Source organism: Gymnogyps californianus, chromosome 4, assembly GCF_018139145.2.
Source record: "Gymnogyps californianus isolate 813 chromosome 4, ASM1813914v2, whole genome shotgun sequence".
Classification (NCBI taxonomy): domain Eukaryota; kingdom Metazoa; phylum Chordata; class Aves; order Accipitriformes; family Cathartidae; genus Gymnogyps; species Gymnogyps californianus.
This window is the reverse complement of record NC_059474.1, coordinates 33,734,418-33,878,596: the sequence shown is the minus strand read 5'-3', so window position 1 is coordinate 33,878,596 and position 144,179 is coordinate 33,734,418. Positions and strand designations below refer to the sequence as shown.

General features: G+C 39.5%; 4 protein-coding genes across 6 annotated transcripts; 2 read left to right on the top strand and 2 right to left on the bottom strand.

Annotated features, from left to right (window-relative positions):
• Positions 1-5,306: 5,306 nt before the first annotated feature.
• MTMR7 (myotubularin related protein 7) lies at positions 5,307-48,476 on the top strand. The gene is made up of 14 exons (XM_050896620.1): positions 5,307-5,324; positions 21,333-21,455; positions 22,491-22,653; positions 25,414-25,571; positions 27,159-27,287; positions 30,162-30,296; positions 35,358-35,490; positions 39,801-39,910; positions 41,895-42,020; positions 42,769-42,818; positions 44,021-44,221; positions 45,400-45,540; positions 47,425-47,551; positions 48,010-48,476. Exons 1-14 carry the CDS (start codon positions 5,316-5,318, stop codon positions 48,367-48,369), a joined length of 1,965 nt encoding a protein of 654 aa, XP_050752577.1. The 5' UTR covers positions 5,307-5,315; the 3' UTR covers positions 48,370-48,476.
• A 7,302-nt stretch (positions 48,477-55,778) lies between these two features.
• On the bottom strand, positions 55,779-69,985 carry VPS37A (VPS37A subunit of ESCRT-I). Its single transcript, XM_050896621.1, has 12 exons — positions 69,858-69,985; positions 65,729-65,803; positions 64,753-64,867; positions 63,768-63,868; positions 62,606-62,822; positions 61,472-61,542; positions 59,128-59,255; positions 58,982-59,040; positions 58,822-58,890; positions 57,646-57,789; positions 56,827-56,907; positions 55,779-56,613 (listed from the first exon to the last, which is right to left on the bottom strand). The coding sequence occupies exons 1-11, from the start codon at positions 69,983-69,985 to the stop codon at positions 56,827-56,829; spliced, it is 1,188 nt and encodes a 395-aa protein (XP_050752578.1). The 3' UTR covers positions 55,779-56,613.
• A 448-nt stretch (positions 69,986-70,433) lies between these two features.
• On the top strand, positions 70,434-90,930 carry CNOT7 (CCR4-NOT transcription complex subunit 7). 3 transcript variants are annotated; one of them, XM_050895680.1, is made up of 7 exons: positions 70,434-70,494; positions 71,404-71,610; positions 71,917-72,110; positions 75,238-75,399; positions 81,517-81,661; positions 86,513-86,623; positions 89,382-90,930. In XM_050895680.1, exons 2-7 carry the CDS (start codon positions 71,494-71,496, stop codon positions 89,508-89,510), a joined length of 858 nt encoding a protein of 285 aa, XP_050751637.1. In that variant the 5' UTR covers positions 70,434-70,494; positions 71,404-71,493; the 3' UTR covers positions 89,511-90,930. The 3 variants fall into 3 exon arrangements, with proteins under 3 accessions (XP_050751637.1, XP_050751639.1, XP_050751638.1); XM_050895682.1 differs by having other exon boundaries at positions 70,479-70,498; XM_050895681.1 differs by lacking the exon at positions 70,434-70,494 and adding an exon at positions 70,889-71,148.
• Positions 90,931-101,780: 10,850 nt separating this feature from the next.
• Positions 101,781-134,859, bottom strand: ZDHHC2 (zinc finger DHHC-type palmitoyltransferase 2). The gene is made up of 13 exons (XM_050896315.1): positions 134,755-134,859; positions 124,669-124,695; positions 121,414-121,508; positions 118,088-118,208; positions 117,076-117,145; positions 115,457-115,489; positions 110,478-110,598; positions 109,613-109,745; positions 107,011-107,137; positions 106,736-106,828; positions 105,491-105,600; positions 104,958-105,035; positions 101,781-102,010 (listed from the first exon to the last, which is right to left on the bottom strand). The coding sequence occupies exons 2-12, from the start codon at positions 124,688-124,690 to the stop codon at positions 104,995-104,997; spliced, it is 966 nt and encodes a 321-aa protein (XP_050752272.1). The 5' UTR covers positions 124,691-124,695; positions 134,755-134,859; the 3' UTR covers positions 101,781-102,010; positions 104,958-104,994.
• Positions 134,860-144,179: the final 9,320 nt, after the last annotated feature.

Genomic DNA, 144,179 nt, shown 5'->3' with positions numbered 1-144,179 from the left:
AGAATTCAATTACTTACTGTCACTCATGGCTGATACCTGACTGTGTAGTAAAGCCACTTGCAAAGTATCCAATTCCTATTTTTAAGTGGAAGAAACACATTTTTCTGCTAGATTTTAATGAAAAATTCTCTCATTTAACAGACAGTTATCACTTTGCCAAAATCTTACTGGTTTCCTCAATTGGGGGAATCCTCATATGAGTAACTGGACATATACCCTGAGTCATTCTAGAATTTTATGTTTTATTTGTCTACTGTGCATTTCAGGCCAGTTATCATATATCTGTCCAGATATCATGTGTCATGTATGATGTATCATATATCATATATCAGTTCATCTGTCTGCAGAATCAAAACCATTCCAATTTCCAGAGGTCTGCTGGTATTCTTTCCTGCATAAATTTGCTTTTATAATAATGCAACAATGTTTTATAACAAGGCAAAATCAAAGATTGCTTTGAGTAATTCTTGAAGGAAATGTTAAAAGGTCAAACCTAGTAACAGTTAGCCGAGTTAAACAATAAAGTGAAAGCTGCTCCCTGCATCCTTTACCTTGTCACATGCAGCTCCTACTAGACTAACTGGGGGAGAAGTTTGTGTGTCCAAGTGCATTTGCCACGAGAAACTTGCGTGTTCCCTGAAAAAGTTCAAAAGTTATGAAACGAATCCCTGGTACTGATTATCCCAGGTGTAAACACTGTCAGGACACCTACAAATTGCACATGGGCATTTGCACCTTTGGCTGTTTAGCTGCTCTTGGTACTGGCAATAGGCAATAGGTAACCAGGCAAACAGGAGTTTTGATGCTACAGTGTGTGAATGCCTGCCACGTCTCCCGAGTGAGTGATATTACCCCACCTCACCAGCCCCCAGCCCAATTCTTCTGGGTTTGTTTTCTCATGTTTTTCGTTTTCACCTTTTACTCTTCAACTCACCTGGTTCACTGTCACTGCTCACTTTCAGCTGGCCCCCTTGCCTCTGTATCACACGGGAAGCGAGTTCCTCACACAAAAATAACAGAAAATTGGACAGCCAAAACAAAGCAAACAGTGCAGCAAGTTCTCTTGGCTTACAGACACCAAAGCCAGATAAACACCAAGCCAGAGCATAGGCAGAGGGAGCTGCAGGGCTGGAAGCAGAGGCAAGAAGAAGGAAAAACAAGCTAGTGCTCTGCCTTGCTGCACTGGCAACAGTTAGTTCAGCTCATACTGTGAGCCTGTTACAGCTCCATACAGTAGTGTAGGGCTGGGGCATCTCTTCTCTGGGATCTTGGCACCAAAGAAAGCTCATCTGGAAAGAAGCTGTAGCACTGCAAAGCTACAGTGCCTGCTAAGGGCACGTGCTCTTAATGTGGTTTTGTGTTGGAAAGAGGATGGCTAAAAATCTTCTTCAAAAGGCTTCGTGTTTCTTCAGCAGCATTCTTGTACTGTGGGTCTTCCTAGGATTCTCATGCATTGGGATATTAAAAAAGGTGAGAAGCTGGTCTGTATAAGGTCATACAGCTTCTGTAACAGACTTCTGCTAGGAGGTTCTGCCACTCCCATTGACATTAGTGTCCAAAGTCCTTAAATAAACAAACATGAATTTATGGACTTTTGGCATTTGTATTTCAAAAGGCTGTGATAGTATCCTCCACTAGCATGTTCCCGAAGAATTAATCTTTATCATTTGACAAGTGGCATGAAAATCCCTGACAAAAGGAAATAAGAAATTATGATTTTGTTAGCTTATGAAGGGGTTAAAACAGTAGAACAGCACTGTGAAAATGGTGGAAGAAAGGAATTTTCAAACTACAAAATAGATATGCCTAAAGTGTATATTATTATGATGTGCTGGTATTGTTAATCCATAATCACCAATTTACAAGACACATGATTCTTTAATGTATTGCTGGTGTAAATATATTATTTTCAAAAATGTATTAATGTATTGTACTTTATGGCAAAAAACAGTATTGCTTCCCTTTTTTCTAATATAAAAGGTCTATTTTGCCATGGATCTTATTGGATATTTCCATTAGAAAAAGACTGATTAAAAAGTCAGTTGACTTTGACGTAATCCTGTTTTGGATTTGTTTTCAACAAATAATGTATGAAGACCTGTATGCTGAATTGCAGGAGAAAGTGGTGTTGCCCACAAACCACCGCTTGCCAGCACTGAGTCCAGAAGCATTTCCTTCGTGAGATGTCAAGCAGGTGTTTTTTTGCTCCATTCCTTATCCACAAACCCAGGGCTGCACTCAAACCAGTACTGTCTGCCTTTAGCCCACAGTAACATGGGCTGACCCCAACCTCCACATCTTCATCCCATGTACCAGACTCTTTAGGTGGAGGATTCTGTCACATTGGCTATAGTTGTCCCAGCAACAAAACTGTTATACCACCAATTTCAAGTTGATTTCTTCCCCACATGATAGTATTTAATATATGTCTATAAAGCTGAATGACCATCTGTAGACTACACTTTAAAATAAGTATTAATACAAGTACATAAATTTATTCTTTGAGTTTGTACTATATTAAAATGCAGCCTACAGGAAACCACCTTTAAACTAGCAAAATACAACTGTAAAACACAAATAAATCTATAAAGCCTTCCAGATCTAACATAATGATTCAAATCCAGGCCAGGTAGGTAGTAACAGATGCAAAATGTCTAAGCATTCAGGCAACTCCATTGAATACAACAGAAATTTTTACATATTGGAAGTGAAATGTGTGCTTTCAGGTTTTACTGGATGAGGCTGAAAGCTGACTCTACTGCTTACGGATATAGAAAGTAAATACATTGGTATCATTCTAGCCCTCAGTGACTGGCCTTCTTCATGTGTCATTAATCAAGAACTTTGTTGGCAGTTGCAGCAGATAGGTCAAAACCTATGCAGGCATGGCATTTTAATTTTCCTGCCCCTACATCTTAGTTGAGTCAGAGCAGTAAACTATGGAGTGTTATTTTTTGTTGTTATCCTCACTGTGCCTCTACCATGAACAGAAGATTTCATTTCCAGGATTGTTAAGACAGCAGTTTCCATGAGCATGAAATGCAAACGAAAAATGTTAGAGAATTTTCAGAAGGTTGTGCTTACTGCAGCTTTCCATGACAATTGCAGTAGGCGTAACTTTTATCTAAACCCAAATTCTGCTTATAGTTGCACTCGCCCATTAATTATTTTACCAGACCAAGACAAGTCAAAAACTCTGGCAGGACGTTGAGCAACTGATTCCTAGATAAACAGTTTCCTCTGAGCAATGTCTTTGTTTTGCAGCTATTGACGAACGTGAAGCAGAGATAAAGTGCATTCTCACTTAAGTCTGAAAGTCTTCTTGCTGTCAATAGTAGTACTTGAACTTGGCTCTAATGAATCACAAGATGTACCAGAGAAAAAGTAAATATCTGTGGGACTGAAAGGATAACTGCTTTCTTCCAACTTTACTTACTCGCTGGTGGTAGCAAATGCCAAAAGATGATAATGTATGCGGTGAATCACATCAGCCATAACTACAAAGGAAACATATTTCATGGTTGGTTAATTCTTAATTGATTCTGATAGCTCTGGCCTAAAATAGAGAGCAAAATATGCCACTGATCAAGAGTCTTGTGAAGTCCACACATTGCATAAAATGCAATTAATGCACTTTTATGGATGCTATCCAGTGAATTTTCAAACAGAAAATTGTATTTCCAACCCTCATTTCAGATCTGAGTGAACAGAGTGAAATGGAATGATCAAAAAGTCCAAGAAGAGAAGTGTTTTCATCCAGTTGATAGTGTCTCAGATTATGGTCATACCAGCCCCTCCTGCTCAATAACAGCAGTTGAACTATGAGAGAAAGGAGGGCAGAAATGGGCCAAAACAGGGGAGGAAGGAAACAGAATGGTCAAATCCAGGGATGACTTACATTCCACTCATGATAGTACAGCTTCTGTCTCCTCTAACCAAAGAGTTGGCATAAAAAAACTCATGATGCTGAAAGATCTAGCCATTCCTTAGCAAGAAAGTGGCAGGATTGGAGAAACATTGGCAGGACTGGAGCCAGTGCAGCTATACCCATTGTTCCCTTTCCCTTGGGGTAAAATGCATTCACATTTTTTGGTAACCCCATGTTATTTTCAGCCCATATTTTATCTTTCACAAAACAAATTAAGCTTGCTCTGTTCTCTGCAGGCAAGAGGAGGATACATAGGGAGCTTCTGCTGCTCTGGAGCAGAGCACTCTTGCTATGGCCTTTGTGTGGTTTGACAGGTCTCCATATTTGTTTCTATCCTTTGCTGATGCTAGTCCCTATTTGTGAAGAATTGCTGGAATACATTGATCAATACAGAATACCTGGGCATTTTACAAGCCTCAAAGGCTATGGTTTATCTGAAATAACATATTAGCACCTCTAATCATTTGCACATTGGCATAAAACACTGAAAAGTTTCTCTTTTTGCTCAGTATACGATAGTGATTCATAGATGGTCAGAGATGCCTGTTCTTCATCTTCGCACAGGTAAGCTGGGGAAACCAGCTCTGTAGCATTTCTTTTTGCTCCAAGAGGTAACACATCTCTTGGACCAGGCAAGGCAAAAGATGGGACAAGGAATTTCAGGCATAAGACTGAAAATTGTGTGTCACAAAAAATCTCCCCTTGTGCAAATCCGAAGGTGCAGCAAAATCGTAAATTATAGAAAAACAGACATGCAGAGCTTGAGATAAACAAAAGTCAGTGCTTCAGTTTCAGTAAGTGCAGCTTTTGTCTCTGAGATATTATACATGCTGGGACAGGGAACAAAAAAAAAAAAAAAATAGGGGGAGGCGATCTCAGACAGAGCTCCCTTTTATGTTTCTGATCTTGTCTTTCCTGACAGAAAGGCCAGAGCGATGTAATTTTAGATAAGACAGCAAACCGCTGAAGAGCCACCTCCAGGCTGTGCCTTTCGGTGCCCGGGGGGAGCAAGCCGCCGCCGAGGAGCAGGGTCCCCGTGGGCTGCGGCGGCGGCGGCCGGGCCGGGGCCGGCGCGGAGCATCCCCGCCGCCGGGGCAGCATGGCAGCGGCCGGGGAGGTGGAGCCAGCCACTGACCTGCCAGCATCGAAACACGGGCACATTATCTGCTTTGAATAAATCCTCCCTTTTTCCTTCCTACCTGCGCCGGAAAACGCGAGGAAAAATACAATAAAAACATACTATTTAAAAAGATATATTTTTTTTTTAAAAAGCAGGGCTGGCAGGAGTAAACAGGAGAGAGGCCAGGTGCGTACGGCTGCCTCTCCGCCGCCTGCGGGAGGTGCATGAGGAGCTCGGCTGGGCGCCGCCGCCATGGAGCACATCCGGATGCCCAAGGTGGGTGCCGGCGGGCGGGCGGCGGGGCCGGGCCGGGGCCGGCGGGGAGAGGCCGCCCGGGGCCCCCGGCCGCGGCAGCATCCCCGCCACCTCTCCTGCCGGCCTCCGCTTCAGCTGAAAGGAGGCTTTAACCGCAGCCGTGCGGGCGTGAGGCTGTGCACAGCCGTCCTGTCCGTGCTTTGTAGCTGCTGCGGGGTTTTTTTTTTCTCAGCCAGTTCGCTAGGAAATCCGCCCAAATACGCCGAGAGGTGAACGCGTTGTTTTGCGATGTGGGCTGAGGATTTGTCGGGCATTTTAACTGCTTTTTATTCAGGCCCTCCTGTTAACCCAGACACAGTCCATGAGTTGTAGGTATCCAAAATGAGAGGTGTGTCATCTGCTTTTCAGATGCCTTTAGTTTACCCCAGTATTTCAGACCTGGTGATGAATTTGTTTAGTGTTTGTATACAGATATTTCGCCAGTGTAATCATTCTTTTTATATAGCTTTCTAAGCGTGAGGCCTGTATTTGTTAACAAAACTGCCATCTTGCTCTAAAAAAGAAGACACAGTTTTGACACACAAAAATTTTAGATTAAAAATAATCATAAGAAATGAACCAGAGCAGTATGTTAAGTTGAAGTGGGGGTGGGATATATTTTGGTATATTTATTTATTTATTAACCCAAACACCTGCGATTAAGAATTTATTTGTGTTTGATTTGTGTCTATTTGTTTATTATCAATATTTAGTATGATGACATGAATTTGAGATGAGAGCCTCTTCTTACTTCATCTAGATTTTTGGGCCTTTAGGTGTCAAGCTACAAATATATTAAGAAGATAGGCATTTATAACAACTGCCTTTCCTCTCATCTCATTTCATGATCTATTATCTGCCTTTGTGGGAAGGAAGAATATCAGAATAGTAAGAATGTATCCTCCTGCAGGTAGGAAACGATCAGTGAAAGTTGTCTGAACAGATGTTTCTGACCATTAGCTGAAGAATGCTGAAAGCATGAATGAGGAAAATAGTGAAAACAAATTAATAAGGGTAGAAAAAATCCTAAAAATAAATGCTTATATTCGCTGTGAATGGAAGGCCCAGGCAAGTCCCTGTTGCAGGCAACGGAAGCCTATCTGTCAGCTTTTCTACAAGCAAGTCCTTAAAATGTTACTATGCATATGTAAACCCCATTTCTGTATCCAACAGCTTTGAGAAGGCACTGTACTTACGACTCAAAACACTGAAAATCTTACTCAGTGCGAGATGATTCTGCAGTCTTGGTTCCTGGCATTCCCTTACGTTATAGCTATGTTAAAAGTTATCTGCCTAATATAGTAAAGCAGTCTAGAAGGCATGATTTAAAGGTACAAGTGATACAAAAATCCTTTAAAATTTCTTACATAAATGTGGAAAATCCAAGACATTCAACATGAGTAGGTATTGAAATACTTCATCTCTCCAGTTACTCCTAAATACACTGACAAGTCAGTGTATCTACAGTTACCTAGCAGAATTGATATCTTTGATTTGTTTGCTCAAAAACCTCAGCTTAAAATCATCCACCAGAACAGTGTTGGGTTTTTTTGGTTTTGTTTTTACTGAATTTGGTTTTGATAATTTGGAATTTAATGTTAAATGATTTCCAACACCAGCAATGTAAAAATAGGTGAGGGAAAGCTATGTGGATATAGGGGTATTCTCACTGCATCATGTGGTAGTCTCTGGTATCACATTTCCTGACTCCATCCAATTTTGTCCTGAGAGAAATTTGACAAGCAACTGCCCTACTCTTTAAGGGTATTAATCTTAGAATAATGACACTTTCCTTGATTTGCAAACCCAGCCAAATGGAAAATCAAGATAAATCCCATACTTAGAAAATTAATAAACTTAATAATATCTGAAAACGAAATTCCTGCCCCAAGTAAAGGTGGACAGTATTCACTTTTCTGTTCTAAGTATACACCTTAGAGCAGTGCACCTTACAGCTCAGCTGGTGCTTTCTGATTCCATAACTTTTCTAACTTTACATCATGGTTAGGAAATGTTTAACCTATTCTGGGGCCAGATATGTTTAATGACTTCAAACATGTCATTCTACTTGACTGCTTATACTCAAAGTGATGCATTAAAACATCTGTCCTAATTCTGGACACTTTTGACTCTGATTTTGTGCATTATAGGCTTTTTCTTGTTAACAAATCTTCCCTATTTAGAGTGCAATTTAGTTTTCTTTGTGTTCCATTTATTCCATCTTTGTGCTGTGGAACTTTGAGCACAAATGATAAATTTAATGCAAATTAGCTTTGTAATATACTATGCTGAAAAGCGTTCTGTGGTTTGGCATTCAGGACTGGAGGTGAATAAAATTAAAATAGGAACTGCAGAGGATAGCTAGGTGATGTGGGACTGGATTTAAAATCTCAGTTTGGAATTTGCTCCTAAAATACTTTTTTTGAATTAGAGTCATCAAGGAACCTGCTTATTAGTGTCAGTTTAGATTTAAACAAAATCTTGTAACAGCCATTATTCTCAAAAGATTTAGTTAGAAAATGGTCAAAAGGTCATGCAAATCATGGTTATTGTGCATTCATGATACCAGTTTAATTAAATTCCAACTCAAGAGTATTTTTTTTTTTTTCTAACCCACCTCAGAGAATTGTGGACTTTTAAACTTTACCTATATTTGACTGGATGTCAGAACCACAGCCAGATTACAGTATGGACCACAAACTTGATACAAATGATCTTTACAGTTTACCTCACTCATAGATCATATTTTCATAGCTAACCTGACTGGCCTACATTCCAGCTGGGGATTGCCCATCTCAGCCTCAGTTTTCTCATAATCTTTATCATTTAAGTCACTTAATATGTCTTTTTGGAACTGGAGGAGATCCAGAGCTGTCTTTGGTTTGCGTGGGTTTCAAGATAATTTCATTATTAGCGAAATTAAACTAATTCCTGCTAAAAAGAAATATTATGGTGTAATTTCAGTGAATCACATATCCAGAATTGCTCTTTGGGTCTTGGATTTCCTCCTCCCCCACATGATGGGTTTAGTTTGGCTCATTCCCACCATATATACGTGAATACCGAACTTTGTCTTGTTGGAAGATTTTGGCTGTTGTTTTATTCCCTGAGCAGTATTTCCTTTTTCTTGTTCACTGATTTGGATGCTTTTTTTCTTTCTCCCAGGCTTGTGAGGTTGTAGTGTTGCTATTTTCCTTCTTTTGGAGTGTTTCTGTTGGACTTCACCTTCTTTCCATTCTTCAGCTCTTATAATTTTATTTTTCCTTACCAGGAACTTTTCAATTAAATAATTTTAAATTGACATGTTCTTATTTACCCTACCAAAATGAGTCACAGAAGGCTATTGTTGTTGCTGAAGTTCTGTGAAAGCATCAGCAGGGTTCTGATGAAAATTTGCCTGTTTTCCTGGCTGTCTACCCAGGAGATTACTGGGGATCTGCGAACTGTCCTTCTTTCAAGTCAGCAGTGAAATTGGAGACTTTGGGGTTTCCGAGCTCCACAGTCCTAGGTCAGTTCTGCAATCTGGAGACCTAACCATAGCTAGCTCTTGGTTCCTGGGTCCACAGTCAACGTTCTGCAGCTCTCACAACCCACCCCGAGTCAGCACATCTCAAAGATCTGGGAGATTTGCATTTGGCTGTGGACTTGAGAACTTTGGTTCACCCTGTGAAACCAGGAACCTGGAAACTCAGGTAATTCAGGCTTGTTCACTGTTAGGACATTAATATGGTCTCCATGTGGTAAAGCTGAAGCCTCCTCCCCAAAACTCCCCTTTGTAGAGCTTGGAGTTGGAAGTCTCACTTCCAAGCTTCAGGGTGCTCAGGGTTTTCAGGGTGCTCAGGGTTTTCAGGGTGCCAGCTCTCTGGGAGGGCTGTCAAGGGGATGGGAGTCTATCAAAGTAGGGGTGAGCAGATGAAATTTCAAGTTGTGAAATGTTGCACTGAAGCTTTCAAAAGGAAGAGTTGCTATTTTTAAACAGTCAAAAAATCTTCATCCAAAGTGAAAAACTTCGGAAGGCATAATTTTTCATACTGAAACAGAAGACATTTTGATCAATAGTTACTTCATTTTTCCATTAGTTGCACCTGTCTTTTAATTTGCTGGAATTTTAATGTGGATAAATAAAATATTTCATTCATTGCAATTGCCCTGGAAATGCCTCCAACATAGATAGATTTTAGATTTAACATACCAGATTGAACCTCATCTTGCACTGACAGGGACATTCTGAAGGGGTAAGAAAAAACTAAGCCAGAGTGATCCAAGACACTGGCTATTTCTATTTGCCACACAAGCACTAGATGTACATTGCTCAGGGCAAGCAGCAAGACCAACCTTGGCAGATTAAGCACAGGAGCACACCACGGTCATGAAGTCTGTGCCTTTCTCTTTCCCTAATTTTGTTATCTATGCAAAATCTATTTGTATTACAGAGGTGTTTGGCCCAACAGTGTTATTCTGGTGAGGCAGTAGACAAAACTCTACGTCCTCTTGCTGGAATTTCAAAATATCACAAAATCATCACACTTTTCTCCCTTTTCTTTGAGCTTGGAGTAGGTGGCACAGGTAAAACTGCTACATGATCCATAAAAATCCTATTTTGTTAAAGTGGATTGCAATTTTTCTATTGGCAACATAATGAAATATTATCTAAATGATGGCATGCCACTGTGGTTTTTCAAGTAACTTGTTTGTTACAGAAGACTAGAACTAAAACTTTGGAGTCCAGTTTCAGCTGAAATGTCACTTTTCTGTTTATTTGGGTGAAGTTTGCGTTGTTTTTTTCTCCTGTTTGTTTTTTCCTTTTGGATTTCACTACTTATAGGATAAGATTTTTACTATTTAGCATTAGGTGTATAATTTAAGAACAGAGGCTCCATGGACATAGTCAAAGGAGTTTCCAGACTCCCATTAGACTAGAATCACAGTCTCCATTCACCATTTATTCTTCATGTGCATAAGCTTCTAACTTAGTTACCTACATAAGGTACTGAAACTTAGGTGGCATTAATACCTTCTTCATTTTCTGTTATAATAACCAACTTCATCTGTTCACTACTCTTAGATCTGTTTTCTCACTTCTGTAATGTGACTCATATTTCTCACACTGATATATTAATATACATTCTCTTGAAAAAACAGAAAATCGCTTTTGGTCCTCTTCATCCATCTCTGTTCTTAATCTTTGGTCATCGCATTGGAAGTGTCACGTGAAACACGTAAAGCTGTTAAAACATGTCATATATTCATTACCTCAAAACTCTGTGCCTGTGTAGTACTAAGAGTCTGTAGGATGGTTGACCATTTAAATAATAGCTAATTCAATGCTTACTGGTTATATCTAATCTACAGTGAGTCCAGGAGCATACTGACCTTTGTGAGGTGAATGATTTACCAAGTGAGCACAGGAGCTGTTTTACTAGATCAGACTAGTGGTGCTTTTAATTTTGTAACCAAAACATCTGATTCAGAATACTAACATGTAATGTAAAGGGAAGTGAGGGAAAGCATGATCCATCTGGGAAGATGCTTCCAAATTTATGTCCTGAAGCATGAACACTGATGGAGCCAGTGGTCATAATGCAAAGGTCATTTAAGGCAATGAAAGAATTCCTCTGGCTTGAAAAGACTCAGGATCTAACATTTTGGCTTTTATGTTTTTGGTTCTATTTTCACTTGGTTTTCCTTATTTTACATTAGACTTAGCATTAGGACCCTTCTATTCTGAATGCTTTTTCACTTTTGAAACTTGATTTTCATACGTATGCCTGTTCCCAATATGCACTTTATTTCTATTTTGGTTGTGGTGTTGTTTGAAAAAAAAAAATCAAGTCTTTTTCTAAATACCTTGGTTTTCCCACATTGTGTAAGTGGGAAGGCACTTTCTCCCATGTGGGATCCATATAGTGACTCATTGTATTAATTGCAAAGGTAGTTTGTCTTTAGTTTTCTAGTTTTGTGTCTATTCCTTTTAGATTTAGATTTCTCTGTTAAGTCCATAATAATATAAATATTTTCCTAATCCTGGAATTGGCAGACATCCTTTGGATTTTCTATGCCAGACTTTCATATTTTCAATTATGTGACCCTCAGTAAAGAGGCAGCTGGATAAAGTCATAAAACAAGCTCTAAAAAACATGGAAAACCACATACTTTAATTTGCTGTCTTGGTATCCGTGTCTAAACCAGTAACTCTAAAACTTATTGCACTTAAAAAATGGTACTGAAAATCATTAAGACAGCATGTCTGCAGGGTACTCTTTGATTTCTGTTTATGCATAGTAGGAGACTGAGGTTGGAGTGGAGGATTTGGGAAGTTTGGCTTTGGAGTGGTCAAGGCTGGAATCTCTAAGCCTGCTGTTAATGGACTCAAGTAGGTGGTATTTGATCTATCAGTGTCTGTAAGCTAAAGCAATGATCTATTTGCAACAGAAAATACACGCTGACATTTCCTGGTGTGCAGGTGTACTCTGCCGAGAAAGACAGATCCCTACCATGAGAAAAGGGAGTCCTACAAATCCATCTTTAATGCAAATATTTTGTGGCCTGCACAGCTGAAGTGGCCTGGTACTGCTGCTCTAAAATAGACTGCTGAACAGGCCATAATTTTGAACATGCAACAGAAAAGCCTGTATCAAATGGAGGAATTTAAACATACATTTCTTTTCAGTGTCCCCTGGCTGCATGCAGAATTCTTTCTCCCTGCTCCAGCTTACTGCTGTGAGCAATACAATAATTTTCTGTATATTTTTTCAGAACTGAATCTAAACAATTTTGCAAATGTAGTAAGATTTACTGACTTGAGGAAGCACTTTTTCCCCTAAATTAAAGCTGTTAGATACATTTTTTAATAGAACACACAGGAAAATTAGGAAATTCCTCAGTTGCTCTCTTCTCCTTTTCTTGATAAATGAGACTGAAATATAGACTGAAAGAGAAAACATGTTATGGATGAGCTTTGTGTTATGATGTTGACACCATATTGCAATGCTATATACACTTGTAATAGGTTACCGTTCACTGCATCCATTATACAACTGCTACTCAGCTATATCTGATAATATGGTACTGACCTCCCACTTTTTATAGCCCTTAGCAGACAATAGGGTTTTTTTAAGCCACATTGTCACTGTCTTGCTAACATTACGAGTCATTCCTTATAATTTTTTTCAGCTCTTTTCCAGGATTCCCATTTTACTTTAGTCCTTTAGTAAATTAGACTTGCTCAGATTTTTCTTCAATATTTTCCCCCATCCTGTCAGGTTTGCCCTGAGGAAACTTTTTACAATGCAGAGCTTAAGGTCTCTCTACTTAAATTTAATGATTTTGGTATTTTTGGCTTTGGTTGATTCTTTTGACATATGCAGCTGTCCGACTCTGTGTTACAGATTGATTATGCGTTATTTTACTGCACTTGGGGAATCTTTTCAGAGATGGAAATATAAACAATTTACATGGATAAACTACAGTTTTCATGATTCTTATGAAATAGAATAGAAACCACATTAAATGGCAGCATCAACTGGCAATTCAGTTTTCCTTATTCTTGTTCCAAGATTATGCAAAAAGATCACTTATTGTATATTTTGTTTAACAAGTACAACATTATACTATCTTTGTGTGAAAAAAATTGTAATAGCATTTGGTCTTTTGCATGTTGTATTTTTTCACCCTCAGGAATTATGCTAAACACATGGATAGCTGGGGTCAACTAGGGTGAAGAAAGCTCAAATATTCAACTTGGCCTGAAACCATACCAGCTGTGCTCCTCTTTTCTCATTAGGCTCAGGCTTTTGGCTTGCACAAGCTCTCCCCTTAGCTTTTGCGTGCCTGCAGTGCTGAAGCCAGTCAGAGTCCTGTCACTAATTCCCAGGATTCGGTTTCTTCTTGCTTTTACTTGCATGTGTAACATCACAAGGTGAGTAGGGAAGGCGGCTGAAATCCCCCGGTGGTCTAGGAGCCCAAGGGTAGATGAAGTCCTAGACAGCCGCTAACCTAACCAGGGCCGGGTTCCTTGGCTTTAGGTCAACCTTTTCAGCAGCAGAGACCATTGTGAAAGCAGTCTTTCTTTACCCTTGAAGAATCACTGAAACTCCTTTGTACAGTCAAATGTCAAGGTACTTTGATCAGCTTTTATCTGGAACTTGCTTCGACAGGCTTTTGTTGTAGAGCAGGGAATTTTAACTGGCTGAACAACGGAGAAGCTCCTGAGGATGTGGCCTGAGCTAGGATATTCCCTGCTTACCTTTAATTAGCAGCTTTCTCCTGGCTGGGAGGGTTTTCTGGCCTTTCTTCCTTTTTTGTAATAAGGAATTAGAGGAATTTGTAACGGTTTCTCCTAAAGGAGCGGGGAGCACTTGGTGATACATGGGAGCAGAGCTATTATGGTTTTGGCTGCCAGATAGGTTTTTCCTATCACAGATGCACAGTGATAATTGTAATGGGCAGCTTGGTGATTACCATGGCAGAACTGGCAGTTCAAATGTCTTCTACTTCAGGTTAGCTAATACATGGGAAGCAAACACACAGACCAAAAACCTATGTAGTGAGAATAAAACTCCCTGAGACGGTTTTTCCTAATTCAAAATTTCATTTTATTTGAAAATCCTACAGCAGAGACCGTTTTGTGTCAGATAGCATCTCCCTGCTGTACATGAATGGTGTTGTGTCAGGAAGCAAAGCGATGTGGAGAGGCGTGGGACTGAGGTTTTGCTCCAAGGCATGTTTTTTTCCAGTCTGACCAATCTGCTGTACAACTTCGCTTCTCTCTCCTTTCCCTACTCGAGGCTGAGTCCACAGTCAGAACTGATCCTGCATTTATCTGAAAGAGCTTTCCCATGTGGAGTTATGAACGGCATGAAAAAGTAGCAGTAACTTCTGCATTTTTTTACAATGCTGCCATGTGTTTGGAGATACTGAAACGTCTTAAAGAAGTGAGAATGAAGGTAGCATATTCAAGAAGCCATGCAGTCAGAGCTTATTCAAGAAGTAATCTATACTAAAAATGAAAACAAATTAGGGTACATGGATATTTTTAGGAATAACGTTTTGGCACGCCAACTTTTCTAAACACTTTCAGGGTCATATCTTTGCCATTCTTCCTTAGGTGGGATTCCCATTGAAACTGGTGGGAGTTGTGCCTGAATAAAGATTTGACCCATGCTTTTCCCTAATATGACATTTTTTTCTTGAATGACCTCCTGGCAACCTTGTTGGTAAGTCATTTGCCATGTTTATTCTCTGAGTAAAAAGTGCCTTCCATCTGTTCTTAATCTGCATTCCCTTTAACTTCTATTTTTGCCTCCTTTTTTCTGTCATCTGTGTTGCATTGAAAATAGAGTTTCAGGCCAACTTTATTTATCCCCATGTAAGGGGTTGTAATCATTGAAATAAATCTCTTGGCAGTCTTTTCTTTAAGCCTAGACAACCACAGTCATCAGGCAAAAATAAATGACGGGGGCAACAGCTTCAAATAAATTATTGAAGTTTTTACTTAGATGCCACTCTCCAGATTGGCTTGGCTAATGCTTTCTTTTTTGCTCTTGAGCTCTTCCAGCTCTCAGCTTTACAGGCTGGTTTTGCTCTTTTTTATTCTTTACCTGGTATTTTCTGTTCTGGTCTCTCCCACCAGCTGTTCATTTTAGGCAAACCACATGTGCATGGTGTGTATGCTTTTTTCTGACGTGTCAGTACATACATGATTTCTTAGGTTCTCCAATAAAGTCTACAGTAGTTTTGGTGAAAAAATGGAGCACTTTTTGGAGAAAAAGTAGGAGACAAATTACTACAGTGTCTCTTCTGATATTGAATTCAGGTTTTTTTGCTATTAATGCTGATTTCTCAGCATGCTGCTACTTCTTAGATAGAAAAACTTAGCCTCTTCCAAAGCACTATTGCAATGCGTGTTCCTCTCTTGTGGAAATGAATATATTCCCATTCCCTCTAGACCATTTAAAGACACTGTTTGACTTGGCTTTCTTTTCCTAATTGGGAAGGTGGAGAAGAAGAAAGAAGGCTCCTTCTCTGAATCCTTTGATCAGCAGAATGAAATCTAAGATTGAGGCTAGCTCTATTTTACTTTTCCCCCTTCCTGCGGCCCCCCCCCCCCCCCCCCCCCCCCCCGGGTGAAATATACTGCTTTTTCAGAAAGTTTGAGTAACTGCAAACTAGGCAGAAGAAACATAGGTGGAGCTCGAATGAAAAACATGTAAATCCATGCAGTAGGTTATGCAGAGGGTTTTTAGAACAAGCTCCTGAGAGCTTAGAGACCCTTACTGCTCCTGAGGCTCTTCATGCCACTTACTGTGAGAACTGTGGATTTTAATCCAGGTAGAGTTTAGACTTAAGCAGCTCCCTTTCCCTTTGGAAATGATGTTAGATATGATAAGGTGGTTCATGAGGCAAGTTATTAGTAAACCTGCTTTATTTTTCTAACACTACAATCACAGATTGACATATATCATGAGAACTAGGCAAGGTTAATCAATGAATCATGATAATTTTTATTGAGCCAAATTTTGAGGTTCTCACTAATTTTAACTGACTTACTGTACTCTTTGAGGTCAGCAGAAATAAGGGCAAGCTAAAAATTCATTCCGCTGCATCATCATCTCACAAACAGTACTTTTTCCTCGTTGAGCCTGGTAGGAGAGCTCATTCTGAGTTGTACTTATTCACACTGAAGTACTGAAAAACTGAGCATCTCTTGTTAGAATGCAGAAAATGTATGATATTTTGGATGCTGTGTCACAAAAAATTGTCAGTATAAAAAATTCTGTATTCTCAAATAAATAGAAATTGCCAAGAGTTCCACTTAACCAGAGCAAAGAAACATAGACAATTGGACCAAATATGTGTGTGTTTCAGTACAAATATTAGAAGTCTGGAAAAAAAATGTTGAAACTAAAGTCACTGGTTATAAATGAGAATGCTGATGTAATGGGCACATTAGAAACTTAGTGGAAGAAAAGTAATCAATGTGACAGGCACATCGGTGACAAATTACATGGAAAGACAGGTAAAGACATGCCTGTCAAAGAGTAGATTTTTTTTTTGTCTTGAAGTAAACAGAGTCAAATCTCATAGATTAACTATGTCACGAAAGCAAAGAGTCCCTACAGATTGAAATTACAAGGTTAAATAGGAAAAGTATGTAGGACCAACTGTCCTACATAAATAGTGGCATTGCCTGTGACAACCTAAACAAGATCAAACGGGGCATGAAGACGGGAAGTGCAATAACAGTGGGAGACATCATTTACCAAATTGAGAGTGGGTAAATGGGCTGAGGGAGGTGTGTGATTCTGAGTAAAATTTTAGGTTTTTTAAATGACTGCTTATACAGAGGCTATTTGTTTATCTTGAAAAAAAACGAAGTAATTTAAGTAATTCTAAATAATTCTAGGACCTGGTCTTAGACAGTGACAGAAAGACCTGGTTCAAAATACAGCTAGAACCTCTGTGTGACAGCAACTAACATACTTAGATGCAGTATTCTTGAAATAGCAAAAGAAGGGCAAAAAATCTCCCATGGCAACGTTTAACTTCAAAGAGAAAACTACATAAAAATGTGAAAACTGTTTAAAAAGAAAGAGAGCCAAAATTTAAAATGTTTATAGGAGTCATGAAGATTGTTTAAATATGGGAGCTCCCTGCAAGCCAGCTTCCAGAAAAAGGCTTTAAAAGACCAAAAAAAGGTTTGTATAGCTAAACAGTAGGGTGAAGGAGTAAGAGGATGTCTCTTATTAAAAGGACTTCTTTTATTAGAAGTAAAAGGGCTTTCTTCAAGTTGAAGTTGTGCCTAAATGAGGAAAATAAAGCATAAACAAGTTAAATATATACAGAAAATAAGACAGGCCAAAAGAGATTTTGAAGAACAACTTGGCAAATACTACTAGTAAAGCCATTTTCAAGCTCTCTTTAAGTAGGTAAAATCCTGACAGAAAATCTACAGGACTAGTAAATGATCAAAGTAGGGAAGGTATTTAGGGACATGCCCATTCTGGCATACTTCTCTGTCAAGAACATATCAGAAGGTTTGTCACCAATAAAAGCATTATTAGAAGAGATTTCAGAAGAAACTGGCAACAATGAACAGTAAAAAATTAGCAGGACCAGATGGTATCCATGCAAGTTAAAAGCACTAAAGTACAAAACTGTCAAGCCAGTAATGATGGTGTAATGCTTAAAAGTTTCCCGGTCTGAAAAAAATTGAGGTGATAAATATGACACCAAATCTGAGAAACTGGCAGGAGCTGCAATACTCCCTAGGTTCCCTTCTAAACCATTAGATTTATGGAAAAGTATGATAAAAAGGGGAAGAATCAGCATAGCTTTCACAGAGGAATCCAGAATCTCTAAAATGGCTTTGAAAAAGTAATTGAACATATGGACAAGGGCGATCCATTTGATAGAAGCTAGTTGGTCTTCCAAAACTCATTTGAGCATGTCCTTCATCAAAGGCTCTTGAAGAAACTTAAGTATCATAGGAGAAGAGATACAGGCCTCTAATAATAACTAATTAAAAAATAAGAAACAAATAGCAAGAATAGATTGTCCATTTTTGCAATGGATGGAACTCATCACTAGAGATCCAATGAATCTCTAAGAGCCTGTGATGTTCAACTTACAAATGTTTTGAAAGATACAGGGAGGGGAGGAAATGCCAGAGGTGGCAAAGTTCACTGATAGTACTGACATTATTCAGGGTAGGAGAAATGAAAGATTGATGTAGGGGCTTGCAGCAAGGTCTCAAGATACTGATGGACAAAATTAATCGTTAATAAATACAAGATAATACACATGGGGAGTAGGTCTTAACTTATGTATGCAAACATAACTTGGAGTTACAATTGCTAGTTCTAAAAAACCAAACCAAACAAAACAAAAAGACCCTGCTGTGTTCAGCAGATGACAAAAAGCAAGCAATGTTTTAAAACTTTAAAAATTGAATAGAGAACAAAACAGCAAACATCACCATTCCCCTACACAAACCTATTGTACACCCAAATCTTGAATTCTGTTTGCACTTTTGGCCTCTTCTCAAGAAGCAGACCTCTCATAGGATAATCAGAAATGTGGAAGAGCTTGTCTGGAATAGCTTCCATAAAGGTCACAACTAGATAAGGTTGGGCTCTTCAGTCTGGGAACGTGAGGATGGAGGGAGGGACCTGTAACAGCATGTGCAGCACAGAGAAAGTAAATGAGGAACGACATTCCCTGTTTGCCAAATTATTCACCAAATGCATGGTGCACCCACTCTTGGAGTCAGGTTCAAAACAAGCAAGAGGAAGGATTTTTTTGTACAATGCATAGCTGAAATGTGAAGTTCACTCTCACAGGGTGTTGTGGGTGCCAATGTTACAGGGATTCAAAATGTTATTTAACAAAATTCATGGAATTAAAATGCAGTTAGGGCTATTAAAAACTATGACCTCAGCTTAGGAAGCCCCCGGAGCTGCTGCTTGTGAGAAGCTGGGATAACATCCTGAGGGAGCATCAGTACATGCTTGCCTCTTATACTCTTCCCTTGGCAACTGCAATTGCCCGCTGAGAGAGAAACTGCAGGGGTAGGTGAATCTCTGATCTCACCTGGTGCAGCCATTGTATTTGCTTTAATGAAATATAACTTACCACACAGTTCTTATTGCAACTGTTCCTGTTTATTCAGATCCAACCTTTATTTTATTTGCAGCTCTGTATTAAAAAAAAACCCAAACAAGATCTTTCTTTGTTAGCATTATTCCGTCATGGGGCTCTGACTCATGAGTGGGGAGAGGATGTGACTAGGAGGCCTGGAAGTTCATCCCTCAGCCCCTGCCCTGCTGTGTGGCTGTCTGCTTTGCTTGTGTTTCATGGCCTAAACAACCTCAGTTTGTAGGGTGGGGGTGATGACTGCCTTGTGCAAGACCAGTGCCTGTACAGCAGAGTCCTTGCTGGCTGGACTGCAGTGTAGGTACCTTTTTTGTCCAGACAAACCTCATTTTTATTGTTGTTATTTGTGGGTTCCTTTTAGAGGGGCACTGCCTACATCTTTCTTTCGTATCATCCCTGCTTTTTTATATCTCCTCTTTTGCTTCCTACCGAATGCTTACTGGGTTAATGCTGTGTTTCTTCCATTCCTCCTCGCCCCAGTATGTGACCTCTGAAGTAGATGGTCCTGGGAAAAGACTTTATCCACGCTTTCTACATGTTTTATTTTTGTTTAAAGCAGATTATAACTGGCCTTGAGGGAGAAGACTTGGTTTTACTAATTGTTTGATTTTAAGCATTTTGCTACCAAACTGGCTTATTTTGGTTTTAAGGACTTCTTTATTCCTGTTTTTAAAACAGTGCAATGTGTTTGGAATACACATTGTAAACATGTAATTTTTAGGTGCTGGCATCACTCTGTTTCTGGTATGATTTCAGTGGAATTGTTTCTGCAAAATTTTGAGAATACATGGGTACATTCCATCTCTAAGAGCATTTTAGGAAGCTTCTGTCAATCTAATCTGGAATCTCTGTGTTATTTAAAATCAGTTTGATTTTGCTGATCTTCTGGTTCTTCTTTCTTTGTTGTACCCAACTGATTTTCACGAAATGGGTGCAAATTTACATTTATTTCAATGCAAAAGTGATAAGATCTTCTTTAACTTTGTTCTTTTTTTTTCCCCCTTCCATTTTCTCAAAGCAACATTTAAGTCAACTTCTGTAATTCAAATACAAGACTAGTCTCTTTTGATTTTTAATGGGAGCATATCTCTTCAACAGTTATCAGCCCCAAGTCCTGAAAATAACTAGGTATCTAAAAGGAGTTGTAAGTCTTGAGTGAAAAGCTGAAAAGAGGATATAGAGAAGATTAGCCAGTGTATTGAAGATTTTTTGCAGTAATGGGCAGGCTGCATAGATCTGTGCTGCTGCTTGCATGAAAAGCATGTGCTCTGGTACAATTCCAACATTATAAAACCAGAAAAGACCATTTTGATAATTTACTACAAGCTATATGATATTGACCATCAGCATTCCTTGGTTTCACTTGTTTGAACTAGGTATGTTTTTTCAGGAAAAATGACTAATTTTAGTTTTAAAATTGTTGTAGTAGGAAACTCATTAAACCTATGGTAGCAAATTGATAACTGTTTTAGGCAGTTTTTATCCCATTTAATATCCATCTTGTTGATTTTTTAATTGTTCTAGTTTCTCAGTCAGAAATGCCATATAACTAATGCCATATAAATGCCATTAGATAAATGCCTATGACACATGCCATACACAAAATATTAATGGTGTACAAGCCACAAGCTGGTGATCCGAGAGTTAATAACGTGTTATGGACTTACCTGTTGCCAGGAGTGTAGCAAAAAGAGAATGCCCATTTTCTGTCCAATGAGGCAGAGCAGTGGGTGTGAAGTCCTTGATTCCCATTGAAGGCAAAAATTTCTGGTGTGACCATTGCTGTCAGCCCTAGTAGGAGTGTAGGGACAAATGCTGAAACATTTTTTTGAACTATCAACAGAGACTTGCCTGGGAGACTGAGTGAGGCCCGCTGAAGAAAGGTGCTTTACCGCTATCACCTCCTGCTTATTATTTTTTTAATTTAGCTTCCTAGGTATCACTGATAATTCTGGAATGGTTTGAATGGAAAACATGGAGCTAGAGTTTAGCTGAAGGCCAGGCCCTGCCTTGCTATCACAGGGTTTTGGTAAGGTGAGATAACAGGAAAGAGCTCAAGTGAGAAATTGTCTTTGGAAGTCTTTGCTAACAGGTTTTTGGATACAGAGGTACCACAAGAGGGGGGAAAATGAACATTAAGGTAGATCTGGAAATAGATCACATAATATAATCATATTTTCTTACATAGTTATACTCTTCTGATAGTCATTTCATATGGTACTGAAAAGAACTTACTTTCTTTGTAATGGACAAAATGTCGATGTTGAGATCTCACTATGGCAGGCTATGTCATAGACTAATTATTTCTTTTTTTTTCTCCGTCATTTCTTTGTATAGGTGGAAAATGTTCGGTTACTTGATCGTTTATCTTCAAGAAAAGCTGCACTGGGAACCTTGTATTTAACAGCTACCCATGTCATATTTGTGGAGAATGGTTCTGAAACTCGTAAAGAAACCTGGGTATGAATTTTTGTTTTTTCAGTTAGCTGTAAGTGCGTGGCATTTTATTGATGGTAATTTGAAAATAACTTGCAAAACAGTTTAAACAATGTAAATTAGTTCATATGGATGCTTTTATAACTTCAGAGCATGTGAAATTCCAGCCTGGTAATTTTTGAAATTTTTCAATGGATTCTGGATATTGCAACACAGTAAGAAGACCTTCACTGCACAAATACCAGATGTGATTGACCGAGGAAGAGCTGCTGTAAACTACAGCATTGCTCCTATCATCCAGGAAGAACTGAGAAATGCTTTGAATGTGCATTACTACCTTGGCTCAGTCAGCTCTTGCCTCTCTCCCTGACTGCTTGTGCTGGATCAGTGATTTTGTTGTTTTAATTTTTTTTTTGCATAACGCAGTATTTTGAGTTATCTGTTTTGATGGATCGATAACATATGTTGCATGTATATATACAGGTACAGATATAGCTCCGGTGTCATACCATTTGAGAGTCTTTTATGTAGTTTAATTATGAATCCTTTGTCCGTTTTTGTACTAATTATTAACTCTGTCCTCTTCTGGTCCCACTATTCCCCTCCTGATTTTTATTGCAATGTTTCATCTCATCTGATGCAGTATTTAACACTATATCAGGACTACTATTCTGCCAGTGAGGAGGCCCAACATTTTAGCCTTATCTAACTGATGCTGGTTCACCTTTTCATTGTGCAGACAGATGAAAAGAGCTCTTTTTCTGACAACTGCTAGCTTACACTAAAGCAAACAAACAAAAAGCTTTGGATAGTATGACCAGGCTAATGTTTGAGCAGCTGAAACACTCCAGAAGTGCTTCTTTGTCTGTAGGTGATGTATCAGGCACTACTTCAGCCTGAAGCTGGAGATAGGAACAAAACTACAAGAGGAGGAGTGTGGGGATTTTCTGAAACAGTAGTGGAGGCTACTGTGCCTGCCCTGGCACATCATTACAAATAATTATTTTCCTTCCTAAAGATTTGAATCACTTGGCATAACCGTTTTCAATTCCCTCGCAGGTTCTTCACAGCCAAATTTCCTCTATTGAGAAGCAGGCCACCACTGCCACTGGTTGCCCGTTGCTGATCCGCTGCAAGAACTTCCAGGTCATCCAGCTGGTCATCCCGCAGGAACGAGACTGCCATGACGTTTACATATCTCTGATACGTCTGGCACGACCAGGTATGGGAAGGAAACTGGCACAAAAGTCAATCCTTGCCCTGAAGAGGGAGAATATAATAGAAGAAATGTAGCTGTGCAACTTTGTCCTTTGCAGGTTAAGAAAAAAGGCTTCATTAGAGATGTGTTATGAGAGAAAAGCTCTCTGAGCAGACAAGCATATTGAAATAATCACTTACGGAGCAATGAAGAAAGTACATTATAACAAGTAGTTTATTCCATAAAGTATGACATGAGCTTTTGTTTAAAATAATACTCTAGGGTATCACGGGCCATAAAATATATTATGATGCTATTTTATGTGTAACTGTTATTTACTGGATGCCTTGTGTAAGTCTCAATTTAGGAAAATACTGACAAGTCTCTAAATCCAGGGAACGTTCATGTTCCTGTTGTGACAAAAACCATGATATATTTAGCAGTCATGTCAAGATTTGAATTTTCCCTTTCTGTGCTGTGCATAAATTTCTTAAAATCAGTGAAAAGTTTTGCAGCAAGTAGTTGATTTATTCCACTGGTCTGCCTGTGTTTCAGCCTATTATTATCTACATTTTGAATGTGCCCTTTTTGAATTTCTGAATTCAGATCAAGATCTTTTTGAAACTTTTCCTCTTTTCAATGAAAATCCAAATGTTGCATCTAAGTCCAACATCCGATCCTCTGCATTATAGCTGCTCTCCTAAGAACCAGCTGACAAGGCTTCTGGATTGTTTATTTTAAATGATAACTGTAGAAATACATCACCAACCTCTGTCCTTTACTATTATTTTAACAGTGTGCAAAGAAAATGTCTACCACAGTCTGTACAAAACTGACATTGGCTTTAATTTTTGTCTTGCTAGGAGAACACCAATTTTATCTGCTGTGTAGAGGGGGAAAAAATTGCACAGTCAGCCAGCACAGCTACTGAACTTTATAAAGTACCTTCTATAATTAGGATAGTAGTGGTAGTAATAATATGCAACTGCAGCAGATGTAACTTGACATGCTAGGTGATGCAAGATGAAAGTAATTAGAGAAATTTAAGAAAAATGAGACAAATTCCGTCAGTGGTTCTGCTGATGTAAATCTGGATTAATTCCATGGACCTCAGCTGTAAGTATGTGTTCGTGCATGCTGGAAGGAATGCGATTCTGTAACACTCTTTCCCTGGAGCCAGGAGGAGGTGTGCGTACTGCTATGCACCAGAACAGGACACTTCGATACGGGCATACAGAGTGACGAAGGGAAGAATTATTGTGGACCCTGAATACAAGTTCAGTGGCAGACTGCAACGGACAGGAAGGTTCGAACGAAGAAAATGCAATAAGAGCACTGTAGAATTAGCTCTTTGCATAGTTCAGCTGCACAGTAGTTTTCCTTCTGCAGCAAACTATCCAATCTTCATGTGAGGCAGGATAAAATCTTGCTTAGTTAAAATTAGAAGGCTCCAATTGCAAGTTGAGCCAAATGTACCCTGACAGTGCTCTGATGTGTCATTTTGTCTGGGCACAAAGCTATACTTTAGTGTCGTGGTTTAACCCCAGCCAGCAACCAAGGACCACGCAGCTGCTTCCCCCTCCGCCCTCCCAGTGGGATGGGGAGGAGGATTGGGAAAACAAAAGGTAAAACTCGTGGGTTCAGATAAGAGCAGTTTAATAACTGAAGTAAAATAAAATATACTACTACTACTACTATAATAATAGTAATAATAATTGTAATGAAAAGGAAGATAAAAAAAAAAGAAATAAAACCCAAGAAAAGACAAGTGATACACAATGCAATTGCTCACCATCCGCTGACCAATGCCCGAGCAGCTCATGGAGTAAAGCATACCTCCTAATGCTGAGTAACTCTATTACCTAAATGTCTTGGTTTTGGCTGGGATAGAGTTAATTTTCTTCTTAGTAGCTGGTACAGTGCTGTGTTTTGGATTTAGAGTGAGAATAATGTTGATAACACACTGATGTTTTAGTTGTTGCTAAATAGTGCTTATCTTAAGGATTTTTTCAGTTTCCCATGCTCTGCCAGCAAGCAGGTGTGCAAGAAGCTGGGAGGGACCATGGCCAGGACAGCTGACCTGAACTAGCCAAAGGGATATTCCATACCATAGAACATCATGCTCAGTATATAAACTGGGGGTGGTTGGCCACGAGGGGTGGATTGCTGCTCGGGCATCGGTCAGCAGATGGTGAGCAATTGCATTGTGCATCACTTGTCTTTTCTTGGGTTTTATTTCTCTCTCTTTTTGTTATATTCCTTTTTCATTACAATTCTTCTTCTTCTTACTATTATTATTATTATATTTTATTTTATCGCAATTATTAAACTGCTCTTATCTCAACCCACAAGTTTTACTTTTTTCCGATTCTCCTCCCCATCCCACTGCTGGGAGCGGGGAGGAGTGAGCAGGCTTAGTGTGGTGCTTAGTTGCTGACTGGGGTTAAACCACGACAGCATGTTATCACTGACATTTTGTCTTTGTGCTGGGGGAGGCTTTTATAATTCAGTAGAGAAGAGGTCTAGCAGAACAGTATATCTTAAGTAGCCCTACTAATAAGGCACATATACTGCAAGATATACAAATAACAGAAGAGCACAGTACTTTCAAAGTATGCTTGAAAATAGTTACAAACCAGGATATCTGTTATTGTATAGTAAAGCGTACTATTTTAAAAGAAATTACATAAAGGACAATACCAAGTGCTGTTTTTGAAGTGTGATTTCAGGATGAGAAATCTGCAGCGCTTTACTGTGTTTGTTTGTTTGTTTATTTTTTTTCAGTGAAATACGAAGAGCTGTATTGTTTCTCATTCAATCCAAAATTAGATAAAGAAGAACAAGAACAAGGCTGGAAGCTTGTGGACCTCAATGAAGAATATAATCGGATGGGTATTCCGAACAACTATTGGCAGATTAGCGATGTAAACAGAGACTACGGAGTGAGTTGTTGTGATTTTTCTGTTACAGAGGCTGTCTGTAAAGTAAATCAGCAGTTTGACTGTGGGCTACCGTAGTGCTTAGATGCAGGATCCCTTTGTGCTCAGTGCTGTACACACATGTAGTATGGTGCAGTTCTTCCACTCTTTCACATAAAAAGGCACATAGAAAGTGGGAGAAAGGATGTGTCTTCATTTAACACATGTGGAAATGAAGCACAGAAAACACGTCTGCAGTGTTTTAAATGTTAGTGCTTGGCTGCCTGGGGAGAAGTTTAAATCATACCTAATGTTATGTGTCTGAATGAGCATTTTCCTGACATGTAGGGCTATATAAAATTACTACACAGTCATTTTAAGAAAAAAATTACTTGAAATAGTGAATTTGGCAATGTTTTTTCCTCACTGGCTACCCTTACAATCCTTTTGAAGCCTCTATGATTGACTGTTAGTGTTTTTCACAGTCGTCTGACAGGTCATATATCTTCCTAGCTGCCTGTTGTCCTGCCTAGTTCAGTCTTGTACAATTGAAGTCCCTAGAATGTTAATTAATTGTGAGAAATAACCACCCAAGTATTTTTGAAGGAAGTTTGTCCATGCACTCCATTGGCTCCGTTGCTGGAGCATAAACATGTTAAGGAAGGCCCGTGACATTCTCAGAGAAGACTGAATGTGCTGTCAGGGTTTGTTTTCTTTTTGTTAAAACAAGTGGAAAAAATGTTTGACCTCTTTTAAGATAAAGTGTAGGAAAAATGGTATCATGAATAAACCCCAGTTCACCACAGCAGCATCTGTAACCACAAGCCCTTCCTTTTCTTTCTCCTTCATTATGTATCTCTGACTCTCTCAGAACCTAATTTCTTCCTGCGCATCCTAATTGCTTTAGTCATCTCAAAAAGTCCCAGGCTGATACTGGATATCCTTTTGACCCCAGCCAGAATGCCACAGGCAGTATCAGGAAAAGGAAGTTAGACCAGGACCCCGTTTGTGTCCCACTTCTCTCCAGAGCAACTTCTGGGCTTTTTTGCAGGCTCTTTGGGTTCCTTTCAGAAGTGGTAGACATTGTCAGGGCTGCTTGCCTTTTGGTATCCTCATTTCATACGAATTAATTTCTTTTCTCCAAGTCCCTATTTTTGTCATTATTTTTTCTATTATCAGATTTGCTGGAAAATTTGGCTCTGTAGCCCCCTCCCATTATAACAGAGGGGTGTTTGAGACCTTCACCCACTCCCATCCTTACTTCCAAATTCTGCTGCAGAGGAAACTGCAGTTGTAAATACAACCTTGCTGTACATAATGATGAATCTTTTCTGGTATGAATGTGTGTTATACCTGTTTGTTCTCAATGAGGCATGAATTAACATTTGGAAATACAGCCCTTCAACCCTTCTGCTTCAGTTTTGCCATCTGTAAGTTAGAATTAATACTTTCCAGCTTCAAAAGACTGTTTTGAGAAATGTCAGTGATGTGTATGCAATAATGATGGAATATTCCCTGAGATTAGAGTTCTTTGATATTTTGTTTTTGCTGTGGAGATGGCTAATGTTACTTGTATTTTGTAGACCAAATAAGCAGAGTTTCCTTTCACAGGTCTGTGACTCCTATCCTACGGAAGTGTATGTACCAAAGTCTGCGACTGCACACATCATAGTGGGGAGCTCTAAATTTCGGAGCCGAAGGCGTTTCCCAGCTCTTTCCTACTACTGCAAGGATAACAATGTAAGTGTGAATTTGTAGCTTTGAAGTGTTTGCTTATTTTGGCCTTGCTTTCATAATTCTTCTAGTAAGCTTTCACAATTCTTCTAGTAAGCTTTCACAAGAAGAAACCGGTGATTATTTCATAAAAATAAAAAAAAGATGGTTAGTGTAGTCGTGTGGTTTGTGCATATGGGCACACACTGGAATTATGGTTAGTTCATTAATAGGCATTTAATGCAGTCATTTAAACCCAGCTTCATCATCCACCTAACACAAAAAAATGCGATCTCTGTATCACAAGTAAGTGGAGTAGTACAAGAGGTCCCGAAACATGGGTGGCAGAAGAGTGAAGAACAGCAGCAGGCAGCTTAGCAGGTGGTTGGGAGGAGAACAGAGCAATTCAGGATCTGGTGGCCACAGCCTGAGAGCAAGCCGAGGAGGAGAAAAACTATACTTGCAGCAATTAGAGAATCAGGAGTAGCCTTTCAAGAAAAGATCTGTGAACAGACCCAAAAAGAACGGATGAAAGAGCTACATAATTTTGGCTGAGCAGCATGTCATGGCTTTGCTGAAGAGACTCAGTTCTTGCCTGTAAGGGCGAGGAGTGCCACCTTCTCTTCTCCACAACAGATATTCTCAGGGCTGAGTGAGGAACTGCCTCACTTCTCTGTAACCATTTGGAAAAAAACCTGTACCTGGACTATTTGCATTTCTCTTTCTGGCAGCTGAGGTAAAGGAGATCCTTGGACTGAAGGATCCCATGGACTGGGTGTTTTTACATTTGTGTCCCAGCCCCCTAGAGACTGGCTTAGCTCAGCTGCCATTACCAGTTAGGAGGTTGGTGTCCCCTTTGTGCTCACAAAGGATCTGTGTGTCTAATACCTCCTCCTGTTTCAGTCCCAGACTGGCAACTGCATCAAGAGGTCTGGAGTTCAGGTTAAGGTTCAGACCACCTGGATCTGAAGTATTGTATTTACTCCTGGATCCCTCATGGTTCAAAGGGCTATGAAAAGGGTTGGGAATGCTGGAGGAAATATGTCCTTGTGAGTTTGGAGTTTTGCATGAGTTGCCAGCTAATAGCATAATGGGCAGGAGCGGGGTAAGATTTGTGATGGTAGACATTGAACAGCTATGGTAAAAGCAGGTTGAGGAGAGGTCTGCTGCATGCAGGGGAGACGGGTGCCACTCATTCAGTCTTTCATATCCAGAACTTTCCCATAGCTCTTTGGTACTGACAAATTCAATGACGATGTGACACCTTACCCTGCGTCTTACAGGATCTGGGTGAATATGATAAAATCAAAGTCTGGAACTATCTGTTCAGCCTGTGCAATAGCAAAACATGACCGCCTCTCTTGCCCTACTCTTAAACATAGCCCAAGAAATTTGATAGGCACATGTGCTCATCCTAAGCAATTGGCCTGAGTCAGCAGGAGGTGATCTCTTCATGGATATCGTGGGTAATGACTCCTCACTTATGATATCTAATGGTCACTAGGTCAGCTTATCTTCCCAGTTTTGCAGTACTGGCAGTGCAGCTGTTTCTGAAGCTGGGGCAAAACATGATCTTAACCTCAACTTGACAGACAAGCCATTCTGTCGTACTGGTGCCAGCACATACCTTAGACCCTTGAGTCCCGAGGATGATATAATGTAATGGGCTCCAGCCCATACTTTCCTGAATTTTAAGCTTCATCCACAACCCTAACTTTAACCTTAATCTTGAGGTCTATATCTGCCTTGTGCATGGTATACTATGGATGAGAGAGAAATGTCTTCCTTCTATTAAAATGGCAGGTTGTGGACATACTCATATGTACCTTGTGCTTCATGCAAAGAGGTATAAGCATATATTAAATCACTGGAATGTGCGCTGATGAGCAGGCAAGACTCTAGATAACTAATAATCTGTTTGCAAAAACTATTAATAAAGTATGAACAGGCTCACGCAATTCAGGGTTTCTATATTAAAGATCCGTGTTTTACTGACTAACTACTGATAGTTCAAAGACTTGGCTGAAAAAGAGCATGTCCTTTCTCACAGTAATAAATAATCTGTAGGGCAGTCTGCATGGGTCATGACCTTCAGCAGGCGGATTCTCTTCATGCTTATGTTCAGTGCTTAGAAAGTGCATGAGCCTTATTAGCCCTTTGCTCTCTACAAATCTAGCTGCCCTCTGCCTAGCAGAAATAAAAACCTCCCTGCTCACTCATTTCACATTCTGTTCCTTCTTTCCCAGTTTCATCTGGAGGTCTGATCTTGATGGGTCTGTGGAGAAACTCTCTTGCCTTCTTCAACAGCACTGATTAATAAATGTACTCCAGGAGTCAGGCTGCCTGACCCACTGCCCATGCAGTAAGGTCTTTCTCCAGAGGCAGTGCTAAAAATACGCCACCGTCAGTGGTCTAGCTGCATGTTATGCATTTTTGTTTCCCGGACTCATGGTGTCAGGCTGTTTAGTAAAGCATGCATTGGTGTAAGTTGTGTGTAATCAGTATCATAACTGGTAAATGTGAGTGACAGTGCAAAAGGACCCATTCTTTACGTTATATCAGTGTTCTTGTGATTGCAATGTTGTACTCATCACATCCTCCAGAGACCACCTTTCAGCAGTTATTCCACATTAGGGCAATACTATATTTAAAATAGCTCTAAAACTTGGATTCAAGACTAGACTTGGGCCAATGAGATTGTATTGTTTTAATATTTTCTTGCCTTTTTAAAAATAAGGTATTTATTAACATGTAATTCATTTTACCATTCTGCCCTTCCCATGTAACTGTACACCTACGCAAACATCTAATGAGCTGTTTCTTGTAAATGCTTCTGGATGCTATATAATTTCTGCTTAATAACTATGTTGATTTTTTTTTTGTTTGTCTGTTTTTCTGCAGGCCTCCATATGTAGAAGCAGCCAGCCTTTGTCTGGCTTTAGTGCTCGATGCCTTGAGGATGAACAGATGCTCCAGGCCATTAGAAAAGCAAATCCAGGAAGTGATTTCATATACGTTGTTGACACTCGGCCCAAAGTAAGTACATTAAATTTCTTGCACATAGCAAGACTGAATCTGGGCTAAATACATTAGGGAAGATACACAGCCTAAGTGACTGACCATACTTCTGCTCTTAGTTGCACCTGTGTAACTCCACAGGTAAATCAGGATTTATCAGGGGAATCTTAACTAGGAACCTTGCCCACAATTTTCTCTTAGAGAATTTTTTTCTTTACACTGAGCTTTTCTCTTTTTTGCTCTTAACAAAATGTTAAGATACAGAAAAGTAAATAACTTGTAATAGTAACTGTTTCCACACACAGAGGAGCTATCAGTAACTATATTCCTGATGAGACTAGCGAAAAATAATTCCCATTATGAGACTGTATTTACAGTTGTATGTAATGTTGCAAACCTCTGCCTGCTTATACTAAAATTTTCCATGCAAGATTTCTCCTGCAAGTGGGAAAATTTCAATGACCTCTGCGTAAGGCTAAGGAAAGACCATTTACTGAGTTTACAAGAATTGAGGAGACCTTCTTTGAATATCTCCAGCACTTTCGTGTTTTTGAGAGAGAATCTGGAATATGGTGAAGAGTGATCTCAGATGCCATATCTCTATAATTGACTCAAATCTTTGGCCAAGATAAACGCTTTAGAAAAAATTATGCTGTACAGAAACTCAGTAATGATCTAGAAGAGGTTGGAAGCTAAAAAAACCTTGTGTCCAAATTGGCATGCTAGCAAACAGCTCAAGGTGATGAGGACTAGATAGGCTTCAGTGTCCGGAGGTGGGAGCAGGGATATGTTCTTTCTTACACGATCAGTAGCTTCCCTGTTGAAGTTACCAAAGCATCTGAAGAAAAGAAACCAAAGGGGCAAATCTCCACAAAATCCCTGGTAGATATAGGATGAGCTATAGCGCGGGAAAAGGAAAAACAAGAGCAAAGGCTTGAGGAAAAGGAACAAGGAAGCTGTTTCAGTATCCTGAGATCAGGAGACAGAGCCTGAAAGGGCAAGGTGGGTAAAGCTGAGAAACATGAGGAACGGAGTGAGGAAGGGCAAACCTGGCGGAGCTGGAGCAGAAACGAGGAACCTGTCTGGTTGATGATTGACTGAAGACCTGGGGGCTGGTGGGAAAGTGCTGAGCGCTCACAGCTGTAGTGGGAGGCAGTAGCCAGAAAATCAGGGCCTTGGCATGTCTCATTGCGCTTTGTAATTTGGTGACTACTTTGACCTTCAGTTCCCTCCTTTTTATTGGGAAGAGGAGGATGGTACCACTTTACTCGTGGTCCTGAAGCAAGTGAATTGTGAATAAGCACTAGCAAAGGACTGGTACCACTGTGTTCAGAACAGGCTTTAGATAGCAAGTACAGACCTAGCTGCCTAAATAATGCTTGTTTAACAGTTTTCTATATGTAATAATAGTTACAGCATAATGTTTCCTGGCTGATGATATTGGTACTCTTCCCTAATGAAGGAGGTCGATCACTGATGGGATTTATTACTAATGACTTACTGACTTGGCTATTAATAATGTTTTAGAAGGTTTTAACAGGAAGGTCCCATCCTGTAAACTTTTCTCATAAATGACTTTGGTGAGACACCTCCTGTGTGCAGTGAAAAAAGCCTGTACTTTAAGTGGAGAGAGTGAAACTGGCTTGCTCAGCCATGAACGATGGTGTATTTCCAGCAACGCTGGCTTCTTCAGGAGCCAGTCAGGAAACGAAGACTGTTTGTTTTCATTGAACTTCTCTGGAAAAAAAGGTTTTGATGTAAAGAAGTTTGTATACACAGATTCCTACTTCTCTCTCTGCGCTGCAAGAATGGACTGATTTACTAAAGCTCCTGTGATCCCAGGTGCCAAATACAGCCTTGTTACAGTTTTGCGTCTCCTAATGCATATATTAATCTAGAGCATGTAGGAAGTGATAGGTATCAGTGCAAGCTGTTCCTGGCATTCCTCAGGGAACCTTTAACAAATGTAAAGGTCTTACCATATCGAGTCTGGTGCAAGGTTTCCTGTTGCTCTAGGAAGCTAAGGAACCACCTGCCTCTTCGCTCATCAGAACTGGTTCCTTGCAAAGATTATATATATTGATGGGCCCTTCAATTCAGCATTCCCAAGTGCTCTTCATATGCTGTCCCTTGTTGCGCTTGATAATCTTCAAAACAAAGGATTTGGCTGCAGCAGAAAGCTTTGTTTCCGCTTCATTTAAATATACCAGCATGACCGTATGCAGAGCTTTACTTAGGCTACTGTCTGTCTTCATTTTGTCCTTCCTCTGTGTTTACAGAAGAAGCTAATGTAAACTTACTGTTTATGAGTAAAACAAATTAGTTCTATAACTCTTTATAACAAGACAGGAGTCGGTTATCCTCCACATTAAAGAAGATGCCAGGGATTCTGGCAAGTGAAGTCTGTTCCCTTTAGAGGTTGTACCCTCATATTCACTGAGATTAAGTGAGGACAGGCACAATTCAGAGAGCTTTACAACAACTACTTTAAGAACAACAGATGGAATTTTGGTAGGTGATGTGGAAAACTTGCTAGTAAATATTGTGGCAGCTGCAAAGTTTGGCAACTGACAATATTTAAAATAAATGAGTGTCAGAAAGCCTTGCAAATTTAACCTTATATTTATTTACTTTTAAAGGGGGCTGTTTCAGATTGTCTTTTAAGAAAGGATTTCTGTGATAAAATTGCTCTGCTGCAGAGACAGTTAATAGCATTTATTGTACTGAGGATTAGGTCAGTTAGGGGCTAGATGTTTTTCATTTAGGGTTTCAGGGGTTTGTGGTGGCTTAGACTCATGCATACAGGTCTTTCTTCCTGAAGCTATATTGAAGCTATTGCAGAGAGAGACTGCTTCATTTTGTTTATACTAGAACACTGATGTCTACTTCAAAAGAGAAAGACTAGGATTCAGCAGATAATTTATACCTTTCTAGCAAGTCACACTGAGCACTCTGTCCTTAAAGGACATGCTATTCACAGGCTGGGTTTTTTTTTTATTGTTCATTGATAGTCAAAACATCAGCAGACTGCTGGTTGATAGACAAGTATTTTTTTCGCCTCCGCTTTTTCCTGAATTGCATACTACAAGTTAAAAGAAGTTTTACACATCACTTGAGTAAATGAAAAATGCTGGTTTTTGCCTAGGTTCCTATCTTAGAGTATGGTTCCTTCTGTTGTATCATGAAATTCATGCAATGTTTCAATTCCTAATGGTGGTCCACAATTGTAACTGTATTCCCATTGCCAAGTTCTGCTCGTGGGAACGGATGCACTACAAAGTGTGAAGATGGGAAAAAATCCCCTATCTTCACATGTTAAATTGGACAGAATAAAAGAATTGAAAAGTGGTCTCCCCTATCTGTTTTCTTATGCATCTAAAGTGAGGTTATAATGGCATAAAAAGCTTTTAGTCTTTAACTGTTTCCTTTGAAAGTTAAGAGGTCAAATTTGGTCCATGGAAACCTATTTTGACATATGCTGTAGAAAAGCTAGACTTGTTCATCTTAGTTGGAGATAAGTTGGCAACAGACAATCAATCCTACTCAATTGCATGCATTCGGTTCCAAATTAAAATTGCATATCGGGAACATGTGTGTTTGGGGTGGAAGAGATCAGGAAGGGACACATTCTTGTATATCCCATGAAACCATTAGCCAAGTACTGAAGTATATTATTATGAGTTTCAGAAGTGACCACAGAAGCAGCAAATCAATAGTGCTGCCTGTGACATTGGGAAATAAACTAGAAACGGAGTTATCTGCACAGCCTCTTGTCCCCTAGGCAATGCCTAAGAGATACTTTGTTTTGATTTTTCATGAGCATTGGCTCTCACTGCAATGAAGATGCATCATTTTTTGTCCAGTTGATGCCTCATAAGGTCTCTCTAAAAGCTTTGTTAGTGCCCTCCAGTCTGGATGTGCAATATCCATTGTTATTTAATTCTTAAATCTTTCCTGAGCAGAAGCTGTTAGTTGTGCTTGGAGGCGTGGCGGTTCTGCCACGTGGGCCACTTTGTTACTCCTGGAGCCTTCATATTTCTTGGGAAGTTCAAAGGCTCCCCAGCCTTACAGCATGCATTCATACAAGAGCAGGGACTTCATGCAAGAAGACAATTTCTTTCTATTGGACAGTGAGATTTTACTATAGGAAATAATAATAATAAAAAGATAGGGTAATAAGGTAAAAGTACTTAATTCATTTCTATTAGCTCTAGTTTTCAGCCCAGAGATCAAAATTTGGCATAAGGGCCTTGGCAGATAGTTTTCTTTTCCCCCAAGAATCTCAAAAGGAGGGGAAATAAGCATTTAAAAAACTCTTAATTTTACGCTTGGGAAAACTGAACTAAAGAAGCATTTAGTGACTTTCCCATGCCAGGAAGCAAGTAACAGATTCAAAGACAAAACTCCAGCTTCCAGCTGAATGTATTTTTTGCTGAAGCACAGCAAAATATTTGATAGCACTGCATTGCAGATGAAAATATTTGTGGTAATTTTGTCAATTCAAATCTTTTGTGGTCTTACACAACTAGAGCCAAGACACTATAAACTTAGGGAAAACTACTCCAACTCTCTCTTCATTATTCCAAGCTTCAAAGAAGTAAGCTGTATCAATTTTTGGATGATTTGAGCAGTAAAACACAGTAACTTGGGCAACATTACAGTGTACATATGCTATGAAACAGTGGCACGGCAGATAAGACGCTGCCACCTCCTGGGTATATTCTGCTAGTAAACATAATGCTGATCAAAAATAAAATCTGAGTAGCCTTTTAAAAACAATTTAAAACCTTTACGGTCTTGCAGAGGAGCCCTACATAAGCTGTGTTCCTTTGTGTCTAACCTCACTAATGAAGTTTCACTCAAAGTGTGTGAAATAGAGGTCAGAGCCTCAGCAACCCAGCGCCCAGCAATAGGCTGTAAACAGATCCCCGATTCCTAACCCATTGTGTTGACACTGATAAATGCTTCCTATTTGTGCCTGACTTCAATCACTCTGATTTATTGCAGTAGACCACAAGCTTTGTTTTGAAAAGAATCTGTTTGCTACTGGTTTTCATCCAATTTTGCCTATTTTTTCAGCTCAACGCAATGGCAAACAGAGCAGCAGGGAAGGGATATGAAAATGAGGACAACTACTCCAACATCAAGTTTCAATTCATAGGCATTGAGAACATCCATGTCATGAGAAACAGTCTGCAGAAAATGCTTGAAGGTAATACTCTTCTTTATGAAAACTAGAGGAAAGATTTGATCCTTCTGTCACACAAATCAGGATAACTGCTCTGAAATCAGCAGCAGTGAAAACGGGTATGAAAAGAGAGCTTTGCGTGTTGCAGCTGAATGCAGCTGCCTGCTGGCTAATGGGACTTGTGCAATGGAGCATCATCGCAATTAGTGGCGATTTCCTAATTGTGCAAACACCTTGTTTCATGGGTGAAATCCAGATATCATTTACTTTAATGACAAAATTCATTCGACTGCAATACACCTTACTTCTGCTACGTCTTCTTTTGCAGTTTACAGTTTGATGGTATAACGAAAAAAGTCACTTATAGCTGACTTTGATGCTAGTGGAAAATACAGGAAATTTTTTTTTAAGCGCAGAAAACCTATGGTTTGATTTTTGTATGTGGTCAATAAGGTAGTCATGCATTTTAGACTGTGAATTTTAATAGAAACTTACTCATGCCCTGTATAGAGCATGTCACGTCAGGTTTATTTATGAAACTCACAGTCAATGGGTGTAACCATTCAGCACCTTCATAATCCCAAGGAAATTAATAATAATTGCTTTATAAATACTTATCAGTGTATAAACGAGCACATCTGTACTGCCATTTAATATTTTGAGTACATTACTGTTTAGAGGCCTTCTGGGAACAGGGTAAGAATAAATAAGCCATCCTTGACCCTGTAACGGTGTGTTGATTTTTAACAAGCAAATAGTAAATAGTGCTCAATCCACAGAGTCTCAGTATTTACTTCATGTATATCATCAACACCTTCTGTCATCTCCTGGATCAGCTTGACTTAGCTATTCCTGACTGGACGTTCTGCCCATGGTCTTCTATTCTTCATCTGTCTCCCATCGTCTGTAGGCAAATGTGAATTTTAGATCTAAGAGGGCTTACATTTTCCATGACAGGAGAGCTGTGCTGTGTTTTCAAATGAGAGCAGTTTACGAAAACCAGCAGTGAAGTGTGATGCGGGTAAAACAGTCACTCTTTTCATGACTTATTTTTACTTAGTTCCTTGGTCTAAGGGTCTCAGGAAGGAAAATAGAAGGATTTTTAGTTCACTACAAAGTCTTGTTTGGCTAGGAGAGAGGCTGGGTGAACAAACTTGTCCTTTTATTTGTTCAGCTTAAGACCATCAAAGTTAAAATAGTAAGCAACCAGCCTGGCTACATGGGACAGTGCCATGTATATTATTTATGAGCCAAAAGTTCGTGAGACAGGCCCATGGCCCAAACTGACATCTAACAAGGTAATTTCTAATGCATTTAACGCTTCAGGCTGCTTGGGGGCCATAACTTCCTAGCATCTATTTTTAAATGAGCCATATGCTCAAAACATCTGCTTTTTTCATAGGTTATAATGTGTGCTGCATTGTTGCTTGAAAGTGTACAGTATGGAAAAGAGGGTATCAAGACATAATGGGTCTGATGTGTTGCAGGAGTGCAAGGGCAATTTTATACAACTTACTGGAATTAAGCAGAAGTGACGGTTGGAGGATCTTTTTCACATGAGAGGCTGCAGGTTATTTTCAATATACAATTTTAAATAACTTCCAATGCTGAGGAAATTTGAACAAAAATTGATTATTCAGTTTTCCATTGGAAAATGCACTTACATTAGGAATGTGTTCATTTCAATGATATTTCTTTAGGAAAAAGCTGAAGAAATTAATTTGTACTTATAATAATGTCAATAATTTATTTGAGTAGGTAAAAAAAATTTGGTTTCAGCTTTGTGATTTTACTGACTTTAATTCTAGCAATTTTATTTATCTTAACTTCAACATGTATTTACTCTTGTAGAATGTTAATTTTTGGCAAAATATATCAGCATTATAAAATGATTAAATTTGTAGGATAATGAGAATTTTTTCAGAATATGCAAAAAATGTTGAGATTTGACTGTACTCTGGAAGTAAAATACATTTCAACATGCCGGAATTTCCTTCCAGAAAAAAAAAAAATTGTTTTACTTTTGTCTCTGCTGCCTCATATTGCTTTAGTATAGTATTGATTTTTTTTTTTCATTTCAAGAGAGGTGTATGTGAAGATCCCTGCGATAATTTTGATCCTGCGCAAACCTCCTTGAAATAATTTTTAATATTAGAAGGAAAAGTTGCACGAGGACTTTTCTCAGTAAAGATTCAAGGGCTGACTGAGGCTGCTGTTTGGCACTTGTGATGGGGTGATCTTTGCCATATGTCCAGGAGCCAACCAAGATTTGACCCCCATTTGTTGTGCATTGAGATGATGACCCCACATGCTCCCTGTCTGTATTTAAACAGCAAATATGAGCTTCTCCTCCCCTCATACCAGGAGCAGTAGTTGCTGATGTAGGAGCAGCCCTCTGATCCTTGGACTTCAAGTGATAGATCAGCCAGAAAGTGAGCCTGAGGGTTTGGCTCACAGCATTTACTCCTTCCTCTACCTATGGCTGTCCTGCCAGAAATGGGGGAACTGGTCCAGCATCCCCCTCTGGTACTTTTGCTCGTGCAAGAGGCGGTTTCCACCACGTGTCCTGTTTCTTCCTCCACCCCTGGGGAAGGGAGCACCGCTGGATTGCTATGAGCTCTGCCCAGGGGCTCTTGATTTTCCTGTGCCCACACAGCGGGTGCAGCAGGTCTTATTTCTCCAAGATTTTTGTACCTTTTCTGCTGAGATGGAAACACCTTTTCCCCTTAGGATAAGCCTCATAATTGAATTCATAATTGAACTCAGTATTAAGGTCCAGATTGGTAGCCTAAATCATGTGAAATATATAGTGTATGCCTTTAGGACAGTCTGAACTTTGTTCAGTGAAGTGGTCTGTAAATATTGACTCTAATTTGGTAGTGGGAATGAGCAAAGCACTATTTCAGCCTTACCTTGAGCTTTTGTAAACAGAGACAGCAGCTTCAGCCAGAATTCAGCTACTAATTGGTCATGCTTCCATCTGCACAGGAGCATTAATCATGTGAAAAGCTTTTTGCTTTCAATGCTGCTACCTATGCATTTTTATAAATATCCTTCAAAAATGACTTTTAAAATAACCATCTGGAAGAAGCCTTACGTACAAAGATTGCAAGATTTTGTATGGCCACATTAGGCTATTTGCCTCTGAATTAAATGGAGTTAAGATAGTTGGATACATTCAGATGTGGTATAAACTCTGACTTCAGCTTGTAAAATTAAATTCCAATTACACTGAAGGAAATGAAAGTTTTGCCACTGATCATGATGGCCATAATTAACTGAGTCTTTTAGAAGATTTCCAGAGGACAAGAGACCTACTAAGACATTATTAATTCACAGGTCATACATTAACTCAGTAAAAACCATGACATTTTTCACTGTATTCCTTAAATGAATTTCACTGGTTAATATCTTTTTCCTTAAAAGATAGTATAATTCTACATGGATCAAAATAAATGCATAGTCTATTTATGGGGTGGATTTAGTATCTCACTGTTGAAAATAGATTGCACCAAGTATTGCTGAGTATTTTTTTGCTGCTGGATTGAGGTATCTCAATTAGATTCTGATTGCCCTTTTTTTCTTCTGATGTCACAAACTCTGTAATATTAAAAAATAAACACTTGGCTACAGTAGGATAGAAATTTAATGTTGTAAAAACTGGGAGATTTTTTTTTTTATTTAAACATGGCATAGAGATTGGAAAGTTTTCAGGAAAACATTTTACTTGATGAATTATGGCTTTTCCTCACTATCAGAATACCTTCAGACTACAAGTGAAGTTTTACTAAGGTTTCATTCAGGGATGGAGAACTGTTGAGTGAACCGCTTTAACTCAAACACCATCATCTGTGGTGATGCTGAAGGCTGGGTTTAGTTGGCCTGCTCTTACAGAGCTTCATCAGCAAATGTGGCTGGGAATAGGCGGCTGTGGCACCATTTACGTGGCTGTCTGCCTGTTCGACAGCAGAAATTGTATGCTGTTTCCAAGCCCTCATTATTAAATACATGATCCCCTCTCAGGGGTTTGAAAACTTCACTCCCAACACAATTTTGGAAAATCTGTGCTGCACAGAACGATGTATTTGGTAAACTGTTTGCAACAGGCTTTGTAACAGCTTCTCTTTTTAACTTATATTGGGTGAAATTCGACTTAGCCCCGTTTCTTAAATATATGCTTTTTTCCAATGGTAAAGTTTGACTGTGAAGTAGCCATTTTTTTCAAAGCATGAATGTTTTACACAGGGGATATCTGAAGAGATAACTCTCAGGTTAAACAGTCAGTGAAAGCGGACTATAATTACTGTACATTTAAGATGTAGCTTATTTTGCAGTTTGTGAGCTGAAATCGCCTTCAATGAGTGACTTTCTGTGGGGCCTAGAAAATTCTGGGTGGCTGAAGCATATCAAAGCCATTATGGATGCTGGCATTTTTATTGCAAAGGTAAAGTGTGTAAAATGAGAACAAAACTTGGACTAACCAGATACAGAAAGTGAGGACCAAATTCTCTGCTTGTGGGTAACTTCTGTTATCTTCAGTGATGTTGTATCTGAAAAAAACCCATCTTGCAATGCTTCATCTATGAGGAGAGACAATTCTTAGGTGCTGTTGTGTGGACATTTTGCTAATATGGTAAAAAAATATTTGTGTTCCTTTCACCAAAGAATTCAAATGTACTAAAGCCTCTACTAGCCTGTATCTTGTTATGCCAGGTATTTGAATGTTCTTACTTTACTCCCCAGCAGTGATTGTCACTGTTTCTTTCCCTATTTCCCCTGCCTCCTCCACTGGTTTCTGGACATTTTCTTTGTTGAAGGTTTCTGTTCGAGGACTACTTCTTTGCATAGTAGTTGTAATATAAGAATATTAGCTACTGTGTTATCCCCTCCAAGTTATTTAGCGTCCAACTAAATTCACGTCCTAAACCAACTCCTGTATATTACCATGGCCAAACTCTCTAGCAGCTTCTACTCTTACATACTTGAGAACTGTTTCAGAAAACAGTTGTTGGCTTTGATAAGAAATTATTTCTCCTAATCCCACCCAAAGTAATGCAGATATTTGTCACCTACCAACAGTAGTTTTAATTTTATTACCCTCTTCCTTGTGCTCTGCCTTTTACTGTTTCAATTCTTATTTTTGAGATCACTATTACAATTTCTTATAGACCATTTTATTCACATGACCTGCTACATATGACTATATGGATAAAACTTCATGGGTTTCCCTCCTCAGTAGCTGCTTGTTTCTCTTGCTTTGCTGCTTCTTGCTTAGCAGGCGACTGTAGTTTCTTACCTGAACAGCAGCTGCAGGATAAATGCGCGTTATTATTTCTCCCTGCCCTGCTAGCTTTCATTAGCTTATGGAAATCAGGTCATTTACATCAGCTCTTGCCAACTTTTCCCCAGTGGCTAGTCTTAAAATACGGTCCAAAAAATTTTATCCTTTGTCTGTATGCTTGCTAGCCCCATGCCTCCTCAGACATTCATTTTGACCTGTTCTTATTTGTATGGTTCCCAGTTCTCAGTTGTTGGTCTGCTGCCCACAGGGGTTCTATTTTGGTAGAATTTACTTGTCTCTTGAGATAAACACAGATAATTTATTATGATTCCTCGTTCCCTATTAAACCCAAACTTAACTTAAATGTTTGTTTTTCTAAGCAGTATCTTGCCTAACCTATTTTATTTCTCTACTTTCTAAATTTAGTTCTCTTTAGAAATGACAAAGGCCAAACCCCTTAGAATTTAAAAAAAACCCGTAAGTTCCAAAAATAATGCAACACCAGAGTTTGGAGAATGTAGTATAATCTCTTCTTTATGTGTTTATGTATAAAATGGGATCCTCTCTCCCCAGTTATTTACATTAAAGATACTGATACAATCTTGTTTATTAGATATGGAAGTTTACCACTACCACAGGCTTCCCAACAAACCTTTAGAAGTATGTCATCAGTGTGCAATGCAGTGTGCTGTAATAATATCCACGCTAGTGCTGGCATTGGAAGCAGACATTGCCGTTATTGACATTATCATCAAGATGAGAAATTAAGAGCCATATTGCAAGTATGGCTGTTCTGTTGCTGATACGTAAGTTAGAGCATCAGTTGCATCTGAATCTGCTTTAGGTAGTTGTCCGCTCTGACAGATTGATGTATTTTAATTGAAACGGATCCCACATCCTCCTGTAGTGGAGCATAAACAGGTGATGCTGCAACCACCATATTGCATGGGATGGGATGAGATTAAGACTTTTCAAATGAGAGGAGTAACACTCAACATAATTCAAGAACTCTGTGGCAGAATAAAAACCGCACAAGATTTCCCAGTTCCCAAATTAATACTCTCTATATTGCACTGTCTCACTGTTCCTCTCTTACCATTGCCTTTCCACCTGCTTGTGAAATTTCTGACTTTTTCTGTATCCTTAGGCTGTGGCTGAGGAAGGTGTGAGTGTGCTTGTTCACTGCTCTGATGGCTGGGATAGGACAGCCCAGGTTTGCTCTGTAGCGAGCCTTCTATTGGATCCATATTACAGAACTATGAAGGGATTCATGGTAAGCAGGTTCTCTTTCACAGAGTAAATAAAGTATTACGGCATCATTTAAGATTATTATCTTTGGTTTTAACGGAAAATAAACTTTCCTTATATTTTTTTTAAAGTAGGAAGGAAGGTTTTTATCTGTCCAAGTTACAGTCTCCCAGTTTCTGTATGAAATGTTATCAGTTGGGCACCTGTTTATTTTTTTTCCTCACCTTGACCAAGAAACTTTCCCGCTGCCCAAGGAGCTTTTGTGTAAGCAAGAATTTGTATTCCTTTGCAGGGATCAGTGAAGTTTTCAGTGTCAGAAGTGTGTGCTCCCTAGACGCTAGATTGCAATGAACAGCTATGTTGGAAAATCTGTTCCTTTCCCAAGCAAATCAGCACTGGTAAAGCATCTAGGAATGCTGATCAAGTTACTGGTCACACATTAAAAAGACGTTTGAGACGTTTTTAGGTTCTATTTTAGAAAATGATGAAACAAGCTAATTGAAGTTATGCTGAAATATCTGCATCCAATCTGCATCCATGAAGAGTGCTACTTTCTCTTGAGCCGGCAGCTCACCTCTCATTATTTTTCTGCTTATTCTAAAAATTATCTGGGATTCTAATACTACTTGCTTACATCATTCTTGCTTGTCACTTTTCTGCTTATTCTAAGAATTAACTGGGATTCCAATACTGCTTGTTTACACCACTCTTCTGCCTGCTTCAACATGTGTCAGCTCTGCTCCACAACACTGAATGCAATATTCTCATTTTAGGTGTTAATTGAAAAAGACTGGGTTTCCTTTGGTCACAAATTCAACCACAGGTAAGGAGATGCTAAGGTTTTTCTCTATATATTTTCATGTAGTCAATATCCGCTGCCATTCCAATTTTACTTCCTTGTTGCCTTACAAAACATAACAGAATGCCCTCAGGAAACAGCCAGACCCTTTTCTCCTACTATATAATTTAGCTGCCTGGAAAAATCAAAAAGTGAAATATTTTCATATCAGTCTTTTCTTATATATGCAGTCCAAGACTGCTATTGGGAATCCTGAGTGCTGGTCTTGCAGTTGCTACGAGCATTGAGAGATCCGTGTGAGAGAAAAGTAGTATGTATCTGGCTTGCAAAGTCCCTTTGGACTCCAGCAGATCTTTCAGTAGTGCCAAGACTCCCCACATAAGTCCCTGTTCAGTAAAGTCTACATCTTCCAGGACAGTACTTAAATCTTAGGCATGTCTGTAAGTTATCTATTATGTAAAATATACTTTTCCTATTCCACTCTGTTCTAACGAAAACAGTAGGAATTGTTCAGAAACATCTGGTAAAGCAAAGCGGAAAGTCATCTATTTGGACAAGTTATTTTGTACATCCATCATGTAAATGCTATGATGTAATGAAAATGTTTGAAGACTTTATATATTTAAACATCAATAAATATCCATGTTTTCTTTCTTGTATTTCCTTTTAGTTTCTGTAAAAATAAAAAAATGCATTTTTTATATTGGAATGTAATTACATTACATTGCTTGATTTGAATATAAATTTGTTCTAGTTTCAAAAAAACACAACAAAACTTTCAGGAAATCTGTGCAGCTCCATACCACCTGTGAAATTCCAGCAGGAATTACTACATTTAATATTATACTGTCAGATGTCTATTATTATCAGTGGTGAAAGGTATTATGAAATGTAATCACCACTGATAGCTTTGGTTTGCAGTACAATACTGCTATATTTTCTTTGATGCATGATAATAGTAGAATTAGAAGTTCAATTTTAGATGTTTGTGGAATTCCACTTTGTTGGCATTTTTGTTTGCATTTGATAAATTCTGCCCTCATTCTACTCCATGAATCTTGCATCATTTTTGTAAGTAAAAAAATATACTATTAGTTGAGATTTTAGAAATGAATGCCTATGACATAACTTGCACACTAAAAGTGAAGGGTTTGTTTTCATTAGTGTTAATTCAGTTTTCCTAGAAGATTTCAGGTTATAATTGAATGTACCTTGTCTTCTTTCAGGTATGGCAATTTAGATGGAGATCCGAAGGAGATATCCCCTGTTATTGACCAGTTCATCGAGTGTGTTTGGCAATTAATGGAACAGTTTCCTTGTGCCTTTGAATTCAATGAGCGCTTCCTCATCCACATACAGCATCATATCTATTCTTGCCAGTTTGGGAATTTCCTGTGTAACAGCCAGAAGGAGAGACGAGAGCTGAAGTATGGAAGTCTTTTCTTTAGTAGCATATTTTCGTGTGGGGTCTGTGGGTAGTGGTGTATTGAGGAGTCAGACCTTGCCAGTCTACATGTATGTGCTTTTGTAAGGCATGGGGTGCAGCGTAGACTTCTTGGCTGTCATCTGGCAACACAGATCAATACCGAAAAAAGTTGATCCTCTGCAATGTGGCTCTGCTGGGAGTGTAATCCACGGTGTGTGTGACAGGCATTAGTGAAAACGGACGAGAGCATTAGCCCTTCAGCCATGTGGCCGTACCTTTATTGCAGCACTAACAACATACAAGGCAAACTGTCACTGTAGCTCTAATACAAGATGATATTGACTCTCAGTTTTCACTTTAAGAGTCACTGCTCTTCTCTGTTTTAACCTGTCTTTGGATCTCATATCAGGACACTTCAGTCCTGATCTCTGGGATACTTTCTTATGAACAGCCTTTTTGTTTGGTAGCCCTCCCTATGACTGAGTCAGCAAACCATCCTTCTGCTGTCTGGCCCCAAAACAATTACAAATTAATCTACCTGCCCTCAGGCCCAAACAGAGACAATAATATCATTCCTGACAGTGCTGATGTTCTTATCTGCTTCCTGGGGCCCTGGCTCCTCAGGTACATCATGATACTCACTGCTTTTCTCATGCATCCTGATCATGTCAGCAGTAGTAATGAGAGGAAGGTGGGAGTTACTGCTTGCTGCTGCCATTTGGTCCCTTTCACTGCTCGAATGCAGAGCAGCCTCAGTGCCACCGTCCATTTAAAATCAAAACCTTCACGGGTCATCATATCCCAAGACCTAACTGCATGAGAAATTGCAGCCTAATGGTGCAGGAGTGCTTTTAAATGTGGGGATCCCTTTGGTGTAGTGATCAGTCTGAAAGCTAATTTTATGGAAGTGATCCTCTCCATCTCGCAAAGGAACCTGTCTCTCCACCTTCTCTCTCCAGGTGCTCTGGCTTTATGGGAAATGGATTGGATTTTGCCTTTAGTGACCAACAAAGGAATATGGGTCTCTGTTTTTCTGTATTTATAACTTAAGTCTACTTCTGTTAAGGAAGTATAAAGCTGATTGTAAACGAGTAGTACAGAACGTCGCATCTAAGCTTTAGCTATGCCTGAATTGTAGTAGAGACTTTAATATACTTTTATTTAACATTTTTTTTTCAGAATCCAAGAGCGAACATATTCATTGTGGGCTCACTTGTGGAAAAATCGTGCTGATTACCTGAATCCTTTGTACAGATCAGACCACAGTCAAACCCAAGGGACCCTGCGCCCACAGATGGCTCCATGCAACTTCTTGTACAAGTAGGTAGTATCACTTGCTACTGAGAATTGTAGGATGTGTTAGTACAGAACAGAGTGCCTTTGTATTTAAGCATTTCTCATTCCATAAGGTAGCTTATAGAGAGTAAATTCAGTCTCAGATGCAATGTGTTCGTTCCTTGTGTGCTCATAGTCAGCCAACACCGCTGCACCATTCCACAACAGAGTATTAGTCTGAAAAGAAGCTTAAGATTAAAGCTATATTGATGGTTGTGTGTCCTAATTTCATGGTTACTCACTTCTTCCACTGAGAAATGTCTCTTTCAGTTCTGTTCTCATCTGTGGTTTCTAAACGTAAAGTTGCTTCAACTTCTTCCATTCCAAGATTTTTATGTTTATTTGGATCAATTAGTGTCAAATATAAAAAGGGATATTTCAAGAAATCATATGGTTTCATTGCTAAAACAAGTGTTTAGTAAAACAAAAAGCAGACTTTCCCCATGTTGTTATACCTCGAACTATACACGGTAAGTTTTACTTGATATTTAAGGTTTTTTAAGTTTTAATGTAACAAAATATCATAATTTTAGAAATGTTACTATTTTCTGACTTGAGTAATTAATTGTGCCATTAATCTTTATAAACTTAACTTGAATAGAAATTCACGAAAACTGATTAAATAAAACTGATCAGTTTGTTTTCCAGTTGCAAGTAAAAGCACCTGTTAAAAAGTCAATAAATATCCTAAATGACAGAAATTGAATTCTTTCACGTCTCCTATTGCAGGCCACATCCACTTTAAAACAATTTAAAAATAGTCATTAATCGTATTCTTTAGGATAGTGGGATTTATAAAAGAAGTACTGATACTGCAGATCCTCCATCGGATGAGTAATCCTGTTGATTTTAATGGAATTACTTGGGTGCGTAGAGATTTCCAAGCATGAGCTATCAGATGATAAACTTAAGGTGGAACGTGACTTAAATAGTATACTAGTGGGGTAGGAATAATAAGCCATCAAGGAGCATGCACATGTTCTGAAAATACCTGTTGGCTGGACAGCTGCAGCTGAGGGCAGGTCTCCCGGTTACTTAACCTGTCTGGTGAACTAGTTACATACTCAGAGTCTGGCTGTGGCCATGTATTGCCAGGAAGGCAGAAGACAGGAGGAGTACTAGAGTAAGCTACGGACTTCCAAGTCCTTTCCTCCTGAAAATGAAAAATCAACTCAGCTGTTTAACTAAAGGTTTGTCAAATAATTCCATAGAACAGGAAGAGAACTTGCCAATGTATATGCTTCATGCAATTTCCATAGGCCACTTTAAAATGTCAGTTTAAAATTTAAGAGAACAGGATGCCATACTGTTTTACTCCTGACTTTTAACTCTTCTTTACAGGGGAAAAAAACCTGTTAACTAGCTGCACCTCACTGCCCGCCCCCCCAGCCCAGACAAAAACAAGCATACAGAATTTCAAAGTTGACTTCATGGGAAGCTAAACAACGGTTGAGAACTAGGATTATGAAAAACTGTCTTTAACCTTGGCTGGTTTATAGGTACCATTGCTCTAAATCCCATAGTGTAGAACAAGAAAATAATACAGCAAAAGTTTGCGTTCAGTGAACCACCCTCAGCCATGTAATCTAAGTCAAAGGTACATTCACTTTTCTTTCTATTGTGTATCAGAATTGGTTCAAGCTGTGTATGTCCACAGAGTTGCATCTTCAGGACAGAGCCAATGCAAACGAACCATAAATCTTACCAAATATTCAATGAACTTATGTGTATGCACTCTAATGATGAATAATCCATGGATGGATCATTTAGGACAACATTTGTCTGGGGGGAAAAAAAAAAGTGTGTATTTAAGTCTTCTGAGGCCACCTCACCAAATGAGAAAATTGCTGACCTTCCCATCAATTCCAGGTTCTGGAGTGGTATGTACAACCGCTTTGAAAAGGGGCTGCAACCTCGACAGTCAGTTACTGATTACCTGATGGCAGTGAAGGAAGAAACTCAGCAGCTGGAAGAAGAGCTGGAAGTCTTAGGAGAGGTAATAAACACTTGACCCCGATGCCCCAGACTTAACTGATACACTGTGGCATCCCCTGCAAGCTACATCCTTTTCCGGCATGGGGATGTTTAGCCGTCATCTTTGTTCTCACACAAATTACTATGAATGTTTTGCATTTAAGACACAACAGTGGACTTTTTTTCTTTAGCGATAATATTTCACCTGTGTTGCTGCACAAGTACTACTCCTGAAAGAAATGTTATATCCTTATGTAACTCAGAAGGATGCTGTAATTCAGCATTGGTTTGTGATAAATTGTGCACTTCTCATACTCCATAAGTGCACATACGCAGTTTTAAAGGGTGCCAATTGGGTCAGGCTCTGAACTTAGGTTTTTTGTTTTTTGTTTTTTTTTTTTTTAAAAAGGCAAAGACACATAAGGGGATTACTGGGTCCTAAATGCGTCCATGTAATATATACTGTTCCCTTTATTTCAGAGATTGGCCAATCTTCAGAAATCACAATTAAATGACAATAAAGTCAAGAGTAAGCAACAAGACCGAAGCAAACAATTAGGGCTTTCTACTTCCAACAACAGCTTAGCTAACACTCCTCAGGAGTATAGCAACGATCTGAAATCATTCCCATCCCGGAGCCCTTCACAAGGGGATGAAGAAGATTCAGCCTTGATTTTGACACAGGACAACCTGAAAAGCTCTGATCCTGACCTCTCAGCTAACAGTGATCAGGAGTCTGGTGTGGAGGACTTGAGCTGTAGGTCCCCAAGTGGGGGTGGCTGCTTGCCTAGCGAAGACAGTGGCAAGGATTCAGATGAGGCTGTATGTCTGGCCGTCTGAAATACCTTCACAACAGCAAGGATCCAGGTGAAGTTGTCTTTCGCAGTCTGGAATGACATCTTTTCATCAGATGAAGAATGGGAATGGTCTGTGGCCTAAAGAAATAATCCAAAGAAAGGGAACTGTGCAATTGTGTAAGTAAAGATCTAAGCAGAACAAGCCATTATTAGTTTTAAGACATAATGCTAAAGAAAGGTAGTATCTGCTGTTATATTTAGTTAAGCCACTGTGGTATTTATCAATGCTGTACATAATTATTCCTTACTTTGTACATTTCCATAATTATTTATTGTACAAAATAACAGTTCTTCTCCAAAGACGTGAAACTCCAAAGTACTCTTACACATAGGGACAAGGTTGAAGATTCATTAGTGTTAGCCTTACTGGTGAATCAGTCAAAACTTATTTTTGTAGAGCTCTTTTGCCTTCAGACATATTGTGTATATTCTTTTTTTTTCATGGGAGGTGTTAAATTGTCCAACAATTATTTTGCCTATTCTCCTGCTAGAATCCTTTATGGTAAAGTAAAACTAACAAATGGACGTGCTTGCTTAGGGGGACAAATGAAGCTTTGATCCTGCGAAAATATCCTTTAGTAAGCAGCTGCTACTGCTGCACGTGAATGCATCCCATTTGTACTCAACTCTCAACCAGTGTTGAAAGTTCAGTAGTTTCTGTGAGCAAAACTTCAAGGAATATAACAATACTTACACAGCGTTCGTGGTAAAGCATCCCTTTATAATGAAAGGTACATTAGGCACTATAGCATCTTTGTTCTCAAGTTTGATTGTTTGTATCTTACCCTTGTTCCAAACTGCCTACATAAGATATAAAGGTAAAATTTTAAAGGTAGTAAAACCCCAAATTCTCCAGCCTATTTTGATTCCTACTTGAAAATGTTTTATTTGAGTGGGAGTGAGGTACATATACAGTACAGAGAATAAATAACTTATAAAAATCACTTATGAAAGCATCACTCCAAATTCAGAATTAAAGGCAGGTTATGCCCATAAAGGAATTGTTATAAAGAATATTTCTTCCAAATTTTATTGTTCAAAATAAACTAATCACAACCAAGGGGTTTTTTTTATCCTCACACAAAATTTCCCTTTTAGTATTTACCAACCTGAACAGAGCATGGCAATGCTTATTTAAGAAAAGGACTGATTCACCACAACAGAAAGTTTAATCTTGTTTGGTTTAAGAATTTTCATAGCTTTTAAGAGTAGGAGTAATAATCATAGGTAAGGAAGTAAACCACTGAAAAATGTTCAAGATTTGGGATGTTTTGAAACTCACTAAAAAGGCTTCCATATCAGGATGTAATTCTTCCAAGTTTCTTTTTTTTTTTTTAATTAAAGCAAGCAGTTAAAAATGTAATTCATATGGCTGTTCTTACCTGCTTGGAGACAATGTGGTATTGAACTCTAGTAACGCAAAGTGGTAGTAATGTAAGTTTACTTTGATTGCATTTCATACTACTCCTTCAAATACGGACTTACAGGCAGAACTAAATTATATAAATATACCTCAGTTTAGAAGCTTTAGCTTTTATTATTCAGTCTGCTTTTATGGAATGGCTTTTCATTCTGTTCTATGAACTTTTGTTATCAAAAATGAGTAGGTAAACTTTAATATTATTAATATCCTCTTAAGGGAGCTGCTGTCTTTGAACAAATAATTCAATTCCTAACAGGAAGATTTATCTTAATGTTATACTGGAAAGGCCAGATCCTCAATTTGTGATAAACCACTGTAGCTCAATTGAAATAAATACAGCTATCATTTACACTCTGTTGAGAATCTAGCCTTCTGTTTTTTAATCTTTATGAATTTTTAATAAACAAAAGCCCTGATTTTAATTGCACTTTTAAAAATGTTTCACATTTTGAACGTAGCCTGTAAACTTTATGGTATTAAAGGAAATTTTGAATGGGTTTTCTCAAACTAAAGAAACAAGCTGCAAAGTCAGCACTGAAAACAACACACAAATATTCTGCCTAAAAGTGAGTTTGAAAATGGGCAATATTATTGCACATCTTTAAACTGTAAAATTGTGTATGACAGTATTGTGTCCTATTAGACATGTCTAGAAATAAATGCAGAACAGCAATATAGGCAAATTCAAAGCACTGTCTTCATGTCGCTTATGCAACTCCTTGTAACTAGCTTTACAACTAAAGTATTAACATTTTATATTAAGCCCTTACTTAGCAACCCTCTGTGATGTGTCTTTCAGTCCTTGGAATTTTGCATTAGCTACTACTGTTTTCATTGTAATGTATGTATTTGTGGCATTACCAGCCTGCTGAGAAACACTCAAATAAACAACTTAGGTCATTTAGTGTTACATTATTTCACACCAGTGAATGAAACAAAGGTTTGCCTTCCCAATTTTTGTAATATAGTTCTTCATTTACTCGAGTCACTTTGTCACTGAGATCAAGGGATTTTTGTATCTTCCCTACTTTGATACTTAAATCCAGTAGTTTAAGCTGTGGAGGAACCTACAACTGATAACTAAGAAAACTGAGGCTCCTGTAATTGAGTTAATTATATGGGAGCATGTTACAGCCCTGTATTATTTTTTTTTTTTTTTTAGGGAATGCGAAACAAAAAGGATGAGAAAACCACAGTATGAACTACATGGATTTCTTGTAGCCTTGTGGGGACCTCCCCTTTGCTGCAAATCCTTGCAAATTTGGCATAAGCCCACTGTAATTTGAAATAGGGGACACATTAACGTAACTAAACTGCTGGAAAGAAAGCATTAGAAGATCATTATCGATTTCTGCGGTGTAATTTTAGCCTCACTAGGTTCAGGCTGTTCTTTAGTACGAAAATGTGCATCTAAAGGACACTGAAGGCAATGGATCAAACTGCTGAAGTTTTCTCTACAAAAGATCACCATCTAAAGAACAGAAAGAAAACGTATTCACTAGCTGCTTTTATTGGTAGCTCTATACAAGACATAGACAAAGGTGGTAAACTGGTAATGGATTCTGAAAAGCTGAGAAATAAAATAAAAAAGTTGGAGGGCACAACTCAGACCAAAGGATATCACTGAAAGTAAGGAGAGAAAAAGAAAAAAAAAAGTAAAAGGAGGGAGGCAGGAAAGGAAAGCTCTTCGCAAAATTAGCAGTAAGGCAGGGAACCACATTCTTTGAAGACAGGGGCAAGCCAGAGCACCAGTTTACATAGCATGAAAAACGTTTGATGACACAAACTAACAATTAAAACCCAGCAACAAGGAGGTAGCCTTTGCAATGAAGATAAGCATTTCATCACTGTTGACCAGCTAACTTGATGCTTTTATGTAGACGCTGCCCTGATCTGCACACAGAGTCCTCAAGTTTATCACAAACATTGTAGTTGAGGCAACGGGCTGCTGCTGCGTGTAGGCTGAAGGTTGAGTGTAGCTTTTAGGATAGCTGGTCCCCCTTACACTCTGTAGTGCAGAGACAGGTAAACACCACAGTGACTGAAAAACCCTCCAAGGACAGGTAAGTCACTGACAATTCATTTGGGAAGGGAGGAACATGTGGTAGGGTAAGTTAAAGTAGGTCAACTTATCACAGTACTAAGACTAGTGAAAAATCTGCCAAAGATCTAGGGCCAAGCGTACAGCAAACCCCGAATTCAGAGAGGCCAGTAACATTGCCAGAGTGGGGCCATGACAAGGAAAGGTAAAATATGCATTCACCTTTACTTATATTATTTAAATTGCCAGTAAAGCACCTGGAGCCAGCAAACCAAATCATGTTAAATCTTAAAATAAAATTTAGTGGTCTTTTAATATAAATCATTCTGGAAAGAAGCTAATGAAACCTTATAGGTCCACCAGAATCATTGTGACTGAATTCAAGCAAGGACTCATTTTTAAGGCTGCTGATTGCCAAGGTTATTCAGATTAATTTATTCTGTTTCTGAAGACTAAAGAACACAGTCCTTTATGTTAAGGTATTCCCTTATTATTGATGTACAAGCTTTCTTTGTAGCTTATTACTACATATAAATTTGATCTCTACAGGTATCTGACCAAAATAAGGCAGTAGCCAGAGATGCAATATGGGTTTTGAAAGCCCATTTTAGTGAATGTGGCTCCAAGAACTACTGCTGTTGAAACGGTTAAACAGACAAAGCTCAAATCACTACACACAGATTAAAAGTTTGTCCTTGAGTAGCTTACTGCATCCGTTTCCAACACAATTCTGTATCCACCCAAAAAGTCCTGCAATGCCCCACTCTATCTGTAAGTTAGACAATTACAAGATACATTAAAAATCCCAAAGCCTTTATTTTTAACACATTATTTACTGTTCAGAATAATGTACGCAAAAAGGCTGCGCTGACTTAACTTTGTTGTCATGAGTTTTAATTCAGTTTTACCTGAAGGTCTCTTAAATCTCCATTTTAGAAAGATTTATCCTAGTCTTTGAAGGGAGTAGTAAGAACTTGGACAGAAACAAGACTAAAAGATTTCTAACTTCCACCTTTGGTCAAGGTACAAAGTGGCAAAGCTGCAGGAGTATGTACAGAGCAAACAACAGAACTATAGTAGATCATTAGATACTGCTTAGAACTAACTTTATTATAGTCTCTTGCTTGTAGTGGCAGCTAGCATAGCTGTACGTACCCGATAATCCCTGTCCTTCAGAAAGGTTAGCATGTCAAATACACTGTGAAATCTAGGAAAGCTTTCTCCTATAAGCCCCAGCAGAATGTACCATTAACACCAGTTGTATATACGATCACCCTAAAACGAAACCTACTTGATTTCAGACTTACATTTTAAAATTTCTCTGGTCTGCAATAGCATCAGTTACAATTGCTATATGGAGAATTCAGTTCTGGATTTAAGTAGTCACTTGACTCAGGGAGAACAAGAGGCCTAAACTCAGCTATAGAAAACATTTAGCAGCAAGATCAGATATTAAAATTAGGCAAAACCCAGACTCAATTAGCAGTTACAATACAGAACATACCCTCACCCCCACCCCAAACTACTGCAACACCAGAGACAAGCCACCTCCTTTCTCTTGTATTTCCCGCTCGTTTATTTCACTTTTCCACTTAGCAGAACACTTCAGCATGAGCATGACATAGTGCAAGGCTCTCCAGAAACAAGTCACTGTACATAGCCTATTCTTCCAGATTGCTTAAGAGTTCACTTGACACATTTCAAAAGATTTTAGAGTATGCATCTAAGAGCAGCTGCCATTCTCTTACACTTCATAGGGAATTGTTTAAAGCTGGATTTATACCTACATGCCACATTTCAGCAAAATAAGGTAAGGAGTGCGCTTAACAGTGAACTACCAGCGTGCCAGAAGCCAAAAAACCTAACTCTGACAGTGTTATCAGCGTTCTACTAAATCTTCTGGTGCAAGTATGAAGATTACCTATAAGGAAAAATGTTCCCATTGGCACAACGAGTGTAGGACTAACAGAAAAGGAAAAAAAATAAACCAAACAGCAGTAGGTTGGCTTGTCCTTTAAAGGCCAGAAACAGGCTGGCCATTCCTGCATGTGACAGGATACCTGTAGCTAACCCAGTACACCGTTGTTGAACAGAGACTTCTGTGCTTCTTATCTAGAAGATGGGTTTGTGACTGCAGAAGGGGCTAAAAAATACCAGAAAAAAATCCTAAGAATAGGAACAATGATATGAGAGAGAATATAAAGGGAGAAAAGAGAAGACCTTAAACTCTCATATCCCTGAACAAGAAACACTGTACTAAGAACTTCCATTGAACAGTGACATTTTCTTCTAGACTCTCCTCCACCACCATCAGAAGGACTCCATGGAGAAGTCCTGAATTTGTACATTTGCTCACAAAAGTAACATAAGAGGAAGAGCTGAAGTGTTGAGAACTTGTACTAGTTTAGGAAGCAAATCCCCTGAAGGTGACCTGGCTAGAGAGTTCAGTCACAGTAGAGCACCATAATACACCACATAACATTCAATAGGAGGAGGCAGATGAGGACAGAAATCTGTCATTCCATGCCATTATAAAATGTATTAAGATGATACTAGCCCAACTGAGGAAGAGCACCAGATGTTTGGTCATCTGTTCCTTTCCCTGCTTACAAGGAAGAAACAACAACAACAACACAGCCCTGTACAGAATTGTGTGTCTAGTCTTTAAGATTGTTAGCTAGATACTCAGAAAAAGATCCAAAACAACTTGTACACTCAGCACAAAAATAGATGAAGTTTGCCAGGAAGGTAACAATGATGACTTAAATGTAGCTCTTCTCCAGAGCTGCAGAAATCACAGTACTCAGAGACCCAAGTCCAGAACCACTTGGAAACCTATACAATCTCATTTTTAATTAGGGCTTTAGTTAGCACATTAGCAGAAGTGCTATGTCAATATACAAGCAGTATTATGCACAGTCAGTAGAAATGTTTTTTGGAAGAAGATACTCTAAAAACTATTGCTTAACCATGGCACTTACAACCTGTTTATTTTTTCAGGCACCTAAGTATCTTCTTTGATTTGGACTACAGTTCTATTTTCTTGGGACACCTAATCTCAGAATTTGGACCAGCTTTACAAAGAAAAATCCCATCAAATACCAGTGAACAGTTTACTCATCCTGAAAGGCAGTAGCTTAAGACAGACAACCACAGTACTGTGAAGTATGACAGGGCTGAGACTAAAGCCTCATTTGAAGATTCACTAGCCTGTGGAACAGACTTCTTGCACTTACGTGATTTTTGTAAATCCAAATTTACTCATTTTTCTCCCATTCAGAAGAAATACCTTATCGCATTTTGCTAGAAGAGCATCGAGTTTAGAACTGACCGAAGATTAGTGACACACAAAAGTACTTGCTTGGACTGATGTGCTTTAGTTTGAGACTTGAATCTGTGATGTTGTGTGACCCTATCTAGGTAACACAGAAGCAGTGTCTTGGCTAAGAGGTTTATCTCCAGACTGCTTCCTGACAAGAAAGAAGCAGGATTCCTGATGCATTACCTAATCAGTGCTTTATCTTATTTATCTCTCAGAACTGTACAATTCCTTTTGTTCTTCTGGAACTTGACTGTCTCCATGAAAACCTAATGCACTGACAAGGTTAAGAAAAAGAATGTGTCTTTTTGCAAGAGCAAGAGAGAACATACACACATGTATCTAGGGGTTGTATTTTTCTCCTATAGAATACTGCACTTGATCCTAGCCATTCTCACCAGATATACACCCATCCTAAAAAAGGTCAGCTCACCAGAGGCAAGATTCAGTGATTAAAGGGCAGAATTAGGTCTCACTTCCAAATTCTGTCACTGGCCTTAACATAACACACCATGCAACTCCAGCCAAATTAGGTTTTGTTCCTTAAAATTAGGAAAAAATAACTGCTACTTCACAAAGAACTTCAGAACTAGTTTTTGTAAAGTGCTTTTGAGTTCCTCACATGATTAACATATTCGTATTGCATAAAACAGAAACTGGGAGGTGACCTGATTATTTTTCCTTTAAGTAAAAGCAAATATGAAAATGAAATTGGCTAGATGAAAATTGTGTTTAATTAGAGTGGTAGGTACCACGCCACTCCTGAAATCAAGTGCACCAGTGCTACTGAGCAACATACCAAATCTATGCGGAGATCATTTATTCTATTTTGATTCCAATATAATTTGTTCCAACACATCCTTTGCTTAATCCAAATCTACTTATCCAAAACACAATACAGGCTATACTTAGTTTTGTGTTATTACTTAAAAGTAAAAAACTTGTTCTTAAACATTTTGGCTTCAAGAAAAGACAGCTTGTGAATCCACTGACAATCTCAAATTATGAACTTCTTCAGCTTCCAAAGTCCTGTCACCACTTATCTCAAACTCTTCCACAGATCAAGCCAAATCTATGTTTAAAGTTCAAAATACAAAAGATATGAATTATGTTTTTATAAAAATGTAAAAAGCTAGTCAAAATTACATGTTTAGATATTTAATCTCTGAAGAATGGACTATAGCAGCAGGAACTTAAATATAAGAACTATCAACAATAAATACAAGAAATTAGTGCAAAGATTGCAATAGAAGGATTCTTGAGTACAATGAGAATATAAAGAGACATTCTAATTTGTACAAAAACCATCCCAACTCTGTATACAATCTCTTCTATAAATACAACCATATAAGATGAAATGCTTATTTGCAAATAATAGTTATTAAAAAGTGTGCTTTATTGGGTTTTTCACTCGTTCTCTTGGCAGGTGTAGTTTGCAGGAAGTCTGTAAAGACAAATTTCCATAATTAGATATTTTAACTCCTCCAGAAGTTATGTTTTAAATACAACTAACAACAGATGCAGTACATACTTGATTTCCACAGAAAGCGCCATTAGAACACTAAGCATTGTAACAAATCCATTTGCAGTTAGCAATTTCTAAGTATGTGACAAAGGAAAAAAAAAGTTCACCACAAATACTAAAACAGCAGTTTACCTATAGCGGAGCATGAAATTGGCTGTGCATTGCTATTGCCTGTTGAAGTTTTTCCTCTTTGGCTCGTCTACAGTGGCAGAGCTACAAAACAAGACATAGGAAAAGTGCATTCTGAAAGGAATTTTTTTATAATGCATACTACAGTTTTTCTTTAATGATTTAGCTACTTTGCAGGCTCTTTAAAAAAGGAAAGCCCTGTGAACCACATCCTTTCCAAGCTTCAGGCTGAACAACTGTCTATATTGATAACATTATTCCATCCACAATTGCTTACAAGAGAAGAGAATTGTTTCCTATGTTATGAAATGCATTTATTGGGCATCTTTAAAGAAAGGTACACTACCTGGTAAGTTCCTCTTGTCACAGCATGAGCAAGAATGGTGGTTTCTGAACCTCAGTTACTTAGTCGGTGGTAGCCATCAACAGAATAATTAGTTTAAGAAGTTTAATAAATTAAACATTAAGGTCTCTTAATATAACATGTCATTCTATGTCAACTTACCAAATTCAAAATTGTCCATGTGGCTATCTTCCCTATATCTATACAGGGTATAGAAGAAAGTGGCACAAAAATATCTGCAACAACACATGACCAGGGTCTAATGCAGGAGACCTTTGAACTCCCACCTGAAAAATATGTGCCTTCAGAATGCAGATTATATTCTAAATAGACGGAAGCCACTTAGAGATGTATTTTTCTTCTGTTGAAGCTTACTAAAGCACTGTTCTGTATCACAGGACTGCTCAAACTCTAAGTCTTAAATTTATTGACTATGTGTTGTATATCTCTCAGATTGGAATGATTCGTGTATTACATACCGTTCTCTTTTCCATGAAACTACTAAGAAAGTCATCTATTTCTGTTTTGCCTTCCAAGAAGTCTTCTGCAATAGTGTCAGATTCCTCTTCAGCTTCATGAGCAGCTACTTTAAGTCTGGCTTGCAGAGCACTTGGACTGCAACTCTAAGAAAATAAAAACTTCTATGTAATATTAAACTGTCCACCAAAACCTACATTTCCAAGAAGAAAGACAAATGACTATACAAATATGGAATATGTGAATAGAGTATTGTTATTACATAAAAGCCTAAGTGACCAGATGAAGCTCCATCTCCAAGAAACAGCACAGCTTGTTAAACTAGAAAGGATTCAATGTGAGAAAAGCATTGCTAGTTTAGGTCTTGATTCACAATCAGGAGGAAACATTTAATTCATTTAGATCACTTATGAAATCATTCAGTTTGCTGTCACATAACTTTGCTTGTTATTTTGTATTTTGTTACTTTTTGGGCATTTTGAAATTCAGGTACTATGCATGCTATTTTGATGGACTTGTATTCTCAGGTGACAAGTCTTCCAAATAACAAAGATTGCAGTGCAGAAATGGGTTTATGAGAAGTTACATCTTCTAATGCATATCCTGCTAAACATACTAAGAAATTATTCTCTTTCCCCAAATTGCTTTCTGAAGTAATGACTTTACGCTATTTGCGCTTTAGAATGTGCAAAGTTTGACCGCACATATAACATGTTGCCCAAAGTAAGCATACCCAATGAATCACAGAATTTAAGTTTCTAAAGCAATGGTTTTAATCATTTTCATCTGGTACAGTTTTACAAGCTGATTATGTTAAATGGGTACCATTAATTAAACAAGCCTTCTTTAAAAAACATTCTATTCTTAAAACTGGTTTGACCCAGGACTGTACTTAAGAACAGCTCTAAGTGCTCATCACACTCCCTTCTTCCAACTTTGCTTCTATTGTAGCGTTAAAAAACCAAACCCAACCCAAAAACCCCGTAGTACAGTCGTAACACTGTTTTGCTTTCCAACTGTTTGGTACTTCATCCCATTTTATTTCATACTTGATGTGAATCTATTTAATATAAAATTAGAGTTTAACCAGAAGAATATTCTTTATGGATAAAGACGCAAATCAAAACTTCAGTTTTATTGAAGTATTCTTAGAGGATAATACGATATAGAGATTATACCTCACTAAGTTCATGCTGTCTTTGCATCTTTTTTTCAAAGGCTGCTTTCATCTGTGTGAGTTGCTCATACTGGAAGGAAGAAGAAAAAGAACGTTTTCTTCCTGAAAAAACCAGAATATTACAGCTAATATTTCTGAGAAAGATTTTATTGTTCACTTACTTTATCCAACACCGTCTGCCTTTTTGCCTCGAGACTAGGCTCCAGCAACAAGTTTTTTTCTGTAAAATAAAGTCACTATTACTACTTTTTTTAACGGATTCAGTTCACAGAACACAGCCACAGATGCTAATGTTTTGACATCTTACTTGCCAGCTCTTCAATGCTTTTCACTAACTCATCTCTGTCAGTAATGACTTGCTTCAGTTGTGGCAGAGTCACAAACTGTTCCAGTAACACTTCCTCTTGCTCGTTCATATTGGTCAGCTGCGATATACTATATTCAAACAGAAAGAAAGCAGATTTAAAGCTAATAGCAAACACTACGTGTAGAGTTACTCATTTCTGCCAAAAGTCTAAAGTTTGAGGCATTTATTGGGACTTCACAGATACACGACACTTGACCACAACTTATTTTTCCCCTTTCTCCTGGACTGTGGGATCTACTATATGCAGCAGTGAGCTTAAAAAGCAGTGTGTTAAAAAGTATCTCTCATTTCAAGCCTTACTTCCTTACACTTACTTATAGTGTTTTTTAATGTTACTATAGTGAGTTGACCTTGGCCAGCTACCAGACGCCCACCCAGCTGCTCTCTCAGTCCCCCTCCTCAACAGGATATATGGGAAAAGCTTGTGGGTCGAGATAAAGACAGGGAGATCACGTACCAATTACGATCACAGGCAAAACACACTCAACTTAGGAAAAATAATTTAATTTATTGCCAATTATAGAAAGAGTTGGATGGTGAGAAAGACAAAAACTAAAACACCTCACCCCCGTTTTCCCCAGGTTCAACTTCACTCCTTCATTCCCAACTCCTCTACCTCCCCCTGCCCCAAGCAGCACGGGTAGGGGGGTGGGGGGGGAATTGCAGGTGTTGTAGTCAGTCCGTAACAGTTTATCTCTGCTGCTCCTTCCTCCTCACACTTTTCCCCTGCTCCAGCATGGGTCCCTCTCCACAGGCTGCAGCTCCTGGCAGGAGAGCCTGCTCTAGTGTGGGTCCTACATAGCTGCAGTTTCCCTCAGGGCACATCTGCCTGCTCCAGTGTGAGGTCCCTCCATGGACTGCAGGGAAATTACCTGTTCTACTATGGTCTTTTCCAAAACTTCCATGGGCTGCAGATGAGTATCTTCTCTGGCACTTGCAGCACCTCCTCTCCCTTCTTCTCTGACCTTGGTGTTCACAGGATTCTCACACTTTTCCACCCCTCCCCTCAATCCTCACTGCCTCTGCAGCATTTGCTCTTTCTTAAACATGTTTTCACAGAGGCACCCCCCACTTCACTGACTGACTCAGCTGTCCTGCTGCCTCACCGGCTGTGCCTGGCACAGGGCCAGCCCTGGCCCCTTCTCACATGGGCCACCCGTGCAGCCCCCCAGCTACCAAAACCTTGCCACCTACGCACAACAGAGCTAGTCAGAGCAGCTGCAATACCATTTGTGATTTAACTCAACTACCACCAGAAGAATCATGGAATTTTAATCTGGTCTTCTTGGAAGGACCAAACTTGATTAGAATGTTTTGTTTAAACAAACAAATTATACTTCCCCGTAAACCCCTAACTTTCTGCTACATAATAAGGATGCTGCTAGAACTTACAGCTGATTTAGCTAAATTAAACAGGCTCTTAGGAAGGTGTCAAGGGAAACAAAAAAAAACAACCCAGAAGCCCTTCTTGCCAAAGGACTTTTCCTTTTTGAAAGGACAGAATTTTCAATCACTAAACTATGACACCACCATAAAAATGTGAGATCAGAAAGAAACCAATCTCCTAAGACCCTTTCAGAATTAATAGCTAATTTGTAACCTATTCAATCCCAGATAACTAATCTAGGAGGCTGTCTCATTAGATCTGAGCAAATTGCTGGGAATAATAACTAATACAATTTTTTGGAATTGTCACAAGACATGCTTTTGATGAAAGTATTTGTGTAATACGTGTATGAAGTATTTAGACGTGGAAGTGATTTGCACTGGGACAGCTGGCACATTTACCACCTGGATTTATCTAACCCAAACCCCCTGCACATGCTGAGCTGCTCACAAAGTAGTCCATTGTTTACCTTGTGCTACAGTCCTTTTGAATTTAAGAGAATGTAATTTGTGAAGCAGTCCCAAGTCCGTTTCCCTGTCCCCTTTCCTCCTTCAAAAGTCACGCTTATTGTATTAGTAGAAATTAAGTCCCTGGCAAGGCCCCAGAAGACAGCAGAACACTGATAGTTACGAAAAGTAAAAATAAATGCTCTTTTTCCTGGTGTTGAATCCTAAAAATACTGTTCCTGCTGAGAAAACCCTGAACAAGCAGCACATTTGAATACAAGGCTGGCTTATTTTCTGACTCTACAATTTTGATAAGTGGTAGTTCTCCTATTTATAATTTCTACAAAAACCTTTCAGTGATGTACACAGAGTTTTGACAAAAATCAGATACAGACCAGCAGTAATTGCCTTTTAATGACTATGGAAGTTTTGCTACCTTCTGAAAATTTACCTTAGTTCTGAGAGTTCTGGAAATGTATCAGGAACATCAGGCATCTTGTAAGTAAATCCATTCTGGCCAACCTAAACGGAAGTTTAGAAATGCTTAGTAGATTTTTGAACAGCAGTTTCTTGATATTTAACCTGATTAATCCAAAACTGGAGATGAGTATTTGCCAGCAACAAGAAAAGTAGGAAAAGCAGTAAGAAGCAGTAGCACTAGTCTCCAAACAGAAGACGTCTCAACTCAACCATGGCAACAAAATACTTGGGGATGTTTGGGGTGGCATGTCATGAAAGATGAGGCAATTTCTGAGGACAATAATTCTGTCTTGCTGCGTCCTCCACTTGACAACAGTTGGATGACCCAGGAAACACACAGGAAGAGTATAACTCAGGGAAGTGAGAACAGAGAAAGAGATTGACATTTTGATCTCTTTCATGTGGTTTTTAAAGCTATAATCCCTTGGAAAAAAAGTTTTTGACAAGGAAAAAAAAGTCCGTCTTCATAGAATGTAGAAATTTTAAATTCTACAAAGCCAGAAAACTGTCTTCCAAGATTAAGACAGCTTTTGTTTCTAAAGACAAGATTTGATGAAAGACTAAACATTTAGATACAAAGTTTTTGAAGGACATTAAAAAAAATCCTTCCAGAGTGCATCAGTGAGAGGGAGTTTGTGAGTACACACATACAGATCTGTGAAAGAAGCTATTTTAAGCACGAAAACGAGAAATAAATACTCTATACATAAAGGCTTGAGACTGCACATCATTCTCACCTGATAGGTTCTGGGCAGGAAATCCTGTATAGAGAAAAGGATCTCATTTTCTACGGCTGAAGAAACAGTCACAGCTGCACTATGGGGGAAGTGCAGCTCCAAAAAAAAAAGTATATTCAAAGATATTTAGCATAACACTAGTTTCACTGAAACTCAGAAAGACAAACTTGTTGCTCTGACTTCAAGTTTGTTCTGAAAAACTTTTCATCAAAGCCAAAATGATGGTTTCATTTTCCTAGTACCAGCAAAACAATGAAACGCAGTCACTCAGATTGTTCCCTTGAGTTTTGCGGCAATGCCCTGTGTGCCCTTGAGGGAACTTATACTCAGTGTCTGATAGCTTAAGCAGCAAAACTCAGTGCACAGACCTGAAGCACTGCTTCTGCTGTCGGAACAGGTAGTGGCAGATCAGCAATCAAGCCATAAGAGGGAGCAGCAGGCTTGTCTGTAGTGTAGCTCGAAGAAACTGATTCAGCAACCGGCACGGCTGCCATTGTTCTATTTGTTTCTGGAGGTGGGTATGGAGGAAGAAATGGAAACCCCTGAGGAGCATAAGCAGGCATTCCAGCTGGTTTGTTGAAAAGGCTAAAAACAAACAGAAAACCACAACCATGAGCAACCAACTGCTTACAGCACATTTCTTATCATTTGAATTATAATTGCTAGACCACATACAAGACAGATTGAATTTTTAAATGACCGTAAACTTTGCATTTTCTGTTCTCAGTTACTTCCAATGTAGTAAGTCTACTTTATGTCTTATACTGCAACATAATATACAACTCCATTAAACTATATTCTTGTAGAGCAGCCAAATACACACTCACACTCTTAATTATACGAATACTACTTCTCAAAAATTTATGAGAGCGTAAATTTAAATTGTTTCCATCTCAGTGTCCTGAGAAATGCATCTGTGTTGTACATTAGTTCTTCTTTGCAGTATAGCATTTAACAACTTGGGCAACACAACCATAATTACTTCTGAATAACATGAATGATTTTTTCAAAATTCACAACTGCAGCTGCATCTAAACCCAGTATCGTTGTCAGCCTTGAGAACCATAGTTGTACTGATAAAGCTGTAATGTCTCAGACCACTTTTACATATTTAATACAACTATTTAAATTGCACAATTTCTGTTACACAGTTGTGCAACAGAAGCTGCCTCTAAGCCTGGGAGATTATGAACAGAATATGAAGAAACACAACTGCTCAGATCATGATCTACAGCAAATTCAAGATTTCACCTGATAATGTAAACATTTATTCTTTTTCAAGAAAACAGAAGCACATAAAGTTACATCAGCATGTTGATACAGTAACTCCAATGACATTTAGTGTTTCTTCTCAAAACAATCAGGCCATCAAGCATGCACATGAAATTGTGCAAGGGCAGGGAATCTATGTCTCCAATACATCCACTACATTATTCCTGTTCCTGCCCTCCTAATACTTGGTTTCATCTCTTTTTTTAAAAATGTAAGTTCATACACATAGTTCCATTCATCATGTTTATAGACACTTACTATGGAAATGATGTTGAGCTAGGAGCCAGAACTGGAGGATTCTTCCAAAACTCGTCCAGTAAACTTTGAATAATTTTTCCAAGATCTGAGTGCATTGTAAACTGGTAAAAACAAAAACCAAAACCCAATGCAGAAGAAAAATTATGCCTAGCATCCAACAGTTCCAAAATGTGCTGAACTTGACTGTTTACTAAACCCATACAGCAGTGCTGGAAGCTATTTCAGAGACATATTAGCTAATGTAAACTGTGTACACATAAGCTCCAAATAAAGTGATAAAGCCACCTAGAACTGAACAGAAACTAAAAGTCTTTTGTATATTCCATTATCAATGGAGAATCAATCAAGTACAACATTTCTGATGAACAACCAAAAAAATCCACCTTAGTTACCAAGTTACATTTGGGAAAACAAAGGGGGGGGGAAATCAAGATTTGAGACAAAAATTTTAATTGCATTCTGAAAAAGTCATAACCTCCGCCCCACCCCCAGTCCCAAAAACTACCACATCTTTGTTGGCAGAGGAAAGGCAAAAAGAAAAAAAAAAAAAAAAAAAAAGAATGGCATATTAAAATCCTGAATATTAGAGCTAAAACCATGACTCTTTCTAATAGGATCAGAGTAGAAATAACTACATTACAAAACAGCCTTAAAGCAGCCTTCTCCCTTATTTGGAATACATTGTAGAGAAACAAGAACTGTACCATTGGTACTAACAAGAAAAGTGATAGGAACTTTCTAGGCCATCATAACTTAAAATAGTTTTAGATATATGGACTATTTAACTCAGTAACGTTAGCAGTAAAAAACAGTAGTATACTGAACACTACTGAATTTTTGTTTTCAGACCCCTCAAAATACAGTTTAAGAGGGATTAGGACCTGTACTAGCCTTTTTTACCAGAAGTATTAGCAATAATCTAGTGTGACATGTATTAAAATTGCTATTAACAGTAGATAAATGTGAAGCTACAAATTATACATACATTACTTATTAATGGACCGGTCACGTATACTCCCTGCTTGTCCATTAAATGATGTCTCACAGGTGGGAAAACACTGATGACTGGTTTTTCCTGAGGAAACTGAGGTGGAAGTAAGCTGCAAATACAAGAATAACAATTACTACAGCTACATCCCATGATAAAGTTTGCATAAGAAGGCTTCTTATGCAAAGAAAAAGTACTATTAATTACATAAACTTACTTTTCTATGAGAAGATTTATGGAGAAATACAGAGTGAATGAAGCACACAAAAGGATTATTCAGTTACAAAATTAGAAGTCAGAAAGATTAGCATACCAGACTTCCATGGAACTGATGTGAGCATTTACTGGGCAAAATTGTAGTATAACAATGAAGCAATTATGTCCATGGACAAAGAAAAAACTGTAGCATAATGAGAATATTTTCTAATACAAATGTTATTACTACAAAGACAATGCAGTGTAACCTGCAAGAATATCAGGCAAGTTATCAGGCTAAAGTAATAAAAAACTTGTGAATAGAATACCATCAATATTTGCCAGAGCAAAGGCACCCCCCAAAGTAAATCCACAAGAAACGTTACAAGAAATCACTTAAGTTATGATCCAGAAGCTTCATTGGGGTAAGAGTTAGGAGTTACAGCAGATTAGTAAATTACTAATTAAGTTTATTTTCAGTTGTAGGGGATTCAAAGTCATCAGAAACCCTCAAGCATTTTCTCCTACTTACCTTCAACTAAAAACACGCAGATATCTTAGGAGCTGAGCACAGCAAAATACAGTTTTGCTTTCAGCTGAGCATCTGCATCTTGTACAGAACTAGTTTCACTCATATCACTACAACTACTAATGCAAATCCAGGTTATAGTTCCTGAAATTAGTTATGAGATGGGAGCCATTTATGTTCTATTACTACTTTTTTTTGAGAACAATTTTAATTTTCAAGATGTGCATAGAGATATCTCACTCTACTTACATGTTAATATTAATTGTCAAGTTGTTTACAGTGAACGGCAGTCGATATTCCACATCTTTCTGAATTTCTGCAATGCTGTCAAGGAAGAAATTGTTAGCATCCAATTCACGGTGAATATAACAGCCTAAAGTCTAAAAAAAGGGATGACCTCAGACTTTTGTATTTAGTTTAGTTTTGAAAAGCCTTGTAAGAATAAAATTAAAAATGCTGGAATAAGTTAATACGCTTCAGAATGCTAAATTCAATATTAAGATTAAAGCAAAAAATAGCAGATTCAACTTTTAAACCTCATACATGATCACAAGCAATGGAAATACAGTAGGAGAAATTGTGCTACTCGCTGATCTGACAACAACCTCAACTTATTTTTCTCCACTTACTCACTTAATTTAAGACATCACATCACTGATTTTTTTATATACTGAATTTTATGTGATAAAACATTTACTTTGCCAAGGCATTACACTTGGTTCACAACTAAGTACTGCTCTGCAACACTGCCTACAGATCAATATTTAGAACATACATTACACTAGGCCTTCTTCCTTGATAGATTAGGTTACTATTTAATAGTAGTTTTTTCCACATGCACCAACTTCTATGCACTTGCACAGATACTTTCAAGAACTACCTGGAGAAGAGCTACTTGTAAGAATGTCAAGCTCTGTAATCCAGTGACACTCAAGACACAGACCCCCCCCCTCAAAACACTGAGTGAAGAAACATGTATCTTATGAAATCTGGTAAGACCGAATCCAAATTTGCTTCTCCTTTAACAGATAAGTTACTGAGAAAAATCTTTAAATCAGCTGCATTAATAGGAAGTTGATTTTGATACTCAAAGCACTCTACAATTTGTATGTACAGCAAAATTGTTTTGAAAGATGGCATCCCAAAGAATGCGGAGGAGGAGGAGTAGAAGACTTAGCTCAGAAGCAGAATTTCTGGACAATATGAACATACCTAAGCTGGGACTGGGAGAGAAAGGAGGGCAGAAAATTAGCTTCATCTTATAATGCCTCAATCAAAACAAACTTAAAAAGCAGACTGATTCTTCTTCCATGTATTTTTCCTGCCTGCACCTGGTTAATAATATTCTTCGTACACCTCTCTAAGGCTCCTTTATAAAAGGAGGGAACAGGCTCCAGTTGGGAATAATAATGGCAGCTGGGTGTTCCCAGAAAGCCTCTTTGCACCCAACTTCAGAAATGCCCCTCCATCCACCGCCAAGTACACTCCATACAATTACTTCCTCCAAAAACCCAAAACACATTACCTTCAAATGTGTGTTAAGTGTAGCGCTAGGAGTGTTTTGTATCCCTCCCAAGCATTATTTGCACATAGAATTTAAGACTCTAGTTTTCAGAGCTTTGGGAATAAATGGATTAAGACACACACCTAGCTATGCACCTTGCTTTCCACAGTCCGATCTTACCCCTCTCACAGACAACTCAGTATCTGCTCTTTCCCTGTGAAATCACATGCTATTTGAAGAAACTATCATCTGGTATCTTCAGCACAGGAGAATTCAAATCAGAGTTTAGGGCTCTACTGTGATATACCACACATCAAAATCACCACCTCCTCATTCTTAACTGAAGGATTCTGCCTGGAATCTCTCACGCACGTTCCTGCCCTGTAATCATCTGTCATGCATTTTAAAAGCCTGCTACAAAATGCTTCTGAGAAGGGTATATAATTATGCTCCACTCACGTGCACAACCTATAGGAACTGGGGAGGAAGAGGAGAACAGGGAGAGAGAAATGAAAAATCCAGAATCTCATTGAGCTGTTCAAAACTGTTATAACCTGCTTTAAGCAAAACCTTGAACTGATAAACTTAGTTGTCCTTCTCCAAGTGGGAATGGGTACACTGGAAAAATGACACATTCTTAACTGTGGCTAGAACAACAGCAAATATAAGAAAACTGTTTTTTAAACACAAAAATTTGATTTCAAGCTCCTAACCTGTGAGGGATCCTGAAAAGGAAGACTAGCTACTTTAATGAAATTAAGATCACATATACCTGGGCTTTTATGACCTAAGACAACACAAACCAAACTTACCTAACTTGGGTAACTAAACCATGCCAAGAATTTTATTTTGAGCATTTCAGTGAGGAGCCCACTGTGTGTGGGATACACATAAATGAATGACAAAATACACTTATCAGACAAAACAAACACTGGAATGACATTTATTTAATCATTGCTTAGGAAACAACGCTGTTGCGATGCTTAATGCATATTCCTATACTATAGATCTGTGCTGCTATGGAGTCCATAAGCAAGCACATCAGTCCCATACAAAAAACCCTTTGCCCTTTTGAAAACTTGCACAAGTACACATACCTTTTTAAAAGCACAGAATTTGAGGCACTGTTACTCAGATTTATTCAGTAATAAGTATCTCTTATGAAAACTGTACACTTTGCCAGAACTTACTCCTTTGCTGGCCTGATTTTTGGTTTTTTACACCTATCATCAAGAGAGATCAGGTAGGCTAGTTTACATGGCTGTAAAGTTACATTTGAGCAGCAACCATCTCCCTACCCCTCATCTCCATTCCTGGCTGCAGGGTCCATTCCTCCTCTCCCTGTGCTTGAACTGGTGCCTGCACAAACAGGTAGTAAACCAGTTCAGCAAGCTCACTTTGACAAAAACTGATTACCTTTTTTGAGGACTTAACTTGGGCTGAAGCTCATCTCCCTGGTGGAGAAAAAAGGGTAGAAATAAAAGGCTAAGTAAGGCCAGTCCAACAAAAACTTCTAGTTAGGTAAGCTGCTGTGTACCCACAGAGACAGCTCCTTAGAAAAGTGAACCGCCTTTCAAAAATATTTGCAAAATTGGCTCTGAACAGATTTAAGTTTAAGCAAGCAACAATACTTAGCAATACTGTCATACTTATGTTTCCTGCGTGATAATTCAAAATATTAGGATAGTGAGCGATCTGCAATTATTAAACTTGGAAATACAATAAGTATCTCTTCCACTCCTAGTCTCAGTCTGACATAACAGAAGACATTCTCCTTCCTTTTTCTGGATCGTTTTGGACTTCAACAGACATCCTAGGAAGCATGATGAATGCTTACACGTTCACTGAAAATATAACTTGAAATATATGAAGTGTGGATCTCCTTTTAAAAGATGAACACTTTTACAAGACGAAAATTTAGGCAAAACTGATCAGCACACTGACAAGCTGGAGTATCTTAGGTTAAAGGAACGTGTTTTGCTGTAAGAAGTGTGGCTATTGAACAGGAAAAAAACACCTGCCTTTGGTGAGCATCTAAATAAAACAAGTGACTAAGGAATAGTCAGTTATTAGCAAGTTAGCACTGTACATCAGAAAAATAGTCCGTAGAGCCAGTAGAGCTACTATGCCACTGCTGATAAGACCACTGCGAGGCATAGCTCCTTCACACTGCATGTTTTATTCTTAACTTCTCAAGAACTACGCTCCTACAACCAGTTTCCAGAAAGAGGGCTTTATTCCAACACACGCAGCCTGTACCTCCTTGTAGACTTTAAAACCCATTAAACAATTTAGCTGACTTTCCGGTCAAGCGGCCGGTGTAACTGGGCACGACGATCTGCGCCCGATCACCCGGCCAAGCCACACCGACAACACCCCAGCCAGCGGGGACGGCCCCCCCGCCGCCCCGACAGCACATCTTGCTTTCGGTTTCCGAGCGCAACCTCCCACCCCGCCGCCCGCACGGGTTTCTCCCCGCCGTGGGCCTGCTTCCCGCTGTCCCGGGGCCGCGCCGGGACCCCGCGGCACGCCGCCCTCCCGCACCACCCCCCTCCCGCCCGGCGGGACCCTTCGCCCCCGAAACACCGCGGCGTTTGGCCGGACCGGGCTACAGCGGCGGCGGCTCGGCTTCCTGCTTACCCACCCCGCCGGCGGCCGGCGCCGCGCACGGCCGAGGGCCGGCGGGATCTAGCCGGGCCTCACCGGGAGGGGACGGGGCGAAACCACGGCCCTGGGTGTGCGCGTGGGGACACACGACACCCTCCCGAGGCGCGGTCTCACAGGGGCCCCGAGCGGCGCCGGGCCCGGGCCGGGCGACACAGGCCGCCCCCCTCCCCCTTCCCCTTCCCCTCCCCCCCGGCCGCGGCCACTCACGAGGCGTGGGCGCCGCGCAGGGACTCGATCTGCCGCTGCTTCTGCTGCTGGAGGCTGGTGAGGGCGGGCAGCGGCGCGGCGGGCGAGGAGGAGCCGCCGCCCTTGGCGAGGGGGAACAGCCAGTTCATCCTCCCCGCGGCAGCCCCCGGCGGGCGCGGGGGCACCGGCGGCACCGCAGCCCGGCCTCGCTCCCTCGCGCATGCGCGCGGCGGCGCGGCGCGGCGCGGCACGACACCGCCTCGCCTCCCCTCCCCCCGCCCCGCCCCGGAGCCGATCGGCGGCGCCCCGCCCTCACGGCGGCACGCAGGCTGCGTCACCGCCGCGCCCGTGACCCGAGCCCTGGCGGGGTGGGGGAGTGGGTGGCGTGTGCCCGGGCGGGAGGAGGGGGAGTGGGGGGGGGGGGGGTGAAGGAAGGGCGGTGCGGCCGGTGATTGGCGCCCCCGCCGTCGGTCAGAGGTGAGGGGGGAAAGGCCGCGGCGCGCGGCGATGATGTAATGGCTTTGTGCGGCGGGGCGGCGGGGGCAGCGCTTCCTGCGTCTCGCGCGGCGACTGGCGGCTCTGGGGCGTCGGGGGCCGCCGCGGGGCCTCGCCAGACCCGCCGCGGCCCGGCCCGGCCCGGCCTGGCCTGCCCGCGAGCGTGAGTGAGAGAGGGGCGGGGGCGCGGCGGCGGGGAGCGAGGGGCGGGGGGAGGGAGCCGAGAGCGGTCCGGTCGCCTCCTCCCCTTGGTCTAGCCGTGCCCCGCTCGGGCCCGAGGCAGTCCCGCGGAGGGCCTGCGGCCTTACGGGCAGTCGTGACGGCCGGCTGGCGGCGGGCGGTGTCTTCGCGGGCCGCGCGGGTGCCGCCGGCGGCGGGCTCGGGAGCGGAGCGGAGCCTCATCCTGCGCTGGACCGGGGCGGGGGGGGGTAAGGTGGGGCGGCCCCTTGCCAATTGCACCCCATCGAGGGGTGCTGCCCGCCGCGCAGGGCGGGCTCTGCGGCTCCTCAAGGCGCTCGTAAGGCCTTGCACGCATAAGGAGGCGCCCGGGAACCCAGCCGGGGCGTGAGTCCAAGTCTGTCGGGCCGTGCTTCGGTCCCCTTGCGCGGCTCTCCGGTTTAGCGCGGCCCGTACGAGCTGAAAGAGCTTTTGCCCAGGGAGGCTGCCTGCCTGGGCGGCTGTTTGTCGTCCGCAGTGTCCCCGAGTTTGGCGTAACGCTAATAGTCACTTTGCCGCTTCGTTTCATGTTGCACGCAGCCGTGGGATCCACAGGAATGTGCTCTTCTAACCCGTGGGGGAATAACGCTTGTGGGCTCAGGTATTTCTTTTATCTGTTGAACTAGTGCGCCTTGCTGGTTTGCCAGGCTTTGTGCAAGAAATAAAGTTACTAACAAAATCGTAGGGTTTTAGTTTCGAATAGTAATCTGAACTCACATGGGTTTGGTGGCTATGTTGTTGCTTCGTTTATGAAATTCTGAAGAACAAAGCTTGATCCTGGTGTTTAAGTGTTTTTTTTCAGATAAATGAAGAATAAAGACTTACGCTTTGATACTTTGCTTTCTTTGTCTCTTAGGTTAAGAAAATAAATAATTAAAGTCCTCTTTATGAAACTGTTCCTCAGTCAAGTGTAACTTTTGATGTATGGTCTCTAAAGCCCCCCACTATGCCAGCAGCTACCGTAGACCATAGCCAAAGAATCTGTGAAGTTTGGGCTTGTAACTTGGATGAAGAGATGAAGAAAATTCGTCAAGTTATACGGAAGTATAACTATGTAGCTATGGTAAGCGGGCACTTGATGTTTATCTAGCAAATTGCCACAAAAACCATGATGACCGCATTTGATGTTAGTAAATTAAAGCTATAAACTTGTTCATCCATTTTCATTGGAAGAATAATGGATTCCTAATGTTGAATTAACGCTGTAAGAACATTAGGATCCTAATCTATTACCTTTTTAAAAGCTAAATTTACACACAGTACTTTTCAGCTACGAAACTGTTAGATGCTTGACATATGTTTTATTAAAAATGAGCAACGTAAATTTTTATGTGTGTCTTTTGTTGAAGTTTTAATTCTGTTCTTACAGGATACAGAATTTCCAGGAGTAGTTGCAAGGCCTATTGGAGAATTCAGAAGCAACGCAGACTATCAGTACCAATTATTACGCTGCAATGTAGACTTGCTAAAAATAATTCAACTAGGACTGACATTTATGAATGAGCAAGGAGAATACCCTCCAGGAACTTCAACTTGGCAATTTAATTTTAAATTTAATTTAACGTAAGTGTTAAGTGTTTGTGCTGTTGAGTGTACGTTTTTGACTTACTGAAAATGTATTATAGGTTGTGAAAGCTATAGCACCTCATTTTATATATATGATTGGAATACCATAGATACTTTGTGAGGAAAACTTTTGTTAGCCAGACACGTGCTTTCTTCCCTCATTTCTGTGCAGTCTATCTTACTGTTGGTAATTTGGTCAAAAACGCTAAGCAATTTCAAGAAAAGTTTTAAAAAGAGGCGTTTATACTTAGTACAAGACTTATCTTTGCATTTTCATATTTAGCATTTCAGAGTGCTTCTACCTTAACTTAGTTTAACTCTTACTAGTTGTTATAGAAGTCACATGTTGTTTCTTTGCACATTTTTAAATGGAAAATACCAACATGTGAAGAAAAAAATGTGAAATTACCGAAGTTACTAAGAAAGAAATATGACAGATGTTATCAGCAAGTTCTAAAGCAAGTGTGCTCTGTTCTCTTTAAAATAACATTATTCTTGTTAAAAGACCCACAACAATTTCTAGATAATGTTTAGGTAAAATACTGTCAACTTTTTAATACTGCAGCAGCTTTCCTTGTGTCTTCAAAGCAACTTACTCTATTAAGCTACTGTATTTTAATTTTCTTCTGTAATAGGTTGAAAGGGATTATTGATTCTACAGCATAACTCCTGTGGAGATTTTTGTTCTGGATTATCTTGTGTAAAGTGTTGGTTAAAAAGCAAGCTGATTTTTACTATCTGTAGGAATACTATTGTGAACTTTTTTTCACAATGTGATTTTTATCAGTGATAAACCTTTAAGTATAAACCTAACTTTTCCAGTGGGATGAGACACTTCTGTGGAGTTCTAATTGTATCTAGCAGGTAGTCGACAAGGTTACTAGTATCGTGAATTTTTTCCTGAAGTAACCATAATTCGTCTGATAGGTATTCATATGGCCTGAGTTGAGTATTAGTGCAAACACTTCTCAAATGTGTTGAAGGCTTGGGGTTTTTAGGCAGTTGTGTTACAAGCTAATCACTGGACAGCTTGATATACGTGAGTTAAGACTGCAGCCTACAAAGGATGTTTAGAGAACAGACCTTTTTTTCTGCAGATAAAAAGACTTGTTTTCAAAGTAATCAGGGTTCTTACAAAGAAAAAAACCTGCTGCTGTCTGTCTTGATCTCTCTTGATCTTTCTGCTTTTCTAAACAAGCGGTGCTGTGGCTTGTCACAAATCAGTTTGGTCTGAGGAATGACATGCTCTTTTTAGTTTTGTTTGAAGCACTCCTTGAAAGAAAAGGAAGTGCAGATTTGATATTTTGGTATCTCTAAACTTACCTGGCCATAAAAATGCTGGATGGAAGTTATCCATTGTCTTAAGAGAAGAAAGTACTAGTCCTGCTAAGTATGGGAGAAAGGAGGAATGAATTAATAACTTCCAAACTGTGATCTGAGAAGAAGAGCCTGTGTTATGTTTTATTTATTTTCTGAGCTTCAAAGGTCTACTTAATGTCAAGCAACTGAAAACAAAAGTAGTTTTCCATCCATTTGTGCCAGATGCTGCATAGATAAGACAGCTTAGTAAGGCAAGATATAGGTAGTCACCTAACTAACTTGTTACTAGTTCACTGGGTGGATTTTATATAAAAAGATAAGCTAGGTAAGTGCTGCATGAAACATGGATTTTTTTTTTTTTTTTTTTGCATGGGTGGAGAAATTACTTATTTTTATTTCTAAACTTCCTTTTGGGAAGTGGCACTGTGCCAAGTGTTCTGCTCCTAAAGCAAAACAGCTGTTGGCTGTTCCTAGAAGGTAATTTTTTTGTACGTGGTTCCAGCCAGGTCTTGTTATAGTGTGCTTGTAAAGAGCACAAATATTTCTCTAAACTAACTATCCACCTGATTAGTGCAGAGCAACAAACTAGAATTAAAACTTCTTTTTGTAAAATAGGCGTGCTTGTTTTGGATGGGTTCTTTAATGTGTTACGGAGATGAACAGGTGTTGGGAAGCTGATGCCTTAAAGCTGGAGAACTAATGAGCAGCTGTGTGGGAGGGAGGAAAAAAGATACAACACATCTTGAGAATGTATCTCTATGTTCTGATGAATGATGACTTGCTATTAGGAATAAGGAATATAAGTCTACGACTGAATCTAATAGTCAAGTTTGATATATTGGTTGTCTTGTCTGTTTTATTTTTTGTGTTCTGTTTTGGTTTTTTTATTAAAGTTGAAAACTATACACCGAAGAGACTTTGTAGAATAGTATGTTCTGGACAGTAATATGAATATCATCTTCTAAGTAGAGCCACGTTTGCTCCCCCCCCCAGTTAACCATTCTATGTCTTTGTTATGATGATAGATTAAACTTTAGGAAAAAAAAGCCCCATCCATTTCATCACAAAATCCTTAAGACTTTACAAAAATGTTAGTGGTAAAGGGGATAAATACAGGGATAAGAGGGGATCAAACAAGGCATAGAGGAATTTTTTTCCATCCTGTTAAATTTTAGGTCCAGAATATGGCTATTAAAGTTGAAGTTGGTTGTTTAGAAAGAAAACGTTAGGCTACCTGAATTTTAAGGATTAACTAGATGGAGCAAGTACTCAATTTCCAGTTATAGCAAGAAGGAAGTTTTGATGAGCATGTGTCTAAACATTTATGTAAGCTTAAATCACAAGAAATGTGTGGGAAATATTATCCACAGAACTAATACAGCACTGGGGTCTCGAGTGTACTGTTCCTAGTTCTATAATGTAACATGTTAGTGCTTCAACAGTTACATTTAATTTGTCACAGTTCAAGTAATGGATCTTATTTGGTAAAATATCTGTATTCATACATTCACTTTCCTCTGTAGATTTGCAAAAGGGGAGTTCTAGGTAACTGGATGAGGAGCGGGAACTAGATTTTTATGAAGGAGTCAAGAATGGAGGTGCCAGGAATGGTGAAATGCTAGTGAAGGTTAACAAAAGCTGTGAAAAATGGTTGGTTTTGTAATTAACACCGAACAAAGTCAAGTTGCTCCGGCTCTATGCAAGTGAAGTCTGTGGAATGAATAGCAAAAAAGAAATGTTACCAGGTTTATAATCACTGAGGTTTGTAGACTTTGAAAATTTACTATCCTCTCTCTGTTTTTAGAGAAGATATGTATGCCCAGGACTCTATTGAACTGTTGACGACATCTGGTATCCAGTTTAAAAAGCATGAAGAAGAAGGAATTGAGACACAGTACTTTGCAGAACTGCTTATGACATCAGGAGTTGTGCTGTGTGAAGGAGTCAAGTGGCTTTCCTTTCACAGGTAAATTCTACATGTTAAGTATTTGAGTTTTCAATATCGATTATTGAGTTCTAGAGCTTGGATTTCACATGTCATGTTAAGTGGTATACATCTGATAGTGTATATAGCACATATCTTGGTTGGTAAGACTTAGGAAATATTTCTGCTGTAATACCTACAGCACCATTCTGCATTAGAAGAATAGAGCGTACAGGGTGGTACTGGTGTTTTATTTTTGGTGTTTACACTGTAACCAGAAAACTGTAAACCAGAAAAACATTAAACTCCTAAGCCAGCAGGTGGCATTGTATCTTTTAATATCACACATGCAAGTAATGATAGTAGCAATGATAAAAGCAAACTATTCCTAAGCAGTTCTTGAGCAAATATTATTTGACTCATGGGAGAGACCGTAGAATTCAGTGAAGAGTTTTATAAAGCACTTTTAAATTTGTTTTAAATGTCCTCGTAATCTGGGCAGCTGAAAATTACTCAGCTTGGAAGGAGAGCCCTGATAAGCCTTAATTCTAGCTGCAGTAGTGAATATATTTTACTATTTATTCCATCACAGGAACTCATCTTCCAAGTAGAAATAGAAATGCGAATGCTAAATCTCTTATGTATCTGTCAAGATACAGACGATCTTTGCGTGTTAATAAGATTTAACACTTTAAAACTTATGCAATAGTCATTGTGTAGTCAACTATGTGCCAGAGATAATTTGCACTTTTTGCAAGCAACAGTGGTTTTAAAGGCTTATTGCTATGCAGTGCCCTCAAGTTGACATCTTAAATGTTGGCTGCTAAGCAAGTCAACAGAGGTAGAGCAAATGTTTTAGCTGAGACTAGTAGTTTCCTTACAGCCTTATTCTTGTTTATCACGCATGCTACGTTGGTGGGTGATAATATGTAGGTGACAAAATTTGAAAAAAACCCCGAATTCTTCATCCTTAAGTATTAAATCTTGGAGGGTAGATTGGAGGAGAGAAAGTCACATGGAATTAGAGAAGTATTTACATTATTAACCAACTGAAAAATAAGGATTGCTTCAGCAAGGAATGTAAAACAGTAATAAAAAGGTGCATATAACAGCCTGTTGTAGAATTCATCATTTTGACTTGCTTTGTAGAAAGCAAGTGTTAGACTGACTTTCCAAAAGGAGGGGGGGAAAAAGAAAAGACAGTTAACAAAAAAAAAAAGGATCCTCTTTGAGTACGCTTGTCACCTTATCTGCCTACATCTGCCACTTGCAGCTGTCTCTTGACTCACAATATGACTCCAAAATAATCTTACTTTTGCTGTCTTGCTAATAGGGTAGCACCTTGGGGAAAAATACTGCAATAAGAATGCCATGAACTGTGTCAAAATAACTACAAAGGCTGAATTAAGTTTTTTTCAGCTTCTTAAACCTGTTATTATGGGCTCTTATGTGCATATTGATGATTTACACTTGACTACAGTAAAATAACTGCGATGGTTCAGGAGAAGGGGAGGGGAGGCATGTTACGCATGTAACTGGTACATCAACAGACACTGCCATGTAGAAGCAGCTACAGCTACAAAACAGTGCTTTTCCAATATCGCCTAATAACTTTAAGGGCCCAGTGTGAGCTATCCTAGCAAAAGAATACCTGGGCCATTTCTACACTAGGGATTCTTTTTAAAGCATAATTATATTGATTTTGTGTGATTCCTGACTAATATGCTGGTCAAAGTGTAGTGCAAACTATGTGCAATAATGCCATTTTTACTAGTGCAGCTTATGAAGGGTTTTTGGAATGGCTTTATTAAGGTCAAGTTTCATCTGTGCTAAAATGAGTTTCTGTTGTGAACTTCACTGAAAATGTCTTTAGAAATCCTCTTAAGACAGCTATTCCAGCAAATGTTTGTCAAACACTGATTATCCACAACTCTGCTTGAAGTCGGAGAGTGTTTAAAGGCTTTTGTGCTTGACAGAGCACGTTGATATTATCTTGAGCACAAAACCCTGGAGTAGTGGGTTAAGTTCTGAGGAAGCTAAGATTGCACAAAGCTATAAATGAGAATGGGTCACATAAAATGTGCCACAAAGAATAGTAAACAGCTGTTTCTAAATGTATCTTAGGTGGATTGTGATTATGTTCTATCAGTGGAAACTTAAACAGCGGGGCAGCTCAGTTGAAAATTTGTTTCATGTAGGCTCTCCATGCAGTAGTTCTTTAACTACTGAAAAAGCTGTGATGGATAGTTGCTGACTGTGCTATTGCTTCTGTTTCCTTAAAATGCTTTAATTACTACTAACCCTCAAGGTCTCTTAGGAAGTGGGCAGAGGGGAATTAACTCCTTTCTCGGAGTGTGAGGTTATGTTTTGGTTTTGTTTTGCTTCCCAGTCTTTGATTTCCTTGAACTCTTACGTAGTTTATTTCTAAGCTCTTAGCTTCTCAGATAGTTTTCTTTGTGTGCTTTTTATCTCTGCATTTGATGTAGCTGCCTTGGTATCCTGACCTGTTGGCAAATCTGTGTGGACCTGCAGTTCTGCCAGGCATGAGCGAAGAAACATTTGCACTGTCACCGATTCTTGTGTACTGCAACTTCATAAGCGACTCCATCAAATCTTTTGTGTGTGTTAACATGTATTTGAGTAGATGAGAGAGGAGAGGGAAGCCCTGAATTTCTGATTCTTGTCACAGTCAAGAGAGCTGTGAGTGCTTGGCAGTCTAACAAGTTATAAAACAGAACAGCTCAAACGCTATTTTTGTGGCTGCTCAACTGACTGATCTGGTAAAGCTTTGAGTGTCCACCTGTGTGCAGCCTCCTCAGTCTACCTTTGGAGGCTCTGTGCAAACATTCCTCTTAACCCAGATGTCTTTGGGAAGCTGGAAAGTTCCAAGCTACTGTATTTCAATAATCATTTGCATCTATTGATTTCAGTAAAATTTAATCAGTTGGCTCATTTCTATTAGCCAGTTATAAAATGAAGTAAAGCTTTCTCAGCTCTGTCAGGTTTTGACCTATTTCAGAGGCTGTTGGTACTTGAGTAGAATTCATTGTTAATTGGCTATCTGAATTCTTTCTGGATAGTAAGGGAAAGAAATACAGGCACGTTTGATCTTTTCCATGGTCTTGTTGCCTACAGCTGTCCATGTTCAGTGAAAAAAGGGTGGGGGGCGGGGGGGAGTGGTTGTAAGAGTGCTTATGTTGCTGTATAGCTCCAGGGATTGTGGCTAGCTGCACTAAGTAACTTTAGGTGATTATATTAGAAATGGTGAAAGCTTTTTAAGGAAAGGAAGCCTATATACTTCAGGGTATAAACCAACCACTAATTGCCTGTTAGAGGATTAGAAGAAAACTTCTTTAATGAGCAGGTAATTACATAATTGCTCACTGTGGACTTTCTTATCCTTCTGTTAGCATTCAGCAGTGGCCGCTCAAAAATTTTTGAACTAAATATATCTTAGTCTTGAATTGGAGTGACAGTTCTTATGTCTGTGTAAGCTTGGATGACTGAAGCATATTACCCCCGAAAAGTATACTAAAAAGATTACGTAAATGCCTTGATACTGCATTGTGATTAGTAAAGTGTGGTTTCTGATGACTGTTATGAGCACAATGGGACTAAGTGTAAGCAGCTGGAACTTAAGGAATGTGAGGCATCAGTTGGTTGAACTGACTAAAACTAACCCATGCTTAGGATCCAAGAACAGATATCTGACTGAATGCTGTCATGCAATGGAAGGGTAATGATGCCTGTTAAATCCGCTGTTCAGATATCCTGCTCCCTTTTTCTGCATGAGGATCCCAGAATGAAAGAATCTGCTACAATCTCCAAGGGAAAAAAAATATATTTATATAATTCTTCATCGAAATTGCAGATTTATGATAGGCTGCTCCCTCTCAATACAAATAACAAATGAATCTTGACTTTTCTTAAAGTGCTTCCTTCTTAATAGAAAGTGAAAGTGTTTGAGAACATCTGTTTTCTAGTAATTCAGTCATGTACATAATTTTTTTTGGAAGAGGAGGGGAGTCAAAAACTTTTTTTTTTGAAGAGGAGCACAAATACTGTTTTTGTCACTTTAAAAGTTTTTTAATATGGCTGTTACATTTGAGCCACAAGGATGACTGATGTCAGGAATTCAGTGAGTTAATAAGCTCTCTGATCTCTAGAGGAGTAAGTCTCCTTAATCCTGAACAGTCTTTTTTTGCATCTTTCTGAACAGCCTTTTTTGCTAATGTGGCTTTTTTCTTTTCTTTTTCTATAAAGGGCTTGATGCTAATACAGGCTTCCCCCCCCACTACCCCCTGCCCCATAGGTGATCTGATAAAATCCTGCTGTTTTGCCAAGTACACTAGAGGTTTTTACTTTGTAAGACTCAGCTGAAATTCTTCTTTATCTTCGGCTTCTTTGCTCCCTGGCCAGTGGCTGCTGCTGTGGAGATTGGAGTGCTGCCAGCACAGCTTCAAAGCACCAGATGCAGTGCAGGATTCATTCAACATGAAATTCCTGTTTAGAGCGAAACCCCCATGGGAGAGCTGCAATAGTCTGTACCTTTTGTATATCTAGTATTAATGAACTTTAGCAAACAATCCATTCATTCCCAGTATGTTCAAGATTCTCTACCCTCTGTCTAGAAATTCATAAGATAAAGATGATGTAGAGAACCCCATCGTATACAAAAGGTACAAAAAGCAATCCTCTTGTGTTGAGTATGCAAGCTAAAGCCTTGAGCCTACAACAGAAATCACCAGTCTTTGTGGGTGCTAAATATCTGCAGAATCAGTAGTACAGTGCTCTTAACTGATTTGTCTTCTGTATTGCTCATCTCACAGTTAAAGATCTCAGTCAATATTTACCAAGTTGCAAAATTCTTGGTTTTGAGTATGATCCTCATGTAACCAAGAACTAACATGAAGTCTTAAATTGAGAATTTGGTCTGTGGTGGCCACCTGTTCACTTGAATTGTCTCAGCTATATGCTAAGGTTCCTTAAGCAGCAAAACTGATGCAGCCTTCAGTAGAGGCAGGCATGCTATGTGTTTTCATCTTCTTTGTTAGCACAGGCATTTTTAAAATTGCATGTCAATAAAATCTAGGAACTGATTTGGTTCAATGCAAACCTAATAACAAAGAAGAGCGTATCAGTCCCCCATCTAGTTCAGTGCATATGTGCATGAGCAATCCTGCAAGTACAAGGGATCAGAACGGATCAGATTCATGATCAGATCATGAATAATCTGGTTTGCAATCTCTGCCTTCCTAGGGAAAAGGGTAACTAGTCATCACTGCTTTTTGTTGTGGTGTTCAGTCCTGCTTAATACCTGACATCTGTCTTTCCCATGCTTTAAACCCTCTGTTTCCTCTCATAACCCTTTGTAAAAGTACATGGTTCCCCTTTTTACTGCCACACCTCATTACTACGTCCTCTTTCTTCAGTCAAGCTATTGAGAAGGAAGTCTTCCCAAACTCTTCTCTCTACCGCACGCACACACTGTAATACCTCAGTTTCTTCTACCAAACCTGTACTGCTCAGTTATCTTGCTGCCTTCTGCTGACCTACGTGTACACACAAAATTTTTTCCAACTTACTCTGTCCTTGCCTCCAAAAAGAGTAATAGTCTACAAGCTATTAAATTTTTCAGTTGTCTAACTGTGTGCTGATTTAATTGGGAAAGTTGAAAGACAATCTGCTCTTCTTCATTGCTGAGGGTGAAACTTGCCTCCAGGCATAAACATCTGTTGGCTCTGGAAACTCATGAATCTTTTGGGTTTCAAGAACTGTAGAAGTCTCTCTGTCTCGCTCAGTTTGTAGTGAGAAACTTGCAGTCTGTGTGAAAGGAACCAGCTAGGAGTCTTTCTGCTGTGAGCTCTTGTTATCAGATGAAGTCCCAGCAGCACTACCTTGTTTCAGGATTTGGAGGCACTCCTGTAGGCAGATCTTTTTGCTTCTTCACTTTGCCTCATTCAGACTAAATTAAAATGTTTTATCTGGAATCTGCAGTGGAGCAATTTACGGTGTGGCTTAGTCTTTTGTAAAAGTCAGTCTTAATTGCATTGAAATTAAGCAAAATATCCTGTTAATGTGTGATAAAGTCTTGATGTTGGAAGTGAGAATGATGCTTCTAAGTTATTTGTTTATATTGTTTTTGTTATTAATTTGCAGTGGATATGACTTTGGCTATCTAATCAAAATCCTGACAAACTCTAATTTACCTGAAGAAGAGCTGGACTTCTTTGAGATACTGCGATTGTTTTTCCCTGTCATCTATGATGTAAAATACCTCATGAAGAGTTGCAAAAATCTGAAGGTAAGTAATCTGTCAATGGCTCAGAACAAGTTTTGGGTTTGGAGACAGAGTACTTTCTGCTTAAAAATACTTATTTTCTGTATTTTTATTTTCTGGTTTTGCTTTGATAATACCCATTAAGCATTGCTGTCTCAAGCTTTATATTTTTAATATTGAAGGCTATTGATAGAAGCAGGCAGGAGCACACATCAATTTTTATAACTGCTTACTGGTTAAAAATAGCATGTTGATACTGTATTTACAGTGCCCAGTGTTTGTTGACAGATGATAAACCCATGTTTGGAATTAATCCTTCACTTCTTGAGCCATAAGAATTGATGGGTTTCATATACTCTTATTTCCTCATTGTGCAGTCCACTAAAGGACTGCAGTCGTCTTGGCAAAGGTAATTGCAACGATGATGCTGTGGAAGTGTCTTGGGAAGAGGAACGGAGCGAAGAATGTTTCAGATGGTCCCATAAGGAAAGATAAACAACAGCATATGTTCAGGGACAACATGTGACTTTTAGGAAAAAAATGCAGTACTAGAAACTAATCTCATGTCGGGCCAGCGGGGCTACTAATTGGCTTACTCTATCAGGCATAAAATTTGGATACTTTATTGGACTGGAGAATGAATGGAAACTGGAACTAAGTATGTGAAGGGGAAGACAGCAAGTGAAGGAAAGATGCTACAGAGATTGTTAACAGCTTTACTTGCCAAAGAACTGTAAGAGTCTGGACTGCTGCTGGAATGAGGTGCATCGCTCATCTGAGGCAATTAATGACTTGCTGCTTTTATGGAAAGTAACTCGATTCTCTAGGCTTTCTTAATGAGAACCTGCAGGAAGAAGAGAACACTGACTGTAGCACAACCAAATCCTAACTAAGGGATTGCTTGTCACTTCATCGTGCTGAACTAGTGATCTGTGTGAGGTTTATAGTCCTCTGTTTCTCTCTGAGATAAACTAATAGTGTGTCACTTTTAAGTAGTAGCCTACTTCTGTGGGAAGTAAATTGTGTAAATCCTTTTGTTAATCAAATTAATGTTGAAAATTGAGACCTCCCTTCAAGTTAGTAAGAAAAGTATACCTACCTGTGTGCATCTAGAGTTGTTATTGGTATAATCAGCTGGGCAAATGGCTGAGTATTAGAGAACATCTTAGAAACAGTTTTTCTCCACAGAGGCCAGAATAAAAAACGAAATGTTCATGAACTTCAGGAGTCTTAAAGGAGGGGCAGGGGAGAACCCCAAACAAAAAACGCCCTCACTTTCTCACTCCTGGTGAAGCAAAGTAAAGCATCTGGTGTCTTAGTGGTGGCAACACACCTACCAAGGACAGAATATATAATCCAGCTTCAGTGACGTAGGAAAGGTGACAGAATGATGTTCCATGTCATCATTCCAGAGGTGACATTCCCAGTGGATTTGGGGAGGAGGGGATTGTATTTCCTGTCATTTCATTAAGACATAGTTGTGTGTAATCTGCATTGTTTAGAGACACTAATGTTTTTTGGAAGACAAGAAAAACCTTCACAGGTCTTATTTCAGCAAACCTTAAGAACAAGGGTGATTTTTTTTTTTTTTTCCAGAGCTGAATATGTAGGTCAGCTTTCCTGCAGTAAATCTTGATCCTGTCACCTAACCTGCAGACTGGTAATGACAGCAGGGGAAGGGATGTGGACTACCCTACCCCTCCAAATTTACCAGTGATGAAATGATGATGGACTTGTACTGTACTGAGAGCAGCTGTCTGAAACAAATTGCTAGACGTTCAGTGTTGTGACTCTTAAAAATGCATGTGCTGTCTCCTAATGTGTGTCACTTTCAATCTCTATTAAATTGCAGTGAATTGAACTGCTGTGCAGTTGTCCTTTATTGACTTGTCTAAGTTATTCTGCATATGAAAGTCAGTGACTTGCTGTAGGTCCCCCACTTCCTGCCCCCACACACCCAAAAAAGAATTTTTGGCATTGAGAAGAGAAATATGCTTGAGGATTGGGAAGCTGTTTGCTCTTTTTGTGGAATTAAGTAGTCTATGAATTTACAGTATGTTGCTCTAACTTAAATGGACATGAATGTACTTTACTGGCATGCAGATTGGGAGTTAACTTGAGATATTAATGTAGTATAGGTTAAACTCTTGCTTGTTCTCTGAAAATCTTTCTATGTAGGCAGTTCCAAACCTTTTGACAGTAACGGCAACTCTAAGTGATGTAGATTTATAGACCTTGTTGGAAACTTGCTTTTAATATGGGGGTTTGTACAGAACAATGAACTCTGGTACCAGTGCCATGAAACGAGAGTTTGAACTGGATTTGCTGTTAACTATGGTCGTGTGATTATGTAAATCATTCTGTGGCCTTTTTCTTGAAAGACCGATGCTCTGAAAATTTGGGAAGAATTTGTCCTCCTCCTCCAAGAGTAAAATGTTCTTATCTGGAGTGCAAAAGTCTTGTCTGAAAGAGAATCTCAATAGCCTATTAATTTTCAGAGACAGCCGGATTTTATTCTGCAATTATTGCAGTTGTAGACCAAGAAGTTCCACACAGAAGTGGTGTGTGATATACTTGCAAATAGATACATACCATTAAAAGCACTATTTTCAAAGCATTCTGTAGGCTGCTGTTACTGTAAAATTTGAATTAGTAAGTCTGCATTCCAGAGCTTGTACCTGCTGTCTAAATATTACTGATTTTTATTCTTGAGTGTTTTTTCTTCAAAGCTGCTTGAAGCTAGAGTAGGTAGTCTTACAGCTAGCAGTACCTGATGATGAGGCACTGGTAATTTGCAGCTTGAGGAGGTAGAAGGTTTAGGATCAGAAAATGGTGCTTTGAAAGGGTGTGGGCCTAACTGCTGTTGCTAGCTCTAACAGCTCATTATTGGAGTTAGAAAGCAGAGGACATGCTTGTATCTGAGATGCACTTTTTTCCCCTGCCCACCAACCCTCAGCATGTTTTTGAGAGTGTAAGTTAAATAACAGAGCATGTTTGCAGTGTTCAAATGTTGTATCCAAGCACATAAAGAAAACAAGCTAGCTTCAGTGCTTAACTGTGTAGTGTATAGACTTACTCTTATCTTAAACTTCTGTAAACTATATTCCTGCTGCTCAAGCTAGAATAAAACTAGCCATACCAGTGCTAGGTTTTCATGTTGGTTTGTAGGTGTTACTTGGGAATGTTATTACTGAAGCTTCCATCTTTTTAAACAAAACAAAAACCTGGACCCAGACCTGTTGCCGTAAGACTCACGGGAATTTGCATGATGTTTGATCTGATTTTCAGGTCAGACTTTATTTTTATTGCTCTGTGAGTTTTAACTTTGACTGTTATGCTTTTACCTCTTAATGCTTCCCTTCCTGTACTTGAAACAGGTTAAGAGTGCGAGGAAAGGTGAACTTGGATACTAGGCAGTCTTTCTTTAAAAGCATTGCCTCTGTGCAACATTTTTGCCTTGCAAAGCTTATGGCAGCACTAAGGATTTTGTCTTTGGTTTTTTGATCTTTGTAGACCTTAAAGAATGTGCATGTGCTTTAGTCTATTTCCAGTAGCTTTATGGCTTAATGATTAAAAAAAGAATTGATGTACAAAATTATGTGCTCACAGTGTAGCTTACAGCACTATAAGATTGCAGTTACAGTATAACATGTCTATGCTTCAGCTGATTTATTATCTATGTAAAACCAAACCAAATTCTGATGAGTTTGCTTCCACATGTAGTGGTTATTACCATTTTGGAGGGCACCAAAAAGAGGTTTATTTAGTCACTCTGCAGTTAAGGGGATAGTTTTTCACATAAGCTTATTGGGGAAAAAAGTTTGCTTCAAAACTGGAGAAGGGCAGTTAGATTTGCATTACCATTAAGGGCAGATAGATTTGCAGCTTTGGAGTGATGTCTACAGCTTCACAGTCTGTCCTTTTAAACCATGTATCAACTTTCAAAGCAGACAATTACTGTTTTAAATTGTTCCCTTTTTATATGTGAGATGTTTATATACTTTTTTTAAGAAGTAGGTTTCATCACACGTGTGACTATTAAATATACATCTCTAACAGAAAAGCTGGCTATACCATTGGATTTTAGTATCTTAGAAGACTAGTTGCAAGACAGTGGATTTTTTTGCGTGTTTTTTTTCCCTATCCTCTTATGGTAACTAATGAAACAAACTTTTAAAGAGGGGTAGAATGTCTTGTAGAGATGGAGTGGGCACTTTCTTACTTTTTTGACTTTACCACCTGGTTTCTAAATGCCTGCTGTGTAACATTTTCCTGGACTCCCTGTAGTGTTCTAGATACTTAAGGATACTCTCAGTTTTTGTGAAGGGAAGTGGAAAAACCCTCAACTTAATTGTTGAAAGGTAAGTGGAAAGAAAAAGGTCTGTTTCAAAGGAAGCCTAGATACTTTAACACATGGAGGCATATGGGCACCTCATTTGTAAGCACTTGAATTCTTGTGTTTGTAGAACAACATTTTTACCTTTTAAACCTTCATTCAAATAGAAGGAGTTCAGGAACACCTGGTTTTGTTCTTCAGCATTGCCAGTCCTTTCAACACTTCGAAGGAATTGTTTTATTAAGTAATGACATCTGGTTACTGGAGAAGCTGGAACGTGAAGGAGTAGTAGTTTTGTTGGTCACAGATACTGCTTTATTTAATCAGTACTGACACAGAATTCTAATGCTGCTATTGATACTGAAAGTTTGATTCTCCAGGTGTGTATTTATATAGTATAATGACTGTTTCAGCTATTGTGCAAATGTTAAACTATACCTGAGGTTGTATGACTTCTGTAACAGATTTTCCCAAATATAGCTGTTCAGTTTTCTGATTTAATTTTTTTCAGCAGTTAACAAAAATGTTTTCTTTTTCAGGGTGGATTACAAGAAGTGGCTGAGCAGTTAGAGCTGGAAAGGATAGGACCACAGCATCAGGCAGGATCTGATTCTTTACTCACAGGAATGGCCTTTTTCAAAATGAGAGAAGTAGGTGAACGTATTGGGTTTATCTCCATGATAGTGACGTGCTGTGATAGTCAGATGGAATTGCTGATTCTGATAAGTCTGCTGTATTTTAAGGAGGTCTCTGAAGGGCTTCAGGGGTCACTCCTTTCTTGACAAAAATAAGACCACTTGTATTTTCCCCAGAGTAGGCGTGAACCAGCCCTGCTGATTCCCTCCTTAGCTGCTGTGAGTGAGTATTGCTTCCTGTTTCCAGCCTGTGCCTGGCTTTTGGATTTTTTGCGGGTTTTTGGTTTTGGGGTTTTCTTCCTTCCCTGTTTGGCAGGGTACCTTTTTTCAGGTGGCTGCTGCAGTGAGTTAGGAGCTGCTGGAGCCAGACTTCTTTCTGGGTGACCATACTCAAGCCAATTTTTGTGGAGTTTCTGGTCAGTGTAATACCCAGCTGGTGTGCACTGCTGCTTGTGACAGACCTAGAGGGGGGAAAGAGTGTTGACTAGCCACTTCTAGCTAAACTTGCAGGCTATAGGTATATTAAATAATGAATTTCAGGCGGCTGTGGAGAACATCCATGCATTTGTTCCTTACCGTTGAGTAAAGCACAGATTAACTCAGGTTCTAAAAGATTATACATCGGTCAGTTAATTCAAGGTTTGCAGCAAGGGAAATCGGGTCTTACAAGCTTCACGTTTCCTTGCTACTTGTCCACGTACAACAGGAAGATACCAGGATATTTTGCATTAGCAGAACAAACAAATGTTGAACGGGCCTCTTCTGGAAAGCAGTTGCACTGGACAAATGCCAGTGGATCTGAACATGGCATTCTGGCAGCAATTCAGTGTCATTTACCAGATCAAAACAGATGGCGATAGCAAACCTCATCTTTCAATAAGGTTTAGTATTGTCTGCTGAGGTGTCTACCTTCTGTAATCCAGCCTTTTGTATAAAGGAGAAAATGACCACGAGTTTCTGACAAATACTGGTGAGACAGCAGGTGAAAAATAAATGCTGTGATTTAAGCTGGTTTGCTCATCATAACACTCTGTTCTGCCTCTGCTGGAACTGTTGCAGTTGTCAGGCAGGTGATGGGCTACAGATGGAATAGAGAGGATTGTGTTTCTGGTACGATCCAAGCCCAGTGCGGCTAACTGCCGTCTGCCTGGTATTGTTAATCTTTCACTCTTGAATTTGAAACAAAATCCAAAGCAAAAAAAGGGAAAGGGGAAGTATATGATGATCATGCCTAAGCTACTGCCTTTCAAGTTAGTTTTCTAGAAGAAAATGTTTAAACCCATGATCGGTTCTCTAATGAGATGCAGTTTGTGTTACATGGCAAATCAGCTTCTTGAATTTGTTTACCAAAAGCTCTTTATTGGGAGAAGTAGAAATCTTTGCGTTTTTTTAGTGCAAAACACTTGCTTAAGTAAGCCAACAGAGATGGATCGATTATGATGATTTTTTTCAGTACTTTCAGAGATTCTTTGCAAATACAGCATTTCTAAATAAGGACACAGTAGTCAGCAGAGAGAAATATATTAATGTGCGTTTTTAAAGCCTTTTCAGTAGAGTTTATTGTTTAACAATGTATTTCTGAGTGAAAAAAATCCATTTTACAACGCTTTTAGAGGTACAAAATTTTGCTACTAATTGCTGTGAAGGGGTTGCAACTTGCTTGCTGGGTTTTGGAGTGCCAGCCAAAAAGGTTACTCATCTTTTTCTTCCCATCAGAAATATTTAAATACTGATACTACAACAGTAGAGCTGTTTTGGGGTTTTCCTACCTGTTTATTTCTTTAAGAACTGCTGGGGGCTTTAAAACTTTTAATTGAGGTCTCCAATTCCTGCAGTACAGAGCTTTCCATCTGGACCGTGCTGCTAAGAGCAAAGGTTGAAGGGAGAAGTTTTCAGCCTGTGTGGTATATGCTGTCCTCTGTGTTTAGATTGTGTATTGCGTCCACCCTGCTCCTGCATGGTTCTGGCCGTCTTAGATTTCTCATGTTGATGATGACTCAATGTCAACCACTGGGAAGTCCAGGGTTGCCTTGAGGTTTTTAGGGTGAAAAATTTTGTGTATGTGTGTCTTTCTATTTTTGCGGGGTAACTCGTGGTTTTGTTTGAAACCCTAAGTCTGAAAGGTAGAATATCATGGGGTTTCATGTGTCTTCCACTGAAGGGTTCTGTTCGCAATTAAGACTTGTAAGGTGTAAATGCAGTCTTAGTACAAAATTTACTTTAATTTTGCTGTTCCTTATTAAATGAAGTTCCCTTCTGTGAGGAGCTAGCTGGAAATGCATCTTTCTGCATTTCTCTAAACTCCATAATGGGTTTTGTGCTCAAACATTCTCCTCACCCCCAAACCTTTATAATATAAATCAGGAGTAGGTGGAGTATGGGCACTGATGATGGACGCTAAGCATATGCCTGTTGTGAGAAACTCCACAGAAATCAGTTGGAGAAATACCTTTGTTGCACTTGCAGAAAAGTGAGTGATAACTGATAATACAAAATTATCAAAACATTGCACTTGACCACTTCATCAGGAAAGGTGCACAGGAATATTGATTATATTCCTTGACAGATTTACTTTAAAGAATCATGTCACATAGCAAATTTTGATCATGTGTTGAGATTAAGTTTGTTTGTTATGTTAATTATATCATCTTTTGCACCTTTTGGGATTTGATATCTTATGCTAAACAAAGTAATGTTTTAAAGCCTTTCTATAGTTCTATTTAAACGGAGCCTTTTCTTTGGCAATAATTTGTGTCTCTCTTTTAACTCTTAGATGTTCTTTGAAGATCACATTGATGATGCCAAATATTGTGGCCACTTATACGGCCTTGGTTCGGGGTCATCTTATGTACAAAATGGCACAGGAAATGCATATGAAGAAGAAGCCAACAAACAGTCATGACATGAAATGAAAGGCCATCTTTTTGACCTCCACATGCTTGTACATAGGTTTTATCTCTGGTTGAACCCCTTGGACAATAAGGCTTTTTTTCCCACTTTCTCAGCACACTTTCTTTTCTGCCTTTCTATGTACTAAACTTGACTGTTCCTATCACAGATTTTGATCTTACTATTGATACGTAAAATTTTCTGGGTTACATTTTGGCCTCATAACAAGCCCGTTTGTAAAGAAGCATGTATAGGATCAGTGTGGCAGAGAGAAGGGGAAAGTTAAATCATAATGAATAGTCTGGTAAACTTACCTACATTCATCTTCTAGTTTTTTGTCTCTTTCCCCTCCCTTCTCCAAATTAACTGGCACTGATTGTAACTAACTTCCCCATTCATGTCTGTTCCTTCCAGTATGCAGGCGTTTTAGCTATTCAAGATTGTGGACCATCAAATTTGCACTTTAGAGAGTGACTCTGACTCAGATCCTCTGTTTTATTTTGTTTTTTCTTTTGCCCTCAGCTAGAAAACAATCATCTGCCAAGTTCAGCAGCTTCACGCTGTATTTCCTTGGCATCTCAACCCACAGAACATGACTTATTTGCTTCATAACCTATGTTTGTTCAAGCAAAACAAACTACTGAAATCATAGTAACTGCTGTTATTTTACTAGTGTTCAGTCATCTTCAAACACATCCTGCACATGTCAACTGCTGGTTGGCCTGCTGCTTTAAAACCGCTCTGTGATGGGGGAAAGAAGCTTGAAAAAACAGCTTTACACCCTTCAGGAAAAGAACAGCTATGACTTAAGCATTTTTGCCATTAAGCTGAGAGTTGAAGGATATTGGAATAGTAGGAGTTCTGTAATGGCACACTTTCCTTGATTAACTTCCTCGCTTTTATTCTAGTAATGTACACCTCAAATATTTTTTATGAAGTCATATTTATTATGTACTTGATTTGATGATTTTTGAAAGTCAGTTTAGTTGAAGATAAAACCCAAAGATCTGAAAAAATACTATTTAATTGAATTAGAAGGACAATTAAATCGTGCTTTTTTTGTAGTTGCTACAAAGACAGATGTTACAGATATTTGTTGTAAAACAACAAAATATAAATAACTTATAGCTAATAAAGTTACCTGAGGAGTGTAATGCTAGTTTATTTTTGAGTATATCTTAGCAATATATTTTAGATATATTGTTTTAAAGGACCCTAAAGTACGTTCTTAACTCTGCATAGCATGTGTACAGAGCAGTTGTGCAGGAAGGATTTTTGGTATTGAATAGCTAAATACGAGCCTGAAATGATGGAATGTGCGACATTGTGTGCCTGTGTGTGCGCGCGCGTATGTGTGTGCGTGTTCGACACGGAAATCAATAGTAGAAAAATCTCCAAGTGTTCGCCAAATTATTCTGTTTTACCTTGTACTTTTCAAAAAAAAAATCAAACACCTTTTTTTCATTGAGTTACGCTGATGTAACTGGGTGGTCCTTTTTAAACAACAAATAATTTGCATAACAGAGGGTATTTGTTTTTAAAGCTTTTGTAAATAAAGGCCTAAGAAATGTTTTCTTACATAACAAGAGACTGGTGGTTTTGTTGCAAAATTTTTCCTGGAATATGTGTATTTAGTCAGTTCAATTCTGTGTTCTGTTTTGTTTAGGCATGCTAGTTCTCTTCCACATGCTTATAAAATGATCTAACTCTGCTCCCTGACTGATTCCACTTTCAGAGCAGAACTCTGTTCATGTGTTTCCAAGCACTTCATTCCTACCGACCTGAGTTGCGGGAGTGGCGATTACAATTTGCTACTGAGGCGTCCATATCCCATTAGTAATTTATTTTAATACCATTATGCATTAGGTGATGGTGACTTGTTTTAACTTTGGTTGTCTTTGGCTTTAATAAGATAGGGACTATCTAATGGGAAAACAGGATGGATTCTTACTGTGGCTTACATGGAAAACTTTCATACACGTGGAATGAGGAACCCCTGAAGTTTGATGCATTTGCTTTAAAGGTTAGTAGCTTTGCCTAAAGCATACAGATACAGCTATCTGTGGTTAACTTCTGAAGGGAATGACTTCGAAGAACTTTGATGGGTTTTTGTTTTGAAGTAACTTTTTAGTTGCGGATCAAAGGGAGTTTTTAGAGGCTTCTAAATGTGTGTCTACAGTAAAAGTTTTAGTTCAGATTGGGATGCGCTTTTGAAGTGACTGCTGAGCATCCCACGTGCTGTGCTTTGCTTTGCTTCCTGTGATGAACCTGTCAGAGCTTGGACTCCTTTTGGAAGAAGCTAAACCCGAAGATGCACGTTAGGTGTGCGTCTTGTGTCTCAGCTGCTAATGAGCACACAGTCTGCAGGACCAGGCTGAGTTTGCTTAAGCCCTAGCCTAAAATTCTTATGGGGCATTTGACTTTAAGCAATTCTACTCTTTAGTTTTCTTCCTTGTAAGAAAAGCTTTTCTCAAAAGCGACCGATCAGCATGAAACTAAGATTATGCTTTATTCTGTGTGAGAACTCTTGGTCTGATCAGTGTGATCTATCTGTTGAGATAGATAGCTGTTGAGAACAGCTGGGGAGACATCTGTGCATAATTCAGTTTCCATGGCAAAATTAGATGTAGTTTCCATTAAGGAGTGATTTAAATGGTGAATTGTAGATATTATGAAAAAAGTAATTTCTTCTTATGTGTAGGACCGTTACTTGTAAACTGCAGGCCTGAAATCTGAATCTGTTTCCAAAGTGGACAGCTTTAATTGCTTTTGCAAAAATAAATGTGCAGGCACAGTTCCAGCTGTCTAGACATGCACCTTTTTGTTCAGAGACAAGAATTCTCTTTCCAGGCCTCTGCTCTTCCCAATCCATTTAAAATACATTGTTGTTTGAGTAGGTTTGTCAGAAGAAGAGTGTATTGGGTTTGCGTGGCAAGGTTTTGGTAGTGGGGGGGCTACAGGGGTGGCTTCTGTGAGAAGCTGCTAGAGGCTTCCCCTATGTCCGATAGAGTTAATGCCAGCGGGTTCCAAGACAGACCCGCTGCTGGCCAAGGCCGAGCCCATCAGCAACAGTGGTAGCGCCCCTGGGATAACGTATTTAAGAAAGGGAAAAGACGTTACAGAGGAGCAGCGGTTGCAGCCAGAGAGAGCGGAGTGAGAATATGTGAGAGAAACAACTCTGCAGACACCAAGGTCAGGGAAGAAGGAGGGGGAGGAGGTGCTCCAGGCACCGGAGCAGAGAGAGATTCCCCTGCAGCCTACGGTGAAGACCATGGTGAGGCAGGCTGTCCCCCTGCAGCCCATGGAGGTCCACGGTGGAGCAGATATCCACCTGCAGCCTGTGGAGGACCCCACGCCGGAGCAGGTGGATGCCCAAAGGATGCTGTGACCCCGTGGGAAGCCCGTGCTGGAGCAGGCTCCTGGCAGGACCTGCGGACCCGTGGCCCGTGGAGAGAGGAGTCCACGCTGAAGCAGGTTTGCTGGCAGGACTTGTGACCCCGTGGGGGACCCACACTGGAGCAGTCTGTTCCTGAAGGACTGCACCCATGGATGGGACCCATGCTGGAGCAGTTTGTGAAGAACTGTAGCCCGTGGGAAGGACTCACGTTGGAGAAGTTCATGGAGGACTGTCTCCCGTGGGAGGGACCCCACGCTGGAGCAGGGGAAGAGTGTGAGTCCTCCTCCCCCTGAGGAGGAAGGAGCGGCAGAAACAATGTGTGATGAACTGACCCAAACCCCCATTCCCCATCCCCCTGCGCTGCTCGGAGGGGGAGGAGGTAGAGAAAAATCAGGAGTAATGTTAAGCCTGGGAAGAAGGGAGGGGTGGGGGGAAGGTGTTTTAAGATTTGGTTTTATTTCTCATTATCCTGCTCTAATTTGACTAGCAATAAATTAAACTAATTTTTCCCTAAGTCGAGTCTGTTTTGCCCGTGACGGTAATTGGTGAGTGATCTCCCTGTCCTTATCTCGACCCACGAGCCTTTCATTTTATTTTTTTCTCCCCTGTCCAGTTGAGGAGGGGAGTGATAGAGCGGCTTTGGTGGGCACCTGGCATCCAGCCAGGGTCAACCTGCCACAAAATGCAATATCAAAAACTGTTATATTTGATCTTTCTTTTTTTATTCACTTGTATTTTTGGCTTCTGGAGTCAGATGAGTGTTCCAGGAACATTATGTTCTCTGTCACTTCTTTTTTTTTTTTTTTTTTTTTTTTTTTTTTTTAGCATTTAATCCCTTTGCTCATTGAAACTAGGCAAGAAGGATCTTTGAGATGGAAGAAAACAGGTCTGGAACATATTCAGAGTATTTGATGCTTTTTCCTGTATGAATTTGGGGATGACCTGTAACCTCTGACATCCAAGAACTTTCTCTAATCATATCTGACAGTTAGTCCAAGCTCAAGAATGGTTCATTCCCTCACACAGGAAATCAAACGGAAGTAGCAGGAAGCCTGCATCAATGAACAAGGAGCTTCTGACTAAACTCAAACATAGAAAGCAAGTGTACAAAAAGTGGAAGCAGGGACAGGTGACATGCTTAAGTGTGATGGGGGGTTAAGAAAGCCAAAGTCTGCCTGGAGTTGACTCTGGTGAGGGACAAGAAAACCTTCTACAGGGACATCAGGAACAAAGAAAGATTAGAGAAAATGTGAGACCACTGCTGAATGGGGGCAGGAGACCTGGTGACAAAGGACGTGGAAAAGGCCAAGGTACTCAATGCCGCCTTTGCTTTGGTTTTTACGCTTAAGACTTGCCTTCAGGAATCCCAGGTCCCTGAGATGCCTAGGAAAGTCTGGAACAAGGAAGACTTATCCATGGTGCAGGAGGATCAGGTTAGGGACATATAAACAAATTGGACATAAAGAAGTTCAGAGGACCTGATAGGATGCACCCACAAGTGCTGAGGGAGCCGACTGATGTCATTGTGAGGCTGGTCTTATTAGCTTTGAAAGGTCATGGTGATAAGGCTAGTTTCCTGAGGAGTGGAGGAGAACGGATGTCACTCCTACCTTCAAAGAAGGGCAAGGAGGATGCAGGGAACTGCAGGCTGGTCAACCTCACCTCGATCCCCGGGAAGGTGATGGAGCAGATAATCCTAGAATCCATTTCCAAACACAGAATGGATAAGAAGGTGATTGGAATTAGTCAGCCTGGATTTATGAAGGGGAAATAATTTCTGACCAGCTTGCTGTATTTTACCCTTCTTTGAGCAGGTATATTGGACTAGATGATCACCACAGGTCCCTTCCGATGCTAACTCTTCTATGATACTAGAGCACACTTACGCAGACTGCACTGGATCCTTGTGTCTGAAATAGATGAGGCATGAGTATGGGTGTTCTGCACGCGCAAGGTACATATGCTTATTGGTCACCCAGAGGACAGTCCACACAGTGAAGACTGAGTGGTTACTTCATGTTGTATAGCATGGACTGGAAGACGTAACTCGTGCAGACAGCCTGTTTTGTTTAAGGTCCATGCTTTGCCTCCTCATGTAGGCTTTTGCTTTTGTGATGTGTTTTGCTGAAAGAACAGAGATGTGGTTGGTTCCACTTTCAGGTAATGGGGCATGTTAAGCTCTTGAAGCAAAAGGAGACAGTGTGCCTTGGGGAATCAGTTACTGTTCATCTGGTTTTCTTTCATTTAAAATTACCGTATCAAAGATAATTCCACTAGTAGTGTTTGAAATGTGGGAGCCTAAACAATTGCAGAGAGCAAACAGTGGGTCTGAGTAACGTCTTAATAGGATGATTAGTCACAGTGGGAGAAGCTGGTTGATAACATGTATGTTCAGCTGTACATAAATCCAGTTTAGAATTATTTCTGCTGGGTTACAAGTTGTGTTTCTGTTACTGGCACAGCACTGATGGTATTCATTTTCATGCTTAAACACTGCCTTAAGTAGCAGGGTGTACTTCAGAACCAAAGTTACAGAATCAAACCTGTCTTTTGAGGCGTCCTTGTCATAGAAACTCACATGGCAGATAGTATAATTTTATAGTATTTTCATTTAATAGTTCAAAGTAAAATTTCTTAGCTTGTAAGTGTTGGTGCTTAAGAAATCTTGCATTTAATCGCGTTGGCTGAATGTTCTTGAGTGGTAGTACTTGTTCAGCTCTGTAAAACTTTTGTGTAATCCTTCTTTTGCAGTCACTTAGAAAAATAGGTGAAGGGCTAACTAAATCAGCTGGCAAAGGGAGTGTGTTAGTCCAATACTCTCTGACCAGGTTCTTTAGATATTCCACGTGAGGAGGGCTTAATGCTTTAGGACCGAACTTACTTAGTTGAAGGTATTTGTTGTTATGTGGGATTTTGATTTAGAAAAGTGATACAGCAATATGCTGAAATCACAACACAAACACAATCTACCAGTTGTATATACAGTATATATATGAACATCATTCCCTTTACCGATCTCTATAGCATGCTCACCATCACTGTGCTGGGTGATCCCAGTTGCCAGGAAGGAACCCATGGCTTGAGGCCAGCTCAAGCCCGTTGCTTTCCTCAGGAGTGGATTTTGCTGGGTGTTCAATTTCTATGCTCTATGTTGGGCTGAGCCACATACACACATCCCCATGCTGGTGTGGCTGGCTCAGGCAGATAATACTGTCTATTGATTATTTTAGGGAAAGCCATTTACATAACCAGTTGACCCACTCAACTGATACAGCTGTTTTGTTTACAGCAAAGGCCATCTCTGGTCCCCTTGGTGTTGAGATCAGTTCAGCTGCTTTGGTGACTGCTGTGGTCACTTCCTACACTCTTTTCTGAGCTTCATGAGCACGCCATCCTTGCCTGTCTTCTCTGAGCCTTCTTCCATTGAAGGCGTTCACTGACCAGTCGCAGAATGGAAGTGTGGCTTTATAAGGCCAAATGTTGCTGGTTTTATTTATTTTAAGTGTGCTACATACTAATGAATATGCCATTCAAGGAACGAAAAAACCACAAACTTAAGCCCCTGCATCTTCAATTAGGCTTCCCAATGGTATATTGTTTTTGTTTTGCTGACATGTTTTTTTTGGTTGTTTTTTTTTTCCCATTTCTCAAGTGTCACTCTTACTTGAGAACATGTGTTTCTGTGTCCTCTGTTTTAAACTCCCAATTGGTTTCTCAACCTTGAATTAACTTAATAACTCATCTAAACTATTTGAGTGCACTGAAAGGAAGAAATTGGTTCTGTAGTGAATCAGTTTTTAGAACTTCCCTGGAAGTTTAGTATTCACATGATGTTAATGGATTTAGGATGGCATGGGTTCATTGCAGTTTATTAACTTGTAAAATAATTATTCTACAAAGTGAATTTTTAAATAGACTTCTTGATATTTTTATTCAACAACACTTAGTCAGTGATGGCAAAGAAAGCCAAAAGCCTCCAGTAGAACTGTTGGTATTTGTTTGACTGCCACAAATTGTTTGTAGAGTTTGAACAAAATCTCACAAATAATAAAACTCGATTTTTACAGAGTGTAAAACACATCTGTTGTCTCAGCACACTTTCCTATTCATACCATGAAGTTTCATTTTCTGGTATATCTGAACTTTAGTGTACCTTGGTTGGTTTATAGGAGATTGTTTTGGTGTTTTCTTCCCTCTTGCCTGACTACGTATGGTAGAGAAAAGAGGAGGAATCTCTTGCATTATTTTAGCAGTCTTGGGTTGGGAATGAAATGTGCTCATTGATGCCAACTGTGAAGATCTGATTTTTGCAGAGGCTTGTCTCATCCTTTTTCTGCCAGCACAGATGAGATTTTTTCTTTTTTTCCCTGCCTCTGCTGAAGTGGGAGGATTGTCTTGCCCGAGTGCGCTCTTCCCTGTGCTCATGAGACACTTGCCTCAATTAACTGTGTTGGATAATGTGAGGGAAAGAGATGGAGGGAGGAGAGGGGAAGCCTTCCCTTCTCTGTGCATCCGATAGAAGTTGGCAACAGCTGAACTTTTTGAGCTGGATTACAGAGAACATGCTTTATCTTTTATAGGGTAGCAAATCAGAGCTGTGGTTGCAGTTGGCAGCATCTTTTATTTACCTTTCGTCATATAAGAGCGGAGCTTTGCAAGCTCCCCGTTTTCTTTTGTTCTTGTCCCTCTGCATGCTCTGGAGTGTTTCCACACTATCTACGGTAGTGTTTTATATGAAGGTTAATTGCTAGTGTGCTTATATCACTAAGCTACTGATTTTCTATCTTTTACCTGTTTGAACTACTGGCCAGTTTAATCTCTGATACAATAGAGAAAATAACTGGAAATAGGTTCCTCCTGTTCAGGTGGTAACGCACAGTTTGTATATGTTGTGTATTTTGTCTTTATAACTGGGGCTCCTTCTTGGGTGAACTGAGAATTATTCTGTGTTCAGAAGAAAAAAAGGAAAATGACTTCATAAAATGATGACTGTCACGAAGTGTTGGGTCTGTTCCAGTTATGCCAATCAGTTATACTGTGAGCATGCAGGAGGTGGGAAAGAGGACATGGCTCACAGCACGCTCTTCCAACTGCTGCAATCAAACTGTTGGGCCCATCTGCTTGAGAAGATTACAGTGATCTAGGATGATGCATGTAATCATTGCCCCAAATACTGGAAATTCCACCTTTTTGACCTTCCACAGTATCCAAAGGAGTGCAGCTATGTCTCTGCCAGCATGAAGACATGGAGTGTTGCACCCCTGGAAGACCAAAAAGGATTTGGTTCCCTCTTGACCTGTTTCACAGTGTAGGTGCTTTGTGAGGTGCTGGGGATCCAGCAGTTAAACTGGGGAGAGAAAACTTACCTATAAAAGTCAAGGACTGCTGGTGAAGGGGTGAGGGGGGACATCTACAGCAACTATGTTGTTAATGAAGCCACAGTAGAGATGATGTTCTGCTGTTCAGATACACTGTCAGTAAAACTCAAGGTTGTGTCAATGACTACTACATACATGACTTGCTGAACATGATGCATTTATTTATGTGAGCAATACATTAACAAGTGGCAAAGTTACACACTAAATTTATGTAGAAATATATTCTGCCCCCACTCCAGCACACCAGTAAACTGAATCAGGGCAAGAACTCTTAGTCCAAATAATGATTAGCTACAGCATACCATGCACTAAAAGAAACTTGCTTCCTGCAGCCTTTCCGAAGTCTTGCTTGAAAACCCTGATTTTAAGTACACAGTTAAAAGTAATTAGCAGTGTTTCATTAATTACCTGCCCACAGCTGCAGGCTACTAAAGAACTTTCAATCTGCAACTTAAACTGGACAGTGTTTTTTCTTTCAAGTTAAAGAATGAAAGTGCATAGCAGCAGCTGTGTCTAATTCCTCAGTGGGAGGAGCTCACCAATATCTAGGTGTTCCATTTTCTTAATAAAAGTAGTTCTCTGTGAAGACTTTGAGCATTCCATCACCAGTACATCAACTGACATAGAATATGTGTGGACCACTTCTGGTGCAGACATGTATTGGATTTGTTCTAACCTACAACTTAAGGAAGCTTCTTATGCATGTGGGGGGCTATGATTCATATGACTGTTTACATATATACAAAATAAATTTAACTCTGTTGTCATTAGGGACTCAGGCCCATCTGAGGAGTCTGTAGAACTCATCCAACTTCCACTGAAGCTTGAAATGCAGTCATACGGCTAGACAAATATTGGGGTATTATTTTCTTTTTAGCAAAAAAGTAGATTAGTAACTGTACAGTAGGTAAAAAGCAGTCTTTAAAAAAAATACAGAAATTACACAAAAGGCTGTAGTAAAGTGCCTAGCAAGAATATAAGGAACAGGAGAATCAGTCTAAGTGGACAAACAACATTGTGTCCTTGCTTCCCTTACCTCTTCACAAATTCTCCCGCGTGCATTGTAACAGCATCAATGCTCAATGGCAGTATGTCAAAAAGATCATTTTCTCTTTGCTATATAAAGTATTAGACAGCTTAAAGCCAAGAATATAGTAGTATCAGAAATTATACTTTGGAGCATGATTAGCTCACCTTTGTCCATACTCTATACAGTGAGAACTGCCAGGAACCCTCAAAACCCTGCTGACAGTGCTCTCATGGAGGCACAGCTCATACCCATCCTGGGAGCAGGTGTAGCTACAGCCCTCTGGCTCAGATCTGATGCACATTTACCTCTAAGCTACCATCATTTCTCTTTCCCCTTCTCCTCCCTTCATCAGCATATGTTTCCCACGCCTCCATCAGTTTTCTGCTAGAGGGACAGCCTCTGGCTATGTCAAAGCTGCAGATTATTTAGGGCTGTTGTGCTTTCTACGTGTGACTTCTGAGACATGGAGAAGCCAGGCATTTCTTGATCCCTTATCCCCGTCCTTTCTCTGCATTGATCCCCAGCCTTACTGAGAGCTCTCAGAGCCCTGGACATAGTCAGGAGGCTCACATCTGTATTCGAGAGATCCATTTCCATTATGAGTTTTGCTGGGGAAGAAATCTGTACTTTGTCTTTACATAAAAATATGGAGCAAGTTACACTGAAGCTGAATTTCATCTTTTTACTCAGTATTTTCAAAAGCATGCTCCATGACAAACCACCCTGTGACTAACTACGTAAAAAACAAGACTATACACATAGAGAACCTGAAGTGTTAAAAAATATATTTTCCCTCTCCCCCTTATCCCTTGACAAATTAGCCTTTAAACAAACACTAATACGAGGTAAGCTGATAGAACAACACTGAATAAATAGCCGTGAAAAACTTTTGGTTGCTAGATGTCTGCAGGCATCATGTAAACTGTATGCTACCTTCATGCTAGTTTAAAAAAGGTGTTCTACATCAACGGATCCACACTCTGGCACTTCTGGCAAGAAACAGGTGTTTTCAGGCTGGTAAAATTTTGAGATTAAAAGAAAAAAAGTAAAATAAATACATTTTCCCGTACTAGAAAAAAAGCCACATTTGTGCTCCAACAGCTATCACTTAAGTTGTAAACCCAGGAAAGACAAATTTTAAAGTTACCTGCCTGTAGAAGAGTTAATGGTAAGGTTTTTGCTTTCAGAAATCTGTCAGTCCTGCTGCCAGTTTTCTAAACGAACAACTGGCATCTTTACACTGTGAACCAACCTGCTAAGTGACTCAGGTTTGATAACAGAAGTACTTTTCTGCTTCAACTGAACTGAGCTTAGTCTGAGAGGTTTTCACTTTTTTTTTTTGGACTAGTCTTTTTATCTAGCCTAGAAAGCCTAACTAAGTTCCTCCTAAAGTTGTTTTCAGAATAACAATTTGCATTTAAATGTAAACACTGATACCATAAATGTAGTGTATACAAAAGGCACAAGACAATTAGATTTGTGTTGCTGAAACTTCCTTGACTTTTAAAGTTGATAATACATCTTTTATTATCTGGCCAGTAAACTCTGATCCTAAGAAAGCTGCTAGCTCCTAACTTAATTGAAGGGGGTTTACGTGCAGCAGCTTGGCTTTTTGGTATTACAATCAAACGTTTGTTGTCCTGTAAATGCAAATATCGCAACTTGTAACAGTAAGTCTCCTTGATTGTACACGATGCTCGTTAAAGTTATGCAGTAAGAAAGGCAGTGTCTTAAACAACAAGTGAAAAAAGAAGTGTGAGACAACGATTGATTAATAAGAAACTAGGATTTTGAAAGACAGTGGCCCTCAGGAACACAGGTTGGTAAAAAGCCTTTTGGATCAAAGTTAAGTGCCAACATTCATTTCCCGAAGGGGTTAATGTCTCCAAATGGGACAATAAAATCCCCATTTCATAGCACTGTCCTGTGCAGCTCCCATCAATATCCCCAGCTGGCCAGCTTCATTTATGTATCGCCCATCTGAACGCAGGCTTTTTATTGCTCCGCTTACCAGTGACCCACTGTAGCACTCAATTAACAAAGGAGTTTTTTCCCCCTCTGCAACGCTTCAAACTATTGGTAGTGCAGATCCGAGGGAAAACAGAGCTTTTGCAATAATGTTTTCCAAAAATGTTCCAAAAATAGTCAAGACACACCACTTGGGTCTCCTTATCTTAAAAAATTGCTTATCAAGCGCTCAAAAGAAAATACAGTCCACCAAGCCACTAAATTATTCGTAATCAACACTGGCTGTTCTCCCAATTCGTAAAGCCAGTAGTGCAAAAATTTGATTTTAAAGTCAGCTACTTACAGCAATTATTTGAATTAACGGGTGAATTTTCAAAACCAAGGCAAGAACACGGACTGATATGTAAGGAGGTCACATTTTTCTTGTGCTGAGTAACGAAGTAAAACCAGCCATTGAATTTTTACAATTGTAAATTCAGACTTTTTTTTTTTTTTTCATTTCCTAATACTCAGAATCATCCTTCACCATTCAAAACCAGTAATTTTAAGTTGAAACATTCTTTATATGGTTCAGAAGTAGTATATTTAGTTTCATGTTTCAAGCAGTGACATGGAGACAGCTAATCATCTGTCAGTTTGTTTTCTGAGCACATCCACACAGGAGCAGACAGGAGCAGCTGGCCAACAAGGCTGACATTTGGAGGAATGCATCCTCCTTCCAACGACAGCTTTTTCTTGAACTGGAACAGAACATTAATCACAAAATACATTATTAGAATTGAAGAATACTTAAAAATTAAGTTATTGCAACAAGTCTCATCAACTCAAAGGGGAAAGTGAACAACAGCTGAATGAAAATCCCACCCTGAAGAGGAACACAGTGAGACTGTTCAGTTATGTTATTAATCCACTTCAGGATGACAGTGATTAAAAACTGACTACGTAGCAAGCAGGCCACCAGTTTATAAAATGAAGTGAGCTATTTTTACAGTACTTCCAGGTACCAACATCATTAAAAAACAATTCTCTACTACATTAGTGTAAATCACATCTGGCACTCTCAGTAATTAGTCCTCTGATTAACTATAAAGGATTACAGGATACAGGATACTGAACGTATTCTTAGTTGGGACAGAAACTCAAATTACTAACATACTGGCAGGGGCTGTGGACTGTATTTTTCATGTCAAAGATTAAATTACTTGGTTTTATTGCTGTGACTTCAGCATCTTTATTATTCTAATCACTCCCTAGGAACAAATATAACTAAAATACTGACAATAAAGTAATGAAGTTAAATGCAAAGTAGTTTAAAAAAATAATGTAAAAATGTTTTTATATAAGGGCTCTTATTTCAGCAACTGTATGTCAGAGATATATATACACACACAGAGTAATCTAGCTTTTTTGTTACATCTCCAGAAAGTCTTAAGTGCCACATAGAAATATCTCAGACAGAGCTAAGGGTACAACCAAACTGGCACTTACACTCATGCCAGAGAAATTATATCAGACCTACTGCCCTTTTGAGATGTGCATGCGTTGCTCTGAGGCAAAACTAACTTCCAGGAGCGCCTTTACATGGCTTTACACTTACTCTCTGGAACATAACCTCCTCTGAAGGTGGTCTCTCTTTAAAAAGCTGCACTTCAAAATGGATGCTCACAAAAAGAAGAAACACCCCCCCCCCAAACAAACAAACCAACGAACCCCCAAAACCCCAGGGGTGGGGTAATCACACTGCAAACACAAATCTAATTGTTACTTTCTCAGACTGGTCTTAAAAAAAAAAAAACCAACCACCAAAAAAGAGCATGAGATGTTTATCAAGCTAAACAGCTCGGGAAAAAAACCCACTTTCAGCATCTTGAGAACAATCACAGACCATGTCTGATATTAAGAATAATCAGAATGACAGAGTTCCAATAAAACATACACACTCTTCAGAGAAAGATTAAAATTTAAAAGTTATTACTTAAATACATAAAGTGTTACAACTTTCTAAAGTAGAACTCCAACCTGACAAAACTAGTTGCAATTAATGATATTTCTGTAACATAATCCAAAAATCTCTTTCTTTAAAGCTTGTCTCCAATGCTTTACTCTTGAGTAGTGATGACATGTAAGACATTAAACTAACTGAAGCTGAGTAATTTATTCTTTTCCAGAAGCTGTTGTTTTGTTGATACAACTGATGGATTAAACAGGACAGAAGCATGGCATTTTACATTTTGAACAGTGGGTTAGAAATGAGATTTTTATTCTATTAAAAAAAACCCTACACAGAGCAGTCAAAATTGCAGATACTGGCTGAGCTTCATTCTTTCGTCTCTAACTCTGTTCATTTGACACCCACATTTTCAACACTTTAACACTTCACACCATCATCAAGTTTGTAGATGTACCTATATCTGGAACCGTCTGTGTCTTCAGTCACCACTTAACACAAAACCAGAATGGGTCTTGACCCAGTAAGGGTCAAGAATTTTTTAGTTTCTCTGATAAATCCAACTGAACCTTTGGGAGCTTTTTGGAACAAGCTACAGGCCATGTGTTGGCATCTGCACACCTACCATTTTTATAATCTGCCTTGACCGTGCGATACCATGCCTGATGGGTCTAGTAACAATCACTGCAGTTCTCTGATGGCTTTCCATGCCTTCCACTTCCTCCAGGAGTGACCGAGAGCAACCTGACAGCCGTGACAGCATGTCCAGGAGTCACGTCACACACAAAGGAAGGACATCCACTTGAGGCACTTTTTCAGGATGACTGAAAGGGTGCTTCCAATAGCAGAGATGGAAATGACCTTGCTGGAACAACTCCTCCGATGTTGTTGGAAAAATCGTAAATTATTTGGTATGCTGAAATTCTTAGGGTTGGAGTCAAATTTTTTATCCAGCTTTAAATATGAAATAGTTGACTTCCGTAAGCTTTGGTAGAGTTAGAAATCTTCAAATACACTTCACTTAAAGTGATCGATTGTGTTCATTCCCCGCAACCCAATTATTAAGGTCTCCTCCTCTTATGTATGTAACAGAATTTACTAGCTGCTTCTCAAACCTGCCTTCTGAGAAGTCTATGTTGCAAGATATCAATGCAAGAAATCAAAAATATCTCAGTTGTTTTTGACAATAGTGACTAAATGCTCAGGAAGTCATATGGGCACCTTTTATCTTCAGTAGGCAGCACTTTTTTATTATTAAATAGGATGCAGCTCAGTACCTGGCATAGAAGAACAAGCTGCTAATAGCTTGTATGTTAAAATAAATCTTTTTTCCTTCACCATCTGATAGACCTTTACCTGCTTTAGCAGACCAAGCTATGATCTTTGTGTTCAGTGTTAAGAACTAACTTCATTTTCAAACTTAGCTTTACAAATATTTGCTGGACAGCTTGAATAGTCACAATTTCATTATCTTTCTAAAGAAAGGGAATAATAATAATATTTTGGAATATTACCTAAAAGCAATGGGTATAAAGGTTAAACTATTTTGCAAACATGACACATCAAGAAATAGAAGGTTTAGTTTAAAACTATGAATTCATGTGCTACTACTCATGGTACAAAAAATTAAATTGAAGAAAAGAAAACAGGAATTGCTTTAGTAATTTTTTTTTTGGCGCATTCTTCAAGTGGTAAGGAATCATGGAATAGCATATTAAGTACAGAGAATATTAACATACCTTTCCTTACATATTCAGATGTTTCTTTTAAGGGAAATTAGGTTTCATTTTCCATGGTTAATGCAGGATTGCTCATACCTTTAAAGACAAAAAAGGGTATTATTTCCACAGGAAAAGGTCTCATGTCTATTTCAGCAAATAATACAACCTTTAATTATCAATCGATCTGAATGTCATTCCACTATTACCAAGTCTATTCCTGTCCTCTGTCCATTACACGGCATTTCACTAGTTGCAACAAGGTGTCATCATATTCTGGTATAAGCAATTTGTTGCCAAAAGAATTATCAGGCTCAGCCTAAAAGATAATTAGCACCACTGGTATCAGTGTTCTCAGTATCTCTTGGTCAGGTTTAACTGGGAAGGGCACAGCAGCTTGATACATGGAACTTCCTCCAAACATGCATTTAAAATAAGCTTCATGAATTTTGGTTCATGAATACAAACCAAGTGACCTTGGTAATTTTTACACTATATCCTCCAAAACTAGTTTATTACAAAACAAATCATTGCAGCGTAAATCAATTCCTTACCGACTTTGCCCTTTTCAGCCTTTGCACTAGTTTCTGACCAAGATGGTGTATCCGTAAGAAGGTGGCTCTGGGAATCGCGCAACGGCTTCGCGGGAAACAGGTGGTTCTCACTGTAATGCCAACAAAAAGAACATTAGTAAACCGCAATAATTTTTCATTATCTTACCACACATTACAAACAGTGTCATACACAGTATTCTCCCTGCCTTACCTTGCTTCTTTTCTGATGAATCACTACACTTTTATCATTACATACATTACACTGTAGTCGTCACAGATGCAAGCGCAATCTAAAAAGCAACTCCCTAGCACACAACAGGGAAACATTCTGCTTTTTTCTTTGACAGCTATTATATATTAATACATGTACTTCAGTTCCAAATGCAGTCTATCCATATTCTCCCCTGCTACAACAAACCTGACATGATAAATAGTGGAGAAAACATCTTCAAAATCTCTTGCCTAATATAAGCTATGGATTACTGGGGTAAGATTTAAAATGTCAATAAACAGCTAGCTGAAACGTAACGTATTTCTTTTATGAATAAAACATTGTCAATACGATTCCATTATCATTTCTTAGTCACATATTCAAGTCTACTATACTTATCACACTCTTCATTACATAAAGGTTGCAAAAAAGTTGTAATAGTAAATACTAAGCTATTACATTTATTTAGTTTAAGGAGCATCTGCATACTTTTCATACTTCAAAGATGTCATGTCCATGAAGAATTAAGAAAGTATGTCCTATTATCAGCAGAAACAAAACGTGCATTTAATATGCAGCTTCCTGTGCTTTGATACAAGTGCTGAGGCCTGGGATTCCCTTATGCGAAGCATCTTTCACCAGATACGAAGACGCAGGCCTCCCCCAAAAGCCTTGCAAGGTAACGCATCCATATCACAGGCAGACCGACTAACTGTCTCATACGTATGCAGAACAGAATGTTGCTGATGCTGAATGTTAGGCAGGTGTGGAAAATTCAGGTCCTAGGATGCCACTGAACCGAGACAAAGCATATCGGGGGGAAAAACCCCCCACCTTATTTCCATAAATTTAAATATAAGTCTGAGGATTAGCTGAATTACAGCTTAGCTGTTTAAAATTTGACTTGTATTTATTAATAGGATACTCTTCATTTGCTTACCACTTTTAAGTATCTTATACATGGTTCTATTTATATGTGCACAGGAAAAAATAGACTATCAACTATTTGAAATGAGTAACAAAAAGCAGATTACTTTTTGGATGTTGAATTAAGACCACCAGGTGTGGAAGCTTGCTCAGGATCCTGATTAACAAGGCAAGTTGGGAAGGAGCAACCATCCCCTAGACTGAAAAATTCAGAATTAGTGTCATACGTAAAAAAAAAAACAAACACCAAAGCCTTCGAAGAACTGTTTTTTCTGAAGTGAATATTACGGCATCTTACTTCAAAAAACTAACCACCCCCCAAAACCCTGTGGATTCTGATTATTCAAGTTTCAACAAATTAAGCATTAAAAACTGAGTATACCTTGAAAACACAGGCAGCAACCAGTATTTCTTCTCATCACCAAACACCTGCCTTAGGTTTTTGCTGAAGCCCAAGCTAAAGCCATTCTTGTCTGTTCTATGACGAAATATGGGAGCTCTGAATACCTCTTAAGAGAAAAAAATTAATTAGATCTCTTCGCAAGACAGCATGTTTAAGTTTCACACCGGTATTTAGGCAATTGCACTTATGATACCATCATCGAAGAGGAAAGGCTATACTGCCCAAATGACTGAGAAAGCTAGTCCACTCATGAAAGCCAAAGTCAGTGCTACACAGTCACTGTGCATGCAGAGGAAGTCCTATGGCTGAGGAAGGGTGGAAGTCACCTCCACCCTCCTCTCTAATCAAGGCAAGGAAGAGTGAGGAACTCAGTTTTTAAGAAGGCGTGATGTTATATGAAGATTTCAGCATGTGACTATACCACAGAGAGTGTTCAAGAAAGAAAAGCCTACACAAAGAGTTTACTACAGAAAGAGTAATGGAAAAGACAAAAAGCTTAACCTACTTCAGTAGTAAGACTAGCTTTTCACACCCTGGGGTATGAAAATATTGTGTGTTTTTACAGCTGCATAAAGAAAGCACTTGACTCGTAGACCCAGATTATTCCCCATGGGCATCCAACCTAAATTTCTGGAAAAGAGAGCTACATATAGCTTCAAGTGTTGCAAAGTGCCTGAAGCAGAAAACTCATTCACTTTCCACCAAGTGACTGATAGCCATTTAATTCCCTTAATTAGCTATATATAGTAGGCAAACTACGTCCTGACAGCACAGCTCTCACAAACCATGCTGGAACCATGCAGAAATCATCCTTCTGCAGTAAATCCTTAGCTATGAACTGATGGAAATGACCTTCAATATGCAGTATGCATTAGTTACAAGGTGTTTTAAAGAAGAGGGAAGGGAAAATAGAGATACCCTTTTAGATGCCCAGGTTAGGCTAGGAAAACAGCTTCCAGGATGATTTAAGCACAATCACTCTTAAAGCTGTCATGGCTTCATTACCAAACTATTGCATGTTCCGGGTTTCACATATGAAGCAATTTCCCAAAGTAAAATGGGAAGAAGAGACAAACTGATCTTTCTGAGTAGCTTAAGTGTACAGAAAACATGGTATATTACCTGCATGGAATTCAATTTCTTTTAAAAACATGAAATATTGAATTAGAAGTGTACTGGATTATGGTTACCTTTGAACAAATTTTTTTTTTTTGCACTGAACCGATAAGAACAGTTTATAAACAGAATACTTAATTATTTCTGTTCATTTAAGCATCATTAATAAAACTTTTCTCCACTTATAACTCGATTGACCAAATTTTTTCTGACACTAATTTCTAAGTAGATGATTTTTCAGAATACTGAAGAAACCCACAAACCCTAGAGAAATCTTAAAGTAAACAAGCTTTCTTCCAATGATATATATTCAAAGTTTTCCATTAATCATCTACATATTAGTAAATCTGAAGAGAACTGGAAAAAACACGTCAATTCATTGGCTTACTCTAATTCATCTTATATCAACAGAAAAGCATTTAGAGATTTAGAAACTTTAATGAATATATTGCATATTGGTATTATTACAGTCCAGGATACAGTATAGAACAGGCACGCAAATCTTCTGCACCTCCTTTTATTTATTTATTTTTAAAGATTTGTAACCAGACAAACATGCATCCAGGTGGTAGGAAATCCTGGTTTAACACTGATATTCAATGCAGTTATATATACACTCCAATAGTAGAGGCACAGGCCATCTTTTTTGAGGTTTTTAAAATTATTTCGTAACACAGAGTCCTTTCTATGCACCTATGATTATGTGGTAGACAGGACTTGCAACTGTGAAACCGCCCTTCCGATCTCTGTGTTCATTTACTACTAAATATAGAAGCACTGCCTTAAAGTCTCTTCTTCTGTATCAGATCATTCTCTGACATTGGCTCTTTGTGCTTATGCATGTTGATCAAACCTAACACCACTGGGGCCACAAGCAGCCTGCCTTCCAGATTTCTTTTTTCCTCTCTGTGCCTCCAGTACAGGCACAGTTTTGGAATTAATAACTATGCCTTTCAGAGCTTTTAAGCAAAATCGTAGCTGAATTGAAGAGAGGAACTTTGGTTCCGCAGGGGGCACGGGTGGGAATGAAGCACTGGAGCCACTGCCCTGACTGAGGGCATCCACATCAGAGGACTCTGACCTGGGGGCTGAGAACGCCCAACAAGAAGCACTTGTGCGAGCATGCATTAGTGCATGTAACATTTATTACGAAGTGATCTCAATTTCTTTTTTTTTTTTTAATTTATTCAGTTTCTGTTAACAAGCTGTGGATGGGAGGAAGTAGGAGGAAGAGGATAAGTTCATTAATAGCTTGGCCTCTTGGGGCAAGAGGAAAAGAGTCAGAATTTCCAGGGAGCAGCAGAACTGGGGAGTCAGTACTGGACATTGCCAGATCTGGGCACTTCCAACCAGGATCCAAGGAACCTATATAGGATTGCCCACTTTCTCCATTACCCCCATACATATAATATACACTTATTATTTATTTTTTGCTGTCAAACACAGAAGCATTAAATCTGCTTACCTAATGTAGACTTATTCTTGCTGACAAGCCAACAGTGATACCCAAAGAGAGAAGACAGACTGACAGAAAACATAGCTGCAGCAAAGAATAAAAACATGATGTGGAACTTGGCTTGAGTATCAGGAAGGCCATTCTAAAAATAAAAAAAAATTATGCCGTTAGAATTGGGGAAATAGCTGTTTAATTTGATTATTAATAATCCTCTATTCAGCCAAATCAAATTCAGTGCAGACACAAAAGTACCACACAACAAGAGTCTGAATAAATGAATTATACACCTATGTACAGATGGCCATGCCATGAGGTTGCTGACAGCATCTAAGTTAAAGAAACGGGCCCTTTCTTGAGAAAGTATAAATACTGGCAACAAGAATCTGAAATTTGGATCTGAACTTTGAAGTGTCTTTTAGTGAAGAATAATTTATCTTTACAAGAATTGCCTTGTTTAATTAGCCTTTTCAGAATACTTATATTATAGCATAAATATTGCAAATATAAGAAAGTAATATCCTAAGTTGTGAACTCAGATAATCATAATTAAAATACTAGAAAATTTCTCTGAAGCTTTTTCATAGCATAGCATTAAAGGAAGTTAACAAAACCTATCCATAATATAAATTCCCTTGTAAAATGTTTTCTAAATAATTGCATACTTGTTCTACGCAGCTTCAAAATAATGAAGAAATAGGTGAAATTTCATAAACTATGATAAACAGAAAAAAATAGAGGGCTACAAGTATTAGGTAAACTTTTGTACCTCATATTAGGAGATACTAGATTACAACGTAATGCCTCAGAATCTTAGACTTCTCGCACAGTGGTAGCTTCACACACTTAAAGACAGTATGTAGATTAGGGTACTTACTGTCCAAAACTTGATAAAATACTGTAAATCCGTTGCAGCAATGAACAGGCAATACAGGAGCGAGTAAGCCAAGAAGAGAAGAAAAAATTTATAATTGGAGAATCCTACACAGTTGTTCACCCTGGTAATAAAAAAAAGTAAAAGTAAAAATGGAATGTAATGAAAAGTTATTTTCTTTGCTTTCATCCAATTTAAAATTAAACTTATTTACTCTAAAAACATTAATATCAGCATGTAAACCAAGTTTTGCTTCCTATCTCTGGTGCCTCAAGCTACTGAAACGTATTTAGCTTCAACTCCCAAATTTGTGGAGCAATTCTAACCAAAACCAAAAACAAACCACCACCACCACCACAAAAACCCCAAAGAACTTTACCAGATAATACCACTTTCAATAGCTTACTGAAATTGATTTTTCACTTATGGTATGAAATCTGTTCCCAGCACATCCAATGTAAATGTGACTGCAGTTACAGTTACTTTTTCAGTTTGTAGGTAAGTTTAAGTATCCATGTTTTACCATTAGGCATACTGCACCTAACAACTGGGACAGCCAAGAATTTGAATCTCGACTGAATTTTGCAAGAATAAAAGCAGTCTCATTTAATCCACATCCTCCTCCATTAATCATACTACATACTAAAACTTCTTAGTAAGATTCTCAAACTTAAGAGTATTCATAGGAGATTCCTAAAAATATTTACATTTATGTAAAATAATGAGAGAAATACTACTGTTGAATAAACAGAATACGTTCCATATCAGTGACAACATGACAGGAAATAAAGCTTTAGGAACATGTACATACACATCCAAATGTTAAAATAAATCTCATTTTCTCATTTTTACTTATTGGCTTCAAGTTCACCTGTTTCCATTTTTAAAGAATTTATACATGATAATGAGCAACTAGCATACACTATCATCAGAGAGACATGATGAGGGTACATTTAGTACCATAGCAGCTTCCCGTTAGAGACAATATATTAAGTATTATGAATTTTAGAGCTCTATTAAACATGTAATGATATCACATCCACCAAATGAAAAATATTGGGAGTGCTGCCCGTGGACAGTTTATTGGTAAACAGCTTCCTCTTTCTTTTATTTGGTTGCATTAGGAAGCTAACCAAAGTTATCATTGCCCTGCTAACTTTGACATAACTCTCCATATGAGTTTAAAAAAAAAAAAACAAACCATATACCTTCTTTAACTAATTGATATTGCTGTCAGAAAGATCAGCTAATTAAGAGAAGACTACATCCATGAAAGCACTTGTATGTTGAAAAATAATTCTCAAAAAATAAGAACGCGTGGCAAGTCTCAACTTTAGCTTCTGGAAGCACAGGACAAGTTATTGCAACTATTCTCTTCTTTAGGGAGACAGTGATGGTAATGGCAGCATACATGGTAATCAGAATAGGGTAAAATCTTAAAATACCAAATAAACTTTCACTGTACACTACTGTTACCCATCCTCAGGGTGGATAGGGGTTTGTTTGTTTTGTTATTGGTTTTGTTTTTACAAAACATGCCACCTTGGCTAAACGTTAAATTTAGCATCGCCATTTAAACATGCAGCAATAGCTAAGCATCTGTATTAACTACAGTTAAGAAGGACTCACAACAGATTGTTCTAATTAAAAAAAACCAGAAGTATGTTTCTAAGCTCATCATGATTCTTATTGGAAAGTAAATTTACAATTCTCCACAGTGAAGTGTTCTTTTTCATTAAATATGTCAAAGTAAGCAATTCCATGATAAACTGCAAGCAATTCAGATTCAAGGTTTCTATGATAACCCTATTTTCCTTTCATGGTATTTATTTTAGGACAGTTTTTACTTTATGACACCATTTAGTGTGAGAAAAGAAATATCAAGTGAAATGTTATTCCCCAAAGATGAAATTTCTTGAATCAAAGACAGATTTCTTTCTCGTCGTTCTTTTGCACTACTGCATACGGTACACACATTAAAATAAACTTTCATAAATTATTCCACTCCCTTCAATTTTGACAAAGCCCCAAACTGAGGAGTCCTTTCTGGAAGGGAATAGTTCATCAGAAGATTGAAGAGAAAGTAAACACAAAGGTTTTGTAATTGTATTATTTGAACATGTAGTATCAAATCATAAAACCCAAGAATGGTGGTTAGATTTGAAGTCTAACATTTTTGAGGAAGAGTAAAACTGGTAAGTGTACCGACAACTGGCTAAATAATGGTGTGCTACTGCAGTGAAACATTCATACAGAAGAACAGTCCAGGTTAACAATCTGGATTACAGATAACATTTAAAACATTTAATTTTGAAGTACAAAAACAGGAGATATCCTTTCTGTCTTAAGAGTTAGTTTACTGAAAATGCCAGGCAAAGAAATAACTTACAAGACACTGAAGGTGATGCAACTCAGTTAACAAAAAGCATGACAGAATTAAGGAGATGCTAAATTCTTTTCAGATGACTCAAAAGACAAAGGAGAGATGTTTCAAATGATTCCTAAGGTGTTCCTAATGCACCTTGTTAGTATTAGAGTTGTTATATACAAATTATATTTTTGGTGATGCCTCAAGCCATTGCATTCCTGCCTGCAGCTCCATCTATATATAGTATGAGTAGCAGCAGCACTAGCATAGAAATCACTAATGCTTTTATTTCTGCATCACTTAAACCTTTTAGAGTAGTTAGAGGGCAATCAGCATTAAATATTTCCGTTTATCACAGCACTTCCATTAGCGCAGGAGTGATAGCCAGAATAAAGCCTCCCAAAAAGCAGAAGACAGCTGATCTGGGGCTAGGACATGACTACCGTCATACTACCTCTGCCTTCCAAATGCTTCATCTTACTTTCCCTAGGTTATTTTTACCTGTCCTCTCTCCAGAAATCCTTCTCCTAACAGAATATTAAAATAGTAGTAATTCCCATTACTGTTTCCCTGCTCTCCCTCAGCATCACATGGGTTCTTTCCTCCTTCTTTCCCACCAAACTTGCTCCCACCAAAAAATTCCAACATGAAAAGCAAAGCAGGACCTAATGATGTTTTCAGGGGGACTAAAACCCATCCATTATACTGATTTGCACCCTTACTTTTGTTCACAAAATAGCCATATGATATTCCCCACAGAACCCTTGAACACGTGTCTTTGAAGGAAACTATAAAGTTTGATCAGCATCTGTGCAATATTTCAAAACTCTCTTGTCACTTCCACATAGTTATTTTTTTCAAGGTAAGCAAGGAACTGTGGACATCCACTCAAATTAGGAAAAATAAAGCAAGACAATACCTCTTTTTCTAGTGCATTTCTGTTACTTGGAGTACAAAAGGAACAATTCTCCATCAAGAAGCGTTACACGTCTTTCAAGTACCTTCCCCATTTCTGTTTTTTCTTTTTGTACCCATTGCTTATTAGATTAAAAACAATGAGCAATGTAAATACTCTCTCAAACTGGGTATGTTTATGTTGTTTGGATACGAAGAGTCTGCAAACAGGTAAAATAAGCAAATGCTACTGAGAGGAAAACAGAGTTCATTTTTCTAGAAGTCTATGCCCTAGTGAAATACCACTTCACTGCCCCTTTACATAACACTTAAGTGCTCAGTTTATGATTTGTTATTTGGTGCAATGGATTTTTATTCTGAAATTGAAGTTTACATGAAGGACGTTTTCATGTACTATCCTAAGGCAGGACAACTCAAAAAATCCCAAACAGACCATAAACCTTATAAGAAGTGTGTATAATACTGAATAATAATAGTAATATTGAGACTTTTCACTGACATTTTGTCAGGAATAGCCTGACAGCTATTTTTCTTATAGCCGCCTACAAGACAGCTATAAGAAGGCTGAAAAAAGGAAACAGCCTTTTTTCTTACAAGAAATTTGTTCCGCATTCAACTGTTATATCTGGGTTTTTTAAGCAGCACACTACTAACACTACACATCATCAAGTTTCACATGCTGATATCCCTACAGCAAAAAATATACAGGAAGTAACTCTACCTTATATTGTTAAATATTTCTTTCAATTGTATCTACCATGCAGGTGCAAAATAAGGGGAGATTCTTAAATCATATTGCATTATGTCAGAGGCTTTAGTCAGGACCAAGACAAACAGGAGGAGCCCAGCACCCCTTCCTCCACCAGGACAGAGTCTCCTCTGCCCAGGAATTTGATTTAAGAAGGTCAAACTAGCCGCTTAGAACCATCTACCATTCAGTTTGTCCAACGCAGGAGATTCTTCTTTTCTGACCAGTTTCATGTGGTGAAGAACTGCCATCGACCACTCAATCCTCTTAACTTGGACCTTACTAAACAATTACCTTTAATTATTTCTGTGAGATACCTGCCAAACTGACATAAAATCAATTACACATTCTGTCTACCCACTGGTTCCAAGGGCTGCTGAGAAGACAGGAAAACAAAACCACTGCGCAGGCCGACACCACAGCAAAAGGAGGGAGAGTGGGAGGGAGAGGGGAGAAAAAATGAAAGAAAACAAAGAACCCATAAAACTAAAAGAGCTAACTTGCTGTTTCCAGCAAGCCCACTCAAGCTGTCCTGGGAGCTTCAGTAAGGGGAACAAGGCACAGCCCTTCCCTTTGGTTTTTAATCTAGGGTAGTATTTCATCATTCAATGCAACTAAGCCACAGTAGTACTCAAACTCAAAGTCCATGAAGAAAAGATGCAATTCTTAGAAGAAGTTCTCTTACTGACCAAAAGTCCACTTCATCCTAACTGTAAAAACATGGTGTTACCTAACTCAAAGGTCTAAAAAATGATATATGAACTTCTTTCCACATGTCACAACTAGGAAAAGAGGACATACAGTAAATAACTCCAGTGGTCCTGCAAGACCAGTAACTTCACATAAGCATCTAACTCTAGGAATAGTGAAGCATCACCTTCATAACAGGCCCCTCAAGAGTTTATTTTACCAAATCAGAAGGTAAGAAAAGAAAGCCAATAGTACACTCACCAAGGGCAATGATGATCCATTTTCAAAATGCATCTTAAAAAAACCCCAACAGAATTCCAAGCATCGCAAAAGGCAAAAGAAAAAAAAAAGTCAGAAGCACAGTTACGTGTCAGATTCAAATTATTCACATACAGATTAAGAATTACCCATATGTACTATTGGTTACCTAATCTATTTAACAAAGATGTCTATTTAAATTCACACAATACAGTTTACCTACAAGTAAACTGTAGGTAACCCAAACTCAAAACACTTGTTCTATCAAGACCTTAGCGATTTAAGAAAATGCAATCTAGAACTTCAGCATTAGGATATGGTCCTTGTTCTGAATAGGTTTTTCAACTATTGTTTATTCTCTGACAGAGCCTTAGAAACTGAGCTAATTCAATTATTATATACTTAGTGATACAACTAAATATATTTCCAAGTACATGATTTGCTTTTATAGAAATATATACAGATGCACATGAGGTTTTTAAGAACTTACCTTGTATGAAAAATCCCAAACATTTTTGCAATTAATCACTCTCCATTAATAAAACATGCACAAGAAAATCAGATATAATTGAAGCAAGTGAATTTTGACAAGGTAAGGACAAAATTAAGGTATTGTGCAAAATATATTAACTAATAGCATTCTGCAAATTTCACTCACATTTCATAGGGTAACACAGGTCACCCTTTTTCTCCACCCTGCTCAGACATGAGAATGTTCCTATCTCACATTGCAACCACCATCCCATACAACACAACCAAGATCCTCTTTCTGCCTCAGTTACTCTTTCAGTGCCTCTGCTGTTTTGCTGGACAAAAGGGAAAGTCTTCTCTGCCTCACAATCATGTTGGAAGGTTTGATGTATTATCAGTTGAAGAGTATTTGGAACAGCCTTAAAGCTAAGAATAAGTCAACCTTTGAGGAAGCCCCTTCTCTTAAAGTTAGAAATTTAAATCACTGGGGGGTAAGAGTGGAGAAACACACAGACATCCAAGCTAACTGGAGAAAGGTCAGAGAGAAGAACAGCCGAAAGAAAGATTAAATTAGAAAGCAATTAGACTTCTGGGGAATATGGAGGTGAACTTCCTCTTGTGTTAGACAAACAAAAACTTTATTTTACGGCTTCAGTTAGAAATGGGGGAAACTTGGTTGTTTCTTTCTTTAAACAAAAATAACCTGCAAGTTATCCAGTGAAAAATAGGATATTAAGTTTATTACCTCGGATAAGATGTAAGTGACATCATGATTAGATTGAGATGGGTAGTGATCTTTATTCAGATTCTAACAAAAGAAGCAAATTTTTGTTTATCAGCTATTTTTGGTTACATTCTTAAGGAAAGTTCTTTATTAATATTTGTAATTTTTAACCATTATGTAAAGAATGTGTAAGACCACGTAATCCATGTTGGCATCAAGAAAGCCATCAAATGAATTAGAGTAAGTTACAAACTTCCTTAGAAATAAGTAAATAAAAACTAAATCTGAAAAAAATCTAAGGAAAAAAAAAAAGCTTATCTGCCAAAACATTAAACCTGAAAAATCTATGCATAAAAAATAAAAGCTTCTGTGTCAAGGAAAAAAATCCATTAATTCAGAAAACCACTTATTTAAAATATTTTCTTACTTGTCGCATACAGAACAGTGATGGCAACGATCTGGTTTTACAAGATGGCATCTGTCACAGTATCTGATTGCTAAAGAAAAAAGTTCCAAGATTAGATCTCAATGTACAGTTACACATTTTGATGCCTGAAGTCTGCGCAAAACTAAGTACTAGCAGCTCAGCCCAGCAGAACCCCCAGGAAAGCACTTCAGCATGATCAGAAGCCGTTGCAAATATTGAAGCATTCTTTAAGTACTTGCAATGCTGAATCCAGTAGAGTGAACCCAAAAAGCTCAGTTTTTGCAATCTCTGCTAATCATGCTAATCAGGGTTTTTTCTTCCAAACCCCTCAGCTCTGCAAAACAACCAATGAACCAACAAAATCCACAAAATCCTTACTAGACTGGAAAACCTTTAAAAACTGTTCAACAAAATAGCTATTTTAAGCTATTATTCTAACAGCTTTTATTTACTATACGAGATTATCTGTTGGATTTGCTTAGCTAGCCAGCATTCACAAACTTATAATATCAGTAGGTTAAGAGTAACTCTTAGTTTGGAGGAACTTTTGTTCTTGCAACTGAACAACCAGCAAGTAAAACAGTAACAGTTTCTTACTGTGATCTATCTAGCTATACATGACATGCAGATAGTGATTTATTATTTTTTAATTTTTTTTTAACCTATGAAAGAAGAAATCTGTGCAGTTAAAGATGGCTACAGCCTCTTCTGCAGTTTGTTAGCATTACCAGTTATTTGTTAATGTCAGTTTGCAAACATTTAGCAAGGCATTGTCAGTCTATTTTAAAATCCTAAATTGTACACAGCAATTTACTTCCCAACAATCTTTCCACTGAATAAATGTAGCTGCTTAAAACTACATTGAAGTTAAGTTGTTGAGTCACTTTGTTATTTTATGAAATATGAAAAGCAGTTCTCCCCTACAGTCCAAACTCTTGAAATTTTTTTTTTTATTAGTTTAGGTACTACATCAAGACACCTTCCTTCAGTGCTCTCCTAAACACCTATTTACCTCCAGACATTGTCCGTGTATAGATAGGAAGATCCTTGGCTGCCCGTCTTAAGACTTCTTGCTGGGATTCACCTCTAGGCTCCCTCTCTAGGGATTCCTTGTCTGAATATGATAGATGAAACTGGAATAATTTTTAAAATCAAAGATATGTTAGCGAATTTCAAATTAAATAAGTATCTGTAGAGATGTAAAGAGAAATAAATATTCATTATATAAAGATGGATTAACAGCACGTACGAGGTATTACAGCAAATAACCCAGTGTTCCTAAGAACACTAACTTAGTTTATGGCAACTGAAGACAAAATTAAAATCATTTCTGATCTGGTATTGATGCAATGCTGAATGCTTCTAGAAGTAATAAGCGACACTTCAAGAGGAGGATCAAGAGCTTAATATTCCCTTGAAAGGTCAATTAATTTACTTCTGTAATACTAAAGATTAGCTAGTGAATATAAGCTAGGGATGTCAGTCTTTAACTGAAAGAAAATACGCTACTAGTAATAGCAGAAGATAGCTTTATTTCTCTTCTGGTGTCTGGCATTTTCCCTTTTATTCTTTGCCAGTGGAGAGTTGCTGTTCTCTTCATGCAGGTGTTAGGATGTGTTTTTACTTCACAGACTGGCTAAGAGAAGGAAGAGATAGGTGTCCTGTATGACAGAATAATCACGTCTTAACATCTTCCTGCATAAAAGGACAACTTCTGTCACTGCCCAAAACGGCAATAACAAACATTGCTCTAGTAAGAGCTGAAAGAGTAAAAATTACTGGAAGAGATGCATGGTATACATGAAGTAGTCCAAAGTCTTTAGACTATACTCTGCAACACAGCAACATAGTCACCTTTGTCACTGTAGCTTCTAGAAATGGGCAGATGCCAAAGTCTTTGGTATCTCCAGCGGAGAAATAGGATACAAAATCACCTCTGAAAAGAAGTCCTAGAAGTCCTTATTGTGCAGGAAGAGTGTCTGTCTCTAACCTGTACTAGAAGCAGAAGCCCTCTGCATAGCATTTATGTGTACAGAAAGGCTAGTCATTACAACAATACTAAATTTTTTCCTAAATGAAAGTGATGCATGTAAAACTAAGAATGGAGACAGAAACCTACAGTTAGGAGCCTATTTGCACCTCCATAGAGAAGGCACCACTCTACCTTCCTAATAAAGCTCACAATCTTCCAGCAGAACCTGGAGGTTCGCTGTTCAGCATGAGTTTCTCAAGTCACCTTTCATTTTTTCCCTAGCAAGAATACACTCTTGCCAACACCTGAATTGATTTATATTGGGATACACAGGATTTCTCACTGTAGAAACTTGATTCAGAATACTTTTTTTTTTTTAATGCTTCCTGTTTGATGTACGCAGAGCTATTGCTCCATCATTTTGTATGGCATCTCAGAGCAGTCCTAAGTCTACAAAACCTTCCTGCCTGGGAAACCTTCTTCTCTCCCACCTTCACGCAATGCTTGTATATAGCTGGTACACAGAGGTACAGAATGGCACACACTAAAGTGAAGTCCCTCAAAGTCTCTTAAAGAGAAACTGCAGCCCGAACTTCAGTGCTTTCCATATGTGTAAAAAGTTGAAATAAGCTTAAAAAGAAATATATAGGCTGTGTGGTTTGCACCAGCTGCAGTATTCATGAAAGCAAAACGCAAAAGCTTTATCTGTTTTTCAGTCTTCAAACGAGTATTTGCTATAGCTGCTAAGTCAGTGAAGTTGAAAATACACCCTTTTACATTTACAGACTTCATCCTAGAAACTGGAAGCCAAGCGGTAACTTAACATTACAAAATACCCTAATTAAATTTTAAAAATACTGCTCTAATAGACTAGGAAAAAGACATGGAACAACAAAGATGTCACTTACTGCCAGCAACATTGTGTAAATTCAAAGAACACAGAAACACCACACACTGCTTTCTATTACCCAACTTCAATACTTTTAATATCCATTTGAAGTTCTGCAGTAGCACTGTATGACGGCTTTGGAATCCCACTATAATTACTAAGGATTTGTCAAAATGTTTTGGAAGTCTTTTATTGGCATCAGCCCAGTGATTTGAAAACCCTTCTAATTATCACTACAGTCACCATATACATGTATATATTTTGCTATGTAATTACCAAATTAAATAGGTTCTTAATTTATTTCACTCCTCTCCGCCCCAAGCTGTAGTAAAGACCGCAGTGTGAAATTCAAGGAAGATGCCAATTACTTTGAATTATCTACTTGTTTCCACAATTACATATCTTATTAGCGAATGAAAACTATTCAGAAAAGAACGTCTGCACAACACACAGTAGAAATCACAAGCTATTTATTTTGTGTTGGCATGGTAGTTATAGGAGCTAGAGGGATGAGTCCATGCTGAAATAAGTATTGGCTTTATGGATATTTCAAACTCCAGAGCAGCCATAGCATGATTCCTCTTGACCTCAGAGGTTGTGTGACATAGCGCCTACTGAGGACCGTGGGGTTTCCGTACAAAGACAGGATGGAAGAGGCCAAAAAGTTGCGCTGGTTGTACCAAGCTGCATGGGGAAGATTTTCATCAAGGCTATTGACAGTTTTCTTTTTTTTTGTTTTAAATGTTAGAAAGAATGTGAAATTAAAAGAATTAAAAAACCGAATACTGTACTAAAAGCAATTATCTTGAGGCTACATCATGTTGAACATGGTTTTGTATCTCAATATTCTCCAAGACAACTGGATCCTTCTTCTTTAACACTTCTGTACTAGCTGGACTTAGACTTGGTGTATATATTTACTCAGATCTCTTTTCCATGCAGCTGTTCTATACTAGCTCCCTTCCTGCTTAGCCAGCCATGGCTTCCCAGCATCAGCTTAGCTCTTGTGCGCTCAAGCCACAACCCCCAAGTTCCTTCATAACAAAACAGATGCGGAAGAAGCTTTAATTCAGAGGACAAGAGACAGATGCTGACAGGTAATATAAGTCTTAAACCCAGGGAAATAAATTTTTTGCCCACATAAAAGTATTATATTCTCATGCAAAGATTTGTGTTGCTAGTTCAAATAACTCATATTTTTCAAGTAGAGAGGTTTTTTCATTCTTAATATCATAAATACTGTCTAACTTTAAAAATATACTAAAAAAACTTTAAAACTTAGAGAAGGTGTAATTTTTTTTGTCTTGGTCATTATGCTGTTTGCAATCTGACTTACTCCTATTAAGAAGCTGTAACTACCATCCATATTTTTCTACACAGTGTAAAACTACATGAGATCAGAGCCTAAGTTATTCAAATACTACAAATCAGGCATTTGACTAGGCTATTTCAGAAACAAAAGTTAAGTTTATCTTACTTCTTTTGAAGGATTCATTGGTAGCGTAAAGATTGTTTTCCAATATGACCAGACGAACAGCATGAAAAATATGTGGTAAGCAACCAGGCACACAACTAAAATCAAAAAGGAACAGAATTAATACAGACCAGTGATATTATAGTACTTACAAACGGATGCTGTACGTATCACAGATAGTCACTCTAACAGATGTAAATACAGAGGCTCTGCAAAAGCTTTGCAACAAAAATACTGCACTGCAACTTTACATGAGACAAATACAGACTGTGTGGGGAAAGTCATGATACAGGCTACATATATTACAAAAGTTTTAGGGGAACGGTTAATAGCGTATTAGAGCCCCATAATTATTTAGCAAGCACTCTCCCTTTACGCCTTTGTTAAATCCTGTTTAACTGATGCGTCTCTGCTTTTTAGCTTTATAAACCATGTAGGGAGACTGCTAGCCATGCAAAAAACCCCAACAAAACCCCAAAAACCTCAACCCCCCCAAAAAAGAAAGAATAGCTACCTAAACCATGCCTAGAGTGAGGGGGGTCTTTGGATATGCATATGATACTTGAGCAGTAACTATAACCATTTAATTTGTTTTGCTAGATTTTTAGGAGGGAGGACAGTAGGGTGGTTTTTAAAAACATGCAGGTTCTTTAAATTCAAATGTTCATTCACTACTTTATATTCTTCACAGCCAGTGATTTATTCTTAGATTTTTTTAATAGATGCCAGTTAACATTTACCATGGTGAGTTGTTTTACTAGAGTACAGAAGGTAACATTACCTTTTCCAAAGAGTCTGCCATGGATGGATAGGTGTTTCCATTTAAAAGCCCTCAGTGTACTAAGCAATTCACTACAGTAAATAGTAAATCCACAACTTGTATCCCCTGATTAACTTGCTCTAATGCACAAGAAAGAGTATTTCCTTGGATTTTTCTTCCTCGGGCAGAGAAGCAGCAAATAAAGGACAACTAGGACAGCAACAGTGAAAACTATTATTTCCTGCTGTGCAGATGAACGCAGATCATAGAGAGCTCAAGGTTATATGGAAGCTACATGGTCAAATAGTCTTTATCCAACTTCTACAAATTCCCAAGATCATCAAAAAACATCATAAAGGGAAACTTGTGTACTTTCACTACACAGTCTGAAATATTGCCCTTGTACGGTTAGCTCATGTTTTTATATATGTAATCCTATTCAGTGCTAGAGAATTTTCCAGAACACATGCATGACGGTGTTCTGGAGGACGCAGGAACAGTAGCTCAGCATGTTCTTGTTTTTTGTAATTTTGCCTCACAAGTAACACTGAATAAATGTTTCTGGTGTTGAAGTTTGTTTACTCAAGAAAGCAGCAACACAGTAAATATTTATTCTTATTCACTAGGCAGTTAAAAAATAATAAACAAAAGCTAACAAAATCTGAGGAGCAACACTCTACAACTTCTGGGATGACAGAGGAAAAGACCTTTATGCCATGTCTATAAACTGAAAAAAAATCTCATCAGTATAAGTAAGTGATAGAACTGGACTCCACATCAAGCACAATACACTAAATGACCATCTTGTTATTGCAAAAGCATCTGGCAGGAACAGTCCACATCTTTATCAGAACATTTCTACCAACTCTAAAAAAACCTAATTTACTCAAACAACAGTATATTCATGGCATAAAGTGAGGGCAAGGTAGGGTAAGTTACATCAGTTCTGTACACTATGCTTTTACTAATCTGCATCTGTATTTTATCGTTGTGAGAATAACGGTAACTGTAATTGATAAGAAAATTCCTTTTTCATACATTAAAAAAAAAAAAGACTACTGGAGGAACACAAACCTTTAGACTAAAGACATTATCCCATGTTTCCCCTTTAAAGTCTGCACAAGACTTAAGCTCTTCTTGTTTGCTTTTGCACCTCAGTTCTCCAACCTGCCCCAGGTCCTGACCGGTCACTTCTCCCAGGTTACCCACCCACCCGTTTCCCTGCACCGCAATGGAGACCCTGGGCTACCCAGCTGCTCCACTGGGTCTGTGCATGTTTAGAGTCCAACATAAGAACCTCAATTCCCTTGAGACAGAAACAGAAGAGCTGTCCACAGCTCCCTGGGCAGAAATCCTTCTGTTTTACACTTTTTCTGAAAAAAAAACCCAAATGGCGTATCCCTTGCTTGAAGGCAACCCATTTACAAATAGCTAGCATAGCTAGAGTTGCCTGGAAATTTGCAGCAACCTGTAGTAGGGCTGAGCCCCATTTGCCCAGTTTTCACCCCTGAAAACACTCAGGGCTGAAGTACAGCCAGGGTAAATTTCTCCTGACTGGTTGAAGCTCACCAAGACTTTGAGCAGCTAAAATTAAGGAAATTTAATGTTCCCCAATCCATTTGGCTGATAATTCTAATGTGCTTTGTGAGCAATGCCTAACAATACACTCATCTCCCACAAACAGACTACGGAGCAGCAAGAAACCAGAATTATTTCAAAGTCTGCAGGTGCTGAAGTTTGCAGATATGCTTATGCTCTCATATGGGGGGAGAGATCACCAAACTGAAAAAAGTTTTTCACGCAAATGTTTCTTAATTGGCAAACACTTTTTCTAAGTGAGGGAGTCGCCAATGACTTAATAAAACCTGCTGGAATTACACAAACGTAAAAAGTATACAGTTTGTCTCCTAACCCCCAACTCCTTCTTCCAAAAGCTCCGCAGCCCCACACTTTACACTCCCATGTTGTGCTGTAGTATTAAAATAGCATCTGGAAAAGCAATCTAAATATGCTACAGCCCTGGGGTAGGAACTCTAATGACAGCTAATCAGGCAGTTTTATTATCTTCTGAAAAGGTTATGTATCTGAAGGACTCTGTTTCTTCAAAGACACTGGCTAAAAAGAAACTGCAGAAAAAAATTCACCTCCCATTTAAGTATGTTGCACTCTGCACAAACATCTTGCTTATCTTTAGAAGTCCTCATTTTACAAGAGCTTTCCTTGTTATGAATAAAAATTTTTAAAAACAGAATATAACGATTATTTTCGTTGACACTTCAGAAAGCCAGTAAGAAGAGTAAAAAGTTCTAATTTTTCTCATCTCTATTTGGAATGGCTAAAGCAATATTCAGGAACAGCAGGATAATAAAAGGAGCTGAGGAACACAAAAAAATACACTTATTTAAAACAGGTTAGATCTGTATCTCAATTCTACTAGTAAACTACCATACTACCCTGATACATGAATTCCACTTATAAACAGCTATTAAAAATCTTACCTTTTTCTCCAATATTTGTCATTGTCACTGAAAAATGAGAAAAAAGGAAAGAGTAAAAATGATGTTTAAATAGCAAATGATGTAACTGAGTATTTTAAACTTTTGTTTTTCAACCAAAGAGGGAAGAGTAATCATCAAACAATACAAGCTTAAGGCCACACACTATCAAGCTTTTATGCTGTGTACATTCATCACAAGAATAGGTAGACAATGCCAATTGCTTATAAGGTTTTTTGGCTCCCATTCCCAGGCTCAGTTCCTGAGAACTAGTACCTCCATCTATCTGAAGTTGCCTAAGTTTAATCCAAGAAAAGCCACCTCTGAAGAACAGTTATTTCTTTAACTGTGGTTGTACAGGTTTTACTGTTTACATATGTTCTGTTCTTGAGGCGGAGGTGTCAGACTCCAGAACTGGTTTTGCCAGCAATACTCAGTGATACCTTAGATCTCCAAGGCATAAAAATCGAAAGTAGGCAAAAGTTGCATTTCCTTTAAGAAACTGCCCACAGATTACAGGATTTGGGGATAGTAAGAGAGTGAGAAAGGCGCAAGTATATCAGGCACGGAGTGGAGTACACAAGTATCATGTATCAGTCACCGCATTTATGAAAGAGAAAAAATCTTTTTCTTACACCTATATTCCACTCTTGGTCACGTTATTTAAAAAAAATAACCACCCGACAACAGGTATCTCTGAGAGATCAGAAACTCCCAAGTGATCAAAACCTCATGGTGCTCTTCCCGCTCCACCCAAACCACTCCACCACACATTTATCCATCTCAATTAAGCAGTCTACAAACCGTAATATACTGGCACCTACAACTGCGAGCGAGAGGACAGTAGCTATCCGGATCTCTCATCCGCTCTTGTTTTCCTAATAAAAATGGCTGCACAAGGCTGGTCTTCAAACAGCAGGCACAAGGCAACTCCTACTGAAAGGCCAAGCAGCCATGCCATCCTACTTCGATGTATTAAACTTAGGCTTGTTGATAGAGTGAAAGTCACTATTTAAATATATCTTACACAATGCAAGGATGTACCGTGGGACCAGTGCTGCCCAACACCGTAACTAATGCCCTGGAAGACTGAACGCTCATCAAGTTTACAGATGACACCACCCTGGGGACACCAGCTGGTATGCTCCTGGGCAGGACTGCCATCCAGAGGGACCCAGACAGGCTGGAGGAATGGGCCAACAGGACCCTTACAAAATTCAGCGAGGGCAAAGGCAAAGTCCTGCACCTGTAAAGAAACAACCCCCTGCAACAATACAGCCTGGGGACTGCCAGGCTGGAGCAGCTCTGTGGAAGAGGCCGTGGGGTGCTGGTGGGCAGCAGCACCCAGGCAGCAGAGAGGGCCACCAGCCTCCTGGGCTGCATTAGCAGGGGCACGGCTGGTCTGTCAAGGGAAGGGATTACCCTCCTCTATGCAGCACTTGTTAGACCACATCCAGAACACTGCGGGGCTTTGGGCCCCCCAATGCAACAGAGACACAAGTCCAGGGGAGAGCGACCAAGCTGGTAGGGACCAGACGACTCATCCTCTGAGCAGAGGCTGCACGGCCAGGGCTTGTTCAGCCTGGAGAAGACATGGCTTTGGGAGGACCTAACAGGACCTCCAGGGAGGCATCGAGGAGGTGGAGTTGGACTCTTCATAATGGTGCAGGGTGGGAAAACAAGAGCCAGTAGGTGTGAGTTGAAATGAGAGGATCAGATCTGACACAAGGAAAAACTTTTCCACCATGAGAACAGGCCACCAGTGGAGCAAGCTGCCCAGACATGTTGTACAGTCTCCATCTCTGGAGCTTTTCAAGACTCAACCGGATAAACCCCTGAACAACCTCACACCTAATCCTGCTTTGATTAGGAGGCTGGACTAGATGAGCTGAGGTCCTCTCATACATGAATTATTCCACGACTCTGTAATTATAAAATAGGTCTATTAAAATGGAGATTTGACTATAGCTCTACCAAAATGAGCATCTACCTTACCTGAGGGAAAACAGTAAATAACCATGTTTATAAAGTTCTTCACAAAAATCAGAAAGACACCACAAAAGTTGCATAAGCCACTATAAAGAAAACTCTATTCTGCCCTCAGTTTTCTAGTTCAGCTAAGAGAAATCTTTAGAGCTTGATAAGCTAAATATCCATCTAGACAACTGCTAGAGAGAAGCTGAGGGAACGTGTATACACATTTGACTCTGAGGAGCAGAGATGCTGCAGTACAATAATGCACAAGAACTGTAAAATTGTAAGTAAACAGTCATCCACCAGAAAAAAAGAAAAGACATCTTTAGAGCTGATGTGTAATTTAAAAGTGCCGGAGCTCTCAGATTAGGACAACCTAGCCACTACTCAAATTCTGATTTTCTTTCTCCACTTGGTATGGTCAGCAAGGTGTGCAGAAATTTTGCCAGTCTTCTTGGAATAACTACTCTCTGCTAATTAAAAAGCCATAGCCAAGCATACATTGCAGAATCACCAGTTTCAAACTAAAATCTACTTAACCAACCTTTCACAATGATTTGTGGTATTTTTCTCTCTTAACAAGGGAATGGCACAGAACATTGCTGTGAAAGCAGCTGTCATCTTTCTTCCCCCCTTACCCTTGGATAAAATGTATTAATTAATGTCTTTGAGACACTTAACTTTTCCACATGTCTGTAAGTAAAGGACCAAAACAACCAATAAATCCAAATTTAATAATTTCTACCTGACTGCAAGCCTTCAGCTTTTCAAAACTTCTGTCCACCTCTGGGATGAAATGCAGTCTTCAGAGTCCGCACCTGCTCGGTGGACCATCTTTTCAGCTTTTGCAGTATCTAGCTTGGAAGTCAAATGTTCCTGACAGGAGCTGCAGACCATGAAGGCTAAAACATAAGTGCCCAAAGATGTCCACTTAATCGCAGCAGAGGAAGAACCTGTTTTTTTGGATACATCTTGTCATTTTAATCTCTTTTACCACCTGAGTATAACTCAGAGTTATTTCATACTCTCCTGAGTTGCAATCACTGTAAGAGACTAAAGTAGAAGAAGCAAGGCTGAAGAGAGACGCCAGTATCTTCAATCTTACCATCTTTTTTCTCCACACTTACTGCAACTGGTGTTTACGAGGAGACTGGCTGCGCTGCTTAACAAACATCCCCTCAGACGGTGACACAGAGGAATACACAAGATATCAAATAATCTGCAGCTTTTCACAAAGTGAAGTACTACTCCTTCTGCTTATGCCTTTTTAAATCACCTCTGACGAAGGCTCCCTGAAGGAGGGAGAATGTGTGGGAAAGTAATGGACAGGCATCTGCAATACCACAGGACCAGGGAGGAAATAAAGGGGTTTGGTTTGGTTTGGTTGGGTTTTTTTTTTTTGCACAAGTGTGGCAGAATTGACCGGGGGGGGTGGAAGCCCTTACAAATCAAACTCCCTCTTAAATTTCTCTTAAAAATTAAACTTTCTCTATTTGTGGAATGACCACAATACAAAGACTTCTTAGGGTAACCACAAGACACTTATAATTCTAAAATCACACTATTTAAGTGCACGGAAAATAATTTTCTAACACCAAAAAACCCTTTAATTTTGGATTCGATCAAAGAAACATTTGCTATTTTCCCCACCTTCTGAACAGCACACATGATGTATTTATTTAAACCAAATTTTGTGTTTTTCAGTAGATTCAGTGATACAGCTTTGCTATATTATTCAGTAGTATTTGATCATATAGTCTTCTGTGAATCATTTATACCAGTCTTTCTGGCAGTTTTCTCATTTCTCTTCCAAGGGGTTATATTCACTGCTGGTAGTACACAGAAAAGTAGGTCAGACTATGCATCCTGTCATTAATAAATACCAGCTTAAGTGCTGCAAATTCACTTACTGGTAGTCAAACAGCATCCAAATAATAAGGGTAAAAAGCATTTATGTGTACAATGACTAAAATAAACACCAAAGACACACCAATCCCAACTGCTATGCAATTTCTACAATTTGGGAGAAAACAGGGTAAAACCCTTTGAGAGAGGAATGGAATGATACTCCTGTATATTCAGAGACGGAGATAATTATAAAACCATGATATGTCTTCAAGAAGTCATTAAAAAGTTACAGCTCTCTTCGCCTGAGATACTGCAGGGGCCAATTTCATTAAGAATCAGCCTTCCACTACTAAAGCGTCAGGATGCCATTTACAGTTCAGTACTAGCAGACTATCACATAATTAGAGCCTCTCTGTTTCATTACACAGCTTGCAGACGGTGCTCATCAGAACTAGGGAGCAGGCTGGGACATACGCAGGACTTCAGCCAACGCAGAAGCCAATTTCCTGAGCCAGAAACATCGTTCCCTGCTTGCGCTGAGCTACAGGCAGCCAGAAACAGGAACAGCACATTCAATAGTCAATGCTGCTAAAGAGCCTGTGCTTGCAAAAAACAACAGCAACTGAGGACAGAAAGTTGTGTTACGAAAGACAGGAGAAAGTCCAGGATGGAAAGGACACAGAGAGAAGCCTGGCGAATTCATCCCACACTTGCGGTAGTCTTCCTCACTGGGAAAAAGCCATGCAGCATTAGGAATGCTGCCGTGGCAAGCAAAGAGGTACCACAGGATCTCAAAACTGCCTGCTACAACTCCATCACCAAATTAGTTTGCTAAGAAGAGAAGCCAAATTGCTAAGCACCTTGCACTGGGTCAGACCTTAATTCAGTGACAGAAATGGATTTCCCATTTCTTGAACTATAGCTCATTTTCTCAAGAAATCTTTATTCTCACTCACCCGTGGAAAAATTAAGTAGGCATCTGTCTCCAAGTACCTAGAGACATTGCAAGACACATTGCAAGACACATTGCTACAACAAAACCCAAAAGATTTTGGAAGATAAAATTCATGTAAAAAATTTGCATTGGTTTTCTAACATTAAATTTTCCTTGACTTCTAAACCCAAAATCAAAGTTCCTGAACAGTAAATGCAATGGTTAGATTAAAAAAAAAAAAAAAAAAAAAAAAGACTGGTGAAAGCAATTAATTTTTTAAAGCTTTGATGGAAGTGGATATACAAAATCTTGCTTCCATATTTTACGTACATTTTTTAAATATTTAAAACTTTGGAATGGGAAAGTAAGATACATCTGATTCAGAGACTCTGCAGCCACATCTATAAATAGCTGTTTCTCTCAAACTTTTATACAGGTTAACATCTTGGATCTGATTCACAAAACTAAGTATGTATTTTATCTTTAAAGCATATTTGAAGCCGTAAAACACTGATCTATAGATGCAGTTTAACTCAGCTCTCTGTAGACATAAGTGTTTTATAGTTGTGACAAGTGTTCTATCCTTGTCTGCAATAGCCCTTTAGAAAAAAATCAGTGCTCACATTAAAAACTACCTCTTTGCTAGACAGAGCAGTGATTTGCATTGATTCAGAGTGGCAAGGTGTAGACTTTGCCACCAGTGATTGCTTCAGGACAAAAGTAACAGAAATATTTCTGGGAGATTTAAGGTAGGCATAAGTAGTCATCAATAACGCATACATTTGGATTTGACAGTATTTGTGCATGTTTCAGTAAATTCATTTTAACCCTGTGCCCAAACTACATCACCGCTCACCTACCCAGCAGCAAGCTGCTATTTGGTACCTTTTTAGGTAAGGTCACAAAACCATTGCTTCTGCATTGAGTATGCCCAAGAACTGATCTAACTTTCATCTTTACAAACTTCCCATTTACTTTCCAAGTCACAAGGACTATCTGAAGAGTGAAGACTACTTCTAGAGAAGTTAAATGATCACATCGTTTTTAGCAAACAAAGAGTACACCCTGACAAATATATCTGTTCAAGCTGTTATATATCAAGCAGTGTTAAATCTTTAACTGAAAACACGATCTTATCTAATAATTATATCTTCACCATAGACCTTATGTTTTCAACTTAAAGCCATGGTTTAAATTTCAAGGCACAAAACCTATAGGTAATACACTAGGCACCACACAGAGAGATAACCAGTCATACTTAACAGAGACTTCAGTTCCATTTCAGAAGTGGAGAATGGCAGCTGCCTCTGAAAGTCTGAGACAGAAATCAAATGAAATTTGAGAAACGCACAGGAGTACTGCTGGCTAAAATTCAGAAGCCAATTTTACTTCAGCTGCCAGTTTTGAAACTTTTCTGAAAGTAACCAGGGATCTCAGAAGAGGAAAAAATGTGGTGTTTGCAAAACAAGGTATAAAAATACAAATTAGCCTTGACCAAAGTCCTTTGCTACCTTAGCAGTCAATGTAGAGACAGGGTATTTAACTGGTATTTGACAACAGCCAACTGCAATGTTACAATGTACTTGTATTTCTATAGACAAATGTAAGCTGTAGATAATTACAAGACATGAGCAGCAAGTACCATAAATCCTTTGATCCATTTGGAGAACATACTGAGCGAAGAGCTCAAATCCAGCTGACCAAATCTGGGGCCTCACCTTCCCCCCCCCCCCCATCAGCTTCTATCTCCGTATTTTCTGCTGCTTCTGATCTCCTGATCGCACTGTGCCATGCCTACAGGGCATGTATTAATTCTGCCTCTAAACTGTGATGAATTAAGCAGCTTTTTATCCTGCTCTAATTCCATTCCACTGATGTTACAGAGTCAAAAACCTCAATTCAGCACCAACCAATCTGATACTCCAGCAAAAATCTACCGCGATCATTAACATCTTTAGCAGCTGGGTGTCATTTCATATTTTTCTGTTCCATATTGAAAGTAGTGGTGGACAGATCCCAGTCACATATTCTACTCCAAAACCAAAGATGTGGCTTATGAGCTCTCCTGACTGTATTGTGAATGTCTTGTTGTCGCCCTCTTCAACTGAGCTGAGGTCACTTATTCTTTTCCACATCAGTCAAATCACTCACCAGGTGGAAGTATTTCCATCCTTTCCCTTCACTGAAGCAGTCAGGAAATGCTTATTGCTCATTTCTATGTTCCACAGCAAATCTATTTTCCTTCTTCAAAATTACAAATTCAAGCTGCATTTTCGGACAGGACTGCCTGAGTAAGAGCATTATCCTTAGAATTCAAATCAGTAACACATAAAAATGGATCAAAACTGAACATATAGAACCAATTTCTATCTGTTGGATAACCCTTTCATCAGCACAGTCGATATTTTCACTAAAAACATCTGTCACAGCACTGTCAAATTTTCACATTTTCCTTCTTATATGCAACTCCAAATCACGAACTGGCAGGAAAACAAAACAAAAGAGAATAAAAACCAAAAAGGATCTCAACATCCAAGTTTGTCAAGAACATTTCTGACAAACAACTGTCAGAAACTGCAAACAACTACTGGTTCCGCCTTACCCAAAGCATGGAGTGGATAACTACTCTAAGTCCCTTACAGTTCTACCAACCTGAGTTAGAGATACACCTAAGAAGGAAGACATAAGAATAATTATTTTCTCTACATATAGTTTACTGAATCCAATATGTATTTTCTGAGTACGGACACATGGATGCAGGAGCTGGGGGAAAGAATTCCATTTGCACTTCATGTTACCGTTGTTCCATATATCCTAGGTTAAAATTTCAGTAGCTTCAGCTATCAAAGTTCAATGTACTCATTGTACATGGCCTGTATTTCCTTATCATTTTTAGAGGAAGAACAATAAATCTGTAACCCTCAGGTTAGTAGTCCTTGCTCAGTCCTAGTGCACAATGCTTAACACTGTTCCCTGTACGTTGTTGTTAGCATCAATGACAGTAAGCCACAGTAAAATAAGCAGCTATATACTCCTCTTTAGCAGTCAGTGCTGCAGGAATAGAAGATGCACTGAGTAGACAGGCTGGCTTCAAAGTGCTGAAATGCTTACAGTCTATTCCTGCCGTTGGCTTTCATTCTCAGAGTTGTTAGCTATTCCTTCTGTTGTTTACACTAAATACTCATTAGTGAGACAAGACATAAGTTTATTTTATCTTAATATGCCAAAAACGAGGGAAAACATCCAGATATAGATAAAAGGTGGAATTAGCAGAAGTTGTGGAGAACTATTATGCTGAATTCAAAAACTGGTAAGCCAGACAGAATGGGGAAGGGGTGTGGTGGAAACAAAAAAAGTCGCCTTTGTCCATCGAAAGGAATTCAGTAAAAGATGTTGTAGCAAAGGCCCAGGATTCCCTCCTCCTCCCCTCCCATCACAGGCCTTTGGCTTTGAGCGGTTCTCAAGGAATTATGGTACCACAGTTACTAGTTTGAAGTAAGCTTCAAGCATGCCATTGCCCTAAGAGATACCTGCTGTCAGGTAAGCTAAAACCCAATTTTCCTCTGTTATACAGAATTACACAGAAGAAAAAATACAGTAAATCACTCAAACGGTAGTGCCCAAATCAAGCCTACTTTGCTATGTGAGCATCACGGGGCTGTGTGCATTAGGACAGAAGTTAACCAGAGCGTCACTTTCCCCTGAAATATTCTTGCGGTCTTCGTATCAGCTTACAGCTCCCTTTTCCAGGCTCACTCAGTCAACTTCTTCCACAACCTTCCAGACAATTCCCTTCCTTGCGCTGGAGGTAGACACTTCAGTCCTCCTCTCATGAGGGCACAGCAACTCAAGTCCCAATTTCCAGTCAAAGAGCAGCATTTAAAACTAACAGATTTGAATGCTGTTAGTGGAAAAAAGATGTAAAAAGCCCACCTCCAATATAGGAACCACACCAAGTCTTGATACCTCCCTCCAAAACAGAGTAGCTAGGCCTGGCAATCATTTTTTGCTTAATGTCTCAACTGCTCAGCCAAGCATCCGTAGGACAAAAATTTTATCACAGTCTTCTGTTTAAAAAAAAAAAAAAAAAAAAAGAAAAAAAAAAGAAATCCAAAATTAGGTACTAGACTGCTGAGATTTTCAACATGAACAGCTGAAGTCTGGCAAAGTTATATAGGCACATAAATGCACTCAGCTTGAGTTGGGTATTTTCCCCTCACCGCTGTTCCTTAAACAGATGCTAAATGACCAATGGTCACTATGAACCTCACCTACAGTAGAGGTGAAAGGGGAGACAGCAGCTGATTTGTATTCCTTTGTGCCTTTATTATAATACTGTTCATGAAACATCAGTACACCGTACATTAGCCTCTAAAATTCAAAGATTAAATTGTTTTCTACAAGATATACCACAACAGAAACTAAAATTAATTCCAGGGAGCCTAGCGAGCTGGTCATTTAATAAATACTTCTGGCTCGACTACTCAAATTCACACAAATACTGAGATCACACCCAATCTCCAGTATGTGATTAATTATTTGCCTAACGCTAAGGAAGAGCGAAGGTGCATGGTCAGGATGACTTCTGAATGAACTGCAGGCTGCTGATGCCAAAGGTGGACCAAGAAGTTGTGACAGCCAGGCATTTTCTAGACGACTGAAGAGTGGCACGGGGAGACTCCGGGATTCTCTGTTACCTGTTCCAGCTTCCATGTTAGCTGACAGAAGACCCTGTTTTTACACATATATATATATATATATATGCTGTCACGCTGTGGGAGGAAAACAAAGGGACCGCTAACTTTGCTCAGGCCGTCTGCACAGGGCGTCTCCAGGTCCCACCTTCAGGGCTGGGGTGTCACGCGCTATGCACGCCACGGAGGAAAACTCACGCCCATGAAAAGACCCGTGCGATCGGCTCCCTCCTCGCGTGGAAGTGAAAACCACGCGCGACCAGGTCGCGGGGGGTCGGGGGGGGAGACAAAGCAGCGCGGAGGCCAGCACGACCCCGGCCGTCTGGAGGAAACCGGGCTGCGGGGTGGGTCGCTCCGCCCGTCTCCAGCCCAACCCAGCCCGTCGCCGGCCGCATGCGGCGGCACAGCCGTAGCCGTAACCCCGGCCCCGGCCCCGGCCCCGGCCCGCGGGCGTGGCGGCGGCGGCGGCCAGGGACGGCCCCGGCGCCGACAAACAACAGACAGCGCCGCCGCCCCCCGCCCCGCCACGGCAGGCGCGGGGGGGTGCGCTCTGCCAGCGGGGGCAGGGGCGGCGGCGGCGCCCACCCTCGTCCCGCGGGAGCCCGTCGGCGCCCCCCCGCCCGCCGCGGCGGCACTCACGCAGGCAGAGCTGGGTGACATAGGCGTAGTAGGACCAGCAGAGGATGCTGGAGATGAAGAGCACCGGCACCCAGTAGAGCAGCCGCTGGCAGCGCCGCCGCACGCCGCCCCAAGCGCCCGCCGCCCCGGCTGGCGGCGGCGGCGGCGGTGCCGCCATCTTCCCGCACCGCATCCCGGCCGCTCGCTGCGGGGGCCCGGGCCCCGGCCGCGCACCCCGGCCGCACACCCCGCCGGACCCCGCCCCGATCCCTCCCTCCCGCGCTGACAGGGCTCTCCGGCAGGGCCGCTCCTCCCACCGCCCCCCCGCCGCTCCCGCCGGGCCGGGCCGGGCCGGGCCGGCGCTGAGTGGGGGGGGCAGCGCCGCCCCAGAGGCCACGGCGTTCTCTCAGGGTCCGGCTGGCTCCGGCTGCCCCGGGCCTGGCAGGGAAGGGGCCGTTCCCGCCGCCTCCCGCGGGCCATAACGGGAAGCACTCCGTAAAGTTCGGGGCCGGGCCCCGGAGCGGCTCAGCTCGTTACAGAATGAGTTACGTGCCTCGGGCAGCCGGCACGTGCGGGAGCGCTTGGGTGTTACGTGGCTGGAGGCACCGATGACGTCTCCCCCCTTTTAACGCCCGGTGCCCAGCGCAGCTTCCTCCGGCTTTTCCGCCTCTGAAACAGGGATGGTGATACTTAGCCGCCCTTGGAAATACTTTAAAACACTTAGTTAAGCAAAGTGCTGCCTCATTTGCAAATAGTGTTTCAGAGTAACACGCAATGAACAACGAGTGTTGCGGGCTGCCGTGTCACAGCGAGCAAGGGGCTGCGGGAGGCCGTCGTGGCCGGCCCTGCTCTTGGCAGATGTTCGGCCAAGGGAAGGTGGCGTAGGGTTGTGCTGACTCACTCTTTCCCGAAAAGGCTTCACGTTAATGGCCATCGTAATGAAACGCTTGTGAAATGTCATCGTAAACCCAGACTGCGTTGCAGTATGTGCACCCAAATCGTTGCTGAATTATCGTTGCAGAATTAGAAATGCCAAGCATGGCCTGTAGTATTTCTGCAATCTGTTAGAGTCTCTCAGAGCATCGGCGGTGCGGTACGTAGGAAAGAGCTGGTGGATGAAAATGTGTTTGGACTTGGAAAAAAGGCTTGTATAGTGTCACACACGGGAGACTATGCATGAAGCTAAGTAATCACAACCTGGAAGGCATACGGCTGCCATTGATTAAAAACAGGCTGCGAGAGAGAAAATAAGACAAAACCAATAGTAGGTGTGCTGCGAGGTTCCGGAGTATGAAACGGAGTCGTTAGCATGTTTATTGAAGAGACAAAAAAAGAAGTTGACCATATGGCTGCAGTGTTTTTATGTAATGCAAAATCATGCACCCCTCATTATTGTAAGATTAGGCTGAGGAATTTCAGTTAGCCATGGTGAACCGGCTGAATGAGTAATATAGAATGATGTATTGAGAGGAATATTACATATCCCATGGCAGTAAATTATCTTTACCTATTCAAGAAAAAGACTCGTATATCATTGTGAATGGCTCAGTGAAACCATCTCTGCAATGTATAGTCATTATAGAAGAGAAATGAACAAAATATGATGCCATCGAAAGATTGGAATACAGTAACTTAAGAAAAGATTCTGCATGATAGGGAATTATGTATTATACATTAAAAAGGTAGAGATCTAGTGAATGGTATAGAAAAACTAGATTTGATATTCCTACATACTGTATTTCACAAAGCAAGAGGAAAGGGACCAAAACCAACGTGACATAGAGAATAAAGCCATTTTATTTTACCTGTAGTTAAGTATGCAAATCATCACCGAGGCCAACATCTTAACAGAACATTTAAAGGATTTGACTTTAGTATGTTTAATGAAAACATCCATGGTTATTCAAAACAGATTTTAGAAGTATGAGGAACAAAATTACCACCATTTGAAGGCATACCCCATGCTTTACTGGCAAAAGTTAAAAGAAATGAAGGCAATTTAATTCTTTTGGTGGAATACCTGACAGTGATCTCTCTCAGGTACAACGGATAACGCATCTAAGGTGGTGTGTGTTTCCAGGGACACATGGCTGTACCATGAGAAGTTAGCAGCTGGAAACTGTGTGCATAAGGGTGAATTAGGTTTTGCATCGTACTTGGGGGCTATGAAAAGCTTTCTCCTGTAAACCATTTTAAAATGCTGCATGTGATACAGCGCTTATTAACAACAACACATGCCAAGGAAACATGGTAGAGAAGACTCTTTAACATAGTAATTCATTCCTTGAAATGATAGTTATTATACAAAATTATGTATATAGAGAGGTGGCAGTTTGCCAGAGATGTGGGAATAAAAAGATGATGTGTTACGAAGACCTCAAATTATATCATACAATTTCTGGTCAGAGGCTTTTTATTACTCCTTCATGGAAATGGGCTTCTGTAGTCCAGCTTTCTAACTTTTCCATGGCTAGTGCCAGCCTCCTCAGATTCCACAATAATCAGAATTTTGTTATTTAGTATGCTAATAATTACATAAATAACTATTATTATAGCATACTCTTTATTAGAGCTCCAAAATCATGGTCATTCTTGTTTAAAACTAGCCTGTTGTCCTGGTTTCAGCTAGGATAGAGTTAATTTTCTTCCCAGTAGCTGGTATAGTGCAGTGTTTTGGATTTAGTAGGAAAATAATGTTGATAACACACTGATGTTTTTTAGTTGTTGCTAAGTAGTGTTTATACTAAGTCAAGGATTTTTCAGCTTCTCATGCCCAGCCAGCTAGAGGGCTGGAGGGGCACAAGAAGCTGGGAGGGGACACAGCCAGGACAGCTGACCCCAACTGGCCAAAGGGATATTCCATACCATATGACTTCATGCCCAGTATATAAACTGGGGAGAGTTGGCTGGGAGGGGTGGATTGTGGCTTGGGAACTGACTGGGCATCAGTCGGCGAGTGGTGAGCAATTGCATTGTGCATCACTTGTTTTGTATAGTCTAATTCTTTTAGTGTTATTATTGTCATTATTATCATTATCATTATTTTCCTTCCTTTCTGTCCTATTAAGCTGTCTTTATCTCAACCCATGAGGGGTTTTTTTCCTGATTCTCTCCCCCATCCCAGTGGGTGCGGGGAGTGAGCGAGCAGCTGCGTGGTGCTTAGCTGCTGGCTGGGGTTAAACCACGACACCTGTCTAGTGAAATAAACAGGCAAACCTCACTTTAATTTAGCTGGGACAAAAAAGCCTGCCTTGACTGATACTCCTGATTACCTTGGAGCATCCTTTAGTCAGAGAGCTGTAAAGAATCCCTCTCGCCCTTGCGCTCGTGGCTTCTCCCTAGGGATGTGGGCTGTCTTGCTCCCCTCCTTGCCCACAGTTCCTTTCTATTCCGTTGATGACTTACCATTCCCCCAGATGGGTCATGAGAGACCCTTTCTTCTGTTCCTTTCCTCCTCCTCCTCCCTCTGTGGTACGACCTGCAGAAATTTTAGGTAGCAGCAGAACAATTCAAGAGTGAGCATATTCAAGGGAGCATTGCATTATGGCAAAAGTAAATCCTGGGATAATCTAAACCGGTAAGTGTTCATGGACAGATTTCCCAAATGACTGTACTCGGGCAGCCTCTCTCTACAGAGAGAGAGGTTACTTGGGGCACAGTTTATTGACACTTCTATGAAATGTTCACAGGAAAAAGAGGAAACAAAGGTAATTTACTGGCTTTTCTTCTTATCAGGAGCTGGGTTGAAGATAGATGGGGTTTGAGGAGGAGGCTTGAGTGTTTGGCAAATCGAAACAAAATGTTCTTAAGTGGTACCACTCAGCTTTTCCCCTCAGGCAAGGTATATGCAAGGTATTGCTGGTGGATTTTTTTAAAAAAGTGTCTCTTCTGGAATACATTTCTAACATTACCACGTTTGACTATTCTCTGTATCAGGTTGTGCGACCTAGGTAGCGTGAAGGAATGTTACAAGAAGGGCTGCCACCTGCAGTTCTGGGGCTGGGCATCCTCCTGCCCAGCCGCTAGAGCCCAGCCCAGGGACCTGGCATCTCTGTCCCAGGCTGGTGGACGTGGCTGCTGCTTTCCTGCTCAACCAGCGGCAACTTCAACAGCACCTACGTGTAGGACTCACACAAGTACCGACAGCCAAGTTCCCTTCTCCCCTTTGGCTGTCAGGGCTGAGGTTCACTAGAGAAAGCACACCTCCTTCCCCCCACTCACAAGCACACACACGGTTGCAGATCCCCGAGTACAGGCACGGCCTCCCTGGCTGTCTGACACCCCCACCTGGATCCCAGGCCCTCTTACCTGCTCCACGGTCCCTGACTTGCCAGCTGGTCCAGCTTGGTGCTCACTGCATTTTGACAAGGTCCTCATCCAGCTCATCTTGCTGAAACAAGCATCCTCCCGCTCCACATACCCTTACCAATCGGTCTGGCTGACCAGGGCTGTTCCCTGCTGTTGTCTCTGTGAGCGTTGTTCGGTCGAGTTTGCGCCTTTCTCTGTTTGGCTTCCCCCCTTCTCCTTGTCATCCCACTTGACAAGGTCCTTGGTCAGGTGATGTTAACGAAGTGGGTGCTCTCTCCTTCCACATGCGCTGACAGGTAGATTCCAGCTGGGTTCAGATACAGAAGCGGAAAGTGCAAACAGTGCCTCTTCCCAAAGGAAGTCATCTTGGTACCCTAGCGTGCAGTCCTAAGTCAAAACTACTCCTGTGCAAGTCTAGGGGGATCTGCTTTGTTGAACCAACTTTAGATAAAGAATTACATTGTGGTTCTAATTGCTGACGTTAAAGTTCTTTGACACTTAAATTATAGTCAGATTATGCTGCATGTCTACGATGCTCACTGTATATGGATGGTTGTTAAGAGCATTTTGGTGCATTTAAGAAGGAAGAAACTGTACTAGGAATTCTGATCTTAGTAAGTTGTCCATCTAGAGCAAACACTAATAGAAAGTTTGTACACGTCTAATGAAGTTACACAGATGGCTTGAATGTATTTTATTAAGATGTGATAAACAGTTCCTGATAATCAATTTCATAAAGTAATGGCAGCAAAATAGAAGGAAATCTCAAGCAAGGGAGGATGTTTACTATACGGCAGAGAAAAATTATCTGTTATTGATAGTTCAGCATAGAGTCTCTTCAGAGCTCAGTTTTGTACCAGTTTGAAAGGTCATAAAATTTCAAAACAATAAGAATAAAAAAGTAAAATGAGCCAGAAAAGAAACAAAAGTGATTATGTAAATGAACAGTGTTCTTAATGTATATGTTATTTGAATACCACAGTACTGCAGTAAAAGAGCATTTGTCAAGGAATTACTTTAGCATTCATTTAGGCTCCTGCAGATTTAATATCCAAGGCTGGCCACAGATGTTCACATTTACTGCGCAGTCATAGGTTATGAAGAGTAGCTGGAAATACCATATGTGTATCTAACTCATTACATTTCAGCTATAAAATTACACTGAACTCTTATGACTACCATTACAACAATTGAGTGTGGAAAAATAAGACTTCATGTTATTAGATCATTTTAAGATGTCACAGATTTAGTGTGCTAGAACAGTTTGAAAATGATAAAGCATGATTCATTATATAATCTCATAATAACTTTCTGATGATTTTAAGTACAGTATTTCTTTCACTATTTGGTCAATTAAAAAAATCCCAAACTAAGTATATGCAGAATACAGTGAATGATAAACAAACACACAAGCAAAATGCTCTTAACTTAAGAAGTATTTTTCAGAGAATCTGACTGGGAATTTATGGCTTATAGACTGTGAACATCTCCTCCTCTATGTAAGCAATATGAGGTGGTGGAATACTTTCTCCCCCACTAAGTCCCACATGTTCAGTGGAGCAGCAAGAGGAGGAGGGACAATAGGACAGGAGTGTAAGTATTTGCCTTCAACACAAGTGCAATACACAGACCAGCAGCTAGAAGGAGCAATACGCATAGACACAGACATACAGGCACAGGGCATTAATTAGGTGAACCAGTGGCTCTACAGGGACGCTCTCCAACCTTCACAACAGCGGCTGGGCCACTTACTTCTCTCCAGAATGTTTGGGTGTTGGACCACGCTTACCACACATAGAAAAAGAAATCTCTCTGTAACGTCTCTGGTGTAAGATATCACTTAGAAAATGTATGTTGCATCCCAGCTGGAGTCAAGTACCATCTGTGTATAGTTTGTGGCTCCCAGCTACGTGAAAACAAGCAGCTTAGTAGCCTCTCCGGTCTCACTCTAGCTGTCGGATGTATTTTAATTGAAGGGCTGGCCCAGATGTATTCATCCTCTTGCTCTCCCTTCATCCTAGCTAGGTACTTAATTATTTGCAACTGTTTGGATACCCTAACTGTTGTCATATGATTTTTTTTTTTTTTTATTTTTTTGTTACTTTTCCACAATGTGGAAATTTGCCTGGTTCTCCACAGGAGAGGCTCATTTAGCTCCTTTTCAAGTAATGAAGTCCTTCCTGGAATTTCTTGATTGCTACCCATGCATTGATACAATACCACATTTGTCAGAGTCTGCCTTCAGGGAAGTTGTTTAAAGTCGTATTTGGGCTTATTATCCACCCACTCTTCTGTCACTTTTAGCAGTAATTTTTTCATTGCATTGTTTCTCCCCAGACGTATTCATCTTGGAGTTTTCATACCCCTGCTGCTTCCCCTTTTGCCACTTACGGTCGGAAAAATGGGAAAGATTTAAACCAGTTTTACTGTACATGTCTCTACTTAGGCAAAAATCACAACCTCTAGAGTGGAAAGCCCTTAAAGAGCTGTATATAAGAAAGCTTATCTCATCTAGTGACATCCCATGCTGTGTGCACTGATCCAGTGGTTTCTGCCCTTTGGAGTAGAAGTTATGTGGCATAATGGTTGATTCCAAAAGCAGGCATCTAAATGTAAAACTAGTAGTCTGACAGCCTCTTTTTTTTTTTTTTTAGATCAGGCAATTTAAACCCACTTTTACACAGGTAATGCCCTGAAATGCCTTGACAGGGCTGAGCAACTCAGGACCTGGGTCACATATCGAGGTTTGATCATTGTGCATGGATGAAATGCCTTCCCATGTTCATGTTTTCTCTTGCCGGGGATCCTGAGAATATGCCTCTGCACAAAATGCAGTGACAGCCACAATTTCTTTCTTTCCACTTGCCATGGAAGTGTTTTAATTGCCAGTGTGTAGGCCAGTTTTGGCAATTTATCCACTGTTTTTATAAAATGATCTAGAAAAGGATGTAAGATTCACGGGACCAGAGAAAGTAAACACTTCGGCAGCCTCTCAGGGCATCTGCCCAAAACAGGGACTTCTGGATTCCAGTCCCTGCTCCTTGTACTGGGTTTTGTCAAGCAGTTTCCAAGTGCAAGGACATACTCTCTTTACAAGCTATGTTATCTCTGGCAAGAAGCATAATTTGATAGCAACTACCACAGCAGCTCGAGTCTCTCTGAATCCAGACTGCCATTATTCTGCTCTTCATCTCTGCGTCAGGCAATGTATTTCCACCCCCTCTCATCTGCTGTCGCCAGCACTTTTGTAACGGGGAGCTGTTTTCATTGAATCACATCTATACGTACGCGTGTGGTTTTTTTGGCTGTGTTAATTTCTAACTGAGCCATCTCACCCCGCTGTCACACACATGCTACTGGCCATGAAAGAAAGCCCATGAGAATGCACAGCTCCCTTATGACGTCCCTATACTCAGTACTGCCTGGTTAACTAGTTTAGCTAGTTTGCCGATTTAAAACAGTTTGTGGTATTTCTGGCTCTCATGCAATTCTCTGCATGCATTTTTTGGAGAGCCTAGGTGACTAACTTCAGACTCAGTATTTTACTGCAGAGATTTGAATACCTGAAAGTTTATTTTTACAGCGCTACACTCTTTTGAATCTAGATTGCAGCTTCTGAATCAGGGTTACAGTGAGTTAAAGTTCATTGTTTCAAACCAGAATTTATAATCTCAGGCAAATCACCTAAACCCACTTAACAGTAAAACCACTTATTAAAAAAACATGGCATATAGGTATGGCTGCTTAAAAAGGAGAAGGATTATAAATTTATTGCCAGAAGAAAACTGTAAATGAAAAGTTACTTGCAATGGATAACTATGAAACAGGAACTGCAAAAGTTCCTGTGCAATGATATTAATTTAATTTCATTTATTTTTAAATTAAGGTGGACATATAAATAGGCTCTGTGTAGTTTTTATATATATATATAAAATTAGGTATTTTATATTACTATTTTCAAGTGGGTACTAAAATTTTATGGAGTGCTCCTAGCTAATAATAATGTTCTTCTGTGGGAGGAATTTATAAGTCAAACTAATGGTAAAAATTAACATTACCCATTCAAGATTAAAGCACACCCTCGTGTATTTAATTGTGTGTGTAAGAAAAAGAACATAATATATCCAAGGGCACCATCTGCTGACAGGTTCAGGGTGCCAAATGGTTTCATGGATTTTCAGATATAGGGAAAAATACTGTACATTCAGACCTCACATATATTAGAAAATACTCATTTTGGTTTTGGCTTGATTTTAAGGGGCGTTCAGACTTGGTATTGCTACAAATTAGTTTTATTTGAGATTCATTTTTTGAATAGTGAGCTTTTGGTCTGACTCTTTTCCTTCTGCAAGTATTAGTCTGGGGTTCTTTTGCTAGAAACTGTCTTGAAAGTGTCCTCAGTGGGACAAGACAGCAAAACACATCATTATGTAAAGAATATTACACAGTGTTGAATCAAAGCAAAGTGAAAAATTCCTCTATCATTTTTTTCCCTCATTTTGCTTCAAAGCATCCTTATCCTGATACTTAGGTGGAAAAGAGGAGATCAAATAACTACATAGAAAACGAGGCAGTACGACCAACAATATGCTGCAAGTCACTGTTAAATAGTATTTCTTTCAGCTGATAACTTTCTTCTATGGTATACAGTACATGCACTTGCAGTGCAAATAATTTGTATCGACTTACTGTGAAAACGTGCAAGGAGGGAAACTGCCAATGTGATTTTAAAGATCAGAAGACTAGCAGGGAGCAGCCTGCTGCATGGGATACTCTGCTGGCAACTAGGAATTCATCAGAGCTCAGACAAAAGTTAGTATCACAAAGCTACCCAAAGCTGCAGGTTTAATAGTTACCATTTTATCACCATTTACAGCTGGTCTGGGCATCAGTGGGCAGTTCCTAAGCATCCACTATCTTCTTATATTACTACAGTTTTCGTAACTTAACAGAAGAGAACAAGAGCTGGTTTTACAAAAAGCCTTCATTTACGCAACTATCACACAATTTAGTTGCAGCGTAGATGCTGTCTCTGCTGCCAGGAATTCGGTGGATTTTGAACAAGGTTTTATTGAGCACACTGACTGCTGCCTATCCGAGGGGTGCCTCTGTAGCAGATGGCATGTCCCATTACCCTG

Bases quoted from the DNA above. Each gene is read 5' to 3' on its own strand.
- MTMR7 (XM_050896620.1), top strand. The intron at 35,491-39,800 runs GTAATACTCTTC...CTTATTTTGCAG, and splicing joins TCTGCAGAAAATGCTTGAAG to TTTGTGAGCTGAAATCGCCT. The intron at 47,552-48,009 runs GTAATAAACACT...CCTTTATTTCAG, and splicing joins AGCTGGAAGTCTTAGGAGAG to AGATTGGCCAATCTTCAGAA.
- VPS37A (XM_050896621.1), bottom strand. From the start codon at position 69,985: ATGAACTGGCTGTTCCCCCTCGCCAAGGGCGGCGGCTCCTCCTCGCCC. The intron at 62,823-63,767 runs GTAAGTGTCTAT...GTTTGTTTTTAG, and splicing joins AGCTCAACATCATTTCCATA to CCTTTTCAACAAACCAGCTG. The intron at 57,790-58,821 runs GTATAATCTCTA...TTATTTTCTTAG, and splicing joins GACAGCATGAACTTAGTGAG to AGTTGCAGTCCAAGTGCTCT.
- CNOT7 (XM_050895680.1), top strand. From the start codon at position 71,494: ATGCCAGCAGCTACCGTAGACCATAGCCAAAGAATCTGTGAAGTTTGG. The intron at 75,400-81,516 runs GTAAATTCTACA...ATTAATTTGCAG, and splicing joins AAGTGGCTTTCCTTTCACAG to TGGATATGACTTTGGCTATC. The intron at 86,624-89,381 runs GTAGGTGAACGT...TTTAACTCTTAG, and splicing joins CCTTTTTCAAAATGAGAGAA to ATGTTCTTTGAAGATCACAT.
- ZDHHC2 (XM_050896315.1), bottom strand. From the start codon at position 124,690: ATGACAAATATTGGAGAAAAAG. The intron at 118,209-121,413 runs GTAAGATAAACT...AAATTATTCCAG, and splicing joins CAATGAATCCTTCAAAAGAA to TTTCATCTATCATATTCAGA. The intron at 105,601-106,735 runs GTAATCTGCTTT...TTGGCATTACAG, and splicing joins CTTAATTCAACATCCAAAAA to TGAGAACCACCTGTTTCCCG.